The 144,179-nt window shown below is 41.7% G+C and overlaps 1 protein-coding gene and 2 long non-coding RNA genes across 5 annotated transcripts in view; 2 read left to right on the top strand and 1 right to left on the bottom strand.

Annotated features, from left to right (window-relative positions):
• LOC118082171 (uncharacterized) overlaps nt 1-26,413 on the bottom strand; it is a 31,292-nt gene extending 4,879 nt beyond the window's left edge. The window contains exon 1 of the long non-coding RNA XR_004692200.3: nt 23,907-26,413. This is a non-coding gene — a long non-coding RNA (uncharacterized LOC118082171). The remainder of the gene's footprint in view (nt 1-23,906) is intronic.
• LOC118082170 (uncharacterized) lies at nt 19,828-55,128 on the top strand. Of its 3 annotated transcripts, none has more exons than XR_015948952.1 (5): nt 19,828-19,984; nt 25,565-25,665; nt 34,503-34,576; nt 49,682-50,987; nt 51,999-55,128. It is a non-coding gene; the product is annotated as an uncharacterized LOC118082170 (long non-coding RNA). The 3 variants fall into 3 exon arrangements; XR_015948953.1 differs by lacking the exon at nt 19,828-19,984 and having other exon boundaries at nt 25,409-25,665; nt 49,682-49,792; nt 50,572-50,987; XR_015948951.1 differs by lacking the exon at nt 19,828-19,984 and having other exon boundaries at nt 25,409-25,665.
• Nucleotides 55,129-82,292: 27,164 nt separating this feature from the next.
• MAN1A1 (mannosidase alpha class 1A member 1) lies at nt 82,293-143,833 on the top strand. Its single transcript, XM_035109187.3, has 12 exons — nt 82,293-84,298; nt 96,767-96,863; nt 107,636-107,751; nt 112,538-112,618; nt 117,602-117,696; nt 125,675-125,798; nt 127,506-127,599; nt 131,524-131,639; nt 133,181-133,400; nt 135,556-135,728; nt 137,550-137,665; nt 138,810-143,833. The coding sequence occupies exons 1-12, from the start codon at nt 83,648-83,650 to the stop codon at nt 138,931-138,933; spliced, it is 2,007 nt and encodes a 668-aa protein (XP_034965078.2). The 5' UTR covers nt 82,293-83,647; the 3' UTR covers nt 138,934-143,833.
• Nucleotides 143,834-144,179: the final 346 nt, after the last annotated feature.

Genomic DNA, 144,179 nt, shown 5'->3' with positions numbered 1-144,179 from the left:
GTTCACAACATACAATTACAATGTAAAAAACACAAAATACATAATAAAAATAAGAAGAAAACAAACTAAAAATTCCCCTTCCCACAACACATTTTAAAGGGCATCGGATGTCAATCAGCCAAAGGCCTGGTTGAAGAGGAACATTTTTGCCTGGCGCCTAAAGGTGTATAATGAAGGCACCAGGTGAACCTCCCTGAGGATTGCATTCAAGAAACAGCAAGCCACTGCAGAAAAGGCCCATTCTTGCATTGCCACTCTCCAGACCTCTCATAGAGGAGGCACACAAAGAAGGGCTTCAGAGAGTGATCTCAGGGTCTGGGCAGGTTCCTATGGAGCATGGCAGTCCTAGAGGTATTGCGGTCTTAAGCCATTTAGGACTTGATAGGTCAAATCCAACACTTGGAGTCCAACAACATCTGGAGAGTCACAGGTTGCTTTCAGAGCTTCATGCTCACTAGCCTAAGTGAGAGAAGTTGCACCAAACTATATCTTCAAGTTTGGGTTGTATGGATATCTGATGAAGGGGTTAACAACAATACCCGAAATGTTCATAATATTTTTGCAGGAAGCATTTAATGTACATTGGAATTTTAACAGCTTAGAATTCTTGCTTAGTAGTTTGAACAAGTGTGCTGGAATAGTTTCATCCTTTGTTGCTAGGGTTAAGATGCCTTGTCTATAATCAACACAAATTAATGCTGTTCGGTTCCATGTTGTCTTGCTCTTTATATTGTTTATTGCTATGCTGTCAAATTTTGTGTTTGTATTCTCTTTTAACATTGTAAAGAACATCACACCATTCTTTTCTGAGCTCGTTCAAATGAATTTATTCTTTGTTATGAGTAAGATTCCACTAATAGAATATCAGCATCAACAATGCAGAGGCTTTCTTGACATCTGTTGAGTCTGAATCAGAGGACTGAGAGACAACGGGTGTCACTGGAGATCTCCATTGTCATTACCCATTTGGACATAGCAATAGCACTGCCAGGGCTTAGGTCAGTTCAGCCATACTGGCTGTATTTTTAATAGCTCTTTAGTTCACTAGGACTCATTCTTTGCCCTTTGTGATTTTGCCTGGCAATTGTAAGCCAGTAGAAAAATGATTTATTAGCTACCAGTACTGGAGATATGAAGCTCATGCATCACTTTATGCTGATGTTTTCTGTTTTTCTTTTAATTTATGATGCCTCCAAAGTAGAGGTTGTTTTCATAGTTCTGAAGATACAGCGAGCTCAGGTGGCTTTTCCCTATCATTGTATATCACATCCACACCATATATTTAAAGCACTCTTATACCACTTTAAAAGTTGTGACACACACACACCCACACACACCCAAAGCACCCTGGGAACTGTAGTTCTGTGACAGGTCTCCTAACTCCTCTCAGGATGAACAAGATACTTTGGGGGCAGCCATGACTATTAAGGTAGTATGATTACTTTAAATGGATGTTGTGGATGTGATCACAGAAAACCACAGTACTGTCGATAGTTCTATGGCCCTCCAAAGTTTCGAAGCATGGGGAGTCCCCCCAAAATTATAACTTGGCAGAATATTTGGATTATTTGATATGTATATGTATAATGTGGAACATTTGATGTGATTGGATTGGATTGTTAAAACGGAAAATTTAATAAAAATGATTTTTTTTAATAAAAAAAAGATAGTTCTATGGCTTTATTCTGACCATGTTTCCTTTCTGTGGTCATATCCATACTTACAGATTTTTAAATCCCTAGAACTGCGTGGTCCACATATGCACACACACAGCAAAGCTACACACCATATCTTGCAATCACAGTGCTACACCACTCTTCCGAAAATTGCATGTGGTGTGTTCCATTATGCATGTATAGCATGGGCATAGTCAGGGGGTGCAGGGGGAAGCTGCCCCCCATCAAAGAAAAAAAATACTTAACTAACTGACCAATCACATTGCTGATAACACGGTTCTGCCCCCCCCACCCCCAACATAAAGCCTGCCTCCCCAAATAAATTCTGGCTATGCCCAAGGTGTTGACACCCACCAATCTCTCTCTCTCTCTTTCTCCCTAATTTTCTGTGGGTGCAATCTCCTGAGAGATGCTCCCTTATTACCCAGCATTCCCAGTCATAGCCTGAGTAGTAACAAGAGAAGCACAGAGGAGCTGTTACGTTTCCAGCTTCCCCTGTATCTTTTAGGCTCAATCTTGCCAGTGAGGGAAGGTGTCCAATTTATTTTTCCATCAGCAGTTGTGTGGTCCAACACACAGCTTCTCAGAGGGAGGGAGGACATCCCCAGCAACCTTCAGCTTCCACCTCTCCTACTTCCATAATAGGAGACATTTGGATCGGTGAAAAGTGTGTCCTAGCTGGTAATACTTTCCTGCCGCACCCTACTGTATCTCTATATTTGAATCTGTGAAAATAAGGAACAGCAAGAGGAAAAGAAGAAACATGATAGTCAGAGGGCTCTGTTTAATTTTGTTGGAATGCCGTGGAACTGGGAGAATTTCCCTGTGGTCTTTGTTGAACCTTGATTATAGCATTCAGACTCCATACAGTGACTTGAGCGGTTTTCTACAAGATTTTATTCAGCTCCTTGGCGTGACTCCTAACCAGGGATCTACAAACATGTCTCAATCTGTTCTTATATTCATTTGCACATTCATGTGGTATTTTCTGTTCTGCTGCAATAGATTTCATTTGCACAGCTCTGTGTTCTGTTTTGCCATCCGCAGATATAGAAATATACATATTGTAACTTATTCTTTACTAGTAGACAATCGACCTGCATATCTCGGGCATCAACAGATACTTACAAATCAATTACCTTCCCTGTGTGCCCCTTTTCAAAGTTAATGGATTTCCAGAGGGGAAGCCCAGCTAGTCTTTTGCAGCAAAACAACCAACAACACTGTGACACCTTAAAGACAAAGTTAATGAAGTGGCCAATGGCCTTTCCCCAAGCCACCCCTGGGCTGCAAACCTAATTATGTCATCGGGAATTCAAGTTCTGTTGAATTTAGGCTTACTCCCTGGCAGTGGCATAGCATGGGTTGATAGCACCCAGGGGGTGGGAGGGAAGGAGGGAAACGGATGGAGTAGACATGTGCATTCAATGGTCTAATGGTGTCTGCATCACCCAGGAGATTGTAGCTGCAGAGAGAAGAAAAGAAGAGTCATTCTGTTGTATAGAGAGGTCACTTCCTGCTTTGCATGAAGAAGCCGTTTTCAACCGAGCCCAGCAATGGAGGTGTGCAACTTGTATTGAGGCAGCCTCAGGTGTTGACATTTTCTTCCCCTAAGAATTTTGCACTCATGGCAACCATCCCTGTACCCCCCCCCCCGACACACTATGCCACTTCTCCCTGATAAGTGGGATTGCAGCCACTCTTGCCACCTTGGGTTATGTTCACACACACTGCTGCATTTCCCAGTGTCTTTCTCCTGCCATTATTCACACCAGAGCAGGTGCAGGGATGTCTTTACTCAGCAATTTCTTTCATCGCACTGAGTAAAGCTTTGTAAAGCTGAGTAAAGATCTGTTCAGGGCACAACGGGAACCATGGCTTCTGTTTTCAAATCAGATGAAAGCTGGCTTCAAGAAAAAAATGCATCAAAGAGGAGTATTTCCCTTAAAGATATGGGACACATCTGGAACTGTGTACCCTTCTTCTTCTTCTTTAGCAATCATGTCTTCTTCTTTGACAATCACACGTTCATTGTCTTCCATGAACACGGTCTTAACAGTGTATCCGTAGGTGACTGTGGAGGCCGATTTTGGATTCACATGTCCTTCCACAGGGGACATAGATTTCCGGGCAGGAGTTGATCATGGTGAGGGTTCTCCAATTGAAGCACTCGCAGGCCAGTGTTTCCCAATTGTCGGTGTTAATACTACATTGTTTTAGATTTGCCTTGAGTCTTTAAACCTCTTTTGTTGTGTACACACTGGAGCTGCAGTAAATGCTAATGTGAATATACCCTTGATTTCACATTCAGTGTGAATATACCCTTGATTTCACATTCAGTCATCCTATCTCATTTCCTTCGCTCAGACATCAGGGAAGGACAGAAGAAACCACCAGTGGAGTGGGGTGGAGGAAATGAATTTTAAATTCAATCTTGCCTTTAAAATGAATATTTAGGGTGGTCACAAATGGATAGTCAAATTCACCTCTTCAGGCCTGTCAGTGGCAACTCTGCACAACAATTTCTGCTTCTGCAATGGGACTTTTCCCTTTCTCCTCTGGCACATACTCCCAGATGGTCCAGAGCCATCCAAGGCGCTCCCATAGGGAATGTGATGTCTGACTGTTCTTAGAACAACTAAATTGATCACTTCTTCCCCCATTTCTGAAAGAGGATGGTGAGGGGTGCAAAAACTTCAAAAAAGAAAAGAGGCACCTCTGTACATCAGTGAATATGTTAACAACATCGGCTGGAGCCTCCTTACATGGCCATTGCTCTGCGCCACCGATTGGCTGATTTAAACAGGGGCTTGGTGGGAGCCTTGCAGCCTTGACAGCCAGCCCAGGAGATGGAGCAAATGGCCAGCATCCATAGTGTTGCTTCGGAGGCTGGCGGTGCCCATGCCGGGTCGCAAAAGCTGTCCACCAACATGACTGGTGAGCAGTCATTGCAAAGCAGTTTACATATCTATTCATGTATAAAAGTGTGCATGTTGTTGTTGTTTTTTAAATGTTATCTATAGAGAACTAAGACTGACAGCTTTCATAGCAGGTGTCTATGCTGCAAGCAGCAAGCAGAAGGAAATTCTCTTGATAGTCTGTTTTCTTCTTCTTCTTCTTTTCTTTTTTCTTTTTGAAATGAATAATCCCATAAACCAACAACCCAGCGTCAGAAACTTACAAGACAGTTTACAGGTTGTATACCGCATAGCAGTCTGTGACCGCAGTAACAGATCAATAGGTCAATAACAAGCCACCACATGTGAGGCTGTATATAGAGTAGTCAGAGCAATTTACAAGGAGGCAGACAAAGCATATCAAACGCATCAGGACAGATAATCCCTCCAAAAAGAGCTCTGAAGATTAGGCGGTTTACATTCTCCTGCACTGGAGTTCACATATGAAATAAAAGGAAACCAATCAGGTGCCAAAAGTGCCTTGTGTTATGTCACCTCTGGGACGTTTACATCTCTTGTGTGAGCTTATCAACTAATGCCAAATCCCAAACTCGACCACATCTTAATGTGCACTCCCCTGCAGCTTCCCAGTGGCGATTGATCTCCATTTGGGCAGCTGCTACTAAGTTAGTTATCCAGCTTTAATATGCTACGGACTTGTTTTGCCCACAAAATAAAGACAGCAAGGCCAAAGATGGTTCAACCTCCAGCTCCAAATGAAAAATATCTGAAATACCTGTGAAGACCAGAACTGGTTCACTCCTGAGCATTCCCACCTGAGGTGAATAAGCATACCTGGGGTCGGACACCCCCTCCAGATTATGGTGACAGCTAAATCAGATCAGTGCCATCTTTGCACCAGCTTGAGCACAGATTCTTCCATCTTAGCTAACACAGATTTATTGCATGGAACTCTCCACATCATAGCTGCCAAGTTATCCCTTTTTTAAAGGGATTTTCCCTTATGCTGAATAGGCTTCCTCGTGAGAAAAGGGAAAACTTGGCAGCTATGCTCCACATTGCCTTTCAATCTCCATCAAGAATTGCACCCCTAAAGTCCATTTTCCACAGATGTTTTAAACCTCCCCTCTCACCATACAGGTGGTCAGTCATCATTTTATACACACCTGTTACTCCTTTTGTCATTCCAGAGCTAGTCTCATACAGTTTCTCAAATAGGATTGGTGAGCACATTGTACCTAGGGTTGCCAGACTCAACAGAGGACAGGACTCCTGTGCCTTTAATTGCCCTGCTCTCTTTTGAGTCTGGAAACCTTAAAGAGAAACCAGCAGACCCTTTGTTTAATTTCCAAGCAAAGGGTCTGCTGGTTTCTCTTTAAGGCTTCTAGACTCAAAAGAGAGCAGGGCAATTAAAGGCACAGAAGTCCTGTCCTCTGTTGAGTCTGGCAACCCTAAATGTACCATATGCTTGAGACAACATGGTCATGAAAGACTGTGTTCACGCCTTCTGAAACCAATCCTGATTGTGATCCCCCAGCTAAATCTCCAGTTCTTGCAACATTAAAGGTCTGCCCCTAGTAAAGAAGTCCTGCAATATACAGTATAGAGAGAAAGGAGAAGTTCTGGGTGCCGAGATCCAATTTTGGGGCAAGTGCTCTTTAGTGAGAAAACCCCTGCGGAGATTTAAAAGCACAAAACATGCAGCAGAGTAAAGCATGGAAATATAGGCTGCAAAACCTTAAAATGTGCCCTTAAAAGTGAGTTTCAAAATGTCTCCTTAAAAACTTCTTTCCAAAGTTTCTTACTTCTCCCAGTATGGAAAAGAGCACACATTTGGTAAGTTTGAAATTGAAATGGTTTACTTACAAATTTACAAACTCTCCAAAGGTCAGATTCATGTGCTTCAGAAAAGATTGCACAGGCAGTAAAACTTAGCTTAGTTACAAAGCAATCAGAGTTCCTAAATTATTGGTATAGATCCAGGAACTCAAGAGTGCTTGTGCGAGCCATGTGGTCTGAGCTGCAGCAATTAGCTCAAACCTCTTCACATGTTGAGCTTCTCAAGTAGACTTAGGGGTTGAACAAAGTCTTGATTACATAGTTCCTCCCAAGCTGAGAGAAAGTGGGCATAACTAAGCCAGGCAGGACAGCTTACTCTATGGTATTAACCCCTTCATGCTTTAATTAGGTTTAAACGTGTTGGGTATATGAGGCTGATTATCCCACAGTATCCTACAAAGACCCCTTGCCTTCAATCCCTGATACTGAAAGAATCTTTAAATTTCAGGAGGTTCAGAAAGGGTAGCAGAAGGGGCAATTCATGAGCAAACTGTTTTGCCCACTTCACCAAAAACTCCACACGGTGTAGACCGTAAAAATGGATAGGAAATTGAACAAAATCCTCTACTCTGGGAGAAGTGAAAGGATGATGCTCCAATATTTACAGGACCAATATTTACACATAATATGTCATTTTTATTCCAAATAAACCTAATGAGTGCTCTCACCTGAAATGCCTCATTATAATATGTAGATGAAGCACACTGAAACCACCCTCAGCAGACCTTCTGTACTCTGGGTCTGTTACCTCTTCCATTAAAATACAGTGGTACCTTGCAAGACGAATGCCTTGCGCAACGAAAAACTCACAAGACGAAAGCATTTTGTGATCTTTTTGTTGACTCGCAAGACGAATTTTTCTATGACTGTGCTTCGCAAGATTTTTTTTTGCATTTTTTTCCTTTGATTTGTTTAAATTGGGAAACCGCAAAACAAAATTTTCGCAATACAAAACGACTCGCGGAGCGAATTAATTTCGTCTTGCGAGGCACCACTGTATATCAAATAAGTGCTGCTACTTTTGAATCTCACTCAGAGGAATAGGGAGGGTTTGAAATAAGAACTTGGGGAGCAATGCCATTTGAAGTGACACATTCTTTGCCAACCGAGAGATTTTCAAGCATTCCCATCAATAAATATCCCTTGTTTACCGTTTGCAATAAAGGGACAAAGTTTCTCTTTTGCAATTGCTACATCTCTTTCACAATAAGAACCCCAGGATATCTAAGGCACCCAAATTTCAAGGTTAGCCCTGAGAGCTGTTGCAGTTCTTTCTGGGTGTCCAAAAGGATAAGAACACACATGAGTTCAGATTTCTCATAGTTTACCTCAAGACCTGCTATCTCTTTGAAGTCATGCAATTGCTCTTACAACACTGGATAGCTTTGTCGGGATTGTCTAGCATAAACAGGGTATTGTCAGCAAAGAGGCTGGCAATGCTATTCCCCATTTTAAAGAGAGAGGCTGTTGCTCCCTGCGGCGTCTTCTCTCTTGCCCAGGCTTGCCTAGTCTCACGACTACTCTTGCTCCCACTTCCTATTTCTCTAGTTCCTTCCCACGTATCCAGTCTCATTCAAGTGGAAGGGCTCAGCGGTAAGAGAATGTGTTTTGCATGCAAAAGCTCTCAATTTCAATCAAAGACAACTCTAAGTAATTCTGGGAAATACACCTGTGTGTAACCCTGACAACCTCTGATAGTCAATACAGAGTAGACAGTGTCAAACTCAATGGACCAATATTCTGGCCTTAATTCAGGAAATGGCAGTTTTTGCTTTTGCTTTTGTACACCATGCCTCCTAGCTTGTTGGCTTTGGACTGAAAATGCCAGATTTAACCCCCTGAGTAGCTGACCTTTGTGTTTGACTCCTTATCTACAAACAGCTCTCCCTAAATGTTTGCTGGGCTGGATTCCGTTAGGCAGGGCCGTCTTAAGTATACTTGGTGCCCTGGCTCCGTGGTGCAACGGATTCCCTCCGGTGCCCCCGCCCCGCCCTGCCCCGCCCCGTTTCCCAGCACGGCCGGCGGGCAAAGCTCCACAGCGGGCACAGCTTGTAAAAAAAAGAAAAGGTGCGGGGGGAGAGAAAAAACACCGGAGAGCTTAATATAAATATAAAAGGGAGGCGGGCGGGGGCGCTGTGCTGCCGAAGCCTCCAGGCGGCGGGCGAGCAGGTTTTCTCCGCCTCCTTTTGAGCTGAGGCACCCGCACGCTCCAGAAGGTGGGCGTCTCTCACTGCGTGGAGCTGCCTCTCCGCCCGCACCCAGCCCAGCCTCTCTCTCTCTCCCTTCTCCTCGGCTCAGTCAGAGGCGAGCAGAGCCCGAGAGCGCAGAGGGATGGAGCCCGGCTTCCTGGAGGGATGAAACTCCCCAGCACCCCACCGAGCTGAGCTGCGCCCCCCTGGCGGGCGGGCGCCCTGGTGCCCTGCGGCACCCAGCCTGGCCGTAGGGCCGGCCCTGCAGTTAGGGGTGAATATCTTGACAGTGTCTGCACTCCATACTGACAGCCAGTTTATCAACATATTTTCCTTTTAAAAGATCCTTCCTGGATGAATGTCATTTTCAAGGACAATTATTACCATAAAAACACCCAGGAAGTAGGCCTGATTCACCTCTGAAGTTTGTCACTCATGTCCACTTCAGCATCAAATTCATCAAAGTGTCTGTCCTCCTATTTGTTGGAATATTCCAGGGATGGGAACTCCCAGGTGGGAATGCAACTTTCCAGATGTTGCTGGACTATGACTTCCATCATTACTGACCATTGGCTATGCTGGCTGGGCGCGATGGGAGTTGGAGTCCAATGACATCTGGAGGTTCCCCACCTGAAATATTCCTGAAATGTTCCTGGTTGAAGCCCAACCAGAGCGCCTTTTCTCTAGTATCTGGATTTGTGAAAATATAGCTCATTTCACTTATACATTTTTGAAAATATGTAGCACTTGAAATTTTATGCAACCAAATTTTGTAATTTTAGTCCACTCATCTGACACTGTAATTATGAGAGACAAATGCTTATAAGAGAAAAAGTGGTAACTATATTTGGTATTGGAAAAAATATATACAATCTATCGTTCATATCAGACAAAATGAAATTTCTGTGAAGTACTCAATAATTCATTGTATTTTATTGGATTAAGGATGGGAAATAATTTCACCTGCTCTTCATCATGCTTCTGATATTTTATCTTTTCCCAAATTAGCACTTTATACCAAAATGATTAGTGATACAGTGGATAATTTTAAAACAGTATTATAACATGGAATATACTTTCATGTTGAAGATATTTTTCCAAGTGGGTCAAATTCTAAAGCTGAAAGAAAGGAACTATTTCTGAAGAGGTATTTTAAATAGATTAGTACTACCAATATATGGCTTCAGCATCAAATAGGAGCTCTGGGACAGGAGCCCTGTTTAGGGAAGTTTTTAATGTTTGATGTTTTATCGTGTTTTTAATATTCTGTTGGGAGCTGCCCAGAGTGGCTGGGGAGGCCTGGCCAGATGGGCGGGGTATAAGTAATAAAAAATTATTATTATTATTATTATTATTATTATTATTATTATTATTATTATTATTGGATCTTGCATGAAATAATAAAAATAACTAAGGAAAGATTAGAAATGGGGCACATGGTTCCTTGTTGTGCGCTCTATATATATGTGTGTCTCTGTGTGTGTATCCTATACCTTTAAAGCACATTCAAATCATATTCTTTCCCTCAAAGAATTATGGGCACTGTAGTTTGTTAAGGGTTGCTGGGAATTGTAACTCTGTGAGGTATAAATTACAGTTCCCAGAATTCTCTGAGGGAAAGACTATGACTTTAAGTTACAGCAGGCATCCCCAAACTTCGGCCCTCCAGATGTTTTGGACTACAATTCCCATCATCCCTGACCACTGGTCCTGTTAGCTAGGGATCATGGGAGTTGTAGGCCAAAACATCTGGAGGGCCGCAGTTTGGGGGTGCCTGAGTTATAGTGTATCCGCAGCCACAATTGGTAACTCAGGACTACAAGCGCCAAGCCTTATTACATAGCCAAAACTGCATCATCCATGCACAAGAGGGAAATATCAGAAGGCTCATGAGAACTCCAAGGTTTAGAGATGTACAAAAAGGGGGGAAAGACTAAAGGGATGGGAGGACCAGCCCAATGAGAACAGAGCATGTATATCACCATGAACTAAATGGTTAGGCTCTATAAGGGCAAAGTCCTGGAGGGAAGGTCTGGAAAGTGATGGAAGCTTCTTCTGCTGGTGAAGTGAACTCTATTTCTGGACTCCTGCCTTGTATAAGCTAAACTGAATTCATTGACATGTGTTATTGAATGTGTGTTTATGCATGCAAAGAGATGGGAATCAGCTCTTGTCATAGCTGCCAAGTTTTCCCTTTTCTCGCGAGGAAGCCTATTCAGCATAAAGGAAAATCCCTTTAAAAAAGGGATAACTTGGCAGCTATGGCTCTTGTATATCTAGCATTCTTTGTTATATTTGTATTGTGACTGCAGGGCTATGTCAAAGGATCACAGGAAACTACCTCATTCTGAGTCAGACCATTGGTCCATGCCTACTATGACTGGCAGCAGTCTTTTCCCAATCCTTCCTGGAGATGCCAGGGATTGAACCAGGGACCTTCTGCATGCAATGCAAGTGCTCTACCAATGAGCTACAGCCCCATCCTTCGAGTTGCAATGTCCAAGTTGCTATTTGCCGTTTTGTCCCACTGCTTTGTAAAGCTGTTTGCAGAGATAGCAATTGTGGAGTGACCAGAACTTTGGTTGATTAGATTATCATTTGGACTGGCTGACTACAAAGTTGGCAAACAAATGTTACCAGACCTTCTCCCTGGGCTCAGACGAACTATTTGTGGCATCACTTAGGTTCATCCAGATTGCTTATGCATTTATTTATTTGTGGGCAACTTTTTATTTGTCTGTATAATGATGGTTCCAACTAAATAAATGTTCTTCACTTTGATTGTTTTTTCAAGGTTCATTCCACAGGGCCCTAACAGATAGAGGTTGTACAATGTTCAGGGGAAATTTGGGTGGATGGAAGCCTGAGGAGTATTGGAATGGAGAGCTAGAACCCAAAGCACTCCTCAGTGCAAAATTTGGTTGCAAGTCCTTCTCCTACATTATGATAGACCTTCCCAGCACTGCATAAAAAAATAAAATAAAGCTGAATTCACAATGCAGAGCAAACCATATTGCAGTGATAAGTTAAATGCTACAGCTAACTTCAGAAGTCATCTGTATGGAACAAGATTACTCACCTAGCAGAGATAGCGAGCCAGAATGTTTATGGAGGGGATATGTGGTGATGTAATATGGCTGTCCCAAATGCATAGTGATAAAATCTTTATAACTCACCTTACTTTGTGAGGTGCTATAAAAAAAATTATTACTGTGCGTTTGAGATGTGTGCATTGGTTGCAAGTGGTGGAACCACAAGTGACTTCTCCAAGTCTTTTGTTGGCAAGTGTCACTACTAAAAATGCTTTATATTATACTGTAGTATCAAATATATCATGAAGTGGGTTGTCCCTTCAGATTCCCTTGATAAACCTAACCCCTCTTTCTTTCTTTTTGCAGTACACTAATTACTCTGAAAGTACTGTTGTCATTATAATAGCAGCACTCATCCTTTCAAAAAAAATGTATTCAAGTATGAATCAAAGTGGGTTTACCTCATAGTTTAAAATCATATGGTTGAAGGCCAGGTAGCTTGCATGTATAGGTTTAGGGCTAGAATGTATGTGAATATCATGGTCATAGATTCAAAATAATGACCCGCCAATTATTATTATTATTAGATGTAGTATTACTATGTCTTTTTGACCATAGGGACTATAAAAAGGTAAAGGTAAAGGACCCCTGACAGTTAAGTCCAGTCACAGACGACTCTGGGGTTGCGGTGCTCATCTTGCTTTACAGGCCGAGGGAGCCAGTGTTTGTCCGCAGACAGTTTTTCCGGGTCATGTGGCCAGCATGACTATGCCGCTTCTGGCAAAACCAGAACAGCACATGGAAATGCTGTTTACCTTACCGCTAGAGCGGTACCTATTTATCTACTTGCACTTTTTGGCATGCTTTTGAACTGCTAGGTTGGTAGGAGCTGGGACTGAGCAATGGGAGCTCCCCCCGTCACGGGGATACGAACCACCAACCTTCTGATCAGCAAGCGAGCCCAAGAGGCTCAGTGGTTTAGACCACACGCCACCTGCGTCCAGTTTAAATACAGTCCAATTTAAATACAGTTTTAGTGGTTACACAAATATGCCACAAGCACTCAGCAGAGTACAGTGGTACCTCTAGTTACGGACTTAATTCGTTCCAGAGGTCCATTCTTAACCTGAAACAGTTCTTAACTAGAGGCGTGCTTTCACTAATAGGGCCTCTTCCTGCCGCTGCACCACTGGCAAACGATTTCCATTCTCATCCTGGGGCAAAGTTCTCAACTGGAGGTAACTCTTCCAGGTTAGCGGATTTTGTAACCTGAGGTCTTTGTAACTTGAGGTACCACTGTATTCCCATATGCATGTACAAACCAACCAGAGCCTGTCATATCCAGTATCAATGATTATTATTATTATTATTATTATTATTATTATTATTATTATTATTATTCACACACACAACACATTTAAAAGGCCATAGATTGCTTAATCAGGCAAAGGCCTGGTTGAAGAGGAATGTTTTCGCATGCCACCTCAGTACAGCAATTTGATATTGTCTAGACCAGTAATTCAGGAGTGGTTAGGGCATATTTTGGATAGCCACCATAACTGAGGGATCACTACTGGAGGCATGGAGGCAAGGACCATATCCTTTTTAGCCCAGACTCTGGGTGGATTGTTCTTGCCAAAAAGCATATATGAAATAAACAGCAACAGTTGTTGTTGTTGCTGTTGTTGCTAATCTGTGCACCATTACAAAATCTTCTAAGTGTGCAATGATTGCATTCAATAAAGTTACCTGCAAGTCCAAAGAGGCTGCCTGTTCCATCCCTACATGAACCACAGTTCTGGCACTGTTGCCATCCAATCAGGCTCCCCTGAGCTCCAGGGGGTAATTTTGCTGCATCTCTGTATCATTCAGTCATTCCCAGTGCAAAGACACTGCAGAATTGCTTGCCTTCAGAAAGACATGCTGAGAACAGTGACTCACACAGAAACACCCAGGAGGGCAGGCCATTCATCTCTCAAACGCACATTTCAGTAAAATAATAGGCAATCAGCAGTCCTTCACGTGCCCATCCTCAAAGCAGAGGTCATGCAGAATTTCGTTTCCACATCTTACCTGCAGCTGTGTGGACAAGGATATCCACACCGAGACTGCTTTCGTCTGCTATGAGGAGAGGTCTGTGTAGGCTCAGCTGAGGAGGACTCATGTGCCTCAGATGCACTGAGTGAGCTCGGAGACATATCCCAAGAGACAAATGGGACGGTAGCCAGTTTACAGCTAGATTGAACTGAGATAAGATGATTATTTCCATCCATCAAACAGATTCAGTATATAAAATTCATGATCTGCTAAGAGGATTTTATCACTCCTTTCAATAACCATAAAAGCAACTTAGATACCAGCTTAACTACTGAAATCTACAGTTCCCAACCTCTTGCTCAGCAGATGACTCATAACCATGCCTATTAAGGAAGCCCCAGAGCTGCAACAGGGAAAGTGGTTTTGCAGAGCTACAATCTCTTCCTACAAGGAAACCTAGGGCCTAATCCAATTGGTCATTCAGCCAAAGGCATAGTAAGGGTGTACGGGGGGAGTGGACCACAATAATGCTTGGCCAATTAAACATTATGGTCTATATTGCATTGCATTGGCTCCACTACTCAACAGAACATCATGCTGGTAAGAAAGGACAGATTGATGCTATGGTGGTGCTATGCTGCCAACATCCATGATGGATGCAGCAGAGCATTAAAATGGCAAATGAATGGCAATAGCAAAGGTGTGAAAACGCACCATCCAAAAAGGAATTTTGACTGCATGAAGGTCTTTAGGTGGAGCTACACTTTAGGAAGCATCCTATGTTATTCCTATGGGGGGGGAGTGGGGAAGGACAAAGGCAGAGGAGAATTTGCTGAAAATTCACTCCCTGCAAAACCCTTCCAGGCTATTTTTAGTCTGTTTCTTCCCTGCCTTCCCAGCAGGGCTCCAAGAGTGGAAATGAGCCTGTCTGGAGAGGAAAATGACCTTGGGGGTGAGGGTTAAAACACCCTCTCCCCCAGCCCAGTCATTCTGTCCCCAAACCCTTGAATTCACATCATCTCAAAGGACGCAGACCTAAGGACACATATTAGCTGGCATAACCCAACATTCTTTCCTTACCTAGGCACTTTTGACTATTTCGCCTTTTTTCTTAATTCATGAAACCAAAATTATAAAAAGTACACAAATAATGTTAGGGTATTTTACTTCCCCAAGCCAAATGTCAGTAGAAAGCTATGGACACTCAAGGCTGTTTCCCTGGATCACTTTTTGTTTCAAAACAACCAATGGGGGTATTTTTATCCCAATGCCATTGATTGTGTCAGAAATCACCCCAGTGGCAACAATCAATAGACTTCTTGGGATTTTTTCCCCCTAAGCGTTTTTGTTTTGTTTTGGGGAAGAAAGCTCCATATATGGGCACTTCCCTGACCAGGAACAAAAAAAGCAGCCCAAACATAAGAATCTGTCAGGATTCATAGGATATTCTTATTCTTATTTCCTAGGCACTCTTTGTGTACAAAAATAAAACTGAAAATGGTAAATAACTGAAATTTGGGGACAATGTTAACAACATTGTTGACAACATTAATAACAATGTCCCAGAAGAATAAGGTCTATTTCTTAATTCTACCTAGGGTAGAATTTTGCCACACTATCACTAATGGCCAGCAGGAAGGGGTACTATCACACACCTGACCTCCTGGCTGCAACATCACTGCAGCTTCAAGGAGATGAGAAAACTGTGAAGATGTCAGCGCTGTATGGATGCAGTAACAGAGCAAATCCAGTGCTCCCACCAGTGAATACGCACAATACCATCCTTGCCACCTTGCCCCTCCCAGTAAACTGCAGCATTGCTGTTGCAAGGAGGTCAGATGCATGGTGGCACCCCTCCCTATCAACAACTACTACTCATTATTGGCCATGAATATGTGTAACTGGCACTTTGGTTTATTTTATCATTGGCAGGTTAGCTATACAGTACAGTGGAACCTCGGTTTATGAACACCTCGGTTTACGAATTTTTGGTTTACGAACACCGCGGACCCATCTGGAACGGATTAATTCACTTTCCATTACTTTCGCTTCAGTTTATGAACAGTTCAGTTTATGAAGAGACTTCCGGAACCAATTACACCCATGCTTAAGGGTTAAGTACGCTTCAGGTTGAGTACTCCGCGGACCCGTCTGTAACGGTTTAATCCACTTTCCATTAGTTTCAATGGGAAAGTTCGCTTCAGTTTATGAACGCTTCAGTTTAAGTACTCCGCGGACCGTCTGGAACAGATTAATCCACTTTCCATTACTTTCAATGGGAAAGTTCGCTTCAGTTTATGAACGCTTCAGTTTATGAACAGACTTCCGGAACCAATTGTGTTCATAAAACGAGGTACCACTGTATACAACAACACATTTTTCCTGCTTGTTTTGCCTTAGCTGATTCTTACGCTAAAGGGCCTGTTGGCTCTCTGCCTTGTGGCTGCGTCTATTATCTGCTTTTGGCACCACTGTCTTATGGATGAATGTGGGTTGTGCAGTGAGGGAAATGCCCTGCAGGTCCCTTCTTGCCCAATAAGGCTTTGAAAGCCTATCATGCCTTCTTGAAATGTAGCCTTACCAGTCTGGCATTGATTGCTACATCAATTCCCTAAGGCATTTCTTCAGAGCAAAGCCACTTTTCAGTGAGCCAGAGGGTAGAAGAAAGCTGCTCATTAATCCCTGGTCCTCTTAATTACCTGAAAGAGAAGCATTTTGGAATCACCTTCAAAGAGACAGATGGGATAGTGGCCACCCGTCTGGAAATCACCACAGAATGGTGGACTGAGACAAAATTATCTGACAAAATCAGCTTCTATAATCCGTGCTCTCCTAAAAGGGTTATTATTTTTCCTTTTACATAACGTAGTGTTTGCCCTTTCTTTCTTTGTATCCCATGTAATTGGCCTGCTCCTTGGGAGGCCAGGATTTACTGCTGCACCTGTCCAAAGGTCTAGGCAATTTGGCAGAAGGCCAGACCAAAGTGGGAAGCCCATCTGCCCATGTTGACTGTGGGAGATCAGCAACCAGGAGCTGCTCTTTATTCTCTCATTCTGAAGGAAGTCAGTAATACCAGTCAATCCCCTTGATGGAGATTTCCTTTCACCACAATGATAACCAACATAAGCACAGTTGCTAGAATGCTGGATGGCAGCCCAGGCTTAGCTAGGTTCAAATCCCCCCTCAGATGCAAAATACAAATGATGCATAGGCTGCAGGCTAGCCTGCCTCGTGGAGTGAACAACACGTCACATCCGCATGCATACATACCACTCTGAGCAACTTGGAGGAAGGGTGAGATAAAAATGTGATAAATAATATAAATTGCACTTCACCCCAATCTCCAAGTGCTGAGAGACTCTAGCGGTTCCAAGTACTTTACCCAGGATTCTGTTTTCTTTGGAATGAAGGTGAACAGAGACTGTGGTGTCCTTGGATATAAGGTTTTATTTACACATATATACAAACTGAGCATAGAATGGAGGGGCTCACAGCATTAAAAACCCCATCTATCTTGCTGTGCCTTTTGGTTTCCAGGAATCCCCCAAAATGCAGCACAGAGCAGCTTCTAGCCTGCTTTCACCTCTCACACAACTCTGGCTTATTGTTCTCCATCATTTAATCGTAGCTATTGCAACCTAGCTTTGTCTTTGAGATGTTGATAAGGACACTTGCGTAAGTGGCCAGCTAAAGCCATTGTCTAATCCTGGACACAGGATCAAAGTCCTGGAAGGGATCCAACGGTCCCATCTAAACTGACTTACCTGGGAATAAGTTTTATGAAAAGCAATGGGGGGATTCTGATGCATGGCACACCATGGGTGGAGATTTCAAAGAATGGACTGATATTTGCATATGGGAGTTGAGCATACAGAACTTTGATGTTTTTTAAGCAGCTACCATGTTACCAAGTTCCAGAGGAAGTCATTGTGTTAGTTGGTTGCAGCAAAAACAACAAAGAGCCTACTCACGTGATGAATTTGATCATTTTTTAAGGCTCTCTGTTGCCATGTCACCAAAGCAGCATATACATTGGCCCTCTCTTCACTACCACAATCCTCCCTCCTACCATACTGGGTTAATGTGCTATATGCTATGTAAGGAGGGAGGGCGATTTTTAAATGGGAGAGCAAAATGTACAGTGCTGACATGCATTGTCAGAGAGCAGAGAGGTTGTACGCACACGCCGTACATTTTGTTACAAAGGCACAGATCGCAGAGGGGTTTGTAAAGACAAAAGGCAGGAAGCAAGCAAAGCAGAGTGCATTAAACAATAAGGGAGCATTTTCATGACAAGGTTAGAAGCCCTGGAGGCACATACCAAAAAAGGAGGGAGGGGGAGTTGATCAACACAAATACCGTGTTTCCCCCTTTTTAAGGCGTAGTCATAAAATAAGCCATAGCAGCATTTCTAAGCATTTGAGAAATATAAGCCGTACCCTGAAAATAAGCCATAGTGATAGGCGCTGTGCGGAATAGAGCACTGAGCTCCCCGAGTCAGCAGCAGCAACGCCGGCCGCAGCAGTGTTTGCTGAGTCCTTTCTTGCTTTTGGGACTTGGTTACTGTGCTGGCTTGGGATGGTGTGTGTGCAATTGCTGTTGCTGCTTCGTGTTTTTCAGCCAGATTCTCTGGGTTCTAAGCACTTTCCCCCGTTTGTTTGTGAAGCAGCACTCGGCTGCAGCCCTTGCCTCTCCCGGCGGCTGCATGAATGCTCGATCCCCAGGAGGCTGCAGTTGATCGCTATCTCCTTTTCCATTTCTTTTGTCTTTGAGCACCCGGCCCCACCCCCTCTCCCCTTCGTGGAATGAAGAACGGAGTTTTAGAAGCATTTCCTCATTATAAAAAAAGGTCAGGAACTTTTACTTTAACCTCAAAAATGGGATATTTCCTCTCTCTAAAAACAACTCTGACCTGAACACCAATAAAACGGGGGTAGATCACTTCCAGTTTATAAATCCGCAAGTAGATCGCAGTCTCCTGGAAGTTGGGCTCTATACTTTGGCTGATTGCAAGCCTTTGCATCTTTAAAAAACAAAAACCATGCGCTTCTCAGTCTTAATTTTCCTTTAATTCACCCCCCTATACCCTCCTCCAACCATTGCCTCCTTCCATTCCTTACCCCCCTCCCTCTCTCCCCACTTCCCTCACTCCTGTGCGATCTCATTTAGTCATATACTTGCTTTTTCTGTTGTGTTGTCTATTTTATATTTAATATTATTACCCTTTATGATGTTACTTTTTCCCTTGCGATAATTATTATTTTTTATCTTTAACTTTCCTTTCCATATTTTTCCATATATAACTCAACACTTTCCCATTCCTTCTTAACTCTTTGGATAGAGTGCCCCCCCCCCCTATTATTGTTGTTAATTTTACAATTCCTGGATTTTTTATGCTACAGGGCTATGGGGCTTCACTATTTGACCCCCCCCCCCAGGTTGGGATTTTTAAAATAGTTCTGTGGGTCCCAGGGCGCAGAATCACCCCCGATCCTTTCCTTTGTCTAAACAGACCTCTTCCCCCCTGACTTTGGAAGGCTGTGCTTCAAGGGTGATACCAGGGGTTTTTTAAGACCTGCACCTCTTAAGGATTGTTACGGTCCATAACTTCCATTGCTTTCTACAGGGTTGGGGGTTTAAAGCACTGCCACCCCACCCCACCCTGCAGGCGCTCGGAACTGGCAGCGCCAACAACGCGCCCAGCAGCGCGCAGAAGAGAGCACCGAGCGTCCTGAGCCAGTGGGTCCCAGTTGTACCAGCACTTTAAAAAAAAGACACCCCCTGAAAATAAGCCACTGCGTGTTTTTTTGAGGGAAAAAAGTTATAAGACGGTGTCTTAAAAAAGGGGAAACACGGTAGGAGAAACACTGCAAGCAGGAGGAACAAGAAAGCACACCTGGGGCTGTGCAAGCAATACATATATAGATATAGGAGAGACAAAAGCAGTTTAGTTAATAATACATAGTGCAGGAGTGCCTTTCTTCTTGGAAACACTGTTCCCTTTTGAAAAAGGGCTGTGCATAAAAGGTACCTTCTTATTAATATCAAATTTGCACAATGCACGCCAGTGTTTCACGTATTATCTAAGCATGCTGATGCTTTGAGTCTATATGCATTGTGACGGCAGTAAAAATTTCAGCTCAGTCCAAGGAGACTAGCACTTATGCCAACAACTCGTCCTATCTGGCACAAGCAAGCAGCCCTCTCTCAACATCAAATCTATGCAAGCCCAGTGTGGAAAAGTAGAAAAGTCCAGAACCTGTATATGCCCACCATATGCTCCTTGGAAAAAGGTGGGATATAAATGCAATAAATAAATATGCTCTGGAAGACCCACCTGAGGGTGGTGGGCTGCCTGTGTCTAACAGACAAGTCTGAATTTTATTAAAAGGGAGGCAGTATATGGGAAAGGAAATGGGCAGCTTGAATGTGGGGCTATTTTGCATGTTCTGTGTAAGGGGAGCTGTCGATACAAGAAGGGTTTTTTTAAAAAATGCAAAAATTTGTCATGGAAATAATTGGGGGGAAAATGAAAAATGTGGCATCGCACTACTTTTAACTGCCTCCTCCCTGTTTGACAGTTTGTTATTAATTTGTTTACCAAGCAATTTATAACAACCTTATGGTCACAGTTTTTAATCACCATTTCTCCCATTTAATTATGAGCAAGCTTTCGGAAGATGTCAAAATAGATTACCAGGAATGCATTTCCCCTTGCACTTTGCCAGGAAGAAGAGAGTAGAAGACTAGCACGGAAGGGTGTATTTGGTACCCCCATCTTGTCACCATCAGCCCCCACTCTGAACAGCAGCTAGAACCCTGACCCTGAGCCGCATTAGTAGGGGCCAGTCAGGATAGTGATACCAGAGGCAACAGTGGTGGCTGGTCCATTAGAGCCACTGAGACATTCTCCCATCAACCTCACACCTACACTTAGCCAGGATCTGCCTGACTACTATCTCACTTGCAACAAGGGGCTAGCCTGCCAGCTTCCTTCTCCTTAGTCTCAGTTTTGTCCTTGTAGAGCTCAGCGAGAGAGGACAGGAGAGGGGCAAAACTAGAGTTCATTGGCTCAGCCTATACTGTATTGGCTCTGGCTGCCTTCCACCTCCCCAGTCCCAAGGAGCACCAGCCACCACGGAGAGACAGAGGTGTTGGATACCAACCCAGAGCCCAACATCCTGCCACAGCATGGCAGTTAGGAGCTCATAAAACCAGGGGCCTCATAACTGGAACACCTACGACAGGATCTCACTCACACACACCTTTCCATCAACACTGGCAAACAGCCTGGAGAAACCTAAGTAGAATGTGACGTTCCAGGCTGGACTTCTCCTTTAAAGGCTTCCACCCACTGGGAAGAAGCAGAAACTGAGATCTGCAGGGATTCTTAAAGAGAGAGAAAAGAAAAGAAAAACTCAAACAAATCTGCCACAGCTTGAAATCAATAGATGGATTTCCGATGGACATATTACATGGGGTTCAAAAAACCAGAAATGCCATCCTTTCTGCTGGTTTTTGTACCCAATGATGCTAGAGAGCCATATTTTTATTGCTTATGGTGCAGTGCCATCACCAGCCAGCATGCCAGCAACCAAACCATGCATGGTGTTCAGTTTATTTATTTATTTATTTATCTATTTATTTATTTATTTATTTATTTATTTATATGCCACTTTTCATCATGAAGCTCTCAAAGCAGTTTTGCAGGCAGAAAAAAAAATCAGAAGACAGTTAAATAATGTATGAGGTATAAAACTCTAAAACAGCAGATAAAACATTGTAAAACATCAACATCCATAAAACTGGGCAGCATAAATCACACAGTTTGCCCTTGAGTGCAAGCTTCTTCCTTTTTTTTTTTGTATTGTAAAGCCAAACGACACTTGACATTTATCATGCAGTTTGCAAGCTTTTTGTTTCATAAATTTCCAGCCTGGGACAAGGGGCTGTGCAAATCAGGACCCTGGTGTGGAGGTTGGGGGTGGGGCTTTAACACTTTGCCCTCACCTGTGGTCTTGATCCAAATCAGACCCCTTATAACTGCAGTGGGGGGGTTGTTTATGGAGAACTTCCATTGAAGTGAATGGGAACTTTCCTTCCTTTGCAAATAGAAGGCAGGGGTGCTGACCCAGATGAGGACCAAAAGGTTCAATCCCTCCTACCCACACACCACACACACAGAAAGGTCCTGCTCCAGATTGGGGTACAGAAAAAGCTTGCAAAGTACTTGATAAGAAAGCAAATTCTGAGCTTTGATTCAGATCCGTGTTACGTGGAGGGAGGAAATAAAGGAACAGTTAGAGGGGCACAATCCGACCTCACTCCCCCTGTTCTACAGCGCGATGGATCTGGTGGGAAAACAGCATGCTGGTATGGGTGACTGCAATGTGTTTTAGGTACAGCTTCACAACCACATTAGCCAGTCCTCAAATGTAAAGCATGCACTGTGCCTCTGTTTACAGGTGGTGCAACACATCCATGCAGATATCTACATAAAAATGTAAAAAGAGCCCCGCAGGATAACAGAACACAGGACCATCGAGGTTCAGCATGCTGCTTCCCACAGTGGCCACCCAGATGCATCGGGGAAGCCCATAACCGACAGTTTGAAAGCAACAGCCTACACCAATGGTTGTTTTCCATCAGCTAGTATTCAATGGCATGTTGCCTATGAACCTACTATAGATGTTCTGTGTAGTCATTGCGAACTATCCTGCATGAAGAGAAATTGGCCCGCATCAGAGCATTGAAAAACAACAATAGCTCCAAGAAGTATTGCCATAGCTGTGAGAATTGCTAACCCTCATCAAATAGCAAACAATCCAGGGCTATTATAGGTGCCGATACAGAGTTCTTGTGAGTTGATAGAAAATAGATTCCTAACTGTTCTTCTGTGGCTCCCTGGGATATTATGGCACCTTACATAATGGAAACCCAAATCCCAGTGATGAACAGACTTCAGGAAAATAGAACACTGAAAAACTACTTGTAAGACGTAGCCCTTCAAACAAACCAGGGATCACAATTATCACCTTTTCCTTCAATAACGTGCTGTTTCTTAACATCTCCACAACCTCTCCTAATCCCCAAAGTTCAAAGCTATTTGGATCCGAGTTTTTCAACCCTGACATTTCAGACTGACCCTGTTTTCACTTCGCACCAGTTCCACATCCCTGGGATGCTAGGATTGGCTAATGGGTATGAGACATGTCTCCAGTGGCAAAATGCTGCACTATTAGAGCTTCTGGACTATTTTTACAATATTGCTTCATCCTAGCCGGCTGATGTAGAACGTGCTGTACCTGCAGGCCACTCTTAAAAAAAAGAGAGAGAGAGAGAGAAATCTCAACAAGAGAGTTAAACTGACCTTAAAAATCTTCTGTTCTATCCAATAACATATTTACAGCCCAGCCCTAGACATGTTTACACAGAGGTAAGCCCTGCCGAGTTCAATGAGGCTCCCTTCCTGGCAAGAATGTTTAGGATTGTGCCCTTAGGCACTTTAATTCCCTACACTTCTACTTTTAAAGATTCTAGGAATTGATTCATGCCTTAAATGTAGCATCCCTTCAGGCTATTGACAGCCCATTCGGCATTCCAGCATTTAACCAAAATGCATTTCATAACATCAAACACATTCAGAGATACATATCGCTGAAGGGAAGATGGAAAGTTATCGGCTGACAGGATTTCTAATCAGTTTTCTCTCACATGACTCCTGATACATCTTTAATATGCATTCTGGAAGAAGAAGAAATTGGCAAGTTTTCTTCTCAAACACACTCAAACAAAGGAAACATAGCATCGCAGAGTTTTTGTCATGGCCTAGGACTGGTAATTGAAGTGTAAAAGTAGAGATGAAATAATGAACAGCCGTTTTCATGTTTATGAAGTGGATTCACATTTTCAAATCCTTTGATTGTTTTTAAGGTATATACTCAGTCCCCTGAGAGCTCTCCACTTTCTCAGCTCATACAAAACTAGCCCACATGCACAGGCCTAGTATCTGGGTGCTTTTCACTCAGTTTGTTAATTCTCCCATTTATTTCTCTGACCACCAATGGTTAATATAATAAAAATCAGGAAAGAGCCTTATTCATGCATTCATAGTTGGAGTTAGAGAAACAGAAGAGGAGGGAGGAGCATATATGGATATATCAGCTGCAGACTCCCTTCCTTGTGGCGCAACCCAAGTTCAAGGTTGACTCTTACCTGTACTCATAGATTTAGGCTTCTCTCCAGTTCTGATTGTTCCAGCCTTAAGTTCAGTTCTCCATATTTCCACATCTATTTGCAATTAAAAGAATAAGTCCTCGTGAAATTTCATCAGTGCTGATTTCTCACAATATGCACCTGTTTGTGTGCAACTTTGACTAATATACACAATTTCTGCGAAGCAATTTCCCCTAATACAATGCATATCCATATGTTATTTTCATCAATATATGCATTTTATGCATACCTTCCTGAGGTATATGCATATATGTGTCCATTACTCGGCTGGAGAACTTCATTGCAAAATTCAGTGAAGTGCGTATTTTAAAGAATGACTTGTTTTGGTTTGCTTATTGCCTTGGAAAGTTATTGTGTGTGAGCGACATAATGCTATGAACTTGCAGCACAATCTTAGGCATGTTTACTCGGGGGCGGGGGGGCGGGAATGGGTAAAATAGGAAGAATTGCAACCTTTATATCATTAATTCTAATCACTTACACAGATATCCACAACTAAAGACATATTTCAACCCCTAGATACACACAGAATCACTTCCTCCTCATGCAGTCCTACACTACTGGAGAATTTGTGCTGTTGTTGTTATTTCAATTAATTACCCACCCTTCATCATCAGGTCCCACAGTGGGTTATCATCAGGTAACCACAGCAGGCTTGCCATACATCAGGAAAAATCCTGACATGTCCTGGTTTTTGGTTGTAAAAATGGTGTCAGGGGGGAAATTTGCCGAAACGGTATTGTCAGGGGAAACCCAGATGTATGGCAACGAAAAAAGCAGCAGAAACAGTTCCAAAAGCTTAAAATCACTAATTTTGGGTTTCCCCAAAGAAGCTTAACAATTTGGGTTTGTTCCCAAATAAAACTCAACAATTTTGGGGTCTTTTTGTTTGTGTGTCAGGAATTTTACTTTTTGAAATATGGCAACCCTAAACAACAGTTAACTGTGGCAGGTTACAACCATGTAAAATTGAATATTAAAAGCAGTTCGAACAAATTGCAATTACAGGAATATGGTGAGTTTTGAAAAACCGTATTTCAGGTGTCAGAGGCCAAGGTAATGAGGTTCATCTCCAGCATACAGCAGAAACTATATACTGAAGGTGCCAGATGCACCTCTGTGAGGAAGGATTGCCACAGCCTTTGAGATTCCACAGAGAATGCCCTCTACCAGGCAGCCATTCCTTTAACTTTTGAAGGTGGTAGAACTACAAAGAGGGCTGCCACGAATAATCTCAACACACAAGAGTCTCTTTAGCAAAGGAATTAGTCTTTCAGATATTTGAAGCATAAGCCATTGGGGCCTTTAAACACTAATGTGAACACCTTGAATTGGGCCCAGAAAAGAATTGGCAACCAATATTCAGACCAATATCTCAGCCAATTACATGGATCTTTCCCACCTGGCTGGCAAGACCCATGTGACTCTTATGCAACTGGAGTAGCCTTATGCAAGAGAGATTATTGCATGAGGAACTGGCTCCCACCCTGTTGGTCAGGAGCTGGGTTCTCCAGCTGGTTCCTCCCACCATTCCTCTGTGTCCAACCAGTCCATGACAATTGGTTATGTGTATCATCTGTGTACTAAGCCTTGGGTGTATGCTCATGAGCTCAAGAAATGTCTTGTTTCTGAAATAGGCCAATTCCGTATGCGAAAGCTTGTTGATCTCACAAGCTCAGCATTGCACAGAAGAAGATGGAGCGTACTCAGGCACTGAAGAAAACCTTTCAAGAAAAAGGTAGGCACAAAGCAACGAACACACTAGTTAAGTGGCTAGCACTTAGTTGTAAGGGAAATGTTTCTGACAGTTGCCAGAAAGGATAAGGTGGTAACTTTGAGTACAAGGCTGTAAAGAAGTCCATAGTCAGAAAACAAGGTAAGGGTCAAGGGGACAAGATTGTGAAAGAAGTTACAGATCTAAGCATTTGCAACCTTTGCAGCGTCTTGCTCCAAAATGAACTTTATGCCGTGCAAATCAGTGGCTCCAATCCCACCTTGCATTTCGACTCTCTTCTAAAATCATTGTATCCCAAAGATCAGAAATCTAAATTTTAGGTCAAGAATGAAATATTTATACAGGTTTGCAAAAACTATTTCTGTAAGAATTATTTTTAATTGACAGCCATTAAGCCTGGTCCTGCATGTCCAATTAATTTCAATGTAACTTCCTCTCACAAAAAGGAGTTGCACAAGGATTGCCTTAAATTGGGGATTGTCAAAATATACCAGAGAGAGAGAGAGAGAGAGAGAGAGAGAGAGAGAGAGAGAGAGAGAGAGAGAGAGAGATGGAAATGGTCTGCTCCTGCTGCGCACAGTTTTGTTTTGTTTTTCAGACTACAAAATGCCAGAATGAAGGCAGGAAACATTATAGTCCATCCCCACCCCTCGATTTTCCTTCAGATGTCATCACCAAGCCAAATCTCATTGGCTATATGGAGTTGTCAATGAAGCCAAAACAGACTGAAGACAAAAAACAACATCGCCTCACTCTGCTTTGGCTTGGGGATAATGGCACATAGCTAATTTATTTGGCTACATGATGCTCCCTGAAGCCAAACTAGATGGAAAACAAAGGGTTCCTGTCCACACATTTTGTGAATAAAAGAAGAAGAAAAACCTGGCAACGTAAAGTTTTCAGGAGCACAGTCACTGCTGCTGCCAATGCCATGAACAGACAAGAAAGAAGGAGTGGATAAGTTGAGCAAGAGAGTGCTTTCATGACATTTGCATTGAACCCCAACAAGGCCCCCTTCTGTGTTGAAAGGGTTATTTGAAAGAAAGAAAGAAATATCTTCCTTAGTAAATGTCATTAACACATGGCTTTGATCAGGTTGTAAGTTATTGGGGTAGACCACAGTTGTATTTCTAAGCTTGTTGTCAAGGTTTGGTTTATGTGATAGGGTGCAGGGAAGATGGCAGGACGCAAGTTTGTTTTGTCTGACACAGCACCTGTTGATCTAGATCAGGCATGTCAAACCTGCGGCCCTCCAGATGTTTTGGACTACAATTCCCATCTTCCCCAACCACTGGTCCTGCTAGCTGGGGATTATGGGAGTTGTAGGCCAAAACATCTGGAGGGCCGCAGGTTTGACATGCCTGATCTAGATGATTCCCCTCTAATTCCTGGTTGCAAGGTTCCCCATGCCCTGGCACTAAAAACAGGTGCCAGAGTTTAGACCCTGTAGCCATCCAGACATATGACATCAGGTGTTGGGCAAGTGGGCATGGTTCGGTTGAAAGAGCATCACAGGCAAAATTGAGACCTATTCCAGGCCACAGGCCTGAGGTTCCCAACGCAAACAATAGCATAAGTAAGTTCCACTTGTGCTCTTCACATGGGAATGCTCATCTTAGCATTTTAATTGAGAAGGAAATGCTTGAACTTTTGACATCCCCAACTCAGTTTTAATATCTGTCTCTTCGAGACGCTAAGCATAGACTGTTGGCATGTTTTCAATGTACCTTTTTGTTGAAAATATATTATTTTATTTTATGTTATACTAAATCCCCAGGTGATGTAACCTACCTTTTTCTTTTACACATAATGTTCCAACTATTAAATGCCTTCTTCTGGATCTCTTCCATAAAGTAACTCTGCAGTGATGGAGATCAATCTATTGCCAAGCTATTGATAGGGCCAAGTGTTTATTTCTGCCACTCCTTTTTTTAAAAAAAAGCAACAACAACAACAGGGTTTTGCCTTTCAATTTTTCAGAACATTTACATATATAATCATGTGCGCACCTACCTGGGATTAGGAACCATGATGTGATCTACTCATGAGTAAACAAGGAAAGGCTCAGTCTGTGGCTCAAATGCCACATTCAAGTTTAATTCAGGCATTCTAGATCTGCCATGTGATGTTAGTTCTACTCCCTGGTGCCCTCCATTTCTTGGAGAGAGAACTTCTGCAGTGGGGAGCCTGATTTCATAGGCTTCCTACATGATTTAGACTCCTGGTTTTCCAAAGTTCTAAACAGTGCTGGACGCCTACATGAGTAGGGAAGGCTTCCTGCTCCAGAAATGAGCCTTGCAATTTTACGAGGGTAGTGGTAATGGTGACAGAGGGCAAAGGAAACCCACCCTGCCAATTACGGCGATAATATTACCTATATTTTGGGATAGCCAACACGGTGCCCTCCAGATTGTCTTGGCCCCCAACTCCCATCATGCTCAACCAGCATGGCTAATTGTTAGGGACAGTGGAAGATGGAATCCTACAATATCCAGAAGGCACCAGTTGGCCTACCCCTGAGACTACCATTAGTCATATTTAATAATCTCTTATAATACTATTAGGGGACCCAGGTGGCGCTGTGGTTAAACCACTGAGCCTAGGGCTTGCTGATCAGAAGGTCGGCAGTTCGAATCCCTGTGATGGGGTGAGCTCCCGTTGCTTGGTCCCAGCTCCTGCCAACCTAGCAGTTCGAAAGCACATCAAAATGCAAGTAGATAAATAGGAACCGCTACAGCGGGAAGGTAAACGGCGTTTCCATGTGCTGCTCTGGTTTGCCAGAAGTGGCTTTGTCATGCTGGCCACATGACCTGGAAGCTGTACGCCGGCTCCCTCGGCCTATAATGCGAGATGAGCGCGCAACCCCAGAGTTGGTCACGACTGGACCTAATGGTCAGGGGTCCCTTTACCCTTTACCTTTACCTATAATACTATACACATATAATGTTGTCTGCATATCATTTTAACACTCCTCTGGATCTTATTTTTCCCCAAGAAAAACAGGAAGGCACAAATGCTTTAAATTGTGCCGGAGCATCTTACCTTTGCTTAATTCATTATTCTGTACTATTTTTAGTGTGACAAAATACCTTTGTTCTGAACAAAAGAGAGATTCTTTCAAGCCCTCGGGTAATGGCGGATAGGATTTTATGAAACCCTCAGGTGCCTCCAAGCCACTTTTGTCAAAGACTATTAGCAGAACAATGCAGAATTTAAACCAACTCTTGCTATTTTGTAAGCTTTCATTTACTTACAATCCTGACTGATTTTCTCCTCCCATTGCGCTATCCTATTATTTTGCAAACTCACATGCCCTGCCTCAATGCTCACATCCCACCTCTCAAAACATTTTTACCTTCTTAGCACATAATCATGGCATCCTATTCCTGTCTGTCTGTATTACATTATCAAAGTTATCCCGCCTAACTTTCAGCTTCTTATCCTAATAGCATATCTTTTCTGTTTTGTATTTTAACATACCGGTATATAGAGTCTCCAGTTATTTTCTTTGCTATCTTTTTTATGGAACCCTGCATGCATACATATAGTATTAATGTGGAGTGAATATATTCAAGGACAAAGGAGGATTAGAGTGGGTTAATCTCCAGATGTAGTTCTGAAAACAGCTAAAACAACTCTATTGCTAGCATTCTCAGAACACCAGGTTATGCCCAAAGATGCACAAACGTGAACTGGGACGTACAAAATTCCCCTTTGGGGGCTGTTTTCTAGATTAATGTATACCCCAAGCATTTTTTTTCCTTCCCAACTGGTCAGTGGTAACTTGTGTTTTCGGAAGCAATGGGATTTTCAATGGGATTTTCTTCCAAATAAAAATGCATAATTTTTTGCACCATACAAGTTTCTGAATGACAGCCAATGGTATCCATCTTCCAGCAGAAGGGACTTGCATTTGTGCAACAGAACACCGCCTTCCTTTCCTCTCTCCTTTGCACTTCTGAAAGGTTGAGGGATGCTCTAAAGCAGAGGCTGCACCCAATACAATTGCTTTGAATAAACTGTGGATTTTCCTCATGCTCAGAGTGTGACTGATCTCTAAGCCAGGTGGATGGAGAAGAAATTTGGCCATCAGTGTAGTGAGATTGCTATATTGGACTGGGAACATCCAGATTCAGATCCCCAGTCAACCATTTAGCTCACTGGGTGACCTTGAGCTATTTAATGTATCTCTCAGCCCACCTTACTTCACAGAGTTGCTATAAGGATAACAAAGAAGAGAAATGTGTACATTGCCTTAAATTCCTTAGAGAAAAAGTACCTGAAGAGACAGATGCTCCCAAATCTTGAGGTCATCTGCAGAGGCTTTCCTCCAGATGCCCCAAGCATCTCAGGTGAGGCAGGTGGCAACTAGAGAAAAGGCCTTATTGGTGGTGGCACCTCATTTATGGAATTCCCTCCCCAAAAGGTTTGCTTGGCACCAATGCTACAACATTGTCAGCGCCAAGCAAAGATGCTTTGTATTCCCAAGCTTCTTTATGTATTATCATTTTAACATCCTACAATTAACTACATTTTTTGTTTGATTTTTAAAAATCATGTCTTTGCAAACCACTCTGGATACATTGCTAAAGGGTGATGCATAAATATTTGAAAGAAATGAATAATATGTAACAAATTAAGCATGAGTTAATAATCTGCTAGGGACAAATTGAAAGGTAGAGAAATCATGTTGTCTTCTATACATTATAACGTACCTAACTGTTCCCTATACTAAAAACTGGAAGATTTTCAACGCAAAGTTTTAAGGCAGCTTCTACCTAAGGACTGTTCCTGGATCTTGAATTCTGGATGCTTTTTATATATGATGGCAATAGGTTTGAAATGGTTTATTTCTGCATTCTGAAGGTGAGATAATCTGCCTATTATAAAAAGCTTTAGTGCTTTCCAGTAAGTTAATGGACTTTGGAATTAGTTTGCTTATGTGTCTCTGCACAGAAAGTGACTCAGTGGTGAATGACAGCAACCCGCACTTTGTACTTAATAGAGCAATACAGCTCACATTCCTGTCTGCACTTGACTGAAGCAGGAAAGGAGGGAGCATGCTTCTTACCTTCTGGAGCAGTCAAGGTATCATATCCTGCAGTATTCCACAGAGGGAAATAGAATGTTCTTGTGTGAGAGGGGATAGGGCAGAACATGGTAGCCTGATGCCATAGCCTGCCAGCCAACAAGGGTGCCAACACAATCCACTGTCAAGTGCACCACAGCTAGGGACTCAGTTTTACAGCTGCAAGTATAACGTTTTAAGTGCATTATACAAATTTGACACTAGATGGTGATGGTGAGCTTATGGCAAATTCAATATTTTTCAAAACGTTTTTTTTAAAAAAACATTTTCACAGCATTTTTTAGATTCCACCAGGGAGCAGGAACTGAAACTGTATGCTGGGTGGCAAAAGCACTAAGACTAGCTTCACAATATACACCATGAATGTAATGCTGTAAGTTGATGCATTAGCTAATAAGATATAGCAGATGTTATTACTCTGACACTGAGGACAAAACTCAAGGCCTATATCCTTTGCTCTACCAGGCTACGGTTCTACAATGAGAATGAGCACTGCCAGTCAATGAGTCATCGGTGTGCTTGTTTTTTATTAGCTACATCTGAAGAGGCCCCACTCCAGCTGTTTTCTTTCGTTTGAGAAAGACTCACTGTGACATAATTTGTGAACATCATCTCAACTGGCTGATTCCCAATTTGGTTCCTGGTTGTTTATTATCATGTTTTCAGTTGCTCCTTCCATCCAGCTCCATGATTCCAGCCCTGAAGCCTCCCTGCTCCAGCTGCATTAAAGAACCATCAATTCACACAGAAGCACGAAATCAAACAGAGGGTGGGGAGAGAGAAATCCCTTCCCTTCTTCAGCAGGAGAGGCAGGAAGGGAGAAAGGGCAACTATAACAGAGGATAATGACTGCTCCAAACATCAATGGGGGGCCCTTTTTGTGTGGACGCGCGCAGCCCCCTGATCCCAGAGGGCGGCTCCCTGGAAGTTCAGGACTGGCACCGCCTTCCCAGGTAGGATGCCAGGGGTCTCCGCCTACTCAAGCCTGGCATCCAATCCTGCCTGGGGAGGTGTTGCCAGGGGATGGCCAGGTAAGGGAGGGACAAACCAGCTGGGACAATAGCATTTGAATCTTACCTCCAAGCACCAGTTGATTCCAGAGCTTCATATGTATTATGATATCATACCCACCGATGAAAATAGGGACATTCTATTCTACAACAGTAACACTGCTTTTTTTGAGGGGGGGGGTTGCAGGCTAAGTTTTATTAAAGTTTTTCATGATACAAACAATACCCCGACTGAAGCCCAGTTAGCTCCCTCACCCACCCTCCACCCCTATAACCACTTTGCCCCCACCCCTCAAACTTGAGCCCCAACAGGCCTGCCTGCACCTTGTCAGCTACACCCTTCCACATCACCCCCACACCCACACCCAAGGGCCTGCTTCTCCCCAGGGTCTCCTCCAGCTGACGCCCTCTCTGCAGGCTTAACCTGGCTCACTTTCTCCTCCTTGTTTTTATTTGGCATGGCCAGCTAGATGGGTGGCTGGGGGCCTGCGAGGCCAGAGCCTCCTACAACAGGGATGGTGGAGACATTGGTGGCGTCCCTGTTGCCTTGCTCCCCCTTCCTCCTTCTGCCGCTACTGGTGCTGCTGCTGCCTGCCTGCCTGCCTGCCTGGCTTCCTCCTTCAGACCCAGAGTAAGACTCTTCTCTATTCCGCCCACCCCACCTTCTCCGACTCCCGGGAGAGGCAGCAAAGGAGGTGGCAAAGGAGGAGGAGGTGGCCTCAGTCAGCAAGTACCTCTTCCCTCCGCTTCCCCCCAAATGAAGCCATTTCCAGTTAGTGTACCTCAACAAAAATGGAAATTCAGGATTCCGTGTGACAAAGTGAGACGCCATGGTGGCTTAATGGTTTTTCTGGCAGTCCCGGCATTTGGGGGGCAGTTGAAGAGGATGTGATATGTCTTTGTGATATGTGGTTTATTTACACACACACCTGAGCGGGGGGGGGGGGGGGTACCCAGCATTACACAAGGGTTTTGCCTCCTCCATAAATACAGCTTTGGCTTTCAACAGACACCAGCCATTTCTCTGCCTCTCCAGCCAGCAAACTGCTTGCTAACTTGCTTTGCTCCTGTGTCCTGCTAAGGACCCTGCACCCTCGTGCTAACACCTCTGCAGGAGGCTAGTCCTCGCTTAATTAGCCTTTCACATGTGGATTCCTTAGGATTAGAAAAGGTCTAATACACAATGTCATAAGTTTGCCTAATGTAATCAAAGGATTAAAGCTTCTAACACATATCTTAAGACACACAGGTCTGACATGCCATTTTAACACACAAACTGTGATTAAATTCTAACGTTTACTGAGCCCAGGCATTTAGCACACACAAACCTATAACAATATCCACAAATTGATGCCAATTAGGTTTTGTTGTGCCAGGGGTGATGACAAAGAAGCTGCATTTCCACAAAGCACACACACACCACAATATTCAAACAATATCTTGCTCACAATGTACATTTTGCTTCTTTGACGTCTCTCCTTTTTGTTTCTCTCTGTTAATGAACAACATGTCATGACATTTTTCACTCTAGTAAGAAATTACTATCTGACAAGCATAATGAACATTTCCACCCTTCAGAGCTTGAACTTCTGAAAGCTTTTATTACCAGGAATTGGAGGTTTAGACATAAACACCTAACTTTTTTAAAAAAAAATCCTCATATTGCCCTACAATAATTTATAATGAAACATTGCACTGTATAATTAAGAGCATCCATATGTAATGGAGCATCTCAGTCTGGCTTGCACAAACATTATCTGTGTGGCTTGTTTACTGAACTTTACCTAGAGAAATTTAACCGGGTCACCCATCACCACCACCCTTTAAAAAAAATAACTAGTATTTTGGAAATTCTTATCTAACTTTGCAGATGTTTCCCGGGAACAGAATGCTAGGCTGGATCACCAAAGCACTGCAAGGTTTATCCCAGGGGTCCCCAAACTGAGGTCCCCAAACTGGTCCGGGAATCAGCATGTTTTTACATGAGTACAATGTGTCCTTTTATTTAAAATGCATCTCTGGGTTATTTGTGGGGCCTGCCTGGTGTTTTTACATGAGTAGAATGTGTCCTTTTATTTAAAATGCATCTCTGGGTTATTTGTGTGGCATAGGAATTCGTTCATATATTTTTTTCAAAATATAGTCCAGCCCCCCACAAGGTCTGAGGGACAGTGGACCGGCCCCCTGCTGAAAAAGTTTGCTGACCCCTGGTTTATCCTAAGCACTAGGCACTTGTGCCAGTATTGAAAGACAATGCAACATAAATAAGGCACTGGAATGAAACGGTTTCTTATAAGAAAAAGCAAACAGTCAAACCAAACACCAAAACAACAGCAACACTGTTTCCCCCAAATCTTAGTTAGCAACTTTAAGCTCCCCTAAGAGACAATGGTTTGGGAACCTGCCTTTCTGAGAATATGGCCTATATGTGTGTGTGTTCCATACATAAAAAACAGATGGTAACAGTTCTTGCTCCTCACATGCCTAATTTAAACACTGATGAACTACACACGTTAGCAGTAGGATTCGAACTACAGAAATAGACTATTGATTGAGCTGTATTTGAAGATGGAGAATTCCTGTTGATCTACTTGCTGGGTGGACAATTCAAAGCACTCCGAGGGCCATTTTAATGTATTTATGGAGGGTCACATCAGTACCTGGAGTATATTTGTTTTGCCATTTTAACCCAGCATTTGTTTTTCTGTCTATTAACTGTTATCCCTCTCTGCACTCCATAGCAGCCTCTTGATCGACCCTATCATGAGGCAGTCAGCCAACCTATGAAGCTGACTTTATAAAAGAGCAACAAACTGTGAGTTGTTTAATTCATTGCTATTGTATTCACTGCCAGCCGGGGGGGGTGCATGTGGGATTTTCTGCCTCAGGTGCCAAAATTACTTAACTGGCTTTGGGATCTATGCACCTCACCTTGGGACTGGGGTGGGGGAGAGCAGGAAACATCATTTAGGGAACCCTATGTTGTGAGGCCTGATCTGCTTTATACACATTTGCATGGTGTTGCAACAAGAGACGCAGGGCAATGTGCTTTGCCAATTGTGCCCACCTCTGCTGTCCAAAGGTAATTTGTTTATGAAATATGAGTCTGCCATGCATTTAGCTAAATGTCAGTGATGGGGCTGACCTTCAGAACAACGTACTGAATACCCAAGTGCAGGGAAAATGTTTTTGTGAGGTTCATTTAGCACAATTGCTTTTTGATCTATAAATACAAAGCAAGCATCTTTCATAAAGCTTCAGGGGAACTTCTGTAAAGGGGAGATAATGGGCCACGCCTCCTGATCCAGTATGCTCCCGGCAAAGGCCAGTCTTGGTACCCAGGGACCGATTATGCTGCACAATACCCCCTTTTGTGGTGCCACTCACTGCAGAGAGTGGCCACCTTGCAGTTAAGGACTTTGCAGAGAAATTAGAGGGCATTGCTCTGCCAAATAAGCATTTAAGACTACACACTCAAAAAACAACACCTTAATAGGGTTCATCTAACTCAAGGGGCGGGTGGCGCTGTGGGTTAAACCACTGATCCTAGGGCTTGCCAATCAGAAGGTTGGCGGTTCGAATCCCCGCGACAGGGTGAGCTCCCATTGTTCGGTCCCAGCTCCTGCCCACCTAGCAGTTCAAAAGCACGTCAAAGTGCAAGCAGATAAATAGGTACCGACCGCTACAGGAGGAAGGCAAACGGCATATCCGTGTGCTGCTCTGGTTTTCCAGAAGCGGCTTTGTCATGCTGGCCACATGACTTGGAAGCTGTACGCCGGCTCCCTCAGGCAATAACACAAGATGAGTGCCGCAACCCCAGTCAGTCACGACTGGACCTAACTGTCAGGGGTCCCTTTACCTTTACCTTTAACTCAGGGGGACTTTTCAATAAAAAGCCTTAGGATTGCACTTCATTTCCAAGTCAATTGATTAATTGCATTTTCAGCCTTGGAAAAGTTCAAGGCTCATTGTCTCCCCTGCTCCCATCCTCACAATAACCTTGTGAGGTAGAATAGGCTTCATGAGAGATTGCTTCAAAGTTGGTCTACGAGGTCCATAGCAGAGCATTTGAATCCAGCTTGTTCTATTGCTGAATGGTTGAGAAACAGTCCCCTGTCTGTAATTCAAGCCCAGCACTTTTATCCTATTCGTTGTTGCATGTGGATAACAATTGTGTTCTTGACCCACACAGCATTTTCTTCAAACTAAAATACATACTCTGTAATTCCAGCCTTTCTCGAAATAACTTTCTACCCACATCATTCATCATCCTTTTATGTCTCCACTGAATCCTTTCAAAATTGTCCAACATTCTCCTTATATGAATGTAGCGCCTACAGCCATGCACAGGATTATTTGTGGTGGGGTGCCTATAAATGCAACCATCGTCATATAAAAAACAAGGAAAATGCCTGTGTTTCAAATAATCTCATTGGAATGCATGATATCATGCCAGATGAAGCAGAAAGCTCACAAAGGCAATTACTGTTACTGCAAAATACAATTTTCATTGTGCTGAGCAGGAAAGAGAAAACCTAACTTCTCTATGAAAATAAAATTCTAAATCACAGGATAAGCCAATAAGGCTCTACGCATTCTATATTTCTGGTGTTCTGTTTGAAATATGTTGATTTGTACAAGGATTTCAACTAGCTAGTCTCGAATTCTGATACCCACACCAGTGATTGTTCCAAGTATAAAAGTTCACGAACCATTTATTCTGCTAAAGGAGCTAATATTCATATATATAGTTTTCCCACATAGAAATGTTGAACAAAGCTAGCTGTGAGATGGCGCTACTTAAGAGGCTTTTATATGAAACTGGCATGAAACACTTCACTGCAGGGGAACAACATTTAAAACTCTGTTTTCAATTAGCAGGATATACAGAAAATCTATTTGTTTTGATGCTGGACTGGATATGATCATGCCTACTGTTCAAAGACAGAACTAAGGATGTTGTTCCAAAGCAATTATTCCTTTATCACACGCTTGCACAGCATGAGTCTAAGCCTGGGTGGACTCCCGTTCAGGGTCGCCCACGGTCCCTTTGATTGTGTATCCTTCCAATAAAAGTAGTACAAAGGATTTAATTGTAGAGAATGACGCGAAAGAATTGGAGTACATGATCAAGCTTGCTCTGCAACAACGGGTGGGAAACAGCAGCATCACCATTACGGCATGTTTGCCATCTTAGTCAGCATTTCATGAATTCATACCATAGGCCCAATTCATAGTTAAGACTAAGCTAAGGTGTGGCTTAGCACAAATGAGCAAATATGCAGGGTCTTGGAGATCGTGGCTGCTCTGTTCCTCCTCCAATACTGATCCTGGTGCCTGTTGTTGTTGTTTAGTCGTCTTAGTTGTGTTCGACTCTCTGTGACCCCATGAACCAGAGCATGCCTTGGAAACTCTCACTTTCTTCTCAAAGCTTCTCTCACCAGATGTCAAAGAGAAAAACAACTACCAGACTTTTAGAAGACATCTGAAGGCAGCCCTGTTTAGGGAAGCTTTTAATGTTTAATAGATTATTGTATTTCGGTGTTCTGTTGGAAGAGTGGCTGGGAAACCCAGTCAGATGGGCGTGGTATAAATAATAAATTATTATATTATTTTTTATGTCCATGGAGTTTTCTTGGCAAAATACTGGAGTGGTTTCCCATTTCCTTCTCTACGTGGATCACATTTAGTCTAAACTTTCAGCTATGACCTGTCCGTCTTCAGTGGCCCTGCATGGCATAGCTCATAGCTTCTTGGAGTTATTCAAGCCCCTTCGCCACAACAAAGCAGTGATCCATGAAGGGGGCCTGGTGCATGCCTTGTCTCAAATCACTTTGTCCCTGCTTCTTGTTTGTTCCCAAAGTAAAACTGATGCAGAGATTGCATTTTTTTAAGCTTGAGTCCTAACTATCCAATTCTGCTTCCATGGGAGTTTCACCATATTTTTATCCATTGAAACAATAGTATTTTTGATGTCCATATTTACGCAGAGGTCAAGTCCACTGTCTTCAGTGATCTATCTTCCTGGGAAAATCTTTATTTTTTTCTTTGGAAGATCTCAGAGTGGCACTAGTGACCCAAAGTTAAACAGCAGTACATCAAGTACATTTCCAAACTGACTATATATGATTGCAGTTGGTTTGGCACTCTTTTAGCTAGATGAATTTGCCACAATATACCAGAAGCTTCCCATTTAGATGGGCTGTAACTGCAGCTGTAATTGCAGCTGTAACTGCTATCTTTCGGGGGGGAACTTCCAGACTCAGAGAAACCTTCCTGTAACCTTCAGTCGGTCTTTCTTAAAAACTATGAATAATCTAGTTCAGTCTTTTTTTAACACTATGCAGTTGACTTTTATTTCTTAGATACACCTCATCCTACCACCATTCTATTTAACTCAATCCCATTGCAATGGAATATTAATTATCTGAAGTGAATGCATATTATATGGTTCAGCATTGTTGTTGTTGGCATCTGTCTGTCTCAAAAGAGTGCCTCTGGGAGTGAAGCCAAACCTCTGCATTAGCAGCACCAAAGTAACCTCCCTGGGACACAAACCTGGGCAGTGTGAATGGAGGTCCTGGGCTGTCCAGATGACAAGACACCCCCCTCTTGGCCTTGCTGATGTGGTTCAAAGGAAAGCAGAGCAATATGTTTGGCACCAGCTTGGCTGCAGGAGTTGCTGGAAGGAAGTGTACAAGGTGCCATCCAACCATCTTAGAGACTCCACTGGATTAGTGTGGGGCTTACTCCTTAGCCTTTTCTTCCCCTGAAGATATCATGCAAGGCAGCAGAGCCTGTTTTCACATGCAGAAAAAGTCCCTAACTCACTGAGGGTTTGAGACCCATCGGCTACCCTCAACTGGTTTAGCCAGCCAGTCAAAGCTGTTACCTGGGGTGTGGCTGCTGTTGCAATCTGACAGCTTCCAGGAGCCGCAGATGAGAGCTGAGTGTAGGGTGGGGACCAAAGGTAGACAAACTACCCCAGAAGGAGCATGACATGTCCCCCACCAGAGGTACCACCACCACCACCCCCAACAATCCATATGCTTCAGCATTAACCTTCACTGGTTTTTCTTTTATTTATACAAGATCTCCCAACACTCTTGCGACTGATTCTGTTTATCATACAAGTCCCATCGTGACATCAGCACTATTGTTGAAGAGATTATCTGCTTTTGACATTCTAATCATACGCACACTCAAATTAAAGCTTTTGTCCTTGCATTCTACGGAGAATTGTCCACACAAGCTCTTAAGTGCTCCTCAAACAATCAAGACAAAGATAGTTGGCTGTGTTTAAGCCCATCCTCTCCTCCCAACACCACTGATCTGGACAACAGTAGAGGATATTAATTACTTAACCCTTACTGCAAGTATGGGGAACCTCCTAAGACCTCTCTTTCTGACCCCCCCCCCCAAGACTCTCCCCAGGTCATACCCTCTCCACACTTCCTATTATCCCTGCTTCACATCATCCTGGAATATGTCCTTGAACCCTGAAAATGCCTTTTGCCTGGATGGATGGAGGATTGAGAAGTGTGTATAGAAAGTAACCTGCTGTATAAAGGTAAAGTTCATATTAAATTCTACACCCACTTTTTGGCATACCCAGAAGGGAATGCAGCCCTTGTCCTGAAAAAAAAGTTACCCATCCCTACATTAGCGATCTGGGGGCCTCTCTTCCTAGCATGTGGAGTGCTAGGAGAGTCCATTTACTACGCAGCAAGGAAATGTAGATTTTAAAAATCCAAAATGCTCCTCTCATCACAGTGCAACAGAGCTACCAGGATAGGAATTGCTTCACAATCCAAGGACTCTCTGACGCAACAAGAGGCCACCACAACACTATTCCCTAGCTAACTGTGAAAGCCTTTCTATGATCTATTCTAGAGTTTTGGCAGAGTTGGCTAATTTCTTTTTTTTTCTCAGTACTAGAGTTTGGAAGCCCACCAATCCCTTTTTGTGATCTAGACTGAGAATGTGGAATCTGTGGCCCTCCATAAGTTGTCCCATCAGATCCAGCCAACATGACCGTCAGTAAGGGATGATGGGAGTTATAGTGTGACACATCTGGAGAGCCACAGGATACCCATTCCCAGTCTAAGGGCTGCATAAATGAAACCCATGTTATATTACTAGAGGACCAGTTTATTTCTTGGGGAGGCTGAATTAGCAACCACAGAATATAGGGGAGCAGAAGGAATACACTGGTCATCTGGGATCTTTTTTTCCACAAAAGTGCTAGCAGTGTGCATTGCAAAAGTTCCTATTTGCATGAGGCAATCTGAGAAAACAAGTACCTTTTGTTCTCTGTTAGAGAAGATTATCTCATGACATAGAAAAGTAAACAAGAATTGTAAATAAAACACCAAACTGAAGTCTTAAATGTGTGTTCCTGAAAATGGTGCAGGTATGTTTCTCGCATAGGGATAGCTTGTAATGTGCATTTATTAGCAACATATACGAATAGCAAATTACTTCATAAAATAAGGTGTTGGGTTATTGTGTGTCAACCCCCTTTTATTCTGCTGGTAGTGGAAATTTAAGAATAATGCATTTATTACTAGGTCCTCCAACACGATAAAACACACAGTGGCATTATGCAGTAATTTGGATATTTTACTGAGTATATATTCCAGCATTATATTTCATGCCTCATTTGTTGGAAAACTCATTAGATTAGTGCAACACCAAGCTTTAATGCAGTAAGTTCAGAGTCTGCCCCCTCCCTTCAACCCCCCACGAAGTTGAACTGTGCTTGTTTTCTGTTGTGCTTGAATTAATAAGTGGCAAATGTGTTCATTCTCTTAGCATTTGTGTACGATGTAGTGGTGGATCTATATTTTGAGAGAATAGGAGGAGCTGTAAAAAGAAATTGTGCCCTTGGGCTTATGAGATAATAAGTCTCCCCTCACACAGTTTACATTTGCAGGACACAATCTCCTCATCTATTAAACTCTGCATGAGTTTCCTTTGACTGAACAAAGATTATGCAATAGTTTTCTGAACTTTCGGTGTGTGGCCCAAGAGCAGCATTAAGCAAGCAACTGAAATGCATAAATGTTGACAAAGAGAAAGAGTGAGCAAGAAAGAGCTACACTTAAGCATAGTTTTAACTATTGACTCACTGAAAGAATTACTATTATTCCATTGCTATTATACCAGTGCACTCTAGGGGTGCTTCCAAATGGGCTTTTACTGAGGGGTCGGTACAATTCATACATGCAAATTTTGCATGAGATTCACCCAACATCATTGGCATAAGAATGCTGGCCCATATCCCCCCCCTTTAATTCAGATTTCACTCCCCTCCCTTCTTAAAAACATAAATTATGATATCTGAATGACCCATCTGCAGTATTTAAGCTCCCATCTAGAAACGCACTCTATGCTTTTGGGGGGGGGGCATATAAAAACAATATGCCAACAAAAGGTAGTATGATGATCAGATGCTAATAAAGTGGTTAGTAGCAACCAAACCAGACAATTTTTGTTTTGTCTACAGAGGCCAAAATCCAGCAAATGATGATTAATTCCATTGAAATCAATAGAATTTAATGGAGCCACAATCAAGTCACCTTCCACTTATTTTATTTGTTTTTAGCATATATCCCACCTACTTTCAAAGGAACTCAAGGAAGGTAAGAAGTCACAATACCAAAACAGTATTTCAACTACAAACTATCTTCAAATTGAAAACAAAAGGAAGCTCAGTAATAGTTCCAACACTGCCAAGCACCAAGCAGAAAGATAATCAGCCCAAGTCCTTTTTGCAAAAGCACATCTCTTCCTGCTACTTCAAACCATAGAGTGATGGGGCATTGTGCCACTCGCTTGACCAGGCATTCCATGGGTTATCCACAGAAAATGCTCTGGCCATTGTTGCCACCCACTCTGTTTCTTCACAAGGTCAAGGGATCTAGAGCAGGGCCTCGGATAATGATGGGAGCACATTGAGAGGAATGTATTGAAGAAGGCAGTCCCACTGCTTCCAATGGAACTTAATCACAACACAAAATGGCTTCTGTGGGGATGTGATACACTGTCACATCTTTAAAAGGAGCAGTAAAAGAGATGGGAATACAAAACGATGCAGGTACACCCCCCCCCCCAATCAACAGGAGAAAGGCATGGACGTGCTCCCTTACCGAGAGAAGCTTTTGCACCTCTCTTCAGTTCAGAGCAGACAGAAGGGTTAGTGTCCAATCCTAGCATCTATTGAAATGTGGGCATGCTGAATCAGGGTGGGGTTCCGTGTTGGAGAGAGCAAGGCAGTGTAAACAGGAAGTGCAGCCTCTCATGCATTGTGGATTGTGACAGGACATTTCCTGTGACTTTTCGTGGGTGCCACAGCAAGCATCTCCAAGCACTAGATTGACAACTTCTTGCATACAGATAAATTGCTTGGTGTCAAGGGATTTGTAAACACAAGGAATAATTATGCAGACAGACAAAAAGTTTTCCATGGATTACACCCATTTATCAGTGTTTTAACTCTTCATAGGTGACCTCTGTCTCAGCTACATGGGCAAACCTTGGCTACAGCTTGCGGTTAGGGAGGAAGAGGCTTCAACACACAAGTTGCAGTTCAGATGACACACTAGTGGCTTAGTTTGGTGTGGCATTAAAAAGGACTAGTGAGGAACAAAGAGGCTGCACAGTCTTCCTAAGACATAATTTGACTTATTGTGTGGTGCAAACCAGGCCATTGAGTAAGAATTTAGAAAGGCAAAACCCTAGTGTGCACTCCAGCATAGCATCCTCTGTGATTTTGGTCTGGAGTTTACTGGGAACTGAAGGGTCTTGGCCAGTTGGAGAGGTGATGAAGCTCTAGAGATTAAGGTTCTCTTCTTGAGGTGTGTGAACTCCTGGCTTCAGTGGCAGAGCCAGATTGGGTGTTAAATTCTCTTCCTCTGAGTAGCCTGCAACATGCTCTTCATCAGACAGCATCCTTGAAGGAAGCTCCCACTAGCTCACATCTGCTGCCCAAGCACTGCCTGAGGCCTCTGGGATGTGGGATGCCGGTGCTTCCGCACAACGCTCATTTGTTTTCCTAATACTCAATTTGCACTATAAGCCCTAACTGAATGGCCATGAAAAGAAAAATAAAATCCACTCTGAACTCTTGCCTCAGACATGCACAGGGAGGAAAGCTCAGTAAATCATTAGAGGTGGCAGCTGGCCCTGCTGGCACAGGGGTCTGGTATTCCTGGAACTTTTGGATGCTGAAAGTCTCTTATAAAATTAAAAGGTCTGACAAAGACCACTTTCCGCCAGCTGGAGGGAAGCAGCAGTTGCGGTCTGGTGCAGCCACAGTGGAGCTGGTCAGTCTTATGGCTATGGCACAGCCAAGAGAGGTTGTCACTTGCTCCTGCACCAGCCACACCAATAGCAGCCCATTGTGGGCAAGCTGGGGGGGGGCACAGTCTTAGGAGCCCAGGACTCAGCTTCAAGCAGCGCTGGATTCCCCACCACCCACCCTAATATTTATGGTGTATGGCTGCCCTGCATAAGACTGTTGGGAGTGGCTGGGGCAACTCAGTCAGATGGGTGGCATATAAATAATAAAAATGTTATTAATTATTACTTGCTTTGGAAGTCTTCAGCCACCGTATTTGGGACCAGGGAGGAATTTGCTTTCAGACAAATTGGGCCTGCCTGGGCTTTCGCCTACCTTACAGCAATTGTAACTACTCAATGGCAGATAAGGCATTGGGTTGCATCCATAGCCTAGATGGATAGTGAGGTGGATGGGAGCTCCACTCCCCGCTCCAAGGTATCAGGTTTTCCTGGTAAGGGATCCAAGGAAAGGTGCATTTTTCCTGATGCCCAGATGTGGGATGATGGGCCATAGCACTCCCAAAATGGCAATCTTGGAGGGTGATCCTTAACCTTGGTTAACCCTGCTGAATAATCAACCTGCAGACAAGTTGAGCAATTCAAGATAAACAGCCAATGCCTACTGACATCTGTAATCAATAAAGTTGTTGCCAGTTTTTAATTCCCCCCAAAATGGTTGTCCTGTGCTTATTGCAACTTCACCATGCCTTGGCTCCACCACTCCACAGCTCACTGTGCTGGACCTGAAATAACAGAATTCAACAAAATTTGTTCTATAAATCTCTTCACTATTCAATCTCTGGCATTAAAGCAACAGAAGAATGCTGATGGGGAAATTATGCACAAAATCTGGCCTAAGAAATAGTTTTTAGGCAGCTGCCTTGACCAAGTAGATACAGCTTGGCTGTGATATAGACCTGAGGGGATTCAGTTCAATTCTAATTTTGCAACAGATTTGCTTAAAGTTTCACTTCTCCCTTTGTAAAACAGTAGCAGTAGAAGCATTATGGGTTGTATGCAGAGTTTCACAAGTGGAAAGCAAGTTTGCGCAATTGATTTTTTTTCTTCCCATCCCCACAGCCCCATAATCTCCAGAGGGTTGGAGGGATCTATGAACATTGTAGGCTGCAACATGTAGGGCTGTATTGGGACAAGTCACAATAATATTTCTCAAAATTGGATAGAGGAAGCTTGCATGAGTGGGGCTCTATTGATGCAACATAACAACACAGGAACCCACCTTATACTGGCTCAGACCATTGTTCTACCTAGTTCAATATTGTCCATACTGACTAACAGCACCTCTCTGGGATTTCAGACAGAATTCTCTCCCAAATCTAAATTGAGGATTGAACTCGTATTTTCCACATGCAAAGCAGATGCTTACCATTAAGGTATAGTCCTTTGCCTCTGTCAGTCCTGCATTGCTGTCATAATAAACAATTTTTACAACAATTATACAATTGTTCCCAGATGTTCCTGGGAACATACCCTATTGAACATAATAGGACTTACCTCTGAGTAAGCAAAAGGGACCCAGGTGGCGCTGTGGGTTAAACCACAGAGTCTAGGGCTTGCTGATCAGAAGGTCGGCGGTTCGAATCCCTGCAATGGGGTGAGCTCCCGTTGCTCGGTCCCAGCTCCTGCCCACCTAGCAGTTTGAAAGCACATCAAAGTGCAAGTAGATAAATAGGGACCGCTCCGGCGGGAAGGTACGTGCGCTCCTCTGGTTTGCCAGAAGCAGCTTTGTCATGCTGGCCACATGACCCGGAAGCTGTCTGCAGACAAATGCTGGCTCCCTTGGCCTATAGAGCGAGATGAGCGCCACAACCCCAGAGTCGGACACGACTGGACCTGATGGTCAGGGGACCCTTTACCTTTTACTGAGTAAGCAAACATGCATAAGTTTGTACCCCACACCCTGGAAAACAATTTAAACTTCCTACAGTCTAAAAAACCAACAACGAAGAAACTGTCTTTAGGTTTCCCTAAAACATATGGGGCAAGACACAGTTTTGGATTTAACCGATGAGATCCAGATCCAAATACAGTAACTACATGAATCACAATGACACAGCGCAGATCTGAAACAGATTGGTCTGTTTTCAAATGCTACACATTCAAGGTGAATTTTGTGGTCACCAAGCCCCTAGTACACACCGTGGATTGGCCAAATTTGTCTTTTGGTAACAGCCCCTCAGGCCTCAAAGATGCTGTTCTGAAAAGTTCCACAACCTTCCAGAGAATTGTTTGTTTGTTTGTTTGTTTGGCATGGGGGACAGGACACTATAGCAGAAGATGACAGCTTAAAAACCTCCAAGCATCGATAAGAAACTTGATGTGGTGCTTTGGGATTCAAAGATGGTACATAATGAGACCTCCAGGTATAGGGTGGTATATAAATTCAATAAATAATAATGATAGATATAGCCCACAATCATCTTGGCCTAATCATACTTAACTTGGACTTATTTCCAAGTAGCAGCAAAATGCAGAATATGAAATCTGGGGAATCAGGATGCACATATGTGAACAGTCCAGTTGGCTTTTTTTAATGGGAGAGAGGGTTAAATTGCTAGAATAAGATGTGAAATTTAAACTTTGTATGTATATAACCTGTAAACAAGGGGTTGTATTAGAATGACAACACCAAAGAGAATCTGTTATCTTTCAGGGGTGTGTGTGGAGGGAATGCAGAAGAACATTATATATCAATATGATTGATAGTGAAGAAAAAAAGAGTGACAATGTGGAAGAAACAGTATCAGTGTGCGGACTAAGATCACCTTGGGCAACACTGATAAAACAAACTCTGCTGGAGCAGCACATAAGGGGGGGGCGGGGTCTGCTATGGATCCTTGCTGTTTAATCTGATTCCCTTTTTTGTAAGATAATGGGTTTCTAGACAGTGGAAATGCTGATGATCCAGTCTATTTGGATTTCAGTACCCCATTTGATACACCACCACATGGGAAATTAATAGTTATGCTGGAGAAGATGGGGATTAATACAGGTACTGGAAGATAAGCATGCAGTTAGATAAAGGTGAGAAGGAAAAACAGACTGACAAGCAAATGTTTGAACCGAGAGGGGATCGTAACTCCATGATAAGAGACCACTCTATTCAACATTTCCACCCATGTCTCTCTCTGACAATGGAATAAGGAACACGTTAACAGAATTTGCTGAGACCCAAGATTTTCAATACATCATTGGTGCAGCTGAGGGCTGGGAAGTACCAGAAGAGAATGAAAATGTAATAGACTTCAAATTGCAAGATTATGCATAAAGACTAGTTAAAGGCTTTACTATGTGTTTCGCTATGTGCTTAGTTATATAGTTAGTATTTTGGTAGGATAATTTTTTAAAAAAATTTTTAACAAATTGAGAAAGAGAGAGACAGGACTGCGAAATTGCATGCAACGGTTGTTCAAAAAGTATTATGATATCATGAGAACTCCAGTACAATTGCTCTTTTGTTCTAACTATGAAATCAATGGAAACTTCCTAGTGAGAAACTGCAGGAGTGTGGGTTTTGTACCATGGATTCCCTGATATATTGAGCATACTTTATTTTCTTGCCTCAGTGCTACAGACTGAAACAACCCTATCTGATGCAACTATATCACCTCAACGGCTTTTGAGAAGAGGAGGCGTTGGATCAGGGTCTCCCCTAACACAATTTTCCCCCGAAATAATAAATGGGGAACCATCGTAGAGTTCCATGGTTAGGACCCTTTAGCTGAGGGAAGGAAACTCAGCAGCTAAGAAGGGCAGGAGACTCTCCTCTCATGGACTTAATAGAAGTGAATGTTCTTACAGTGTGTGGCAGATGGGGGCACACACTTAGCAACTTTTTAAAGGGGTTGCTGACACCATTTTGAAATACCCCTGGTTTTGAAGTATGTCAAATCTAGCAGGGTATAGGTGGGTGATAGCCCTTTTTGCCCATCTTGGAGATAATAGAATCATAGAATTGTAGAGTTGGAAGGGACTCCACAAGGGTCAGCTAGTTCAACCCTCTGCAATGCAGGAATCTCAACTGGATTGGGAATAGTACTTTGGAACTAGCTTGTTGTTGTTTAGTTGCTTAGTCGTGTCCGACTCTTCGTGACCCCATGGACCATAGCACGCCAGGCACTCCTGTCTTCCACTGCCTCCCGCACTTTGGTCAAACTCATGTTGGTAGCTTCGAGAACATTGTCCAACCATCTCATCCTCTGTTGTCCCCTTCTCCTTGTGTCCTTAACCTTTCCCAGCATCAGGGTCATTTCCAAGGAGTCTTCTCTTCTCTTGAGGTGGCCAAAGTAATGGAGCCTCAGCTTCAGGATCTGTCCTTCCAGTGAGCACTCAGGGCTGATTTCCTTCAGAATGGATAGGTTTGATCTTCTTGCAGTCCATAGGACTCTCAAGAGTCTCCTCTACTCCTCCTTTGGGACTAGCTAGCCAAGGGAAATAGCTGGAAAAGGTGTAAATTTGAGGAGTTTTATCCCTTCCCCTTGCCAGATGGGAGGAAAGAAGGTCTAAGGAATGTCAGGCAACATAAAAGCACAACTATGTATGTCTATGTGTTGGCTCACTTTGAGGATCATGGACAACAATAACTTTCTCTGCCTTACTGGAGGGAAAGAGTCCACAGTAGACAAGGGATTCTTTTTAAGGGAGAGGGGGCCTTGGGCTTGACTTTGTGATAGTGCACTGGGCAGACATTTACAAGTTGTAGAGTGACAAACCCATTTTCAGAACAGATACTTGTTTTTCCTTTTAAGCAAGGCTTTTTCCCCCCAGGGGAACTCAGTTTCCAGCCCCTCTCAGGTGGGCAACATTTCCATTCTAAGAGAATGAGAGGTGTTCAAGGTGATTTCCAGCATATATATATATATATATATATATATATATATATATATATATATATCATTGTTTTTAAGTAACATGTAACTCTGCAAATGTTTAATAACACATTGTGATACACAAAGCGTATTTTTCATTTGAAAATGTAAGATTTTCTTTCAAAGTCTGGGGAAATAGTCACAGAGGTGTTCTGTGTTTGTTTGATGTGGAACATTCATCAACATTAAGATTACAAATCTGTCAAAACAAAAAAGGGTTTTTAATATTTCAAGAGCATCATGTCCATAGTTTGCATTGAAATTTTAATTACCAGGAAAATCGCCAAGAAATTATATTTCCCACTCAGCTTCAGCTGATTTGCACACTAGTCTTCTCATTTGACAAAATTCCCAGCTATAAAGAAAGAAACTCATTTAATTATCTTCTAAATTATCACTTTTAAAAGACAAAAACTGATATTTATTCACTTAGAACAACAAATATTCATCAGGACAGACTTGAATGCCAGCCTAATCCAAACAGCAGAAGCAGTTTAACACAGCCATTTCATGATGCAACAAAAGAAAGAAGTGTAAAATAAAGGAACAGATCTTTTAATCCTTGCAAATTCCCAGGGGGCACTAACTAAATTCCCCATGGTTTTCCAAAATACAGCAAGCAAGTTGCCTACCCGTGCAGGTCAGCAGGGCAGGGATTAACAGCAGAAACGACTCTGAAAAATATATGGCAGGTTCTGTGGTTAGGCTCTTTTTAAATTAAAGAAGAGAGAGGGGAAAGCCCTTTTCATAACTGGCATCCTTCACAACAACCTCAGCATGCAAGTGAACAGCTGCGTGGATGCAGAATATGAACAAAGCTTCTTATACCATGGAAATCACTTTCAAGTCAGAGATGGGGCACATTTATGAGGTGGGCTGCAAGAATGCTGTAGTTCTATTATCAGTGAAGAGGAGGAGATAAATTGAAAACTTCAGACTTTCTTATACATGTCTACTAAGAAGTAATTCACATGAAGGCTGATGGGTTCCTTGCAATAAGGTGGTATAGGATTGCACCCTCTTTAGATGTATTTTTAAAGGTTTGGTTGGTGCTTTTTGTGGTAAAATAATCAGAACATTCCTCATGTACATCTAACATGGGAGCAAACTAAAAATTCCGGAAAAATTAAATTAGCCGGTTTTTGAATTCTTTAATGCAGTGCAGAATTTTTGTGATCTTGTTATTCGGTTGATATTTTGTGTGTATTGCCTAAAGTCCTTATTCTGGATTAGAGCTGAACATTTTATTTTACATGTGCATGATGTTGTTATATCTTGAAAGAACCCCCCAAAAAAGTGGGAAAGTGAACATCATTGGACAGCGTCACTACTATCTTATTCTCCCCCCCCCCCCATGTTTCTCTTATGAATTCAGCAGGAAATACTGCATGCCATAAACCTGCCTCAAATTTCATCACTTCACTTCCGCAATTTTCTGGGTTAAAGTGGTTGCTAACCGATTTTTATTTTTTTATTTTTTGAAGCAATTAACACAGAACTGACCACCAAACATTCAACATTTTTCCTATAGGTTTCCAGAAGTAGGTTTTATGTCACGCAAAAGCTCAAATAAAGTGCAGAAATTAGCAGAGAAATGTCAGGGAAACATAATCTACTTCTGTGTGAATGCAGCCTATGTTTCAAACAATACAGACAGTACTGTGTTTCTTTCTCTCCTGTACAAATAGATTGCCACTTGCTCCCCAGGCCCTGAAGGTATGTCTGTGCTTCTGTGCAATGCTGAACTGGAACTGCCTTTTGTTCTGCAGATTATATGTCCGCTTCTGGGCCTGCAACAGGTTAGTTCCATGAGCTACTTCCACTGGGCCCAATTTTCATCCATATCTCCATTATCAAAGTCCATAGGAGGTGGTTGCCAGGCACTGGAGGCCATCTTTGATGTTTTCATCTTGTAGCTCTGCTTTTCTCTGGCCTCATGTTAGATCCCTGTTTTCTCACAACAGATACTATCCTGTCTTTGTAACAAGAACAACTTTCATTTGGTACAGTACTTTTTTTTTTTTAACAACAGCATAGTGTGCACTCTATTGCCCTCTCTGGTAGCCTGAGAGAATACTGTATTCTGAAATTTACAGTCATTCCTTTTATTTCACTTCTCAGACTTCCACTGCCAGTTGTCATCAAAGGGACAGGGGGACAGTGCTCCAGAGGGTCTGCCCACAGATGTCACAATATCAAACCTTGACTATTTTGGATTTCTGAAAAGCTAACTAAAAACAAATGTCACCAGATTTTTGAGGGACTAGGAAAGACAGTGAAGTTCCTTTGAGAGAGAAACACAAAATGAAAAATGTGGCTATTAGGATTCTACGAAACTGGAGGGAAGATAATTTTTTCTTCCTCTCTTTTCCATCTGTTTACCTTCGTTGTTTTTCCTTAAATTAATAAACATTTTTGTTCCTGGGGGAAAGTGACCAGCTTCTGTCTACTCACAGCTGCTAACCTACTGAGACTCTGACAGTGGCCTCTAAGAACTCTCATTATTATACAAATTAATAATAATAGGCAAGGTAATGAGATCTGCAAAATGAATTTAAACAGGGCACTTTCCCATAAGGTTACCAAGAGATGGATCTGTTGAAGGTCACAGTACTGGTGCACTTAAGCAGATGAAAGAAAGAAAGAAAGAAAGAAAGAAAGAAAGAAAGAAAGAAAGAAAGAAAGAAAGAAAGAAAGAAAGAAAGAAAGAAACTTATTTCAGGTTTGTGCTTGGTTTTTCCTCTAGTTTTCATCTCTCCGTGAAGCTGGTCTAATCATATTTATACTTTCTTTCTAAATAACACACATTTTTTCAGTTGCAGCAGACTTTTCATTCTTATGCTCTTGTTTGTTTCTCTTTAATTGTCCATTTCCTTTTCAGTCACTTATGGGACAGCGACAGCAAGGAACACGTTTCCCAACCCACTCTGAGGACCCAATTCATAAATCACACAATCATTTCTGAAGAGAAAATGGCAAAGAGGCTTTACAAAAGTATGTCTGTTTGTTAAGATCACAGATTACTATACAAACACATCCCATATGTTACCACAGTACTGTTAATGTTCTTACAACCCTGCTTTTGTCCTAGGAGCTCAGAGTGGCATATGCGTCTCTTCCCATTTTGTTTGTGCTAACAACTAATCTCTACAGTAGGTTGGGCTGAGATAATTTGACTGGCCCAAGATCACCCAGTGAGATTTGTGGCAGAGTTAGGATTTGAACCTGAGTCTTCCCAAACCTTCTCTGACCGCTACATATCTCTGTATTCTAAAATTCACTATATATTTCCTATTTAATTATCATATGTAATATGGGGGCATACCTACTAGCATGCACATGATCTAACTTTAGCGTGCCTCAGCAAAGGGGTACCAAATGCTGCACTCTGTGTAGGATGGTAGCTTCACATAGTCACCTTGTATGGGCTAACTTATATGGAGGTGGGCCTATACAAACCTTTACCTACAGTCACTGGATGCTGCAAAATATTTGTGGAAAAGGGTCCTGTGTTAGGTCTGCCTCAACACGTATATAATATGCTGGGTGTCATGCTCAGTTCCACACAAGCAAACGTCTCTCTAAAGGCCTCATTTCCAGCCTTTGTCTACAACACCCTTAAAAGTAAGCAAGACAAATCATGGGACAGCATTTTGTTGGGTGTGGGTGGGTACGATAATGCCTTTGCGTGAAATAAACCCACAGTACAATGGTATCTCTGGTTAAGAACTTTCTTAACCTGAAACTGTTCTTAACCTGAAGCACCACTTTAGCTAATGGGGCCTCCTGCTGCCGCCACAGGATGATGTTGTCATCTTGAAGCAAAGTTCTTAACCTGAGGTACTATTTCTGGGTTAGCTGAGTTTGTAACCTGTGACGCGTTTGTAACCTGAAGCGTTTGTAACCCGAGTTACCACTGTATTAAAAATAGGATGTTCAACATGTTGTACAAAGCAACGCTTGGTAGCTTGTAAATTATTTCCTTTGATATTTACCTCCTGGTAGTGATGTATGGAAGTGAGAGCTGGACCATAAAGAAGGCTGATCGCCGAAGAATTGATGCTTTTGAATTATGGTGCTGGAGGAGACTCTTGAGAGTCCCATGGACTGCTAGAAGATCAAACCTATCCATTCTGAAGGAAATCAGCCCTGAGTGCTCCCTGGAAGGACAGATCGTGAAGCTGAGGCTCCAATACTTTGGCCACCTCATGAGAAGAGAAGAATCCTTGGAAAAGACCCTGATGTTGGGAAAGATTGAGGGCACTAGGAGAAGGGGACGACAGAGGACAAGATGGTTGGACAGTGTTCTCGAAGCTACGAACATGAGTTTGACCAAACTGCGGGAGGCAGTGCAAGACAGGAGTGCCTGGCGTGCTATGGTCCATGGGGTCACGAAGAGTCGGACACGACTAAACGACTAAACAACAACAACAACATGTAGCATTAAAAAAAATCAAAATTCTTAAAGGCATAGCCAAACTGAACACACACTCTCTCACTCTCACTCTCACTCTCTCTCTCTCTCTCTCTCTCTCTGTGTGTGTGTGTGTGTGTGTGTGTACATACACACACGGAAAACATCAGCCATGGAAGAGGGAGCACTTCCTTCCTCAGTGAGAGTTGCAAACATTAGGGCAAAAGCTTGTATATGGAGCTCAAAGGGATATAAAAACAGAAACAGGGATATTCAGTTTTCAAAAATCATTGACCAACCTAGGACCAGTTTTTAAATGACTGAGCCCCCTGTGATTGTCGCCTTCCAGAATTGCATTGGCTCATTCTCAGGGCTCTGAGTTTTGTGTGCCCCATCAGTTTGCCAGCCCCTACAGAAATTACTTATTGTGATAATACCGCTACAATTCCTATGGACCCAGAATTATGGGAACTGGTAAAAATTAAACCAAAGCAGGTTGCAAATGGCCTATTTAATTTCAGCTGCCACAGGCAGGCAGTTGCTGATTTCTGCAAACTGTTATCCCACCCTCCAAGAATGGCTGTCATCTCTCCGCTGTGTAAGCCTTGGTCATGGGTATCTGTCGCCTCTGTTGCACAAAGCAACAACTGCCTCTAGACTGTAATAGGCTGATTTATCACTGTCAGGGGTTTATTTTATTATTTTATTTTAAATGACTATCATTATTAAGGCTCCTTTTGAGATTACATACATATTTATAAGTACATTATGCTAGGCTGAGGAAATCATTCCCAGGCTTATAAGAGAGCACTATTAGGGTCATGAAGTTTTTACAGCTTATTTGGTGTTTGTTAAGTGGTACTGGAGCTTTCCCATTCCCTCTGTATGGTAATTGCTGCCTGTAATTGAGAGCATCTGCTGTGTCTACTGCAAAGGGCATTGTTTTCATATTGATCTGTCATTTTCCTTCAGCCAAATAGGAGGAGATTTTTATCTTGATGACTAGCAACCACAGTGTTCATTTGAATGTATCACAGCAAAGAAGGATGTCAAGGTGCCCTCCTATGGAGGCAACACTTCTTCCGCTGCTGTATTCCATCCATTCCCTTCTATGCTAACAGCGGCCACCCATGATTTCCTGGATTGCTGTCAGGTCCAGCTTCTGTATAACTAAGGGGGACGAAGAGCAGTTCTCCCAGCTGTCCTGCCTGTTAGCCGGGGATCATGGGAGTTGTAGGCCAAAACATCTGGAGGGCCGCAGTTTGGGGATGCCTGGACTATACCCATAGATTTCCTCTAATAAGCTGTTGCTATCAAAGTCTATCACAGCCAATGTAATTCTTATTTTAAAAAGTAATTAGACTTAAGACCCATAAAGAGACAACAGACCATTGCCTAGATTACTTGGATCCATTCCAGTCTGGCTTCAGGCCTGGTCATGGCACAGAAGCTGCCTTGGTCACCCAGGAGAGAGAGGCAGGGACCCTGCTTGTTCTTCTTGATCTCTCAGCGGCTTTTGATACTGTTGACCATGGTATCCTTCTAGAGCAGAGTTTCCCAAACTTGGGTCTCCAGCTGTTTTTGGACTACAACTCCCACCATCTCTAGCTAGCAGGAGCAGTGGTCAGGGATGATGGGAATTGTAGTCCAAAAACAGCTGGAAACCCAACTTTGGGAAACACTGTTCTGGAGCCTCTCGGTAGGTTGGGGGAGCTGTGTTTTAGTGGCTTTGCTACCCCCAGGGTCATTTCCAGAAAGTAGTCTTGAGAGGCTACTGTTCAGCACCATGGACAATGTCATGTGATTCCCCCCCCCCGCGCGCGCGCAATGCTAGTTAACATTTATATGAATTCATAGAATACTGAAGGTGTGCTTCTTTCCCCTGGTTTTTGACACTTAAGGTGTATATTTTTAGGACCCTCCTTATTTCTGTAATTGTTAATTGTTCTGAGCTGCTTTTTTAATATTGTGTGATACTGGATTTTAATATTAATCTTGGGTTTTAGTTCCAATAACCCACCCTGGGACCTTATGGTGAAGGGCAGGTAATAATAAACTGCAACAACTACAACATGTATTATTATTTGAAATTTGGACTGAGCTGAAACTTTTCAAGGTTTTGGAAACAATTTTGGCAATGTTAATGTCTCCCTCTTTGATTATTTTTGCAGTCCTTGCCGTGAAAAAAAATATGGCTCAGTTACTCATTTAATGCATTTGGTGATATTTCCAAGCCAAATCTGTTTGGATACACAGCATCGTTATGTTATCCAGTTCATGAAGTGAGCCTTGATGGGGAGGAATTATCCATGTGACTAATTCAGGAAGGAAAAAGGAAAAGCAGCCACAGGAAACATTAACATTGAAAAGGATTGGAAATCTAACTGAACATAAAAACATAAGAATATCCCTGCTGGGCCCAGACTAAAGATCTATCTATTCCAACATCTTGTTTTCACAGTGGACAACCAGATGTCTATGGGACCTAAGCAAGACCTAAGCACAATGGCATTCTCCCAACCATGATCCCCAGCATTTGTTACTGTATTCAGAAGCATTCCTGCATCTGGTGCTAGAGGTAATATGGCCATTTATGGCCTTATCCTCCATGAAATAACCTCACTCTTCATCATATTATTTTTCAGGAGAAATGTCAACCCCACCCAAATGTCTTGTTTTAACCCAAAAATCAAAAGTGGAGAATATTCAGTATTGCTAATTTTTTTAAAAAATATATTATATATTCCTCTGGTCAATTACACTGACTATATTGGCTACTCTGTTTTTAGAGTTGATCATTATCAACCAGTTTGAAAACTTTCCCGAGTCAATCAGTATTCATAGCTGCCAAGTTTTCCCTTTTCTCACGAGGAAGCCTATTCAGCATAAGGGAATTTCCCTTAAAAAAAGGGATAACTTGGCAGCTATGTCAGTATTTCAGTGCTATCATTGTAACAGGCCATTAAATCCCAGCCATTACAAATCTTATTCAAGGTTCAACAATTCCAACAGGTGGTAGTGTTTAATTCTGTAATCAATTGTGTCAGCTAGGTATACTCAATGACAAAAGTACCCAAGCATAAAGCTTTCGGGTCGGACATTTTCACAAACCTTCTGTTAATGCTTCACCTTCATATTGACTATTGTAGGTTTACATGAAAAGACAATGGGCACAATAGTAATAAGTTCTGGCTTTAGACTCTGCCTTTAGGAACTAGATGTACTTTCACAGCTGCTTCATAACATTACACGCATGACCCTTGCAAAGTTACACATTTTTAAATCCAGGCTCAATGGGACAAGCTTTAAGTACATGCTAAACTCTCCCATCCAAATCAATAGGACCCAGAAGCTCTTGTTTTTCGGATCAATCATGTCCTTTGTTTTCAATAACGCAATGGGTTTATGAGTAATGCAGGTGTCCAACTTTGTATATGAGTTATGTGTGTCATGGAATCAGGAATGGCTGTAGCTCCCACCACATGTATGAATGGCAGAGAACACACATTTTCCTACCATGTAACAGATGACATTGCAATTAGTTTACTGGCAAAGAGTGGGCAGAAGAATGGAAACCATGGCGAGGGGGAGTTGTAGATAGCCTTGCACAATACTTCTGAGAACTATGTTCAATTTCTGTTCTCCTTTTTTGTACATCACCACCAGTAGCTAAGCCTCTGCAGGCAACATTTAGCCCTCATTTACAACTGGTTGTGTGCCTGCATAAATGTGATTGAGGCTTAATCAACTTTATGGATGCACAACTGCTAATAGAATCTTGCTCATTCTCTTTGCTGTATTTGGCTTTGCATCACTAGCTGAATTAAAAAGCAATAAGGGGGGGGGGAGGTTGTCACAAAAAAATAAGCAAACCTGGCACTTGATGTAAATAGGGAGCAGATATTATCAGAACAAGATGGGGACTATTCTTTTAATAGCTACCTTTCAGAACAGAATGACACTTTGAAAACATTGCATTAACATTGCGCTGAACTTGGGAATAAATGTAAGTACAATGATTTGACGTCAACTCAAGAGAACAGTGTTTTCGTAAATTTCTGACAAATCTATCTTTAAAGCAGTGACTTGGAAGGCAAAGCCAGATGAAGTTGTATGGCTTCTTCACTCACTGCACTGCTTGTAGAATTAATGAGCACACTAATTGGAAAGTTGATAACTTTTAACTACTGTTATCTGACACACATTGTGAAGTAGAAAAAGAATATACTAGAAATGCCATTAATAGCTAGGTGGCATCTTCAAGTTGGGAAAACTTTTTAGTTCTGAGGCTTACGAAAGTCTATGTAAGAATGGACAGATTGGTCTATTTCCAGTTCATGACGGTTTTTCATGTGGTCATTCCTAATTTATTTATCTCAATATACAGATTTCTAAACATATGAATTTTCAGCACACTTTGGTATGTTTTTCAAGCTGAGACCTGTATCTCAAAAGCTCAAAAACTACACATTAGTGCAGGAAGTGTGGATCAGGTTAATTCACATTGGAATTCACAGAAATCAAATTTGTCAAGCATCCCTAAGACTAAGATACAGTTTGCATTTCACTTATCAACACCTAATATCCTTGGCCAAGTGACTTCACAGCAATTCTGGAAAAGGAATTCTGATTTCTAAAACAACCTTTGACCCAGCAGCAAGCAGCAGCATCAAATTGCTAGGTTCGAAACTGGGTCCTGTGTTGCTGATGATTAATATGAAATTTTGTTGAAACCACTTTGCAGTGTTTTTTGCATTGACTTGTTCCATTTCATAATGGTACATTACTTTTACTTAGGAGTCTTTATTCATGAAGGTGAAAATGATCTAAAAGCATGTCTACTCAACAGCTTGGAGACATAAGGAAGATTAAACAGGCAGAACTTTTGCTTCTCAACACCAGCCAGTGAGCCTGTGATTAATATAACATGTTATATATTGTAACACTGAACAGTGTTAGCCTTTTGAGTTTCCACTTTCCTTGTGCAAGAGATGTTACAGATTTGTTCTATACCAGGTGTGCTCCCCAATGGGTGTGCCCTATTGAGTTCCACCACGCTCCACTCCACACATTAAAGCATCCATTAAAAGCATTTTCTGTTTTAAACCTTAATCAGTGTGCCTGTGCGTCATGTGCAGAATGCAGTCACATAATCCTGGGAGCATGGTTTGGTCACAAAACCTTGCTGAATAGACAGGAAGCAGAAAATAAGTATCTGCTGCTGTCTAAAGCACCATGTGGCCCTCAGGCATGCCATTACCGGGACAGTGAAAGGGTGAGGTGAGATGGCAGGACCAGCTCTGGGTTGGTGGTGGCAGCCTCACAAGTGCATGTGCACCTGTAGGCTGCCACCAATGCCACCCCAAATCTTCCTCAACCTTACCACTGCCTGACCTGCCCCATTCCAGTGAATGCCCTGCTGGGAAGGTGCCACTGTCAATCTGTCCCCTTCTTCATGAACCACTGCTGGTGGCTCATCATACAGAGTTCCATGATGCAGAGTTCCCACTTGGTCACTTTTTAACCAGCTGGAACAAGGTGGAACCCAGGTGTGAAATTGTTAAGAATAAATGTGAGTACAAACAGAAATGGTGCGATGGCAAAGTGATAAATTCCATTTCGGCAAAATCCATCTCCATTTGTTGAATAAAGCAAAGCAACCCAACTAGATCAACCCATGGATGATTCAGATCTGTGTAGGAAGCCATTTGAAAGGGGGATGGATCTGGAAGGTGCTCCACATGGCAAGTGATTTGTGTGAGTAGCTGAGGTTATTTCTATCGTGCTATTACAAAATCCCCAAAACAGATGTTTTGCAGTGGTTTGTTTAAAAATGGCCTTAACCGCACTTCCCACAATTGGTTGATAACATGTAATTGCATTCAAAACATTTGCCCACCTGGTGTCAGCATGCATCAATCAGATCTCAGAAGAAGCAAATGAGAAAAGTCCAGATCCAAGGAGGATGCAGCTAGTAAATTGAAGAAAGGGACTGCTTGCACCTAATGAATGTTGTGGCCATGTTGCCAGTGGCTGGTCCGGTGCCTTAGCCAAGGCTATGTGTGGCCTCCCTGTACTAAGATTTAATGTGCACCTCTCAAGAAAGCCCTTAGGGACTGCACATTAAGATCCACTATGCCTTGAAAGTGCTCAGCATGTCCCATATTAATAATCAGGGGACAGAAGTACAACCAGGGGTTGAGAATTATTCACTTGATCCTGGTCTGGGGGGTCTTGAAATTTGGCCAGATTATACAGTTTGGTAGGAAGACGCTTCATCCCAGCTTTTACTTTCCTAGGACAAATTGTCTTGATTTTTTATGATGAATAGACTTTTCAAGTGTTATAATGGTAGAGCACTGAAAAAGCTGGCTGCCTTAATTATATTCAGCCACTCTTGTAGCTGTATAATTTGTCTCTCTTTTTGTCGCTGAATGACAGCTACAACTCAGGAATATGTTTTTCTGCTGAAAAAGTCAGCAGAGACATACTCTCTGATTTTTGGGAGGCTGCACTGGGATAAAATTTCACCTGCTTACTTTGTATTAACAATGCTTATGTCACCAAATAGCCAGTAATATGCATCTTTCTTAACAATAAGCCGGGGTGTTGCACAAGGGAGGTGGCTAAACAGGGACTTGAGTGGCCTGATTAATAATACTATCCCCTGAATACCACTTGCTGTGAATAACTATGAGGAGAGACCCTATTCTGTTCATGTTCTGCTTGTGAACATCCCATATAGGCATCCACTGTGAGAACAAGATGCTAGACTAAATGGGTTTTTTGGCCTCATTCAACAAGGCTCTTACATTCTTATTCAATGATCTTCTTAACTGGTGAATCATTCCCATTTCTAAAACCTCAATTAATTTATCCCAAGCTTCTGAAATAACAAAATCAAGAGAAAAATAGAAGCCAATTATTCCCTGTTGCTCCAACTGATAGTCAGTGCCCTTGCCTTTAGAACAGAACACACTCTGGCCATTTAGAGTGAACCCAACCAACAGCTTTTACATAAATACATGGGGTGGGGAATGGCAACACATGGGAAACCATCACGTTTCCAATTCAAAAATATCTGACTTTCTAATTTAGTTTCCTCCACTTTCCCTTTGAGATTTGTCAAGCGGTATAAAAGCATGCTTTTGAAAGAAGGGTTGACAGAAAGCCAATAAAAGGACTTAGCTTGGAAAAAGCCACAGTGTTCTGAAGCTGCAGTAATGGCTATGTTACAAATGGCTTAATAATTTTGCAGAAACAACTGAAACCCGTAATGCAATTGCTTTCCTCCAGCATGGTGAGATAGAAATGAACAGTATCATTTCTGAGCTCTTCAGAACTAGATTTGGTCTATCAGTTTTGTTTGCAATGTGCCTGGCATATTGGACGCACAGCAAGAAACATATTGCTTTATTTGATAACTTGGCTAGTTTGAGTAATTGCATATAGCCAAACTTGTTTATTAAGCTACCCTGTGTGTTTACTAAGGAACAGAAGATGTTGCACCCAGTAGAATAATCCCTTCCTATGATAAGGTCATTTGAACAGAAAGAAAACAAATACTACACTGCAAATGCCAAGCCTATTTAAATTCATGCTGAAATTTGAATTTCTTTCAAAGTAGAAAAGTGAATTGAAACTGTGCTGCTTTTGAAGGACTGACTGCATTCACATTCACCCAGGAACTGCTCTTATTTGTTTTCTCACCAGCACCAGACCAATGAACATTTTGTTACTTCCACCACAGTTTTATTCTCTTTGAAACTAAACTATACCATACAAGTTGGACAAGAACAACTAACTCTTTATGCAGACGTAAGGCTATAAAACCCATGATGCATTGTCACTGTATGAAATATGCATGGCTGAAAACATCTGAGGACTCTATAATTTTGAGCAAGGAGTTTACAATACTGTCGAGTACATCTGAGCAACAAGAATCAGCTGAAATCTGAAAAGCCAGAAAGATTCCCCCCACCCCAGAAATCCCTGCTTGGGGTTGGTATAACCATTTTAAAAACAAAACTCTCCTCCAGATTCTGCACATATCTATGCAAAACTTCTGAACGTCGGTTGAGAAGTGATTGATGATCTGGTGTAGAGTAAGGCCATCCAATAATTGCTTTGGCACAGATTCGGTGTTCACTGTACCACACATCCTGCAATACTGAAAAGGTCATAAATCAGACCAAGTACTGTATGGTTCATTTTCTCTCTGGGACAATTCAGACATCGTGATAAACCACAGTTTATCAAGCTTTGTGTTTGCATGCTGCCTGGTATCCGATGTGTTCCTGAAGAGAAAATCTGAACCTTTTCACTTCCATTGTAGATTAACTACAGTTTAGCCTTACAATCAAACCCTAAACTGTGGAAAATCTTAACTATGGTTTCTTGAAACAAGCTAGCTGCATAACTCATGGATTGAAGTTGACTTGCTTCAAACAATCAACAGTTTATTGATTTAGAATGAAATGACAAGCTGTGGTTAATCAAAAACAGGAGCTAAATCTCCTCCTTGGGGCTGTGATGAAAGAGGGGAGGAGAGGAGTGAAAGGGCTTGCTTGACGCTTACTGTGGCTCATTCCCATCACAATAAAACAGGCATCCCCAAACTCGGCCCTCCAGCTGTTTTGGGACTACAATTCCCATCATCCCTGACCACTGGTCCTGTTAGCTAGGGATGATGGGAGTTGTAGTCCCAAAACAGCTGGAGGGCCGAGTTTGGGGATGCCTGCAATAAAACATACATACATACATACATACATACATACATACATACATACATCATTTTATTTGTATGCCACATTTCCATAGTTAAAACTGTGCTCTTGGTTTTCATGACTTTTGAACCATCTCTGTGTCATATGATGTATGGTGTGTTTCTGCTGATTTGTAACAATATAGCCATGATTCAGATGCAGTTTTAAGATAACAATTGCAGTTATCAACTTGCTATGCCTTTCAGGGGCAATCCTTTTGTGTTGATGCCCCTTTCCAATATTATAAGCAGGTATAGCCATCAATGGGCTATCAGAGATTGGCTTGCCATGAAATTTGTTAACTAAGAATGTGGCATCCTGATTGTCTCAGTGTATCATCAGATGTCTCTTTGAAACAAAGCATACGGTAGTAGTATTACAACTACCTCTCATTTTTCATGAATTCATGGCTTCATTAATAATAACTTCACATTTTGGGTCTACCGTGTAACAAGTTAAGGTGATGGTTTCCTTTATTGCTGAAAGAATGGTGACTCTGAACATAGTGAGATACAAATTAAAATGTTTCCAGTTCATATATCATTACATAACCACATTGACATTTGCAAAGCTTTTATATTTTCTTTAATTTTTTAAATTTGCCTTGTCTTAAGATGGTTCCCCCTCCCCCACCTCCAACTCAGGCATAGTTTCATACTTGAAAGTCACATGAAGCTTTACTGGATGGCATGAATCAGTCAGCTGGGTAGCAAAAAAGAATATGACATGCTATCAAAAATCAAAAATCAATTCCGTAGACATAAATGAGAATATTAGTATAACATAACATCCAGCAAAAAGCTTTATATTTTACTGTCTCAGAAACAAACACAAATGAAAGAAGAATATCTGTGTCAGTTTGTTTTAACTGTGTGTGTCTATGGTGTATAATATTTATTCCATATGTATCTGCCTTTTTGAAAAGAACTTGTTGTAACCTAATGAAGTTATGTGTACTAAGCCACTGAGACCATAATTCTGAAACCGCTTAGCACCAGTGCTGTCATCCAGTGAGCAGCAAATAAGTCTGCGGCTGCTTTTTCACTAAGTGATGCTAACAAATTCCTTTTTGTTCTAACACCGGGGAGATGAGTGTTTGGAACATCAGGATATGGTCAATGCAGCATTTTAAAAATCACTATTTTCAATCATTATGAATGCTCAAAGAAGTGCAGTCGTTCAATCTTGTGTGTGTGGATTTCCATGTCTCTGTAAGCCCATTGGAGTGGTTCAGATGTAGCTCCAAACCAGGGATGGGGAACTTGAGCTCTGGGGTTTGAATGTGGCCCTTCTCTCTCTGACCATCAGGATTCTCTCCAGGCCATGCCCCTTCTTCCTCAGACAACATCCCTCATCAGCCCTGCTGTGCACCCTTGAGAGTTTCTTTCTTTTTCTTTTTCTGCCTAACTAATGAGGCTTCTTTCTTACCTGGATGGAGGATAGAGAGGGAGTGTGTGTAGAAACAAGACTAACCAAATTAGCATTGGTTGCTCTAAGCACTTTTGCTTTTGGCTCCACCCATCACCAGTCACAAGGTTGCTGAGAAAGGAACCTGGTCCATGAGCTGAGAAAGGTTCCCTGCCTCTGCTCTACATCAACTATGGTTTGTTGAGTAAGGCTGCATGCAAACTAAATATTTATAGCACATCTGGAACACATTCTTTCCCTCAAAGAATTCTGGGTACTGTCGTTTATTAAGGATTTGTGGGAACTGTAACTCTGTGAGAGATAGACCAAGGTGGCCAGAGTTCCTTGTGCGAAAGAATGTGTTTTGGATGTGTTTTAAGGGTATCCTGTGCACACAGCCTAAATCAAGACCAGGTTCACAAATGTTCAAGCAAGCCACCATTTATTTCACTTAATAAATGTTCTGCCCCCCCCCTCCACCTTCTCTGTGAATATCTGGTTGCAATACTGACACTTTTTGTGGCCTCCAAGGTCTGTTACTACCAATTCTCTTACCATTAGGGAGATGAAAAAACAGGCAAAGGCTAAGAGAGGAGCTAAAGCAATAATAGATTTTAAATGGGGCATATTTTCTGAGGTTCTCTGGCAGCTCCTCTGTGTCATTGCACAACTTCCCAACCTGCAAAGAGGTATCTTGTTCCCTTGCTTGTTGGTGTTGTGGAGGGAAACACACTGTTTGCTGACCTCTTAGCTTGCATAAAGCAGACATTAGTGTTGCTCCAAACCATGCAGATGCCCAGCACTGCATCTGTAGCCTGCCCATTTCACTGATGAGCATGGATGTGAAGATCTTATCAACTACGCTGGCAGGTAGATATCCACCGAATTTTATTTAGCCCACCGGGGCTCAATAAAACTCCTGCCTTTGTTGCCCAGCTGCTTCAGAGAGCTGGTGTAGCATAGCAACAAAGACCTAGGGAAAATAAAAACACAATAGCTGCTTTGAGCTTTGCTTCTGCCACACAGCTCACTAGGCAACCCCAGGCAGGCCTCTTGGTCTTAGCCCTTGACTAATACTCCTCACCAGGTCATCTGCGTGAAACACTTTTGTGCAGTGTAGGAGGCTAAATGCTAACTTGGCTTTGCAAACACGGGGAAGTGGGTTGTCAAGCACTTGCAAGGCCATAATGCATGGCTACGTGGTCTGCAATTTTGGTATTCTGGTGTTATCGTGAAGCTTGAACAAAAGAGGAATTAAAGACAGGCACACTTGTGGAAAGGTAAAGAACCCCTGGACGGTTAATTCCAGTCAAAGGCGACTATGGGGTCACAGTGCTCATCTCACTTTCAGGCCAAGGGAGCTGGCGTTTGCCCGCAGACAGCTTTCCAGGTCATGTGGCCAGCATGACTAAACACTTCTGGCGCAACGGAACACAGTAATAGAAGCCAGAGCACATGGAAACACCGTTTACCTTCCCGCCATAGCGATACCTATTTATCTACTTGCACTGGCAGGCTTTCAAACTGCTAGGTTGGCAGGAGCTGGGACAGAGCAACAGGAGCTCACTCCGTTGCAGGGTTTCGAACCGCCAACCTTCCAATTGGCAAGCCCAAGAGGCTCAGTGGTTTAGAGCACAGCGCCACCAGCATCCAACTTGTGTGTACATTATACTGTAGCATTCTATAAAATGATGTGGGTGGGAGCTGAGGTGTAAGGTAGTTTGTTTATTTTTCTTCTCCTTCCTTACATTGACTACAGCATCACGTTTGTACCACAGTCAGAGAGTGGAACAAGAGGGCATGCATGAATGATGCCAGAGGAAAGCACTTTTGTGTGCAATCCTTCAGAGAAATTGTTCAAAAACACTTCATCTGTGGAACAGATTTCCTCTAATTCTTCAAGGTCGGTGTCTGCATGGGTTATCTGCCAAGTAATTGTCAGTCACTTATGCTGAAAAGGAGTGGGGTCATTTTAAAGATCAATAGAAAACACAAACATTTTGTGTCATTTTCTACTTTTCATACGACACTATTAGAAAATTGCTACTTTGACAAAACACATTAGGAAAATGTACTGTGCTGGCATTTTAACCACTGAGGAAGCCGAGTGGAAAGCAAAATCAGGTGGATGGCAGCAGACTATTTATGCCAACTGGAAAAAGCAAAGTTGTTCCCTTCTGCTCCTGCAGAAATAAGTCCAGACTTGTGCATTCTTTGAAGCTCCTTAAAACAAAACATTTCAATGACAATAAAAAAGTCAGGAGCTTTGAACTGCCCGCCAGTGGAGTTTCTCGTTTGTCTCCTTTTGACAACAATGTTTTGCCCATTTATGTCCCCAAAGTTCAGGCTACCTTCATACTCCAGTGCACAAGCTGTTATCAGGTGGACTAAATAAGAAGCCCCGAAGAGGGCGGCGCCAGCTCTGAGTGATAGAATAAGGAGAGGAGTTTCTCGTATGTAGTCACTATGCTCTTAGCGCTCAATAGTTCATTCTGTTGTTACCGTACTTTCGTATTGGACTCAGCCTTTGACTATCTCTAGGCAGTTGTCCACACACGCTGAAAGAAGATAAACCATTTTTAAGCAAAAAGTTAATAGGTATGTAAATTAACCCAATACAACTGTGCTAGGCAATTGTGTTTATTTGTTTTGAAACATTTTAGCCCATTCTTTTTCAGTATTGATCCCAGGGCGGATTATAGAAAACAAAATATCAACAAAAGACAATATAAACAAGCAAAAGGAATTAAAAAGTAATTTAAATAACAGCCATAAGTGCACTCTGATAAGTGCAGTATCTCTAATACTGGCTCTACCACTGAGCTACATAGGAGCCTTCCTCCTATGGCACTGCATAATGCCATATAATTTATTATGATGGGATATCAAGAAAAGCAAGCTTTAGCATACATTATGGCTCCAGTGCAGCCTCCATCGCTGAACAAGAGGCCCACCTTGGTATTATCCTGTTCAGTGCCTTGTTCCATTACTGGACTCAGGTCTGGCAAAAGGTGATAAAGGGACATGGGCAGTCAACATTACATACTGGAAAGGTTGTCAGTGTGATCAACAAACATTTGCACAGGAAGCCTTCTGAAATCAGTAAATCATCCCCATCCCCCCATCCCCCACACACAAAGGGCATTAACTTAACAAGAACCTCTTTGCTCCTCTATAGAAAGAACATGCTGGGTAAATATTTCATACAAACAAAGTTTGCTGTGGTTGTCCTCTATCCCCGTGGGAATTATTTAGCAGGACTCATTGCTTCTGTCTGGTTGCACAGATGTTACAAGTGAGAGATGTGAGCTACTGGCCAGCTTCAGGCTCAAGAGACATTTACCTAGACAAGGCAATAAAAATTACGCTGCAAAAAAAAAAAAGAATTTGCAATTAAATGGCAATGTTCATGTAGATGAAATACCAAACTTCGTGAATTAAGCAAGTTGTATTCTTTTTAGTGCTATGATTATGTAAAATTAGGCAGCCTTTTCATTATATTTTCTGCGGTGAATATTTTATTTCATCTACAACTGGGGAATGCCTCAAATTCTCTAGCATGGACATTGTTTCAGATTCCATGGTGAATTATGTTCATTACTGACAGCTCAAGTCACATTCCCCAATTCTGAAAACAAATCTTTCTTGCAAGGGAAAAGAGGTACGCTCCATAAGGGCTGTTGCCACATATTTTCCACCCGTTCCAGTGGGAATTATGTTGAGTATGTGTAATCCTAGTTCTTAGTGGATTGTGCTCTGAAATATTAAGGATGCTGCTTGGCAGTTTCCATTCCTTAACACAACATTTCTATATGAATAGTCTTCCTATCTCAAACAAGATTTTGGAATTCAGAATCCAGAATCTTCTAATAAGTCCATTCCCAATCTCCTAATACTGTAGCTTGTTGTGGTTATCAGAAAATACTACTAACAATGTTTCGTGTAAATTCCAGCTAATTCTAAATGATCACATCTCTAATATATGATAATCAAATGGAAATACAATTTCAATCAATGGGAGATTATCTAGTGTGGCAGCAAAATAAATAAATATAAATTATCAATGGCCATATAACTTCATATGACAATATATGACTTTTACAATACTCTGGAGCAGATTTGAGGCAGAAGCTGAATGAGATAGAGTGTATTCCCAAATATTATTACTTCACTCCATGTTCCATTGACGGCAGTCTTATTGTCAGTAGAGTAACCTATGGATTTAATGTATTTATCTTGTCTAACTACAGTGGTACCTCGGTTTATGAACACAATTGGTTCCGGAAGTCTGTTCATAAACTGAAGCGTTCATAAACTGAAGCGAACTTTCCCATTGAAAGTAATGGAAAATGAATTAATCCATTCCAGATGGGTCCGCGGTGTTCATAAACCGAAAATTCATAAACCGAGGTGTTCATAAACCGAGGTTCCACTGTAGTTGCAAGTCAGAGGGAAATGTAGCATGCAATCAATGTTCAGTTGGTTAGAGTGTGGTGCTGATAACACCAAGGTTGCAGGTTCGATCCCCGTATGGGATAGCTGCATATTATTACATTGCAGGGAGGTGGATCATTAGATGATTCTCAGGGCTCCTTCCAACTCTACAATTCTATGAGTCTATGATTTGATTCTACTATACTTTGATACTCCTGTCTTACTTATACAATGCACTTCAGTTCCTTTTTGAACGCTTTTGATGCGTGTTTTTCTTCTTTTAAATGTGTCTGAATAGGAAGGATTTGTAAGGCAGCTGATGTTTCTCCAAAGCAATGGGAAACACCAAAAGAATGGCAAACTGTAGAGAAACACAACATTTTCATAGAGAGAACAGGATATGTTCGGGACAGGCCACAGAGCATCCCATCTTCTTGGCCGAGTTGAAAATAAAAACTTTCTACATTTTCTTGCACATTACCAACAAATGCATGCCATCCTAAGCTTCTTTGGGAAGAAGGATGGGATGTAAATATAAATTGAATCATCATCCAAATGATAGGACACCAAGGTCTAACAGATTCCTATTGTAATGCAGCAGGCACAATAGATTTATTGTTCTACCTAGTGAGCAAAAAAAAGATAAGATACACCATATGGCCTCTCACAAATAAAGTGTCTTTAAAAAAAAGAACTTCAGAAGAAAAGTAAGTATGCAAGTCACTTTTACAGCAAGATCTTCAGAGTGCATTTATTCCACAGATAGATGAAATGGTAAATCTAGGACTTAATGGGCATCCCTATTCAGAACAACAGTGTAATCCCTGGTTCTGCTCCAGTTAAAATTATCTTTCTGAGTCCATGAACAATTAATGATTAACTCCCATTATAGTTGCTCATCAACTCTGTGTTGGGATGAAGTTTTGTCTCTCAATCACTTAGTCAAGGGAATTTAGCAGATGCCTCTAAAGAAATTGAGAGGTGGCTGGAATGTAATCTGTTGCGACAATGCAATATTTGGATGTGGGAAACAAGGTTCAAATCCCAATTCAGCTATTTGCTCACTGAGCAAACCACTCTCTCTAAGCCTGAACTAGCTCACAGAGTTGCCATGGGGCTAAAATGCTGCTCTAGATTCCATGAAGTTAAATACAACAGACTGAAATGCTATGCACCTTTTCCTGAGAGTAGGTCCTACATTAGACATATTAATAAGTTGGATTTTTTTATGATGTAGGTAGGTTCTATGTCCTGTCTGTTCTTCATTCATAAGAGACCTATAATGCCTCCAGTCAAATTTCTATATCTCTGTACCTCTATTACTTTTCTTTATAAAGTACCTTTACCTTTCTACAATATAGTCATTCAATGTATACCAGTCTTTAATGCCTTCAGTGTAACATGAATCCATTGTAAATGGTGTGAGTGAGTTTCATTTGGGGGGGGAAGCAACTATACAACAACAACAACAACGAAGTTCCAGGTTGCCTGCTATCTATATTAAAAACTCAGGCAACCAGAAGAACTACATTTCCCAGTGTCCATGGAACCCTGCTGGTTCAGCACTGAAGATACCAAGGACCAATAAAGGCCTTTTAGAGAGCATTCCCTGCATTCCCAAGGAAGTTCCAAAGAAGGAATAGTCACCGTACTTTGATCCTATGCTGTCATATTAGCATATTGTACACTTGAGTAAAGTTATTCCCACTGCAGATGCTTTAGCATAAATGACTATTAAACCCTCACTCAATCAATCGTTGGTAGGGAGACTCATATTTGTGCAGCTCAAGGTCCCCCGTGATTCAAATGATCCTAAGTTCTATGCTACATTCAAAAGTTAGAGCACAAAATTGCACAGAAGAGGCTTATTAAAAGTTACAACATATTGTTAAAATACCCTTTGAAATATAAAGCATAAATTAAATACAATGTTCCATTTTTGTGTCTCCGTAATATTTTCCTTATTTCCAGTTTGTTATCTATTGCCGAGCACTGTACAATTGTGTATTTCACAGGTTTTCATTAAGGTGATGTTCACTGCTGGGCTGCATTTTACCAATGGATGTTGAAAGTTGTATATTGACAATTTTCCCGGTGTATGTTCGTAAAGTGATATATGTGCATTTAATTACTTCTGTATTGCTAGAGACCTGAACTGAATACCTTAAGCTCTTCCAGTCTGAATATCTTGCACCAATATGCACATTGCATTTAACAGGTGCTTCATATTTCAAAATATATTTTAACAGTGTATTATTACTTTAAATAAATCTGCTTTGTGCCATTTTGTAGCCTAACTCCCTGGGTACAGTGTCCTCTTAAAAGCTTCAGATTTAATCTACAATTCTGAACATGTCTTAGAAAATAAGGCTGCAATCTAAACCCCAGAATCTGAAATACTGGGGAGGGAGGTGTTGGATGGGGCAGGTGTCTCTCTCTGTGTGCACAGCCTAAAACAGTTCCACTAGTCTCTGTCCATAGACTGATGCTGGCATCTCTCCTCCAGTGCAGAGCTCCCCATTCTGCCTGGCAAAATTACTGGCAACAGGATTCCCCCCAGGAGTAACCCATGGAAAACTCCCAAACAAAACATTCCAGGGGCAGAGAATGGCTGAACAGACTTGGAAAACACTAGTTTCCAAGCCAGGCTGACTGCCATCATCTGAAGACAGTGAGCCTGATCTGGGCTCAGTTGCTATATCAGCTCCAGGCTGGTGTACCACCGAGCAGGATTTTGCCTGCCTTGTGTCCCTGCTGGCATGAATGGCAAGGCTGCAGATGCAGCAATGGCTATGCCACTTCTACACACCCCACTGATGTCCAGCCAAGTTTAGGATTAGTCTTATTGGAGTAGGACTTACTTCTGAGTAAACATGCCTAGAATTGTCATGTTAGGTTTCTTACATGCATGTTTCGGAGTGATTGTCCTGGTCCTTATCTGTCAGTATTTCTGGAGTGTACAGGCACAAGGCCAGCATAGGCTCTGCACCCCTTAAGTCCTCCCTAGGAGTGTCCAAGAGGTACCTATCTTTCCCCAGGATGCATCACAAGCAATCCCATAAACACAGAGAAACTGAGATCACAGGCCCTGTAAATCAACCAAATCACCTGTTTGTATAGCATGTGTTTCACATCTCTTACACGGCATGCCCTTTTGGTCTACTTTGTTAAAACCAATGACAGCAAAAGGGGGCATTGCTAGATATCTAAAAGACTCAGGGCAGAGGCCCGTGATGTAACATTTGCATATTCTAACTAAGTGGGTATAGATGCAAATTTAGGCTGACTTTCAGAGAAAGAGGACCCCCTCCCCACCCACCCCAAAAAATCTAGCTGTCAGGTACAGTGGTACCTCGGTCTAAGTACACAATTGGTTCAGGAAGTCTGTACTTAACCTGAAGTGTACTTAACCTGAAGCGAACTTTCCCATTGAAAGTAATGGAAAGTGGATTAATCCGTTCCAGACGGGTCTGTGGAGTACTCAACCTGAAGCATACTTAACCCAAAGTATGAGTGTAATTGGTTCTGGAAGTCCGTACTTAACTTGAAAGCAATGGGAAGTGGATTAATCTGTTCCAGACGGGTCCGCAGAGTACTTAAACTGAGGTGTACTTAAACCGAGGTATGACTGTATTTCTCTGAGCTATGTGGTGCCAAGAGGATTTTCTGTGCCCAGTACATGGCACATGAATTGGGCTCTCTCCCCAGCCCAAATCGATTGGCAAAAACTGATGCTTAGTGAAATGTAGCAAACATCTCTGGGGAAATTAAGAAGGTGAGTGTCTGGGGTCTCACTAGCACTCGGCTTTGTAGCCATCCTGGTCACCATGTAAGCGAAGACTCGGTGCTCAGGCCCTCGACAATAAATAACACTTCTCTCTATGGTTATATATGTGTACCTACTATGCACTTAGGTGATTATAAACTGACAAAATGGTCTCTATGGCCAATGGAAACACATACCACCATAAATCTGTCCATCTTCTGAGTGCCAAATAAATCGTGGATGGTTTTTGCTTCAACACACTAACACGACTACCCCTTTCCAAAGTTTGTGCTTAGCTATAGCAGATAATCCAGAAGAAGTCTGGAGAGCAGATAAGTTTGGATTTTTGTTTCTGATTAGTCTTTTCCCCTATTAAAAAGTAAGCCAACCAAGTAAATCAATGGAATAAGCACCCTAAGGCTAGAAAACTAGGGAGAAAGTCCTTGATCTCATTTGGAAAAAGACAAATATTCATAGTGGTATGGCCTGAACACAGGCATCCCAGCTGCATTAATCAACACATGGCAGTCCACCCCCCTGAGAACTGCCATCTTCTGAGTGATAGCACTAAATGAAATTCATGGGGCTAGGCTGAGAATGGCGGAACAAAACTGGCCTGTTATAACACGGCAACAAAAGTGAGACAGGTGGTAAGAGCTCTTAAAATGAAGGCTTTCTAAATCATTGGGAAGGCATAATAATTAAAGTCTTAGGATACAACCATTACAGACAATAAAATTAAAGCCATAAAATATAAGCACCTGGGCAGCAGTGGTCAACAGGCACCAACCATTCTTTAAAAGTACAGTGTTGATTCATATTAGAAAACCCTTTTCTCCACCATTATATTACTTGCCCATGGGAACAGTGTGCCTGTTCAGATGACACATGCTAAAAAGAAACTGAGGCATGTCTCTAGGCATTGCCAATGGGCTAATCTGGCCCTTTATTTTTTTTCAAGGTATCTTTCCCCCCCAAAAAAAATATTATGTTCAAAGAACAGAATAAGTACTCTAAATGGTGGAGGAAACATAAGAAATAAAATAAGTAAATAATATTTCCCCCTTACTTTCTGGATAGCATTTATTATTGATATAAAAGGAATATAAAAAGGGCATGCAGCATAAGTTTTAAAGTTATTTTTTAAGGAACACAACAGAAGAAAAACAGAGAAATTGTTAACCAAACCTAGTATCTTAATGTTTTATTTAGAGGCATCAATGTTGAGTTGTAATCTGGAAATATACCCTAATGTCATATTTCCTTATTGGACTAGAAAGAAATCTAACACATTTACTATTACTGTTCCCTGTTATTGTGCTTTTATTTGCAACAAAATCGCCTATGGAGTTGAATCTATTCTGAAATGCAGCACCAAGATTTGAAGGGGGAGGGGGAACCCACAATGATTAAAGGCCAGAGATCAAAGAAAGAGAGTGAATTGTGTGTGTATCCAAGTATAAAAGCTGCAATAGGTGTAAAGACTGCAATGCTTTTAGATCACTACCACACAGAGTATGAGAGTGCAACTTGGTATTGTTGAAGAACATTACAGGAGGTTGTTGGGAGTTCTTACAACTCAGATAAATCATAAAGGTAGAAGGCACTACTAAAACTCTACTTTTAGAATCTTGCTGTATCTGGTACCGCTACCATTTAACATGTTTTATTGCCAACAGTTTCTTAGGCACTGGACAGAAAATAAGTAAGCACAAGGGGAGTATAGGGAGAGGTCACAGTGTGATGAATGAACAATGGGAAAAGGATACAGAGTCCACTGTTAACAGTAAAGTTGCAGGTAAGATGTGTTTGGAAGAGGCTTTGCTGAAGAAATGGATTATGTGTAAGGTTGCAACGAATATTCAGGAGTGAACCATTTTGATATGAAATAAGGGGTTTAATGAGAGGTAGGATGTCCAAAAATGTCTCTCAAAAGACCATCAAATGTTGACTTTTTTACAGAGCCATTTGCCCATGTTCATTTTCACTTTGGACAGCTGTTTAGGACACTTTTTTATTCCACTTCTCCTTATTTCTCACACTGTAATAACTAGCCAATCAGGGATCACATGGTGAAAATCAGCAGACCTGTCATTACCCTCCCCGAACCATCATCCATGGAGAGGGGCTTTTTAATGTCTGTGAACAGGGCTGTGAAGTCTGGAGATCTGCTCTGATTCAGCCACAATGTCATGTACAGAATAGTCAAGTCAAGTACTTTATTACGGTCACAGACCAGCATAAGCAAAACATCTACATAAATAGCATAACAGTATGAATCTAAGTGAATAATTGTTAAATAAACAGGAGCAGGAGCCAAACATAGATTTAGACATGTACATAGAATACTTAATTAAGCATAGATAATGGGTGAGTAAAAATTTATAAGATAAATTAAAAGATCGGCTAACACAGCTATATGGGGTGGGCTTCAGAAGTGCGGATCTAACAATACAGGTCTTCAGTTTGGGATTGAATTGTAGCATAGACCATTCTTCATCGAGTAATAATAATAATAATAATAATAATAATAATAATAATAATAATAATAATATATTATTATTATTATTATTATTGTTGTTGTTGTTATTATTTATACCCCGCCCATCTGGCTGGGTTTCCCCAGCCACTCTGGGCGGCTTCCAACAGAAAAATAAAACACAGTAATCTATTAAACATTAAAAGCCTCCCTGATGTCTTCTAAAAGTCTGGTAGTTGTTTTCCTCTTTGACATCTGTTGGGAGGGCGTTCCACAGGGCAGGCGCCACCACCAAGAAGGCCCTCTGCCTAGTTCCCTGCAACTTGGCTTCTCGCAACAAGGGAACTATCAGAAGGCCCTCGGTGCTGGACATCAGTGTCTGGGCAGAATGATGGAGATGGAGACGCTCCTTCAGGTATACTGGACCGAGGCCATTTAGGGCTTTAAAGGTCAGCACCAACACTTTGAATTGTGCTCGGAAACGTACTGGGAGCCAATGTAGATCTTTCAAGACCGGTGTTATGTGGTCTCGGCGGCCACTCCCAGTCACCAGTCTAGCTGCCGCATTCTGGATTAGTTGTAGTTTCCGAGTCACCTTCAAGGGTAGCCCCACGTAGAGCGCATTGCAGTAGTCCAAGCGGGAGATAACTAGAGCAAGCACCACTCTTGCTAGACAGTCTGCAGGCAGGTAGGGTCTGAGCCTGCGTACCAGATGGAGCTGATAGACAGCTGCCCTGGACACAGAATTGACCTGCGCCTCCATGGACAGCTGTGAGTCCAAAATGACTCCCAGGCTGCGCACCTGGTCCTTCAGGGGCACAATTACCCCATTCAGAACCAGGGAATCCTCCACACCTGCCCGCCTCCTGTCCCCCACGAACAGTACTTCTGTCTTGTCAGGATTCAACCTCAATCTGTTAGCCGCCATCCATCCTCCAACCGCCTCCAGGCACTCACACAGGACCTTCACCGCCTTCACTGGTTCTGATTTGAAAGAGAGGTAGAGCTGGGTATCTATCATGGCAGCGCAAAATCTGGTGACTGAATATGTGACTTCAGGGCTCTCGTCCTGTAGTAATAGGGAGATGTTGTGTTGTTCTGAACGCCCACGAAACTTATGTAAGATGGGTTGGATAAACCTAGTTAGAATGTCTATATAATACTGGCAATGAAGAAAGGCATGCTCCATTGTTTCCTGCTGCCCAGAGCCACATGGGCATTTCCTCTTCTCATCAGGTATCTTCCTATAACGGCCTTCCTGAATTGCTGAAGGGAGGGCCTGACAATGGGCCAAAGTGAAAACCCTTCGTTGTTTTGTTATTTTGAGATTAGCTATGTATGGCATTTGGGAAGTCAAGTATCTTCTAGTTTCGCTAATTAAAATTTGGGGGGATCTGGGTAGGTCTACCTGTCTTTCTTGTATAGAATAGGAAAGACAAGCACCTTCATGAACAGAGAAGGAAAGGATGCCACACCATAGGAAGAATTATATCAGAAGCCACTGAGACAGGAGTTGAAAAAGAAAAGCATTAATAGCAGATGAGTTGGTGCAGAACGAAGAATGCAGGAAAAGATGTGAAGGAAGAAATGGGAAGACTGCCTTAAATACTAAAAGCTTGGTGTGGAGAAAGTGCAATACTTGTATAAATTCCCTGGGGGAAAGACAGGGGGAGTGTGGGCCCATGTCACACCAGTGCTAAGGGATCAACACAGACTGCCTATGAGCCACTGAGCCAGTTTTACAGTGTTCTTACATATAAAGCCCTAAACAACTCTAGAGCAGGTTGTCATCTTGGCTGTAAGTCTTGAGAGACCTGTTTCCTGCCTTACAGGCCTTTTTCCACCTGGCCTGGGAGGATGGGGCCCTGAATCACTCCAGCTACAAAAGCTGAGGCTGCTAAAGAGGCTAGAGAACCTGGCTGTCTCTGAATGATCCAGGACCTCAGGCATCCCCAAACTTCGGCCCTCCAGATGTTTTGGACTACAATTCCCATCATCCCTGACCACTGGTCCTGTTAGCTAGGGATCATGGGAGTTGTAGGCCAAAAACATCTGGAGGGCCGCAGTTTGGGGATGCCTGATCCAGGTCATTGAGCCTGAGGTTCCACAGCCACTGCCCAGTAGATATGTTCTATGCTTATGATAAAATTTATTCTCTTGCTAACTATGCTCTTTTAAATGTGCATTTTTATACTTGACTTCCTTTAGTAAGGTTTTGATTTGATTTTTTTGTTAATTTTGCTGTGTTAAATGTGCATTCTGTGGTTGACCTCCTTTGCAATGTTTTATTTTGAAATCTTTAATATTTTAGTTTCCTGTTAATTATGTTGCCTTGAATGTATACTTTGATGTTTTAATGTGTTGTTAACCACTTTTGAGCCAGCCCCCCCCCCCCAATAAAAATATAAAGTGGTATAAACATAAAATGAATAAGAAGAATAAGAATAGCTGGAAGATCAATGCTCCACCCCATTGCTCAGTAAGGGCATTGATATCTACAACTGGAACCTGGTTAGTCCAAACTGCCTGATGATTTATGGTGAGACAGTGGTGGGGTTTTTCACTGGTAGCACTGGTGTTGGGGTATGCATTTCCTGCAGAAATATGAGGCCCCATCTATACTGGCATTCCACCAGCTCTTGAAGATGCACCTGTTCACAAAGGCATTCCCTTGGTCTCTTGACGCAAGACTCTTTTTTTATCACTTTTAATTGGATTCTTTTACTGTACATTTTAACTATGAGTGTTTATATTGTAATGTTTTAATGTGATTGGGTTTTTTATTTTAATTACGGTTTTAACTATTGTGTATTTTAATCATGCCTGTCTTGTGTAACTAATTTCCATATTTTGCAAACTGCTTAGAGCCTCCATTACAGAACTCTGTCACTACAAGTTTCATCAGGCCCTTTAAAACCATATATCATAAATGAATGCACCAAAATATGTATTTAGCTGTATTCCATGCAGCAATGGCACTTGAATTTAAAGCATTGCAGCTACCAACAGAAATTATGATCTGTACTTCCAGTTGGTGAGGATAAGATCATCTGAACCCTCAGCAAGCAATTTCCATAGTGTTTAATTGGTGGAGACATATTGGGAATCATCAAAAAAAGAAAAACACCAGGCATACACTGCATATTAGCTAAGAGAAGGAAGGAAATGGGCAATAACAACAAAGGGATAATTGAGGGCACAAGATTGTTAAAACTTAGGCGATATCCACATAATCTTTCACAAGACATAACACAGTACACCACCTCAGATAGTATAATTGACACAATGGTGGTTAGCTTGAATAACTTTAATCCGTAGTCATCTTAATTTCCTAACTATCCTTGGCAGTAATTCCTAAACTGTGGTGTAAGGACTGCTTGTGGTCCACAGAGTGTTTGCAGGTGAAGTCCCACGGTCACAAAGAAATAACACAGCAAAGTACTGAAGGCCTTTCCAGACCAAGCAGTGATAAATGCTAAATTAACACTGAGTTTCACATTGTTTCTTTATTAAAAACAACAAGTGTGTGTGTGTATGTTTCAAACATACAAATAATTGGAATAAAAACAGCTCACTGCACCATCCCTTTCATTAAAAGCAGTCAGTTCCCCAAAACCTGTTGGAACAAGAAGGTCTTCACCTGCTGGCAGAAGGACAAGGAGGGAACCAGTCTATCTTCTCCAGGGAGGGAGTTCCAGTGTGGGAGCAGCTACTAAAAAAGCCCTTTCCCACATCCCCACCAAGTGTGCCTGTGATGGTGGTGGGACTGAGAGGCCTCCCCCAAAGATCTCAAAACCAGAGGAACACGGTCTTTCAGATAGTTTGAACCTAAGACATACATAGGGCTTTACAGATTGCCATGTAAGGATCTGTCAGTTTTTCTCCCAGTTTCTTATTTTCCCAACCTTAAATTCAGTTTTCCACATTTCTGCAGCAATTTGTGATTTAAAAAAAAACTTCTGCATTTTAGTGCAAATTTCTCCTAATAAACACTTTTTCCTATGCATTTTGTAAGCATTTTCTCCTAACAGAATGCCTTCCTCACGTTATGTTCACTAATACATTCATTCGTCTGCACATTTTACACAATATATGCATTTTTGTTATCATTGGTTGGTAAGAAAGCTGCATCACAAAATTCAGATAAGTATGAATTGCAAAGGATAGAAGTGAAAATTTGATAAATTCACCTTTAAATACAAACAGACTTGAATTTCTCCTCCATCCCAACTCAAGAGACACTCTTTCCCTTTCTCTTCACTCCATATGCCCAGTTGCATTTGAGTGCCAACAAACTGAGTTTTAATTCAATTTCTAGCAGCCTCTTATGTTGTGGCCATAACATAATACAATGTGCTGGTGCACAAAGAACAAACAAACTAAAGCAGTGGTCTGCAGTACAATGTAGCACTAGCCTAAGAGGAATATAGTCACATAAATGAATGTGTTAAGAGTTGACAAAGATTTTCTGTTGTCTGCTAAAATTCTAGTCACAAGTAAAATAAATCTTCCATGAAAAATTCCAATCCCTTCCCTTAAAAAATAAAATAAAAAGATGGTGATTATAGGGTTCTGATTTGGTTTGTTTCTTCGCCACATTTTTCTTAACCATATGGTGAAGTGTAGCTGCATGGTCACTGGAGATGCTCTGCGGTACTGTACTATAAATGTGCTTTTTAATGTCAAAGACTTCGCAGGCTATTGTTAAACCATTTTATAGCTGTTCCTTTCATTTCTATGTTCATTACAACACCGCTGTATAATTTACTGCTTGGCAAGGGCTTTGGGCATAGAGCCATGTACAATAAATGTGTAGCTTTACATAACTTCTTATAGAAAACATTAGCTATGTAAGTTTGGTTAAGCGTTGAGTCATTGTTCATTGCAAACTTTTAATTAAACAAAACATTCAATTTCTTTTTCTTTTGCAACATATCAGATGATTGTTTTCCCTTTACTTCAAGCACTTGCAAACTTTTTCTACCCAGGGAAGCCATCCCCCCTTCTTCTTTTTAATTGTTTTTATTAAAGATTTTCTGGGGTTACAAAAGTACATACATCGTTTCTGTTTTCAGATCGTAAAGTCCTTTCTACGGGTCATTTTGTTCAATGTGAGATTTTGATGTTGTATACAGTATTATTCTGAATTTAATTATGTTCTGGTGAAAGTCCACAACCACCATTTTCAATCCCCTTCACAACCACACACAAACCCTTTTGCCTAGCACAATTCCCACCTAGAGCTCCCTGAGTACCATGGACCCTAAATGAGCATATGTTTTATCTGTCAAGTGCACTACAGCAACACAACAGCTGTGCAGCAAAGTATAACATGCAGAGGCCCAGGTGAGCCTTTATGTTACTAAATAAGGATAGCCAAATCTTTATGCAAGGCTCTCCTTGGCAATAATTCAGAAGTATTAGCCAATGTAAAATATTGCAGCCCACCTTCTAATGGAAACTCCCCACCAGAGTAGAAATCATATATCGAACAGATGGAAAGCTCTTCAATCTGAGCAGGCTGAAAGCAAAGAGTAAGGTTACTGTAACTTCCCTCATAGAGCTTCAGTATGCTGATGACAACGTAGTGTGCGCACACTCAGAGGATGACCTCCAAACCATCCTAAATATCTTTGCAGAAGCTTAAGAACTCGAACTCAGGACGCAAGGAAGGCATGCTTGGCAAATCCACACTGTGATCAACTCCCGCCTGGAAACCAATGTCCCCACTGTGGAAGGATGTGTGGATCCAGAATTGGCCTCCACAGTCACCTACGGACTCATTGTTGAAACCGTGTTTATGGAAGACAATCTTACTCGGCTACGAGTGATCGCCGAAGAAGAAGAAATGGTGACTCACCCAGACCATATTCTCCCAGTATTTGCACTGACCCTGCATTACCTTCCAAGCTGAATTCAAGCTGCTGGTGGCTATGAACCACCCTGTAGCTATGAGAGCATCTCTATCATAATGTTTAAACATACCACCACTATGAACCAAATAATGCCTGCAAGGGAATAAAAACAAGTGTCATGGATGGCTGCACCTAAACTCTAGCATTACTTTCTTAAGAAGACTTGCCGAAGGTTGTAAGGATGTAAGGTTATTGTGGATGTTTCTGGTCACGTGGATTTAGAGTGGTGTGGAGTACAGTATAAGACAGAATAATTGGTACACTGGTAACAGTCCCAAATCTTTGGGATTAGGGCAGGCTACAAGTCCAGTAAATAAACGACAGCCAGACTCCAGCTTCATTACCAAAGTTGTGCAACATCCACATAGTAAATTTAAAGCACATGGCTTCCCCCTAAGAATCCCGGGAATAGTAGTTTACCCTCCACAGAGCTATTATTCCCAGAACCTTTGACAAACTACAGTTCCCAGCATTTTTTTGGGGAGGCAACGTGATTTAAATCGGAGCAGTACCTACTGTATTTCCATTTGATCAGGTCGTCCTCAGGACACCGTGCAAAACTTTTGTGTATGGGCAGCAGAGTCTGGAAGCCCGGCTAGATTACTGTGGTGCAAAAAACCCAGTTGGTCACTTCAGCCAATCCAGTTTAATTCCAAAAAAGTTCGGTGGGAGGCTGTGCACGTTTACCCAGTCTCGCTTAGTCAATTAAGCGTATCTGATGAAGTGTGCATGCAGGGGCGTACCCAGCATCCGGCAGGTTAGGGCTCCTGCCCCTCTCTAGAAGCAATAAAATTAAAATAAAATAAACACCCGACACGGCAGCTTGCCGACCAGCTCCCTGAAAAGCGGCTCCTGCCCCTCCCTCCCCGCCTGACTGTCGGGCAAGGCAGCGGCTCGAGTCGGGAGAAGCAGCCTCCGCAAAGCTGCTGTTCTCCCTTTGGCTCCTTCCCTACCGTATCTCGCAGCCCCAGCGGGGCTCCTTCCCTCCCAGAAAAGTGGCTTCCCCTCTCCCTCCCCACCCGGCAAGGCAGCGGCTGGAGTTGTGAGCAGCAGCCTCAGCAAAGCTGTTCCTCTCCCTCCCTGACTCGCTGTCAAACTGAAGGAGGTTTTCCTGCAAGCTCTTCCTTCCTTCTTCTTCTTCCTCCTTTTTAGTTCACTTTGGTCTGGCAAATTGTGAAAATTATTACTGTATGATAAATGGCCTCAAAAGTTTTGCTTTTTAAAATATCTTTTTTGCAGCAGCTCCTCCTGTGCCCAGCCCATCGTTGTTCGTTTGAGCTCAACAGCCACATAAAGAAGGAGCTGTGAGCTCAAATCCAATTCACACCCCAAGTAGATTTGCCTGGGGGCAGGGATTTAATTTGCATCTTGCAAATCCCTGACATTCTTTTGTTTCAAAGGAAGAACCTGTGTATTTCAGTTCTTCACCTCAAAGAAATGCAAGCCCCTCTCTTGAGCTGGTTTAGGTATCCAAAGCTTGCCAAATTATAGCAAACTGTTATTGTCCTTTCTTAAGTGCTCCTCTGGTTCCTGGTTTATGCTTTCTGGGCTGTAGCTCAGTATAGATCAACTGCCTTGCATTGCCCTAGGACGGTTCAGTTGCAGGCATGTCCAGGTAGAGTCAGAAACTCTGGAAAGCTGCTGCCAGTCAGTGTAGACAATACTAAACAAGATTGACCAATTGACTTAGTATAAAGCAACTATAAACAAGCAGCTAAGCAGTTTACATTAAATAATAGGATGAATGGTTGACTCAGTGGATCATGTACCTGTGAGTACCATATTTGCAGTTTATCAGGTAGTAATTGACAGCATGTACACGGAACAAAACTGAAAGGCTATGTTGCTGAAGGTTGGGTCTATGAGAGCATACTTATTGCTATGGCAGCAAAGCACATTATTGGCGGGGCGGGGGAGTGACCAATATGATCCAGGGGTTGGAGCAATTCCCCTATGAGGAAATGTTACAAAACCTGGGGCATTATAACTTTTTAAAAAAAGGCAAGTAATTGGGGGTGGGAATGAGAGATTTTTATCCTTCTCATAATACTAGAACCAGGGAATATCCAATTAAGTGGATGTGAAATTCAATCTATTTCAGCATTTTAACTTTTTGTACGTTTTAAAGTGGGGGGGGGAATCAAGTTTTGTAAGAACAGAAGGCACCCCACCTATCAAGTCTTTGCTGGAGAGAAAATATGTCTGAAGATCTGCATATGACCTTCTCCACCTGCCCCCCTTATTTCTCTTCTTCCCAGGAGGGGTGAGGGGTTAAAATTAGGAGCTGGGTTTGATTTGATCACTGGCAGTTTATTAATCTTTAAATCCTACCTAAGATAAAATGAATCAGCCCTATAGATAGGTATAGATAGATCCCCAGCCAAGCTCTCCTGGGCAGCCCCATTGCCACTGCAGAGCACTCCTTCAGCTCACCAGGTCTCACCTGGTGAATGGGGATTGGGCTAGAGGGTGGTTTGGCAGGGCACATACCAAACTTTCTGTGGGATGGCCGCCCCTGGAGCCCTTTCCAGTGACTGCCACAGAGAAGCCTGTTTTTATATTTATTGGAGTATTTTAATCATAGGATCACAGAACTAGATGGTTGGAAGGGACCCCTGAGGGTCCTCTAGACCAACCCCCTCCAGTGCAGGAATCACAGCACAAGCATCTCTCCCAAAACAAGTTTGCTCTATCTTTCCTGTGAACAGCCCTTCAGATACAACAGAATCATTCACATAGTTGGATGGGAACCACCAGGATCATCTAGTCCAACCCCCTGCAATGCAGGAATATTTTGCCCAACATGGGGCTTGAAACCACAACATTAAGAGTCTCATGCTTTACTGACTGAGGTTTGTTTATGTTTCCTGTTTTATTTTCCCAAGCAGAGATAATGTGTAAGCGTGGTGTCAGCTCCCTAAAAAAAGGTCAGTTTCACCTGGGCTCCGTAGCCCCGCCCACATTCCCACTTCGTGGCCCCTCCCCTCCCGTGTCTTGGCCCCGCCCCTGAATGACCATGGCTTGCCCCCCCCTAGTTTTGATCCTGGGTACGCCCCTGTGTGCATGCACACGAAAGCTCATACCAAAATAAAAACTTAGTTGGTCTTTAAGGTGCTACTGAAGTATTTTTTTTATTTAGTCAATTAAGTAAGCGGCACAGGAAGCCCAGCGCGCCCGTTATTGCCTAGCAATGTATCGATCGGTCTGTATATTTACAGCCGGTGTCAGATTTCGACCTCAATTCCTCCCTTCCCATAAACTGTCGCCACATAATAAGTAAACAAAAAAATGCACGCAGCCGGCCGTCCACAGGAAGAACCTTTATCGACAAGTGTTAAAACTTGAGTTTTGTTGTGGGGGGACGGGACGGTGCGCGTCATGCTGCAATCTCACGCTAGAATCAAAGCCCCCACTAATTGCAGCAGGACTCCTTGTTCAAGAAACGCAACTTAGTACTACTGTACGTGTGCATGCATGAACGGACCTGGGGTTAATGAACCCTAGGCCGTGAGGTGGACCGGGCACGAGGATTTCGCCTAACCTCCTTCGTGGCGTCACGTACGCCCGAGTGGGGGAAGCCGACGACGATGCATAGCAAGCCAAGTCGTCATCTGTGTGAGTGAGAGAGTGTGAGCGCGCGCCCGCCCGCGCACGTTTGCAACTGGCGGCTCTGGTACCCCGCGCGCGCTATACGGGCAACGCCCCCCCCCCTCCGCCCGGAACGCTCTATTTCTCAACTGTGGTTTTTTTATTAAATAAAACCCACAAACCCACACGCCACGCCCTTAGCTCCTTGGAATGTCCCGCCCCTTCTCTTTCCGTAACCACCTCCTCCTCTCGCCCGCCACCACCCAGCCCCGCCTACTCTGTGATTGGTCCAGCGCGCTCCTTTGCCGAAAAGCAGGGGCCTCCCTCTGGCGGCTGCCTCAGTTCCGCGCTCCGTGCTCGAGTAAGCAGTTGTCCTCTGCTTCCGAGTGCCAGGCGCCGCCGCCTCTGAGGGGAGAAAGGGAGGGAAGGAGGAGGGGAGAGAGGGAGCGAAGTGTCATCATTCCTATGAATTGGCTGGGCGGCCACAGCGATAACAGCAGCGCCGCTCCGCCTTCCTCTCGCCGGATACCTGAGGGCAAGCGGCAGCGCCGGCGTCAAATGGGCAGCGGCGACAGCAGCTGCACCAGCCGAGGGGGCGGCGACGGCAGGAGCTGACAGAGCCGCAAACCCACCTCGGGTCCGAACTTCCCTCGTCGGGCAAAAGGCAGCCGCTTCCCGTGAGGGGAGAACTCGTGGAGGAGGAGGAGGCGGCCGAGCAAAACTTCCTGCCGTCGAAGAGGACGAGGAAAGTTGCCGCCGGCAGCCGAGGGCAGGAAGCGCGGGCTGGTCCCGCCGGCCCGCTCTGGCTGTGGCGCTTTGGTGACGACGGATTGCCCCACGGGCGCCGCCGGCCTACAGGGGGCGCTGAGTCCCGGAGCCCCGCGCGATGCCCGCCGTCAGCCTGTTGCCGCTCTTCGGCAGCCCCGCCGGCCCGGGCGCCCTGGGCGGCCCTCTGGGCGGAGGTCCGTTGGGCGGGCCCGGAGGCAGGAAAGTCCCCGGCCCCAGCGGCGCGTTCCGCCTGACCGAGAAGTTCGTGCTGCTGCTGGTCTTCAGCGCCTTCATCACTCTCTGCTTCGGGGCCATCTTCTTCCTGCCGGACTCCCCCAAGCTGCTCAGCGGCGTCTTCTTCCACTCCAGCAGCAACCTACAGCAGCAGCAGCCGCCGCCGCCCCCGGCACACGGGGAACACCAGCGCCCGCCGCAGCCGCCCGGAGCCGGGAGTAGTAGCAGCGGCTATGGGGCCGGAGGGGCTGCCGCCGCTGCTGTTGCAGAGGAAGCCGCGGAGAACTTGGCAAAGATCCGCGAGGACCACGAGCGAGCTTTGCGGGAGGCGAAAGAAACCCTCCAGAAGCTGCCCGACGAGATCCGCAGGGACATCCACCAGGACAAGGCGAAGTTTCTGCTCCAGGACAAGTTGGGCAGGAGGGAGGCGGGGGCCGCCGGGCTGCCGGACTTGCCGTTCCGCAAACCCGTCGGGGCCGTGGGAGGGGAACCGACCGACCTCCCTATCCGGAAGAAAAGGGAGAAGATCAAAGAGGTGGGTGACTCCTTCAAAGCAGCTCCCCCCCCCCAGCAAATAATAATAACTGATAATACAGAAATTAACTTCCTTCCCTGCGATCTCGAAAAGTCACCCTCGCTTTTGTGTGGCTCGGTCTTGTATTCTTCTTGGGTACTCTTGCCGCCACCTTGGCGACCCTCCCTCCCATTCTTTCCTGCAATAATTCCACTGTTGTCGTTTTTGGGCATCTGTGTGAGGAGGAGGAGGGCTTTTGACGTGAGAAGGAACTTCTAATGGGGAAAAGACACGTTTCATTCAAAATAGTTTAAGCGCTTCTTGTTTTCTTAGAGCTCACAGGATGATTATTTAAATAGGCTACGTCAGCTCTCCGATCTCATATGAAGCTCAGCTTTTTCTTGTGTTGGCTTGAATCTTATGTCTTGTCTTGAGATGTGTGTGTGTGTTTGCTTGTAGCTGTGTATTTTGTGCCAGAGTACATTTTTGCTTAAGTGCTACTTGAGATTTCAGCGTTCAAAAGAAAAATCTAGTAGGCATGCTGGACAACATAAGAAATCCTGATGATATTATGTAATTTTCTACACTAAATACATCTGTGTTATGTAACTTCCTAAACTAAATTTGTCTAACTTTTCAAGTTGGATCACTAAGAGGGCTTAAAAGTTAACTCCAGTATTTTGCTTAGTAGCAGAAGTAACTGTCATAAAGCATTTTAATGACTGATGGACATCCTTAACTGTCAATATATTAGTGATTGCCTGGTTAAATGTGCAATTTTGTCTTCACCCATCTGCCGATTTTACAATGTTCAGTTTTCTCACTCCTCATCTGCATTGTCCGTGTTACTGGAAGTTTTCCACATGTGCAAAATTTTCCTACTGTTTGGGAAAAGTTGGGAGGAATTGTAGTACTACTGTAACTGAGGCCATATGTTGGAGAAATTATAGGATTATATTGATACCACTTCTTAAACATGCTTTATGGATAATACACTTCATTGTTCACTTGGATTTTGTTAAACTTTTAAAACATAGTAACAGTTGAAAAGTGGTCCTGCTTGTGAGGCACTTCTTTTAATCATGAAACACACAGAGGTGCAGCTATCCTATGCATACCCTGTGGGCAAAATGGCATACATTTTCTTGCACCCTAATTCTTCATGGGACTAACTTGCCCATGAGAATTGTTTAATATGTGAAGTGGCCCACGTGTTATTGCCCAAACTTTTGATTAGTGCACAGACACTTTGTTGAACAGCTAAGTTATTAAGTGTATGTCCATGTGTGCTTTTAAGTAACTGCCCTATTCCTGGTGAAAGTCTTCAGTACTACTACTGCTACTACTACCTATAATAAAAAGCTGGTATCGGAGAAGACTTGGGTGAAAATCATGGGTACGCATACCTAACATCAATACAGTAACTGATTGCTAATGAGTGGCTATGTACAGTGCTTTTGACTTGGTGCAATATGAGACTTTTGAAATAGACATCTCTGAAAATGTTCCGATGACTGTACGAATAGTGATTGCTACAGACCAACAGTAATTGTGTGTATGCCTGCTAAGAATTACTTTTTTTACAATATTGAATTGCTTGAATTCCCAGTCTAAATCCCAGGTTGAATCGCTCAGTAAATCATCTAATTAAATTTAAGATCAAAGCTGCTACTGTTATCAGTGACTATTTGGCTGACACATCAGGCTTGTAATTACAGGAGTCTGATTTTGTGGGTCTGTGATTTTACCTGTGCTGCATGTTTCTATGATAAGGGCAGAGTGGTAGTTCAAGTTCCTATATGAAATGCTTGGTGAAATAAGCTTAAGTTCATTTCAGAAGTAAAGTTTTGTACACCTTTTTGACTAAATCTTATGAACAGATGGCAGTTAAGCAAAACAAGCCATCACCATCTTAGGAATGTGTTAACAAATGTTTTGATGCTCTGGCCTGCATCTTAAGAAGCTACTGTTATATTTCTTTATAATTATCAAGCATTTTCACAGCAACTACTAGGATCATGTATTCAATTAGATACTGTGTGGGCATGTGGTATGGTCATTGTCATATTTGCAGTAAGTGAAAAACAGTAGGGAGAAAGGCAGCAGTGGTACAAAATCACATTGTTGACCATGATCGTGACAGAACCATGTCTGTCCTATTAAAGTGACAGTAGATTCCCAGGTATATGCTACCTAGGAAAGCAGTTAATTTGCCTGCTAGCTTTCTTAGGTAATTCAGCTTACAATGTTCTATGCACCTTTTCATGTCAATCACCACAGAATTTCAATGAGGCTTCCTAGTAAATGTAAAACAAGGATTCTGTCATGCATAGGGTAGGCTGTGGTACATAGTCGGCTGCTGCCACAGGAGAACTTCTTTATTGGTCAGTCCTAAGTCTGAAAGTAAGGGATGTGGATGGCGCTGTGGTCTAAACCACAGAGCCTAGGGCTTGCCGATCAGAAGGTCAGGGGTTCGAATCCCCGTGACGGGGTGAGCTCCCGTTGCTCGGTCCCTGCTCCTGCCAACCTAGCAGTTCGAAAGCATGTCAAAGTGCAAGTGCAGTAGATAAATAGGTGCCTCTCTGGCAGGAAGGTAAACGGCATTTCCATGCGCTGCTCTGGTTCGCCAGAAGCAGCTTAGTCATGCTGGCCACATGACCCGGAAGCTGTACGCTGGCTCCCTTGGCCAGTAAAGCGAGATGAGCGCCACAACCCCAGAGTCGTCCGCGACTGGACCTAACAGTGGGGTCCCTTTACCTTTAAGTCTGAAAGTAAGGGCTATGTATGGAAAGGGATCATGTTTTGGATTCAGAAGGCTTCAAGTTCAGTAATACTGAGTTCAATGGAACATTTCCAAGTATATGTGCCTAGGCTGAATTTTTGTGTGTATCTTCCTTGCAGCAATCATAAGTAGCATTGTCTGCTAATCTAGTAAACTGCAGTTCCCCTTGTTAGAATTTATTTCGTTGGTTATTATCAACTGTTCATATTTACGTGCATCACACTCCTCTTGTCTAGAAACAGGAAACTCTATTTTTGTATAACCCCTTCCTGTTGCCTCAAAGCTAACATCACATTTGCAGAGGAGGCTTTCAGATTCATTTTTTCTTTTCTTTTTAGAACCTGGCTGTTAATGTATTAAAGCTTTTCTCTTGTGCCTACTAGAATATTAAGAAGCTTTGTTGGATTTATATCTGTCCAATAATTACATAAGTTTCTGGGATTTGTATAGTGTGCTGCAGGCAAAAACCTGGTTGGGCATGATGCCTGATTCATGCAGGTTGCGTTGGACATCTGCAACTTTTCACCTTGCTTTTGAATATTGCAAACTGGTTTTATGATTCAATGGTATGAACTTTGTGTACATGTAGCTGCATCTGCTAGTGCTGCTATATATTGGCTTTGTTGGTGATGACTGCTACTTTCCCAAATACATGGTGTAGGCACTTGAAACTATATCTCTACTCAAGCCAAAATGAAAGTATCATGACAGCCTTACTTTGTCTGTGTTTGCTTGGCAATCCTCATGGATTTCAATGGGTCTTCCTAGTAAGTGTGTTAGAATGTAGCCAAAGTGCAGTGTTGTAAATTGCACCATTGAAATAATAGATAAGTGGTGTTGGCAGCAAAACTTACTAGAGAAGTATTCTTTGGTTACATATATGGCAAACACACTGATAAATGCTGATGGAAAGTCTTAGTGAAGTTGGTAGGCTGGCTTCCACAAGTAATGCGTGTTAATGCCATATGCATGTGGTGCATGCAGCTGCTTCATAACAGCAAAGCAAATCTTTCTAAACTTGCTTTTTAAGGATTACAGTTTTGGCAACTCACAATTTGATTTTAATAGGCTGTTCATTATGGAATTACAAATGGAAGTAAATTGTAGCTTATTCTAGAGGAAATAAAAGTAAATGGAATTTGAGCAACAATAACTTTGTAATGAGAGCTGATGTGTTGTGATCAGAACAAAATGGATTCAGTGTGGTTTGAGTAGGTTTGGTATCGTAACTTGTAAGATAAATTATATTTTGGTTAGGCTGTTCCAACAACAATGACTCATTGCATATCATCAGGAATGATTATCTAAACACTTCACATTGCTTTTAATCTCATTAGCATTGAGGAATATCACTGCTCTTATAGATCAAGACTAAAATCCTATTACAGTTCATTGGAAGCAAGTTCCATTGTACTTGTAGGGACTTACCTTTGAGTAGGTAAGCATAGGAATGAACTGTACTTGTTTTCTGAATTTTATGGTTTCTCAAGATTGTTTGTTTACCCCTCCAAACAATAAGTTGGATGGTCCAAAATTGCAACACAGTTTAGGACAGAGGTCTAGTGTCTTTAAGAGTTGAATAAAAGTGTCTAAAACTATTTATGTAAGGCATAAGAACTGCATCTTACATTGAATCTAGCAGCCTTAGGGCCCTTAATTAAAGAAAGCAAAACTTTGCATTGGAGGCAATTGACAGTGCTTTAGTATTTCACTGATTAAAATTCACATGGAGACACATGATTAAACTTTCCTGACACTGCTTTTTTAGCTCTACCTTTGATAATTGCTGAATAATTATTAAAATATAGCTTTGCTAGTTCTGTTGTATAAAAAGAAGAGTAGGGCTGGCTTATGTGGTTCTCGTTCTCCACCCATCTGTAGCTCTGAGAAATGCACTCCATGTGTAGCCTTTCAAGAATAAAAGTTTCACTATGAACATCACCGTTAGTTTAACATTATAATTAATACATTTATCTTGGTAAAACATGTTCCATCTTTGAAACTTAGATCTATTTGCACCTGGTAAAGTAATTCTGAATAGTTTGCAAATTGTGCTGGACCAAATATAGTTTCAGTGAGAGTACTATTGTCACAGGATGTACTTTTTCCCCCTCACAACTATCATTGGAACTTAGCAGAAATCTCCCAAGTCAAATCATGACATAACTATGCTGACAGAGCTTTAGTTTTTCACTTAAAATAAATCCATGGTTACTATACTATAATAATATTTGGTTTTTAAAATGTGGTGTTCCTTAGTCATAATTGTTTTTAATAAACTTTGTGAAGGACACTAGTCACTATCTTCCACAAGGCATGTTTTTTGCTGCTTGTGGGGAAACTACCCACCTTTCTTTTCTTCTACCTGGGACAGTGCAAAATCTGATGATCCCAAGTCGCTGACTACTCAGTTTACTCACGTCTCCCTCCACAAAAATATTCTTCACATGTGGATATGAGCATGGAATTGCTATTGATCTTTGTGCCTTAACAAAATAATATACAAAAATTCTAAACATAAGCTGCATGTGGCAAGATTTCAAAAGGAAGTGCATAGAGGATATTTCATGTCTTTAATATTTTTTTATTTAGTATTGTACAGGATTCTCTTTTGTTATTCCATCAGGGTTCTATAGAAACACAATCCCTTACAATGTCATCTTCTCCATCTTAAAGTATCAACAAGTATACTGTACATGGTCACAACATCCAAATTTGTAGTGATGTTGCTGATAATGTACCAGGTATTTTGTAAACTTCATTCGTATACATAATAAACAACCACCAAATAGCATAAAAGGAGTCAGTTCCCCCCCCTTTCATCTCTATTACATTATTGGCTGCTTTCTCAGCTATAAACAACCTCCATACGTTTCCTTTTATATCATAAGTCTATTCCCAAACCCTGTAGATTCTGCCACATTTGACCAATAAATAGTCTTGCTGCAACAGGCAAAAATACTAGATCTCTTGTCAACTGATTTATTGACTACTTTAGAAATACCACTATTTGTAGTACATTTTATGAACTTTATCATAAGTTATTTTGAGTTTATTTTATAAGTAACATTGGTGGTACAACTTTTTAAATAATATCTGTGACAGAAGATCATGGATAAGAGAAGATTTGAACATGTTTGTATTTATATTCCTTTTAAAAACTAGGCAGTTGAGAGAGACTGGTAAGTCTGACAATTTTTTCATCTTCTGTTCCCTGAAATGCATGAAAGGATGCAGTATATGAACATGGGCTAACCTTCATGCCACAAGTATACTATGTATAAATGTGGGATCTCACATTTAACATATTCACTGTTCTCCACAATGGGAAAGGGGCAGGGAGGAAGTGCATGTGTCCTCCCATTTTAATTCTGGGAGTAATCAGGTTCTTGCATGGGATGTGTGTGGGTTTTAAGTGGACAATATTCTCATACGGTAGTTGTGTTCAGTAGTTTGGCCAGAATTGTAGCTCTATGAGAGGTAAATATACGTAGTTCCCAGGATGTTTTCCATCTTAATAAAGTACAGTACTGCATTCACATTTGAGCTAGTTTTGATAACTTGCTGACTTTTGAGTATGGGGAGGCATTCTTAAATGGTGTGATTGCATCAGCCTACCTGGGCTGCAAAGACATCCCAAAAAGACTTGGAAAAGGCAGGAATTTGAAATTGTATCTTTAGGAACATTTGGGAGTGGACTTCAAGTTCCCCTTTCATTTTTTTAAAAAATGTTTGCTTGCAAATTTGTTGTTGTTGTTTAGTCGTGTCCGACTCTTCGTGACCCCATGGACCATAGCACGCCAGGCACTCCTGTCTTGCACTGCCTCCCGCAGTTTGGTCAAACTCATGCAAATAGGTCAGTCCTAATTATAATTCAGACTATGATTGTGATTTTTTTTCTAGCTAGGATTCAACTTATTGCTGGGATATTCAAGAAAGTATTGCAAAAAGACCTGAGTGTGTTTATATTTATGGTCTTAGTATAGGGGTTCACACCACTGCAGTAGCACAGCTGAAAGAGTTTGTGATTTTACCAAATGGACTTGCAGAGCTGGAAAAAGGTGTGTGTGTGTGTGTGTACATGCAGAAAAAGAAGCATTAAGGGTTGTGAGTATGGGTTGTGCAGTAAAGATATGGAAAGTGTTGGGGCCATGCAGTGCTGTTCTGAAATAAATGCACTTTCTTCAAGTAGGTAGAAGTTGCAGGAGCAGCTTTATTATGTGGTGATAGCAAGACACAGAAATAAAATGCCGAAACAGAATAGCCACTGCTGGACAACAGTGTACAGTATTTGATAGAGGAGGAGCATTGTCAATCTGTCTGTCTGTCCATCCAAGTTTCCGTAATGCATGGCAGGTCAGGCAATTTGATTGTGAATGAGTGTGGTCTTATTATGAACTGATCTGACATTCAATAATAGCACCATCAGACCAGAAGACTCGGTGGATAAGCTACTAGTAACTTCAGTGGGAGGGCTGAAATGGGAGACGAGGTATGCATTCTAGACCTCTGCCCCAGATGGTCAGCTCCTCCCTAGGGGTGGCCAACTCCCAACTGACTGAGATCTACTCACAGAGTTAAAAACTGGCAGTGATCTACCCCCTTCAGGTCAAAGTTGTTGAGCCTTTTTTTTAGGAACATAAGCCCTGTTTTTTGGCTTCAGGTGAAACAGTTGTTGAGCTCTTTTTTTAGGGAGGAGGGGGGTGCAGAGAGAAAATGTTGGGCTTTTTTTAGATGAGCCAAAATTGTTGAGCTTCTATGGGGGGAGGCAGTGATCTACCATTGGTCTACCACACATGTCCAGTGATCTACTGGTAGATCACGATCTACCTGTTGGACGTGCCTGCTCACCAACACTGACATCAGGATAGCATCTTCTTAACTCGCTGCTACCTGCTCGCCTAGACAAATCTTAGCACCATCATCATATAGTTGATAGGGCCACAGATAGTAGACTAAGTGAGGCCCAGTAGTGGACAAATCCCACACTGTCAGTGAGAACACAACTACAGCACTTGTCCCCCTGTTTCTCACTCAAGGGAAACAACACCAAACCAAACTTCCCCTCTCCCAGGGTCTCACGCTTGGAAATGGTCACAGGCCTGTCACCCACAGTACCTGGCCTACAATTCTGTATCCTGATGCGCCCATACTCCTATAACTCCTGCAAGTAGAAATCCCCTTTGGTGTTAATCCTGCTCCCTGCAGCAAGATTTGACTTTGTGATAAGATGTGCTCTGGGTCACATCCCAGCTCAGTCAGCAACCAAACAACACTGCACTCTGCTGTCAGCCAAAAAAACCTCTTGCAAGCAGGAATCACACCAAGAAAGAAACTCTCAGACTGATGCAGGTGAAACACTACTGTCTTGCCTCCCAGGATTGCAGATCAGACTATAAATGCAATATAGAAGTGTATATGTATGTGTGTATACAAGAAGAAAGTGTGTGTGGGTGCGTGTGGGTGTGTATATACACGTGAACTTTCCTCAGTACAGTTGAGCAACCATGTTTGTATTTGTGCTTATCTTGAAAATGGAGAATAGACTTAGGTCAAAGTTTAATTGGCTTGCGGATCACATCACAATCTGTAACACACACACACACACACCAGAATGGTTTCTCTTCTTACAATCTAGTACAGTCATACCTCTAGATACGAATGCTGCGGGTTGCGTACAACACGGGTTATGAACACGCCGAACCTGGAAGTAACGGAACGGGTTCGTTGGTTCGCGCGTGGTAGACCAACGAACTTCCGGGTTCGTTGGTTCGCGCGTGTGCAGAAGCATCGAATGACGTCATGTGCATGCACAGAAGCGTCAAATTGTGACGTGCGCAGAAGTGCTGACATGGGTTGCATACTGCTCTGGATGCGAACGGGGCTCCGGAACGGATCCTGTTCGCATCCAGAGGTACCACTGTACTTGACTATTAGCACATGTGGAAAGCCGGTTTCAGTCTGCTTCATGTTTGACAGGTATAAATTTGGCACTTGGCTATGAACAGCTGGTACACTAATAAGGACCAATAATTCTGTTAACATTGGGGTGCTCACCTCACATGTGGTCCCGGTCCAGTTTTGGGTTTTGTTTCAAAGGCTTATGATGGAGGGTTGGCATTGGAATGTGTATTGTAGATAAGCAGCACTTTATTAAAGTATTTCAGGTGTTTTACTGAAATACAATTCTGAGAAGATGAAATCTCAACCAAGATGAGGTGCAAACGTTTTAAAATTACTGATTTTAAATATATTTATAAATATGTAACTTGTTTTTAATATATTTATTGGCATTTTTAATGAATACTTTAGATTGCCTACTATTAAACCACTTAGAGGTCTTTTATTGTGGTAAGAGGGGTTTGTTTGTTTGTTTGTTTGTATTCACACACACACACACACCATACAATAGCAACAGAACAAGCAATAATGAAAAAGTTTTCACCAGGTTTTGTTGTTTGCTAAAATGGTTTGTCTGTCAAAATGAGGAGCAGCAGATAACTTTGGAGAGTAATTAAGACGAAAAAAGCAAAGGCTGCCAAATGACAGTGTATTCACATTGCCACCTTAGATTCGGTTACCAGATTTTTTTTCCCATGAATCCGGGGACACTTTTTTTAAAAAGCTGAGTAGCAACAGGGAGTCACTAGTGGGGATGGTGAGGCAAAAGACCCTGGGCCCAAGCACACACACATATTGTATAAAGGTGCAAAGCCCTTCTTTCACACCCTGTGAAACATAAATGTGCAGTTTTTTTAAAAAAAGCTGGGCCACGGCGCGCCGCACGCCCATGACTCCCGAGCCTTCCCAGATTATCTGCCCCTCCCCCCTTTGTTTTGACAGATTGGGGGAGGCCTGGGAGTCGCGGGCAGGCAGCCGTTGCCCAGGAGGGGCGCAAGGGGCATGATTTCTCTGCCAGGTAAGGTGCAAAGCCCTTCTTTTTCACCCTGTGAAACATAAATGCGCAGGTGTTTTTTTTTAAGGATAACGGCCAGCCGGCCACAACTCCTGAGCCTCCCCTGATCAGTCAAAAAACAAAGGGGGAAGGGGGCAGGAGATTGGGGAAGGCTCGGGAGTCATGGGCACCATTGCCCAGGTTTTTTTTAATAAAAAAAACTCTGCACATTTATGCTTCACAAGGTGCGAAAGAAGGGCTTTGCACCTTGCACCCCTCCTGGGCAATGGTGTGCCACCTCCCATGACTCCCAAGCCTTCCCCGAGCAGTCAAAACAAAGGGGGCAGGAGATCTGTACTGCCGGACCTCCCCAGTTCCCCTTCGGCAATGGCACAAGACACATCATATGGGGACCTTCAGTGAGGAAAAATGGCAGGAGCAGGGAGCAGCTCCTGAAGCCAGCCAGGCTGGCCCAGGACTGCGGAGGCTGCTGCTACCACGTTTTCAGAGGACAGATTTGAAAAATTGGGGACATTCCAGGGACGGAATATGTCTGGGGACAGATTTTCAAATCCGGGAACCGGGGACATCTGGTAACCCTACCTTAGAGTGCAGTAAAGTTGTCCTCCCCACCTTGTCCACTTTACAGCTTCCACTCCTCCCAGTTGTTCACATCAGCACAGCTTTATTAGTGTCAGGTTTGTTTTTGTTTGTGTATATACCAAGCAGTGTTGAGGGCACACGGATGCCTTTACTCTATGCAAAGGTATTTACATTTTGGCTAGAGACCATGTACAAGCAACTTAAAGACTCCAGCTGGTGTGTGAAGCTGGTTTGACAAGTTACAACAAAACATAGAAAACATAAACAAACAAACAAACAAACAACTAGACATGCAACTAGACATATGGAAAAGCTTTCAGACAGTAAAAGCTGTTAGTGGAATTGTCTCCCTCGGGAGGTTGTGGATTCTCCTTTCTTAGGTGTTTTTAGCTGAGATTCCTGCATTGTAGGGGATTGGACTAGGTGACCCTTGGGGTCCTTTCCAACTCTACAATTCTATCATCCTATGATTGTCATAGGTATGAGCTTTCGTGTGCATGCACACTTCTTCAGATACTGGAAGGAATTGTTTTATTTTTTGTTTCGACTACGTCAGACCAACATGGTTACCTACCTGTAACTATCATTCTATGAGTCTAACAACTCATCAGGCTGTAGTATTTTATAGCAAAGTACAGAATTGATCTGCATTTTGGATAATGTCAGATGAACAGAGATGAAAAACACAGCACTGGAAATGCATTGAGTGCACAATAAATGGGAGTGTGAGCACAGTCTGAGTGAACACACAGTTGTTCCTGCCTTCCCCATTATCAGATTTGTCAGACCAGACATATTAGAAGCATATGTTCCACTATTTTTATAAGATGGCAATCATAGTGTTAAAATTAGCCATACCAAGGAACATCCACATTTAAAACTATCAAGGGGCAGGGGAAAGTGGGAAATCTATTTCTAATTCTACTGCCTTTCCTCCTTTTACAACCTTTCCTTCACATGATTGGTCTAAGCACCACTGATCACATCAAACAAAAATGTCAAGAATAATGCTTCCTCCCCCAAGATCTGCCTGCTCTCTCCCTCAAGATATGGATGGGCTGTGATACAAGTATACACACCAACCAAAATGTAGTACCGTAGCATTATAAATTATATTCTTGACATTTTTGTTTGATGTGATCAGTGGCACTTAGACCAATCATGTGAAGGAAATGTCATTTTCTGTGAAGTTGTCTTCTTGAATCTTTTAAGAAAAGATGCCTAAACTTTTAGGAAGTCAGTTTGAATGGAAGTTACAGTGGTACCTTGGTTTACGAACTTAATCTGTTCCGGAAGTCCGTTCTTAAACCAAAGCGTTCTTTCCCATAGCAGCTGGGGACTCAATTTGCAAATGGAACACACTTAACAGGAAGCGGAACATGTTCTGCTTCCAAGGCAAAGTTCACAAACCAAAACACTTCCAGGTTTGCAGCGTTCTTAAACCAAGCTGTTCTTAAACCAAGGTACCACTGTATTTACTCAGCTATTGCTTAGTGGCAATAATGGCATGGGGATGGAACAAAGACTGTGCTGCTGTAGGAGTCCTGTGAAATATTAGAACACCAGTCTTCCATCTAGTAAATATGAGAAAGCATCTAGTTCTTGGGTACTCCTACAGTATTACAGGATTTGATCATTTAGCATATTCCATAAAACTCCACTGCTTGCTAGAATGTATTCTGCTGCCGTCATTGATTTAGTTTTCTTTTCTTTTTTCTTTTCTTTTCTTTTCTTTCCTTTTCTTTCAAGTTGTTTCAGTCTGCTAGCTTGTAACCAAACTGTAGTCTCTACCTGACATATGATTTATCTTTCATAACTTTGCAAGCATATGTTGTGGGGGAATAAAATATCTTTTCTGTAGTTCCCAGCTTCAGAAGCCTGTTGTCTTAGAGGGAAATTCTTAATTGGATTAATAGTCTTTTAGCTAAACTTCTTAATGAGAATTAATGGGTACGCATTACAAATTCCTAATTAACAATAGAGAATGGAATTGAATAAAAGACTCCCTACTATAACTAAAACACCACAACAGCAACTTAATGTTAATAATGCTTTATGTTAAAGTGGTATGTCTACAATACAATATGGATTTAATTAACCGCTGAATTCAACACATTGATTCTCAGTGTACAGTATATTTTCTGCTAGCATTTACTGCGATGGTTTCTTGCTAAATCAACATTATAATCCTGCTTTCATTTCCCACCAGATGATGAAACATGCCTGGGATAATTATAAACATTACGCATGGGGATTAAATGAACTGAAACCCATATCGAAACAAGGACACTCAAGCAATTTATTTGGTAAGTAATATGTGCTTTTGTACTTAGTGACATCATCTGATTTACTGCTCTGAATTTAGAGATTACATTAGAAGCATGTGGGCTCTTAGCACATGTCACAACAGCTGGTTATCTGTAAATGGTTGATTATTGGAAAAAACCAAAGCAGCATTGTCTTATTAGTTTGTTCTCCACTTACAAGGAAGATCATACAAGGTATCCTACAGTGTTGCACTCCTTATATGGGAATTTTTATCCCACCAGCATGACTCCATAGAGCCCTTGAGTGGCTTCAAGTATCAGAAATAATAATTTAAAATGGTAACGTTACCATATGTTGATACCATATCTTGATCAAATTGATCAAGATTTTAAGCACTCTTCAAAATAGGTATGCTAACTACATGTTGTTGTTGTTGTTGTTTAGTCGTTTAGTCGTGTCCGACTCTTCGTGACCCCATGGACCATAGCACGCCAGGCACTCCTGTCTTGCACTGCCTCCCGTAGTTTGGTCAAACTCATGTTCGTAGCTTCGAGAACACTGTCCAACCATCTTGTCCTCTGTCGTCCCCTTCTCCTAGTGCCCTCAATCTTTCCCAACATCAGGGTCTTTTCCAAGGATTCTTCTCTTCTCATGAGGTGGCCAAAGTATTGGAGCCTCAGCTTCACGATCTGTCCTTCCAGGGAGCACTCAGGGCTGATTTCCTTAAGAATTGATAGGTTTGATCTTCTAGCAGTCCATGGGACTCTCAAGAGTCTCCTCCAGCACCATAATTCAAAAGCATCAATTCTTCGGCGATCAGCCTTCTTTATGGTCCAGCTCTCACTTCCATACATCACTACTGGGAAAACCATAGCTTTAACTATACGGACCTTTGTCGGCAAGGTGATGTCTCTGCTTTTTAAGATGCTGTCTAGGTTTGTCATTGCTTTTCTCCCAAGAAGCATGCGTCTTTTAATTTCGTGACTGCTGTCACCATCTGCAGTGATCAAGGAGCCCAAGAAAGTAAAATCTCTCACTGCCTCCATTTCTTCCCCTTCTATTTGCCAGGAGGTGATGGGACCAGTGGCCATGATCTTGGTTTTTTTGATGTTGAGCTTCAGACCATATTTTGCGCTCTCCTCTTTCACCCTCATTAAAAGGTTCTTTAATTCCTCCTCACTTTCTGCCATCAAGGTTGTGTCATCTGCATATCTGAGGTTGTTGATATTTCTTCCGGCAATCTTAATTCCTGCTTGGGATTCATCTAGTCCAGCCTTTCGCATGATGAATTCTGCATATAAGTTAAATAAGCAGGGAGACAATATACAACCTTGTCGTACTCCTTTCCCAATTTTGAACCAATCAGTTGTTCCATATCCAGTTCTAACTGTAGCTTCTTGTCCCACATAGAGATTTCTCAGGAGACAGATGAGGTGATCAGGCACTCCCATTTCTTTAAGAACTTGCCATAGTTTGCTGTGGTCGACACAGTCAAAGGCTTTTGCATAGTCAATGAAGCAGAAGTAGACGTTTTTCTGGAACTCTCTAGCTTTCTCCATAATCCAGCGCATGTTTGCTATAACATGGAGAAGATCAGTCTACATCCCAATTCCAAAGAAGGGCAGTGCCAAAGAATGCTCCAACTACCGCACAATTGCGCTCATTTCACACGCTAGCAAGGTTATGCTTAAAATTATACAAGGCAGGCTTAGGCAGTATGTGGACCGAGAACTCCCAGAAGTGCAAGCTGGATTTCGAAAGGGCAGAGGAACCAGAGACCAAATAGCAAACATGCTAACTACATAAGAATGGCAATTAGAATCATTCAGTTTTACGTATTTTCTTCTTGTATTATCAGCTTTGAACATCTATATCCTTTATTAATAGATGATAGTTTACAGTAGGAATTTCTGGAATATTTGAGGGAGCCTTAGTTTACGAACTTCCATAACAGCAACAAAAATAGCCTTCTTGTCCTGTAGATCTTTTCTCCTTTAGCTGCTTCTATTTTGTGTTTAAAATGGTGGAATCCAAGCTTTTGTTTCATTTAATGTGCTTCAGCCAGCCAGAACTCTAAAGTGATAAATTCAGTTGTCTTTTGGGTTGCATGTTCATGGTAATCTCCATCTCATGTTTGGAAACTTCTCTTTAGCTGCTCAGTAGTGAAGTAAAAGAGAGTCAGACTAAGGGCAGGGACACCAGGTTCAAATTCCCACTAGAACAGGGGTGTCAAACTCAAATTCATTGGGGGCCGCATCAGCAGTTTGGTCACCCTCAAAGGGCCGGTTGTATCTGTAGGACTATGTGTTGAAGTCGGAGCTGTGGCATCAAAGCAGGGGGGAGGAGACAGTAAAACAGAAGGGGGAAAGATCGGACCTACAACTCGTAGCTGTCAGCCAGCATACTAAACCTCCGGAGAGGGAGAGACGCAGGGAGAGAGAGGAGGAGAGGGAGTCTGAAACGCGCACACTTTGACCAAACTCTTAAAACCACGGCCCAAGTCTGAGATTTGCACATATACCCCTCCCTCCCCCCCGTGCTAACGCTTCAAAGCACCTTTTTAAAGGGCTCTTGCAGTCCTTCCTGTCCTCCTTCTGAGAAGCCCCCCCCCCTGCTCCTTTTGGAGTACTAGCCGAAAAGCTGCTGTGGCGCAACCAATTTGACATGACGCTTTTGTTTTCCCCTCTCCCGTTTGCTAGACTGGTTGTGGTGCGAGGGTGGAGGTGGGGGGAGAGAGAGAAAGAGAGCGAGAGAGGAGAGCAAAGACCTGACATCATGGAGGATGCTTCACTGCGAATCCTAATAATATCCTGCTCCGCGAGCAGGACTCCTTGCTCAGGAGAAGGCTGGCAAGCGGGGAGGCTGCAGCATCGGGGGCGAGGGAACGTTGCTAGATTGACCCCGCCCCACTTTTTTGGTGCGGGGGGAGAGTACTGGTGGCGGCGGGAAGAAACTTGCAGCCCCTCCCTGGCTTAGACTGAGGAACACAACTTTAGGAACACAACCGAAAGAGCCGTTGCCACCCCACTCCACCCAAAGGGGGGGGCGTGCGTGCACACACATTTTTTTCCTCAAAAAAAAAATCCGAATCTTTCTAAAAACACACACACGAGAGGCAGCTGCACACTCCATCCATCCAGAAAGAGGGAGCCAGCCCCACACCCAGGGGGAGGGAGAACGCGAGAAACAGCGCGAGCCTCTGAGAGAACGCGAGATTTCGCACAGCTGTAGCTCCTGCCTCAGCTTTGGCGGCGGTGGCGAGCTCTGCCGAGGGGAATCCCCACAAGCTCAGCAGGGCGTGAGGCTGGGAGCGTGGCGCCTGACCGCCTGCCCAGCTCACGACTTCCCCTCCGCCTGGACCCTGGGCGGCTCTGGCCCTTTTGCACTCTGTTGAGCTCCTCTTCTGATTTCTGGAGGAGCGGCCGCGGGCGCCTCGGATTGCCATTGGCTGCCCAGCGCCTGACATCGGGGTTGTGGGGAGGCGGCGCGGGCGTGGGCCGCCGGAGGATCGCTCCCAAACATGCTGAACTGAAAGCCCCGGAGCAAGTGGCGGGCGCCCCTCTCGCCCTCTTGCCCACGGTTGCGCGCTCCGCTGGGGTCCTGGCCATAGTGGATGCGCCGGCCCTGCTTCTAGAGGGCGGGCCACATGACAAGGTCTCGCGGGCCGGATTTGGCCCCCGGGCCTTGTGTTTCATACCCGTGCACTAGAATATAAAGTTTACTAAGTGGCCTTGTGTGCTTGGAGCCTAGCTAATATCACAGGGTTGTGATATGAAATGGAAGGGGGGCAGGGCTACCTTGAGCTCCTTGGAGGAAAGGCAAAATATGAAAGTCATAGCTGCCATCAAAAACAACTGCCCTGTATCTCCTTCCTTATAATGTTGAGGGGAACAGTACAGTACATGCAATCATCCTCCAGATTTCCCAGTTCATGCTCTTTTTACTATTATCACAGAATTATTTACTGCCTTCTAAAGCACTGTATCAAGGCAATGTGTTCCACTTCATTCATGATAAGAGAGGGGGAAATCTGTTCACATAGGAATGAGATGGAGAAAATGAAATATGGGGTTGTTCTTAGTAGAAGAAGAGTTTGAATTTGATACCCCTCTTTATCACTACCCGAAGGAGTCTCAAAGCAGCTAACATTCTCCTTTACCTTCCTCCCCCACAACAAACACTCTGTGAGGTGTTTGGGGCTGAGAGACTTCAGAGAAGTGTGACTAGCCCAAGGGCACCCAGCAGCTGCATGTGGAGGAGCGGAGACACGAACTGGTTCCCCATATTACAAGTCTACTGCTCTTAATCACTACACCACACTGGCTCTTGTTCTTGGTGACAACCTTTTGCTTGCTGCAATGCTGCATGAAGTTTTCTACTCTGGGAGAAAATCTAGATGAAAGGCTTGTTGTATAGACTATGTCTTAGCTGCCATAGTGTACACCCATGTGCATTATGGCAAATGTTATGAGAAGCTGAATATTTGCTATGCCACAGAACTTAGAATATTCTATTTACTAACACTTTTTTCTTCTACCAAAAGGCCATTAAATTTCTATTCCCACTTTTGGAAGAATTGTTAAATATAGTGGAGAGCAATCTTGGTAGCTGGCTCTTTTGATTAACAGTTCAAGTTTGTTGCTGCTTCTTTTAAAACTGTGGTCTAAAATGCCAAGGTTGGAAAGGAAATATCAGCTTTTCTATGGGGCTTTACATATATTGACCTTGGCACATGTTAATAATTATTCACTTCTGGCAACATAGATTGCAAACTAAACAAATACTGTCAAGGAAAGGTCTAATAGCACAGAGAGCAGGTGTAACACCACATTCTTGCTGACTCAATGGTTTAGCCTGGTGTAATTGAAAAGGCCCTGTTACGTTGTGAGCACAACAACGCTCATAGTGGCTGTGCTATCTGTAGGGTATGGTAGTGGGTGTATGCTTCACCATCACCTTTCGGAGCATCTGTTAAATCCTTGATCCAGTGGTAATTGGGATAAATCATCAATACCCCCATTTGGGGGAAGGTGCTTGAGAGAGGGTAGTGACAGTTCAAGTACATGCACTCTTGTATGACGCAGATTATCTTGACCATTACTAGTCTTGGTTGTGATCTGGTTTTTGGGTCTGAGTTGTCCTCTGTCATCTTGATAGATGACATTGCTTGCGAGAGGGACAGTGGGAGTGCAGTTATGTTTCTTGTTCTTGATATTTCAACAACATTTTATGCCATCAACCACGACATCTTTCTGGCTCTCTTCTGTTGGTTGGGAGTTGAAGGCACTGATCTTCAGTGGTTTCACTTCTACCTGCAAGTCCAGAAAGCAGCAATGGAAACTGCTTATATTGTCTACACTGACTGGCAGCAACCCTGCAGCATTTCAAACAGGAGATGTACTTAGCTGTACCTGGAAATACCAGGGATTAAACCTAGGGCCTTCTGCATGCAACGTAGATGCTCTGCCACTGAGCTCTAGGGACTTCCAGATATGTTTGCCCTCCTAGTAGGCTGTGGAGTGCCGCAGGGTGCTATTTTGTCCCCAATGCTATTTATTATCTTTATGAAGCTATTGGGGGTGGCCATTACAAGATTTGGAGAACAAGGTTTTCAGTAAACTGATGGTTCTATCTCTCTGTAACACCCAAGTCAGGAGTCAACATGCAAGTCCTGAGCTGGTTTTCTGGATGCAATGGTGGACTGGGTGAGGGCCAGTAAGATGAGCATGAATATTGGCAAGATGGAGGCACTATGGATAGGTAGTTCTCAGGTCCAGAAAATTTGTCTGGATGTGGTTTTATTCCATCTGAAGCACCGAGCTTGTCAGAATGTAGTCATTCATCTTCATTACTAGAGGCTCAACTGACTTCAGTAGCTAGCTTTGGCTACTATGCCCACTATGTCTGTTCGTGGGCAAAGATAATCTAGCCACAGTGGTCCATGTATTAGTAATCTAAAAATTTGATTTCTGCAAGGATACTATATGCAAAATACTGTGTGTGGTCACAGGGTGGAGAAATTCCCCACCTGAAAGAATGGTGTATTAAATCATAGGAAATGATAGTTTTGAGTAAAATTACTTGGTATATCTGGGTTCAACAAGTTACAGAATGAACAGGTTCAAATATGAGTGGGCACAGTGTATAGAACAGGCATCCCCAAACTTCAGCCCTCCAGATGTTTTGGACTACAATTCCCATCTTCCCTGACCACTGGTCCTGTTAGCTAGGGATCATGGGAGTTGTAGGCCAAAACATCTGGAGGGCCACAGTTTGGGGATGCCTGGTATAGAACAATGAAATGGCAAGCAGATGAGAATTATTCAGTGTTTTGTCAGAGTTATGAAATACGACTATGATATTTTTACTTCTAAAATTACTTTTGCTGGTCTTTCTCTTTTTATAACCTTAATTTTTATTACAGTTTAGATCTACATGTTGTATGACATATGTATAAATTGATTTACTTGTGTGTGTACGCACATGTGAAGATCACTGCAATACACTCTGTGAGACTGTCTGCTCTTGAAAAACAAAGTTTTAAACTTAGCCTTAGTTCACATTGCATACATCTTCTTCATACAGAGAAAAAAACTACTGTCGTACCTTGGTTTTTGAACAGTTTAGTTCACAAACGATTTGAAACTCGAACATTGCAAACCCGGAAGTAAGTGTTCTGGTTTGCGAACTTTGCCTAGGAAACTGAATGTCCGGCAGACTTCCGGAACGCATTCTGTTCAAAAACCAAGGTATGACTGTATAGGTCAATCTTGTACCACTTGTATGAACAAACATCATTTTTTTTACAAGTTTAGTTTGGGTTATAGTAAATAGCAAATGTATAGCAGACCCTGTATGAATGAGGTACTGGATATAAAACAATAGCAGAAAAGGTAAAGGGACCCCTGACCATTAGGTCCAGTCGCGGACAACTCTGGGGTTGCGGCGCTCTTCTTGCTTTATTGGCTGAGGAAGCCGGCGTACAGCTTCCGGGTCATGTGGCCAGCATGACTAAGCCGCTTCTGGTGAACCAGAGCAGTGCACGGAAACGCCGTTTACTTTTCCGCCGGAGCGGTACCTATTTATCTACTTGCACTTGCCGTGCTTTCGAACTGCTAAGTTGGCAGGAGCTGGGACTGAGCAATGGGAGCTCACCCCGTCACGGGGATTTGAACCACCAACTTTCTGATCGGCAAGCCCTAGGCTCAGTGGTTTAGACCACAGTGCCACCCACATCCCAATAGCAGAAAAAAGGCAGCAATAAAGAAGTTCTCTCTGAAATATAAGCAGATTTGAGAATTTAGGTTCTTTTTATATTGGAGGCTCAAGCTGCAGGCCATTGAATACAGTGGTACCTCAGGTTACAGATGCTTTGGGTTACACAGTTTCAGGTTGCGTACCGCGGGAAACCTGGAAGTACCGGAAAGGGTTACTTCCAGGTTTCACCACTTGTGCATGCGCAGAAGCACTAAATTGTGTCACGTGCGTGCGCACGTGCGTGCGCACATGCGGCGCTGCAGGATACGAACGCTGTGGGTTGCAGACGTGCCTCCGTCACGGATTACGTCCGCAACGCGAGGTTCCACTGTACAGCCTATCTCTTAGTACTTTACTGAAGGCCAGGAAATGAAACGCATTTATTCTGACAATAAGTTGCTAGTCTGTTGCAAATAACAGGTCAGGCAAACATCCTTGTTAAGAACTGCTATCCTACCCTACCCTCCCATTGATGTCTACCTGCTTCATTTCTTGGGCTGTACTTTGTATTGCTGGTGTTGTCCCTTCTCTTTATTTCATTTCAGCTAAGCCCCTTTGTGTGTAGTTCACATGCAGCCAGGCAAGTACAAGTTCATGTCTTCCAGAATTCAGGGAAGTGTTTACAGGAAGTTGTAGTGGCAGCTACCATAATCAGGAATGAGGCAGGATGACTACTTCCAACATACTTATTTCAAAGGCTGAGCTCGTATTCTCTGTGTGTGAGAGAGAGAGAGAGAGAAGAATGACATGGCGTACTTAACATAGCTGCCAAGTTCTCCCTTTTTTTAAGGGAAATTCCCTTATGCTGAATAGGCTTCCTCGCGAGAAAAGGGAAAACTTGGCAGCTATGGTACTTAAAACTGTGATCCAAGGCTGTTCTGCAGATGCTAAGCATCACAATTCAGTGTGTCCTGCTTTTAGAGACTCAAGAAACAGGCCATTTCAGTGGGCAAATTGTCCTGCTGGAGCCATACACAGAAGTTTGTATTTATAGCTTATGCTGTTTTAATAAGATAAACTATTCTAAATCCAATAACACTTCTTCTGGCAGCATAACTAGTTCCAGGATTTATCAGTAAATCAAATAACTTTATCCTGTTCATGCTATTAAATTGCATTACCCTGTTTTGTCCTCTAAATGATGCCATGTCAAGTAGCATATTTGTCTTGAAGGATTTTTCTGAGTTTGTTTCACAGAGGAATGTTGGTTAAAGATGGTTAAAGTATAGGAATAAAAACATGGTATTTGCCTTCACAATATAACTAACATAAATTGCTGAAGTGTTGTGAGTAGTACCACTTGATAATGCATTTCCCTGTAAACATCCAGTGCTTTTTCCCACTGCTTGACTTCAACTGCAAGCCATGTTATCTAACACAGAAAAACCAATAGCAGTAGAAATATAAGCAGAGAAGTAGATCTTACCTTCCAAGTTCCGGACTGCAGAATCCGGGACCGGCAGCCATTTGACACCGGAAGTTGCGTCGATGTAACTTCCGGTGTTGCTTTGCCCTTCTATGGGCACCCAAAATGGCTGCCGCCGGCTTCGAAAATCGCTTGTGCGCATGTCAGGAAGTGCTCCGACGCAACTTCCGGTGACGCTCCGCCCATCTATGGGCACCAAAATGGCCACCGCCAACACCGGAAGTGACGTCTATGCACTTCCGGGCATGCGTACATGCGGCTTTTGAAGCTGGCGGCGGCCATTCTTGGTGCCCATAGAAGGGCAAATCGGAAAGAAAAAAAATGGCCGCCGGCAGGAAAAAATAACGGAGAAAAACGGGAGACGAAGTGATACGGGGGACCACCGGGAAAAGGTAAGTAAAAAAGGGGTTTTCCCGGGGAAAACGGGAGACTTGGCAGCTATGGAAGTAGATAGGATGATTCAATACCATCAAACGAAATAATTTTCTGTGCTGATGAAAATGAATAACACATAGATGATGACCAAGATGGAAATGATGGAAGTTATGAATTGACATTAGAAAAACCAAGTACACCTTCCACGTCTAATAAAAATACAGAGTACAACACATTAGAAATGCATAATGTTGGTATGCAGAGCATCAGATATGGCATTGGCCTGCTTGCCACAGCTTGCCTTCATGGATGCCAGCTTGATCACTGAAGAAAAGAGACTTGCAGTCAAGAGGGCCTAAGAAAAAGTTATAAAATCCCTGGCTTAGGAATTTGAAGTTCTTTGTTAGATGGGTGAATTTCACTGCATTTTCTTTGCTGACCATGAAGATACAACTAAAGTTACGGTATGCTGAAAGCAGAGAATTCAGATCAGCAGTTGTTCCCAGCATCATCATCGAGCAACATATTCTTTCAAGCCAAATTACAGCAGTGGGGAGGGGATGCTGCAGGTGGCAGGGAAGGCCTCTATGGGTGCTTGCATGCAAAGCACTATAGGCAAGTGTTATGCTTTCTTTCTAGTTTAGAATTGAGCTCTTGAGAATTCAACCAGTTTTCAAGTTCATGTATTCAAACCTTTTAAAACATAGGGTATGCCTTTCACTTTCACTTTTAGTATGTTGGTGTGCTGAGACTAAAAAAACCCAAAAAAACTAACTGTCTACCACCTTTCTTGCACCCAACCTTCTCATCATGGTGAGACACAATATCATTATATTGTATAACAAAATAACATAGGTGCCAAGTTCTAGATTGAAAAATCTAGGATCAGCAGCGCTGCGGCACTGGAAGTTGCTTCTACGCACTTCCGGACATGCATAGAAGCGACTTCTGGTGCTGCGGACATTTTGGAAATGGGCACAGCGGCATCGGAAGTCGCTTCTATGCATGTCTGGAAGTGCGTAGAAGTGACTTCCAGTGCCAGCGCAGCACCAGAAGAACATGGCCGCCGGCAGGAGCTCCGTAATCCGGGGGAATACGGGGTATTTTGCCATTCGGGACACCTGCGGGAAACAGTAAGAAAATACAGGGGTTTCCAAGGGAGAACAGGGTACTTGGCAGCTATGGAATAAGAGCATCTTATAGACACGGCCTGGAGGATAATAGAACCGAGGCACAGAATCCAAAATGTATTATTGGAGGAATATGGAGTGTGGAGAAATATAGCATGCTTGCAGGGGGCTGTGGGAACAAAAGGTTGGTGTTTAGGTAGTGTAGCAGGATAGGAAAGAAACCCAAATAGTGCTCTTAATTCAGGAATTATAGTTTTATTCAAGCTATTCTGTTTCAATCATAAGCTTTCTACAAAATGAAGTATTTTATTTATAGGCTGATAATTTGATTTGCAGGCCTGTTGACAAGAAATTTAGTTTCACAAATGCAGACAACTAGACCATAGCACACAAGTGTGTATCAGATTTTCCGTGCTATAGAATAGGACACTAAAGCAAATTTAAAAATCCAGTTACTGTAAGGAATTTGATTTTCCCTTCATAATAAGTGCAACTCTGTTGTAGTTTGTTAGTGTAGACTGAGACCCATGAAAGTTATTAGGATCTTTGTCTGCTTTATAAATATTTCTTGATAGAGCAGCAAAAAAAGCTTATCATTAATTACAATGCTGACTCTTTTCAGGTAATATTCAAGGAGCAACAATTGTCGATGCCTTGGATACACTGTACATCATGGAAATGAAAGATGAATTTAAAGAAGCTAAAGAATGGGTAGAGAAAAATCTAGATTTCAATGTGGTGAGTATTGTGTTTTTTCCCCTACTGCTTCACATAGCAACAACCCTGACTTGAAGAATGTTCAGAGATACTGTTTTTTAGCAGTCCTCAGAAGAGAATCACAGTACTGTAGAGATGGAGGGGACCACTAGGGTCATCTAGTCCAGCCCCTTGCAGTGCAGGAATCTTTTGCCCAACATGGGTTTCAAACCCAGAACAGGCCTAGGCAAGTTTCATTCTAAGCAAGTTACTTATCTCACCTGTAATGGTGTTGTTGCGGCTACTGTTGAGTAAAGACGCCCAAGTCCGCTCTGTCTTTAAGAGTTTTATAGTGCATAGTATTTACAGTGCTGAAATAGCAGAAAACATGACATCCCAGTCACTCACAGAATCCGGGAGTGGGCGTTCCCGGCTACAAGACCAGCATAAGAGTTTGGGCACCCCGAAACGCCTCCTTCCAACCTTAAGTTTGGTGGCGTGCCTTAATTCGGGTGCCAGAAGGGGCTGCCTGCTCCCCTCCACCTCTTGGTCCTGGCGGCGCAAGGGCTCTCCAACATCGCTGAGCCCTGACACCTCCGTCCTGCTCACTTCCTGATTCCCCTCACCTGACCCCCTGCTGCTGCTCTCACCGGGCGAAATGCTGGTCCAGCAAGAGGGGAGGAGGCTCCCTGTAGGAAGGCCCCCTGACACCACCTTTATGACAGTTCTTTTTCTCTTCAACTGAGACAGAGCTTTAAACTTTAAATCTTTAGCTACCGTAATTAACACAATTCAAATGGGACTTCCAGTATGTCATTTTGCTTTACTACCTATTTAAAATGTAAAATTCTTTAGTAAGAATCTTTTTAAAAGGTAATTGTGGGTGGTGTATATTATAAAATAAAATTTAAATGCTAGTTAAACTGTGTTCTTACTTAGAAAACATACATTAGGTAGACAGTTACTTTAAAAGACCTTCATAACTACTACTGTCCCAAGAGCTGCAAACCCGGGTGTCATATTTCTGTTGTAATTGTGTTTTCCCACCCCATGGGGCTGTTCTAGAGAGGATCTGAATGTAAAGCTAGAATGTGAACAATATTTTGTTAGACCAAGGCAGCAATTAATGATTTGCCTCCTATTCTTAAAGCTGAAAAGAGACTGTATCACCTCAATTTTTCTCAGCATATAGCAATTAAAATTTCAGGAAATCCCATTCTAACACAAAATTATAAGCAGCAGCACCTTTCCATTTATCTATTTCCTGCATAATGTCTCACTGAAAGAAAAATCTTTCTGCCAAGATATTGTTTGTCAGGTCACTGTGGAATTGGTATTTATAATCAACTCGATGTTTCCCAGAAGTCTTTATGTATTTAAATCTAGCGTTTGCTGCATATTGTGATGATGTGACCAAAGGAATATCTAACCAAATAGATTTTTAGTTTTAATCCTCCATAATAAATGAGATTTAATTAAATTAATTCACAAACAGTGGCATGCCTATGTTATAAATAAGGATCAACTAGTTAATAAACAGGAACCAGAGGGTAGCTAAAATGGAATAAAGTCATAAAAATTGAGTGCTGCAATGTTCTGTATTAAGACTAACAGCATTTGGTGTGAAAACTGGAGACAAGGATGATTGGTGAGATAGCAAAACTTGTGGAAGACAGTATTAAGGATAGAGAATTCCAAGCAGACCATGAAGAGCTCCAAAAGCAGTACCAGGGAAAATGCAGTTCTGCGCAAAAATAAAGTGATGCAGCTTGGGACATAGAATTCTAACTTTGTGATAAACTTTAAATTTATTATTTCTTTTTTATGTAAAGTCACTTTGAGTAGCCTGCAGAAACAAAAAAGCATGTAATAAATGTAATTAATAATAATGATAATAAATTGGCTTAATCAAAGAAAGAAACTTCCAATGAACAACAAAAAAGACAAATGGGTGGAGCAATCCAATGATTAAGGGCAGGCTTCCTCAAACTCGGCCCTCCAGATGTTTTTGGGTTACAACTCCCATGATCCCTAGCTAGCAGGACCCAGTGGTCAGGGATGATGGGAATTGTAGTCTCAAAACATCTGGAGGGCCGAGGTTGAGGAAGCCTTATTAAGGGAGATGAAGAATGTGTGGTGGCAGAGCTGCCAAATTCTGAACATAGAGTTCTGCAGAAGGTAGAGAGGAAATAAGTTCACTACTGAATTATCTGATTTTAAAAGAACAAAGGTGATCTTAGTATAGCATAAACGGACCTTACAGCTGGTAGTTTGCCAACATCTGGGCAACTATTCAATCAGGGGGCCATATACCAAAAGTCTGACCCTGGTAATAGCCAGTGCTGATTTGACTGGAGTTGAAAATCCACATCTGACCCAGCAATTTTTAGAAAAGGCTTGCTCTGCATATTCAGAATTCTGGGTCCTTTTACACATATATACAATATCCCCCCATTTTCTCCATTTGGAGTCCTCAAAAATAGGGGGCATCTTATACATGGGGGCGTGTTATACATGGAAGGATACAGTACATTATTTCTCTTTCCTGACCTTTATGATATATTTGATATAGAAATAGGTTGCTGACAGACAATTAGTGTTAAAATCCATGATCCCTGTGTTACTTTTTTCATCTTCATCATCATATATGGCATACTGATTTTCAACTGCATTCATCAGATATTTTATTTCTTACATTTACACATGATATATCTTTATAGTTTTCTGAAGCTTGTGCGAGGGGCGAGAATATTTTAAGTGCCCCCCACCATCTTTGATTTGAGACTTCATTCATTATCTGCTCATAGGGAAATCTGATACAGGCTTGCATAAGACTCCTCATTGTCTTCTCCCCCACATTCCCATTCAAATGCAGACTGGTTTCCTAGAAGTTAAGTAAAGCCTCTTCAGCTTCTCTTCAAATCTCTCTCATCCACATGTTTTCCCAGGGTGATGCTAGCTTGCCATAATGAGCTTAAGGATAGCTCTCCTTTTAAATACAGAGCTTTCATGTCTACGCTGACTACAATCTCTTGCTTCATTTGTTCCACGTGGCTCAGTGGATTGTGTAACGTACTCTAGAAATGCTATGGTTTGTACAGTTGTTAGCTTCAGCAAATCTGCAAGGTTTATTTAGGGATATAATTTAAAATGATAGTATCCTTAGATTGTGTGAGAGAAAGTTGAGTAATTAAATATATGATAAAAAGTTTTTGTGATATCTTTTCTCTCCACATTTAAAACAAAATTTATCTTGTTATGGAATTAATATACTAATAAAGAGAGATGTAGCTATATGCAAAGTTTTTGCCTTGTTATAAAAATATTGGCATAAGCTAGGCAGTAATTAATGGCCCAACTAGATGTTAAGCACAGGCTGTTGTTTTTAAGTGCTTAATTTGCTTTCTGGATGAAAATCAGTCCCACAGAGTACTAAACAGAAGAATAGCCTACAGCTGCCAGTTCTCCACCAAGAAGTTATTCCTGTGGCTCTTTCTGCTCCTGGCAGTGCTGTTTATAGCAGACAGTATATTCAGGGGCAAGTAGGAGATGGGAGAATTTGGATGAGAAACCACTGCAGAGTCCCAGTCAAGATCAGGATCATGTTCTGAATTGAGGCTCCATGTTTTCCCCAAATAATACTTAAAATAAAAAAAGTGTGTGAATAGTGTAACAAATAATGCATAATGGATTAAATGGTGTAAAATGGTGTAACTATTTGCAACAAAGAAATGGGCATAAAGAATCCAGGAAGAACTATCTTCCCTTGAAAGTCATAATAACAACATCCTGAAAATTTGTTTGTTCCATATAGGTATGATTCACAAAGAGCTTTTGCCAATATTCCTATTATTAGGGGGTTTTAAAGCAAACAAAAAAACATAGTGCTGTGGACATGGAAAGGGTGTGAAGTTCAAATGATTTTAGTAAAGGTAAAGGGACCCCTGACAGTTAGGTCCAGTCGTGACCGACTCATCTCGCATTATTGGCCGAGGGAGCCAGCATACAGCTTCCAGGTCATGTGGCCAGCATGACAAAGCCGCTTCTGGCGAACCAGAGCAGCGCACGGAAACACCATTTACCTTCCTGCTGTAGCGGTACCAATTTATCTACTAGCACTTTGAGGTGCTTTCGAACTGCTAGGTTGGCAGGAGCTGCAACCGAGCACCGGGAGCTCACCCTGTTGCGCCGACCTTCTGATCAGCAAACTCTCTAGGCTCTGTGGTTTAGACCACAGCGCCACCTGCGTCCCAAATGATTTTAGTAGTCTGCTAAACTCTTCCTTAGGTGAAATATTTCCTTCATTGTGGAAACAAATACATTTTCTTAGAATTTAAATGATGTTTCTGTCTTTGTGAAGCATTGTTTTATTTCTGCTTCTGAATATAAACTTATTCATACTGCATTTTGAAGCTTAAAACTGGCGTAAACACTGTATGCAAATTGGGCAAGAATGATGCTTAAATCTTTGGATAGCTTATCCTCCTGGAGGCAAAGAGTTCGTAGTGACTTCACTGTCTGTGATATGGAGCCATGTTTGTGAAAAATCATGGATACAGCTTGTGGTTAGTGAGGAGAGAACCTTGCCGTGAGCTTGGGTTCAAACAACGTGCTCAGCCAAACCTTGACTTAGCTCAGTGCAGCACAGGAGTAAAAAGCACCAGGAGGAGCAAAGCAGCTGCAAGCTCCTTTCAAGGTGCCTGCCAAAATTTGGCTTACCATGTCATGCAAACAAGACCCTAGAAATAACTGGATACTACTGCAGACATTGTATTTCCTTTTCATGTTGAAAATTCACTATACTTTTAAAATGTATTTGTATTCATAGAATGCAGAAGTTTCCGTTTTTGAAGTGAACATTCGCTTTGTTGGTGGGCTGCTTTCAGCATACTACCTTTCTGGAGAAGAGGTAAGATTATTTATGGTCTTCAAGTAGCTCTATAATACTGAGTAACAGGTTAAAGTCCAAAGTTTGGCTTAGGGGACCCGAAGTTAGCCAACAACACACCAGGGACCGGCTAATTGGGGAAATGCTGCCAGCACATAACTCTAGTGCTCAAAAGCTTGCACTACCTCCTCATACACTACCAGTCCAGCTTCAAAGCCCTTAACAACTTGGGTCCGGGATGCCTCAAGAATGGGAAGACCTAATCACTGAGCTCTTCAAGAGAGTCCTAGAATCATAGAGTTGGAAGGGACCAAAGGGTCATCTAGTCCAACCCCTCAATGCAGGAACCTCAGCTAAAGCATCCATGATAGATGGCCATCCAACTTCTGCTTAAAAACCTCCAAGGAAGGAGAGTCCATCATCTCTTGTGGGAGTCTGTTCCACTCCCAGACTCTCACTCCCAAAGTTCCTGTAAACTACCCTGTATGTACATACTCCAAATGAGGAGTTCATCCCCCATAACAAGTGTGCAAATAATTATGAGAGTCTAGAAAGGAGGAGGTCCCCCTCCCCCCCCTTACATACACAGTAGTTGAAAAGACAAAAATGGGAATTGTTTTGCTTTTCTTTGAGAAGTCTTGGGATACTGTGCTTAGGGTGCCTTTACTTAAGTGTAGGGTAGCAGCAGGGTGGGGGGAGAGTGTGAGCTTGCGCTGTATCATGCTACGTAAAATCAGCACAGCTATTTTCCCCTGAGGGCAAAGAGTTCTATTTGCATAATTGGGCTTCTCCCTGGTCCACTCCCCACACTGTCCCCCACCTCCAAAATTTGCTCGGTGGGGACTTGGGAGAACTACTGGACAGCACACGATAGAGGGAGAGAGGAAATCTTCCCATGCAGCAGACGTAGTGTTCCGTTTCTCTGAATTGCCTTCCTGATGCCGTGCTGTAGACTCCGTCTTAATGTGGTAACACTTTCATTGACTATACACCATCAGGCAACTTTGTCTGATAGCCTCCACTTTTGTTGTTGTTTAGTCGTGTCCGACTTTTTGTGACCCCATGGACCAGAGCACGCCAGGCATTCCTGTCTTCCACTGCCTCCCACAGTTTGGTCAAACTCATGTTCGTAGCTTCGAGAACACTGTCCAACCATCTCATCCTCTGTCATCCCCTTCTCCTAGTGCCCTCAATCTTTCCCAACATCAGGGTCTTTTCCAGGGAGTCTTCTCTTCTCATGAGGTGGCCAAAGTATTGGAGCCTAAGCTTCAGGATCTGTCCTTCCAGTGAGCACTCAGGGCTGATTTCCTTAAGAATGGATAGGTTTGATCTTCTTGCAGTCCATGGGACTCTCAAGAGTCTCCTCCAGCACCATAATTCAAAAGCATCAATTCTTCGGCAATCAGCCTTCTTTATGGTCCAGCTCTCACTTCCATACATCATTTTCCATAAAGCTATGGAAAACCATAGCTTTAACTACCGTATACGGACCTCCACTTTACATCCCCAGTTTTCTGGTCCCACAGCAAGCTTTGCTTATGTTCCGTACATTACACCATTGTGTGGTTATCAGTATTATAGCCATATTTTATTAGGATTTCTGAGATTACGAAGTAATTTGACTTGTCCTAAATGTAATTTGGCTTATAAAAAGTGAGACCTTTTCATGTGTCTCCCTGAAAGAATAAATTACTTCAACCACTTAACGGATAAAACAGTAGGCAAATGACATTCCAATTAACTTTTAACACCTGCATACCAAATTGAATTGCTACTTAAAAGATGCAACAGTTCAGAGCATTGAATTTGGACATTATTTACTTACCGTACCAGCTTTTGGAAACTGAGGGAAATGCTAGGGGTGTATAAACCACAAGATTTGATTTGGACCCCACTTCATTGTTTTGGAAAAGAGCAAGATTTGATCACTTCTAAGTGGATGAATCCTGCCAAATTTCAGAAGGATAGCTGTAGCAGTTGTACAAGACAGCCTTTTCAGATTTCATATTGTGGTAACAAGGCTATCGGGTTGGGTCTATGGCCCCACCTAGTGGTTGAAAGGCAGGACAACATATTGGGATGTAGATCACTCCCAATATGCCTTCGACGAAAGCTGTACACATCCTTTCTGGCGCCTGTTACTGATTCTCCTCAGATGTTTCCTCTGCCTCTTTAAAGCTTATTTTTTCTAATTATTCTTTATATGAGTGGTGTGTGGCATGATGTGTTCTCCGGAGTGTTTTTTTTCTGTTTGGTTGCTATGATTGTGAGTTTGTTGTTGTTTTTTCCTCCTCAACTTTGTCTTTCACCAGTCACCATTTTGTTTGGTTTCCCAGCTTTAGTCCTGTCCACTAGCTTAACTGCTGGCTTGTTCCTTTCCTTTCCCACTTTTCCTTTTCCTGGTGTATGTGTGTGTGAATAATAATAATAATAATAATAATAATAATAATAATAATAATTTATTACTTATACCTCGCCCATCTGGCTGGGTCTCCCCAGTCACTCCAGGCGGCTTCCAACAGGAGATTAAAAATACATTCCCTAGTGTGTGTTCCCTTTCCCCCCTCCTTCTGTCTTCTACTGCTTTGGGAGAAGAGATTGAAGTGATTTGACAGACTTTGTGTCTCATTCCACTTTGGGGCATCACCATCGCCTGGGTATTCACCCATAATATAGCCTGTTAGATTAACCACACCTATATTCTTGGTGTGTGTGTTACATCTCAGCTGGCAGGCACTTTACTGTAGGGCAACAATTTTATTATGAAGATGTTGTACATTGTAGAGGTTTCTCTAGGAAAGTAACTTGCAAAATTTCAGGACATTGAGTGCAGCGGCTAGGGAGTTATGATGAATGAAAGAAACAGTTTCAGGCTTGTGTTGTGCTCAGTTGGCACCAAAAGTCACAGAAACTAAGCACAAACCTGATTTGATAGGAGTGGATATTTTTGGCATGTGGCACAAAGGCAGAAGGGCTTTAATGTTCAGTGTTTTCCAAGCAGTCACCACAGGCAGAGCACAAAGAATTGACAAAGCACAGAGCACAGAAGAGACAAAAACTAGGTGATGTATTCAGCATCCCTTCTCCCAAAGCACTGTGATTGGAGAGCCCTGGTAAAATGATGTCCTCTGATTAAAAGCTAAACCTGTCTGTCATAAAAGACTTCTCCCTCTCCCAGCTCTGGCATTTTTCTTCTATGACAAACTAGCGGAGAAATTTTTGGAGACTCAGTTTGCTGTGATTAAACATCTGAATTCCCACAGTGTTTTGTAGAGATACACTTCAGACAAACCTTTTTGAAGTGGCTCTGCTTTGGTTCTTGATTCAGGATTTGTCAATCGTTTGTGCAGTCCTAGATAAGTCAATTTTTGTGACACTGAACCTGCATTTTTGTTTCGTTGGAATAAATATGTTTTTCTGTTTGTCATGAATTGACCTTAGATCAGCCAAAGATTGCAGTCCCTAATGTTCTGAAGCCAACAAAACAAATATTGACCAATTTAGATGTAGAGTTTTGTTCTGCTAAGAGGTTAAAGGTTGATCAGGCAAAAGATTGTGTATATAACCAAGTAGGAAAAGTTACATGGCACTTTGTGGAACTTTCAGTGTCTCCTCCAGACTGCGGTTCTTTTCAAGTAATATGTAGATGGAATTTTATTTAAAGCAATGACTTTCATGTACATTGAGTTATCTGCAAATTCTGTGCCCTGTCTACATTTTGCATTTTTCTTCTCTGTGTTTTTACAGGGAATTTTAGTTATATTAAAAATAATAATCTTTGCTTAGGTTTATAATCCATTTGTGTCATTCAGATAGGTAAGGCGTCTGTTAGCAGAATGGGGAAGGAAGCAGTTTTCAGCTATTCCCCCCTTCATCAGCCCCTCTCTAAATTTACTCCGGATCGTCCTCCCAATCCTTCAGAGCAGATTTAGGGAGGCATGGCGGACTGCAGAGGGGGGGGGATTAGCAGAAAAGTGCTTCCTTCCCCATTATGCTAACATAAGTTTTACTGTTAGCTGAATTAAACTTTTTCCACTGGATTTTTTCTCCTCTTCTCATAAGATAACAAAACCTAATTAGCAAATTGCAATCATCATTGTTTGGTAATGTGAGCAAAAATCTGGACATATGAAATGTTTTCTGTTCCTAAATCTGCTTTGTGCCAATGTTATTCATCATTCTCCTTTCATCTTTAAGTGCTGGTGAACAGAGGCATAGGTTAGAGGCAAAGGATTCAACTGGGTGAACTGTCAGATCAACTCAGTTTAGTTACCAGCATTCTTGAAAAACCTACCTGTGCACATGAATGAAATTGGCAAGTCTTGTCTAGAATCAGTACCTTGATGTGGTGATAGACTGCCACTTGTCTATTGGATGGGTTTGAAGGATGGTCACTAGAGCACATGCATATAAATGTGTGAATCATTGGTGGTAAATCACATTAGCTTGATTTGGTTTGATTTTATGTTGTGTGCCTCCCAGGGATCACTATGTGAAGGGTGGTTTTATAAATCAGGGGAAGTAAATAATAAAATACAGGATTGTTCATACTGTCTGAATGAAGAGCAGAGTTGTATGTTGTACATAATTTTTATGGCTTGATGAAAAGAGGAAGAGTGAAATAATTTTTTTGTTGGAGTTATGGAATTTTTTATGTTCAATTTTTATTCAATTTTGTTTTTCATGTATGTAATCTGTTCTGGGGTCTACTAGTGAAGGGCAGTATACAAGTCTCATAAATGAATGGGTGGGTGTACAAGTAGAGCAATTTTAGAGATTTTCCAGGACCCTTTCCAAAAATGTTCAGCTTTCACTTAAAAATTAGAACAAAGCTTCTAACTCGTTTTGTTATGGGAAAGTGTCCGGGAAGTATTCCAAATCCTACTTAGCATGTGTTGGAGGATGGCTAATGTGGCTCTGGCCTGGGAGAGTTCCACAGCTCCAGGTGAATTAGATTTTATTGTTTCTTGATTTGTCTGACTATTGCTGATTTTGATTTTACAGGTATTTCGGAAGAAAGCAGTAGAACTAGGAGAGAAACTGCTTCCAGCCTTTAACACCCCGACAGGAATTCCTTGGGCATTGTTAAATATCAAAAGGTAAAAACAAGGAATAGCTTCTGTTTGCCCTTTTTTTATTGGGATGAACAATCAGGCAACAATTTTCTGTATTATCTTACCTTTTAGGCTCCTGGCTTGTGTGGATACATAACATGAGATGACACATAATTGCTCTCTCATTTTCTTCATTTATTGCAATTTGCAGACATGCTGCAAACTGAAACAACTTTTTTGCTCTCAGTTGGATAGAAGTCCAGTCTTCTCAAAGTCTACTCTGAATATTTGTAAGGAGGTAGTGAAGCTGTCCAAGTCACAGTATTCTAGGTTTAAAGTTAATATGCCTGAATTTCACATTGAGACTTTCTAAAATTGGTGTAACTTAATTATTTCAATTCCTTTCTTAATTTACTTCAACTGGCAAATGGTAAATTAATTAACTAGTGTATATTTTTTTATGCACACTCATGCTCTTATGTTGGTCATCTTTTTATTCTATCATACAATAGCAAATTGTTACAAAAGACAAAAAGGTGACCTGCATGAGAGTCAGCTATTGATGCAAGGACAGTGCAAATATACACTCTTCTTCTTCTTGGAATTTTTAAATCAATATACAGTATACTAATTGCACCCTCCTTCTCAAGGTGTGTGACATGGCCAAAATAGACAGACTTGAGGGAACTCAAGGCTTGTTGAAGTACCAGATTTATTTTTATTTTATTTTTATTTTTAAAAAACAACCTTCAGAAGAGAACACAAACAGCTCAATGAGGTGTGAGCATGCTCAGGGGGCACAGAATGGTGGCTGACTGAGGGGTGGAGGAAAAAATTCAAAACAGGAAGGGAAATTGAATGGCTTATGCTGAAAAGGAAATCAATGGCAGGAATACTGAATGGGAACACACTGTGACTTTGTTGGGGATCACACTTATATTCAGTCTGTTTTCAGGTTTCTTTGCCACTTGGAAGGGTTGTACAAACTGTTGACAGTAGAAGTCAGTAGGGCTGTGTTACTGACCTGTCTTCCCAATGCCAACAGTTATGTTAAATGAATTGCCTTTTAATCTAGTTGACTTCCCCATGACTTTGGAGTGGTTCTGGTACTGAATCTCCCTATTACACAAGATGCTGTTGTAGGGGGATTTAGATCTAACAGATTTCTCTTTCAGATAGTTTAATTTATTATCATCACATGGCTCATAGAATAACAGACTCATATTCATGGCTCTCTGATTTAGTGTTCAGCTTGCTTTTACTTTAGGGAACTGCTTTAAGGCTGGCTCTCACTGTTACATATAATCTTACAGCTTTCTTATATTTTATTCCCCCCTGCTATGTGTGAAACTTCAGGAAAAATGATTAATCAAACCCTTAGCACATAAAGCAATGGGAAACTTGTATTGTTTGCCTTTATTAATCAGTGCTACATAAGTGTATTCTGAAAGATGATAAAAAGTATGTTTGAGATTTACAGAAGCTGGAATGTATTGCCTAATGAGGAGCTAAGCTATAAACTCAATACATAAAGAAGTATGTACAGTACGTACTTAAAATGCACTGGGATCTGGATTTTTCAATAATTAAATTGCCTTCATGTACCTGCTTCTTGAATGGAATGACTATTGTACTAATCTAGGAAAACACTGACTAATCATATTTAAAAGCAGCATTTTTTTGTCCAGCATGTTTATTCATTCATATATAAACAGATGCATTGCACACAAAACAGTAAGCCAAAGATGACTATAAAGATCTAAATCAGTCATTTGTACATCTGAGGTGGTTGGGTTCACACTACAATAAGAGACCAAACAGCTTACAGCTTTTTACTGAAGGGATGTGTTTGGAGCAAGTGTATGAGAAAGATGGGGAAAGGCTATGCTTTGCTCCTCCTATCTTTCTCAAACACATGCACATTTCCTCAGGGGTGTAGCATGGGTTGCCGGTGCCCTGGGTGGGGCAAGTGTTGTGCCCCCTAGTGGACTGGGCAGCAGTCCGTCCCTTCACCGGTCAGCATCCAATCAAGGGAATCTTTCCTTGCAGACTAGCCCCAACCTGAGAGCAGAGATAAGGCAGAGAAACGTGAAGCCAGGAGCTTCGCTGTGTGACCTTTTCCTGGTGCTCTGGGCAATGCACATGGCTCCGGCAGTGCTTTCCTCATCCCTCCCTCTTGGCCATCCCAAGAGTCCCTTTGCCATCCCAAGTGTCCCTTTGCCAGCCATGAGGAAAATGAGGTGCTGCCCCAGCCCTGAAGGCCCGGCCTGTGCACAGTTTGCCTCCCCACAGCTCCAGCCTTCATGAGGGAACTGGTGGTGGTGGTGCCTGGTTGCACCCCCTCAGAAATTTGTACCCGGGGCTACGCCCTTCCTCCCCCCGCCACACTACACTACTGCATTTCCTCATTCATGCATGGAACAAAGATTGGGTGTTCTCACTGAATTCAGTGGAACTTACTTCAGGTAAGTGTGCATTTAATTGCAACCTAAATGTATATGTAAGGCAAGAAATAACACTTATAGTTTCTGTTGATTCCTGCAGATTTGCCTACAACTACAGGTGAAATACTCAAATAAAGCCATGTTGGATAAACCCTTAACTATTATTTTCACCAAAGTAGCTAAATGTTTATGAAATGTATGTACTGTAAATACAGTATTTTTTTTATTTGTTTAAATGTATATTTCTGCTAGGGACCCAGGTGGCGCTGTGGTTAAACCACTGAGCTTAGGGCTTGCTGATCAGAAGGTCGGCGGTTCAAATCCCTGTGACGGGGTGAGCTCCCATTGCTTGGTCCCAGCTCCTGCCAACCTAGCAGTTCGAAAGCATGTCAAAATGCAAGTAGATAAATAGGAACCGCTACAGCGGGAAGGTAAACGGCGTTTCCATGTGCTGCTCTGGTTCTCCAGAAGCAGCTTTGTCATGCTGGCCACATGACCTGGAAGCTGTACGCCGGCTCCCTCGGCCAATCATGCGAGATGAGCGTGCAACCCCAGAGTCGGTCACGACTGGACCTAATGGTCAGGGGTCCCTTTACCTTTACCTTTATATTTCTGCTACTGGCTGAAATTACCCATGCCTGCCCCACATTTGACGTGCTTCATACACCTTGGCTCCAACTGATTATTTGAAACTCTTCAGCAGCACTATTCCTGTAATTTGTTACAAAAAAACCCCCTAAATTTAAACCTGCATACTTTGAAAGCATAAATACCTGAAGAATTTTAATGAATGCCCCTCTGGCAGGAAGAAAGTGCAGATCTTTGTTTCTGTCCCTCTGGTATTTTCATCTCTTTGACAGTTGAGTTTGCTATCTTTATTTCAACCTATGCATAAAAATAGTTATTAGTTTCTTGAACATGGTGATGAAAGTAAAATAAATCCCTGACATGAAGTGCTGCACATTTTTCTTTGGGTTTCCAAGTAGGCAGTGAGCGGTGTTGATGTATCTCCATTTTGTTGAGAGAGAATATTACATCATAAGCAGCTATGAAGATGTTGTTGTTTAGCCGTTTAGTTGTGTCCGACTCTTCGTGACCCCATGGACCATAGCACGCCAGGCACTCCTGTCTTGCACCACCTCCCGCAGTTTGGTCAAACTCATGTTCGTAGCTTCAAGAACACTGTCCAACCATCTCATCCTCTGTCGTCCCCTTCTCCTTGTGCCCTCCATCTTTCCCAACATCAGGGTCTTTTCCAAGGAGTCTTCTCTTCTCATGAGGTAGCCAAATACATAACTAAAAGTTAAGTCCTATGCATATTTTACCTAGCTGTCCCACTGCATTCAGTGAGTTATACCGGTAGTCTTAGGAAACATGCACAGGATTGTAGACTTAATCTCTTGCTACCAGTTCCTCTGCTGTAATTTATATTTATTTAGATAAGATTTTTAAAACCTATACACATAATTTAAGATGGTTTACAACAAATAGAGCAGATTCACATTAAAACCCCAGTAAAGGCAAAATACATTCAAGAACGGTTGAAAAGAAACAGGAAGCAGAGATAAAACTGTCTCTTCAGATAGTCCATCAGTAAAAGCCAGCTGAAAGAAAAGCATCTTCACAAACCCATGGTAAACAAGAGAATGAACAACCTAGGCTTCAGCAGACAACATGTTGCACAATGTGGGAACTGCCTACTGAGAAGGCCTTGCTATCTTCACAGTAAAATAAGTCTCCCTGGTGGATGGGAGTCTCTCCCATAGCTTAGCAACATACAGGCTGGTGTAGGAGAAGGCATTCCATCAGATAGCTTAGACCAGAGCCATTTGGGGTTTTAAAAACCATCTCTGATATTTTGACTTTTACATGAAAATAAATATGTAACCAGTGCAGTTGTCACAGGATAGGTGTAGCCTTATCCAGGGGTCAGCTCCCACAAAAATTCTTGCTGCTCCATTCTGGACTGGTTGAAGCTTCCTGCGGTCTGCAAAGGTATCCCCCATGTAGAGTCCATTGCCATAGCCAGGTCTGATTTACTTTCATGCAAAGATGTACATGATAATATAAGCATACTGAGAATATTTGTTTTGTTGCAAAATAGTGTCTTGGCCAGGATCATTTTTATATCTAGTTTTGCCCAAGGTCTCAAAAACTGAATTCCATTTTGTTCAGCTGACTCTTGAAAGAGGTTGCCTTATTGCTTTCATCAGAAATTTCAAAGTAAACGCATTGTGTATTGAACTTGTGGACCTAGAAATCCTTGGTGCTTTCTATTTTTGAAGTCTTATTGTTAACCACAATGTAAAATATGTAACAGAAGATTCATGCAGAAAGCTTTTTAATGTAATATTTGGTTTCTATTTCACTGGAAGGTCAATGCTTTGTTTAACAGCCCATGCTTTGTATCAGGTATAGCATGAAGTATAATATCCTAGTTTAAAGTTTTGAAAAGAGTCTCCATTTTTATACAACTTTCTATTTTGAAAATATAAACCACATGGATTTTTTGCCTTAGTGTTCAGACACCTTTGAAGAAAAGAAATACAGGTTTTGCACCAGTTGTGGTCACGTGAAGAGGTCACTCATTTTAAAAAAATTAATTTTTATTGATTTTCCATTAGCATATATATGCAAAAATAATAATAATCAGCAAACAAAACAAAAAAAAAGACAAAGACAAAAAAAAGTAAAAGAGAAAAAGAGAAAGTAAGAGAAAGAAAAACATCTTACTTATATCATTTATCATAACAATATAATTATGGACTTCCCCGACTCCCCCCACTCTGGGTCCCTTATATATAACCATTTAAGCAATGTCCACAATTAATATCTTAAACCTTATTATAACTTACACTTAACTTTTCTATTCTACTTTACACATAACAATTTTATCATTTTTAATAATCCACTATCCAAATCTAATCCTTTCCACTTTCCCATTATTTTATCTTATATTTCTTCCCTTAGCTTAATGTTTTTTACCAGAAATGTATTATAATTCAATTCTTAAAATTCTATTCCCCTTTCTTCAATATTAATATTTAGATCCATCCCCCCTTCTGCCGGAGCCAAATTTCCCAGACTTTTCAGCGAATTCCTTATGTCAAACCAGTTTCAGACCGTTAAAATCCACCCATTATAATATCCCTTTATTAATCACCCCTTTCCCACCAAAACCACCAGATTTGTTTCCACATCTTCTGCCACCTCTTCAATACTATGCCTGCTGCCCATCCCACTTCCACTGTCTTTGCATTGTTCTTTGATTCTGTGGATCGAAACCAGTCCTTTACATTATCAAGTTCCAGTCCAATTTCATTTTTTTCCCTTTTTCTGTCTAGTTCACAGTGCAAACCCTGGACTCCCTCTCACTAGGAGTTCAGCAGTATACACTTTCTTTTTTGAGGCCTCCTTGTATCCAACCTAAGTCCTGTTCCACATCTCTCACTTGTGGAACATTGTATCCTTCATCTTTTTCCTCTTCTTCCAATATTTGTGTTTGAGCACCTTGCATTTCTTCTTTGTCCATTGGGGTCATTTCTTTCTCAAGTCCATTTTCTGCACTATGACAATCACTCCTTTCTCTCCACAGTTTACTAGTCTCAGCTGCTTGTTATTCTCATCCAATTCCTGTTTAATTTCCAAGAGCACCACAAAAATCTTTTGCCAAGCCAAATCTTGTGATGATATTGTTGTGGCTACAGCCATCTTAGGTATCTCAAATTTCATGTGAGTCCAGCAGATTATACGGCCGGAAATGGCAGGGATCAAATTCCATCTCCTTGATCACCATTTTTAAGTTCAAACTGCATGTATTTTTCCTTTAAAAACATTTTCTACCACATAACTTCTAGGGTCTTAATCAAAGTTTTTTCAATACTTTTTGAGCAAATTCTTTATTATTACAATATTCTCAACACCATTCACTGACCCATCCGGGGACCCGGGTCCGACTTCCAGAGGGGCTTTCTTTTAACAGTACCACAATTTTTGCAGGAATGTCCACTTAATTCAAACCTCTCCCCTGTGCCTGCTACATTAAAAGGGAGGCTTTTAATGTTTGATAGATTATTGCGTTTTATTTTTCTGTTGGAAGCAGCCAAGAGTGGCTGGGGAGACCCGGCCAGATGGGCGGGGTATAAATAATAAATTATTATTATTATTATTATTATTATTATTATTATTATTTTAGGTCCACTTTCTAGTAAATTGAAAGCTTCCCACTTTATCAGCTTAGGGGTAGCTCATTGCATCACAGTCTCTCAAAAGGGGGCAATCGACTTCCTTTTTAAATCACCCCCTGTAGCCAATTCTTTAATTAAATTTCCAAAAAAAAACCTTTTTACTGACAGGTTCCAATTTGTAATCCTTACTTGAAAGAATCCACCGCTCTCCGCTGTTGGCACATAGCTTCGCTTCGCGAGGGTGACGATTGCGCTCAAAATGGCCCCCGCAACTACCACTCAACTCTCTCCGGGGCTCTTAGGCTTACCGGGGAGTTGAGGAGTCGCAGAAATGGGACACTGCCGAGCACTTCGCCCCCAGGACGCACGATCTGGGGCTCTTTTGGGGTGGCACGTCGCTATCGCGCGTCTCCCCCACCCTCCCCGCGGAGCCGGGTTGCCTCGGAGCTTGAGGCAAATCCCGCCGAACGGCGTTGGCGGTAGACCGGAAGTCCGTCAAGAGTTCACTCATGTGGATAACTGATTCATGACCATAACTAGCGTGAGATGACAGACTAGTAAGTTCCATGCAAGAGCTGGAAGAGAATACCAAGGATGGATGCTGGTTCGGTTTTCATTACGTAAAGCTGGCCAAGTGTGACAAGGAGTCAACGTCCATTGGACATACGCTAATTCGGGCTAATTTGAACTAATTCGGGCTTATTTCATAGGATTGAGGCTGTTAGACAAGTTCACTCAAGGAAGCATGTGACAGTAATGTATGGTACTCTGGAGGAAAGAGAAGATCTGCTTGGGAAGGGCTAGTATCTCTAAGCCTTCTCCTTCGTGGTAATGTCTGTATAATGAGCTTATTGCTAGATTGGGCATCCTCTCAACTTGCAATAGTAGCAAAGCAGTGCAGATATGTTAAATGTGCTAATATTGAAAAGAACTGAATAATACATTTGGGCTCCATCCTATAGTTACAAATAGCTAATTTAAGTGAACAGCACTAATTTAGGTGAACAGGTTCACATAAAAATGTTACAAATAGCTAATTTAGGTGGAATGTTACAAATAGCTAATTTAGGTGAACAGCACTAATTTTAGTGAACAGGTTCACATAAAAATGATTTGGTAATGCAGCTCTTCTAAGTATTGTGAATTAGGCATAGTCCAAAGCAAGTGCTGCTCTGACTGCTGAACAGCATTAACAGGAAATAAAAGCAAAGTACATGTGAACATTGAAGAGATACAAATGTGATTAAATAAGAGGCTGCATAGTAGGGGCTTTTTATTGCATTTAGCATTTAGTATTCAGGGCTTTTATTTTTCTTGTCAAGCTACTACATAGTGCATGATGTTGCAACTGTTTTATTTCTCAATCTCGCATCACTTTTTTCCCCTTTTTAGTGGCATTGGTCGCAACTGGCCCTGGGCTTCAGGAGGAAGCAGTATTTTGGCAGAATTTGGAACTCTGCATTTGGAATTTATGCATCTAAGCCACTTATCTGGAAATCCAGTGTTTGCTGAAAAGGTCAGTTAAGAGTTTTTGCCAGTACTTGCATCACACTTTTGGAAGTGTGACAATTGCCAATTGTCGGGAATATCTCCATTTTTGTTCTTTGGATCCTCTGGACTTATTTTCAGAGTACAAATAATTTGGTTTCCAGCACTTCTTTCAAATGTTTTATGAATGTAGGATGATAGAAGTGTACACATTAAAAGAGCTTTCTGTTAAGTATCTTAGGTTGACCTTGTACTGCAAACAAGGGAGAGGAAGCATGTGTGGATTTTCTCTGCATTAGGTTTTTTTGTATCCAGCTTAGACCAAGGTCTAAGTTTAGTAGTTTCACAGGTAGTAATCATCCTTAAATCATGCTGTGCTTGCCTGTTATGGCACAACTGTTTTAGGTGCTGATTCAAAGGAAATGTTTTCCAGCTAACTTGAGTGGGGGATTAAAAACACAGGGCTCATTAGGTATATTTCACCCCATCAGAGGAAGCTCTGTGTAGCTGCTTTTGCAGTGAGGATCTCTCCCTTGCCTCCCCCTGTGTGCCCCTGCACCCATGAAATTGGCTCTGAAGTGGTTGGGTGATCCCCTAGAGTAGCACATGGGGGGATGGACACCCACCTGGCAAGCTAATATAGTTGCTCAGATGAAACATTTGTAATAGCCCAACATGGAACACAACCCATAATTGCCCCCAATACATTCTGTATTACAAATATAAGCTTCATTTGTATATAATGATAAGCAGTTAACAAATTACCCTGTTTGTCCAGCCCAAGCTCTTCCACTTCTCTGCTCTCTTAGTAAATCAGGGAAACAAACCACAAAGGGCTACTTTATGTTTTGTTCAAAGCAGCACTCTTGGTTTGTTTCTCTACCTCCCTCTCCCTCTCATCCAAACCACAATCTGCAACTAAGAACAAACCTTGGCTTCGGGTTTAGAGAGTGAAACAAATGGCTGGTTTGGATATAATGCTAAGCCAACCAGTTTGTGGTTTGTTTCCTTGCTCAGCTCAAGGAGTAGCAAAACAGGATTGGTAGGACAGCAAGCAGCTCATGCACAGGTTATTTGCGTTTTTTAACTATAGTTACTGAATACCCAAGTTCAAATGCAGCCATAGGTTCTCAAACATATATTGAGGAGTTACGGAACCAGGTTACTTTTCAGCTAATGTTCAACACTAATCTAGCAAGAAGTCATTAATTAGCTACACAAAATAGCTCTGGACGATGTCCATTCCTGTATGGGCTGTGTGTGAGAGTGGGGCAGGGGGAGAGTGCAAGCCAGTATAAAATGATGGCTTGGATCCTAACAACTCATCTGCAAATGGAAGGGTTGCTTCTGTTTATAGAGGCAGCTGGGATCCTGCAGAAGGTCCGGTTGGTGTATGGGCAGGGCAGCATTTTTGTCAATCTCCTCTTCCCATTTTGTTGCTTCTCATGATTTTCAAGCAGATTTTCAAGGGGCTGCAGTGGGAAGGAGAGAGTGGCAAAAAGCATTTCCTCTCTTCCTCCTTCCTTTTCACTGTGGAATGTGTCCCAAAAGCAAAAACTCTGCTCATGAGACTGTCAGCAGAGGTTTAGTTACAATATAATCCAGTACTCTTGAAAGAGTTGCTTCCCTTAAGTTTGAATAGTCATACGTTTCTTTTTGCAAAGAATAAATTCTTTATGTAAAATACACCAAAAAGTGTGCACATGAAACACCATGATTTTGTTATTTGCCATAGGTTATGAACATTAGAAAAGTTTTAAAACGATTGGATAAGCCAGAAGGTCTTTATCCTAATTACCTAAATCCGAGTAGTGGTCAATGGGGTCAACGTAAGTATATCATTTTCACTGGCGGTCTGCACACATTTCAGTTACTTTGTTGAAAGACAAAACATTTAAAAGACTTTTTTTAAGGTATTTGAACTATACTGTCCATGTGGCTTTTCTTTTTCCTTCATTACTTGTGTTTGTTTATAAAATGTACACTAAATATCCTCTGAACCAATATTATTATTATAGTTTTGTTTTCAGGAAATAGAATAGAAATGCATTTTCATAATTTATAAGTGGTTATAGCAAAGTTGTCCTGTTCATGCAAGCAAAATGAGCCTCCCCTCCCTCTTCCATCTCCTCTGGAGGGTTTTGGGGACACTCAGAAAAGAGTGTGGGGGTGCATGGGGGGAGAAGAGGGAGGGGAAATTATCTTGTGCAGATGGGACTCATTTTGTGAATGGGACAATTCTTTTGGACACAGTTCATTACAAATGCAACAGTCAACTTGAGAACACGTGTGCATTTTACTTGCTAATTATAAATATTTAACAAAAGATTTACTGATACAAAATTTCAAAATTCATAAAGTGTTCTCAAAGTATTATCACAGACATGTTTGTTTGATTTGTTGCTCCAGTTGTAAATCTGGATCAGACTCAATCTGATTTTACAAATTGACTTGCATTGCAGAATAAAACTACAATAACTTGCTTTTTTGACATAGAAACATATAAACTGGGGGCATGATAACCTCTCTAGAGGGGAGTAACTGCCTAGTTGCAGATGCATAGATGCAAGTCTTTTAGTGCTGTACACCTTTAAAATTTGCTTTTCAAAAAAAAGTAATTAAAAAAATTAGACTCAGTGCTCAATCATGTCATTTCTCATGTCATTTCTATGTTTGCTGATAAATTATGATAATATTGCATTCAGTAGGCTGTGGCCACAAAGTTTGGCTGGATGACAAATACAGTGGTACCTTGGTTCTCAAAGTCCGTTAAAAAACCAAGGTGCGCTTTCCCATAGAAAGTAATGCAAAACGGATTAATCTGTTTCAGACTTTTAAAAGCAACCCCTAAAACAGCAATTTAACATGAAATTTACTATCTAATGAGACCATTGATCCATAAAATGAAAGCAATAATCAATGTACTGTACTATAAAATAAATAGAAATTAAAATTATTATTTTTTCTTAACTGCACTGATGATCGTCATTTTGGATGGGGGGCTTTTATCCATTTCCGCAGCCACACAATCAATCAGTAGCTGAACTGGGTTCCACACAGTTACAAAAACAAATTAACTGAAAAAGCCTCAAAAACAAAAATGCAAAATAAAATAGAAAAAATAAAAGCGCCAAACTTAATCCGTTCTAGAAGTCCATTTGACTTCTGAAATGATTGAAAACCAAGACACAGCTTCTGATTAGTTCAGCTGCCCAGGAAACAATAGCTGACAGCCACACCAGACGTTCGGCTTCTGAAAAACATTCGAAAACTGGAACACTTACTTGCGGGTTTTCAGCGTTTGAGAACCAAGGTACCACTGTAGAAATAAAAAGGTAAAACACCTCTAGGCTACAAAACACAAGCTAGATCCTTCTTGTAGTTTGTGGTTGGGATAATCAAAATGCAATATTCTTAGCAATGAGAAGATAATAAAATAAAAAATAGGCAAACATTTCAAAACAAACAAACAAGGGAACTGGGATTGTTTGACAAACGATAGAAAACAAACACAAGCTGAAGAAATGCAACCAAACCCATCCAACGCTTTATAAGAGACAGGACTTCCAAAAGTGTTTCTCATTTTAAGACTTCTCATACACACCAGGAGCCTTCTAGGTAGCCCCGCAGCATGCATAAAGCAAAGTCCAGCTCCTCCCTGCAAGCCTGTGATTAGCACATGTTTGGTAGGAGGAGATCTTGCTAGCCTTCCTCCAGATCCCCTTCTCTCCACACTGGAATTCTTATATGGTGTTGTAATTATTAATTGAAACATTGGCCTGGCTTTCTGTGAGACCGTTTGGAGGTACAGATTGGCCTAAATCTGTACAAATATTTTTGGGACAAGCCAATCTGCCCTGTAGTGATTTGTTTCTGCTTCTACCCAATCTGGGCAGGACACAAATCAACCTGATTCAGTTTGGACTTTGGGCTTTGGCTGAATCTGGTGCACACCCTACCTTTTACTAAATACCACCAAAAATGTTGACACTGGGTTTTACAGAATATTGAGACTGAAGCATTAGCCACTGTGAGGCAAAATATTTTCTACTACAATTAGACCAGCAGTACTATAGTTCCGAATGTCGGAACTATTTTATTGCTATTGTTCCTGTACATTTATTTAGCCTTTGTTACTTCAGTTGCAAATTGAAAGTGATTTTCAGCGTCATGGGTCAATTAGATTTGTCTCTAGCAATCATGGATATAATAGCAGGACTTATTATTGATGAGACTCTGCTTGTGCTATTTAGTCTGCAAATGTCAAGAGTTTCTGAGATAATTCATTTAGGAAACCGCAAAGGTCATTTAAATGCTGCTATTCAGAGATCAACCTTCCATCACAGAAAGTGCACTCATTCTTCTGAGAAAAGCTTCTTTCTTCTTTGTATTGTGGACACTCGTGTAATTAATGAGGTATTTCTTTACTTTTAAAAAAAGTGTTCTGTTTTGTTAGTTCTTCGTAATTCTGTCTTGCCATCACAGAACATTTCTTTGGAAATGGATAGCAAAGGTAACAGTTCAGAAAACTAAATACCAGGTCACAGGCTGATAGTTAAAAGATCCACACTGTGAAGGTGAAACTTTTAATAGGAAAAAGTAGGTCATATTACTTGTTTGGTTTTAAGCCTTAAAGAGTAAACAAGCATGTCTGTGCTTTCAATTTTGAAGGCATAATTTGGAAAGGAAGAACTTCATGAAGTTAAATAGACTTCTTCTTTTCAGGATATTTGGCATAGGTGTGAAAGGGAAAGCTGCCCCCCATCCCTCCCAGAATAGACATAATCCTCAATTTTCCAGATTTCATTTAATATAAATAAATTTCTGGTCCACGGGGCACATTGCTCCAGCATTCCGCTCATTAGCTTTGTGAAACACTCACTTTATTCTTCCTTTCACTGTTTTGCTGTGATTGAAGTCACAGCAATGGCTGACATTTAGGAAATTTGTCATTACGGTCAATGACCAGAATTTTTTTGCAAATATATAAAATATCAAGCAAAACAAAATAGAGAGCCCTAACAATAAAATCACTAGTAACTGTATCATACTCTAAAAGCACCAGACACGAAAAACAAAATGGTGTTTACTACGGTACAATTAGTCCCTGGTGACTAATTTACATGCAGCAGCACAATATTTAGCCACCTTAGAGGAGGTAGATGCAACTTGCAAAATTGAACAACGTGACTTAAAATCAAACCTAGAGAGTCAACTTAAAATTAGACTGGTTCACCTTTTTAAACCCAGATGACGGTATGCATTGGATTTGAACCATGTGTCGGTCCCACCTAAAGAATAGAAAGAATAGAATGAGTTCATCATATCAGGTTGAATGGGAGGGCTTTTTAACTATGTTAGGGGTAGAGTTCAGCTAAATAGGCCAAATGCTTGACATTCTTTCATTCTCGCAGAGCACTATATTTTGAAGTAATACAATACAGAGTGATTGGATTTATATATAATCAGCTTAACAAAAAGTGTTGTTTGTAGAGCGCTTTTCTTCTAAATGATGGCTTACAGCCCAATCCTTTGCATATCTACTTGGAAGTCAGCCTCACTTTGTTCAATGGCAATTATACACCTAGATAAGGGTACGCAGGGTTACAGATTAAAATAATTTCTTGGGTTTCAGGCTTTACTGTGCAAAGAGTTGTTTTGCAGTTCATCTTTAAAATTGGGTGGGGAGTGTGCAGACCCTTAAATTGAAGGTGAAATTAGTTTAGAGTGCTCTTCTGTTTGTTTCTTTTCAGATCATGTGTCAATTGGAGGGCTTGGAGATAGCTTTTATGAATATTTGCTGAAGGCATGGCTAATGTCAGACAAGACAGATGAAGAAGGCATGCAGATGTATTATGATGCTGTTCAGGTAAATGAAATATATAAATTAAGATTTTCTAATATGAAACACCTTCTAAAGAAAGGGGCTTTGCAGCAAGTGTTAAGTGTCTGGATTGTTTAAATGATTTCAACAATAAATTTTGATTGAATATGTATTCCTTTAAACAATACTTCTAAGTATATTCATATACTTTACATCAATGTCATTGTTCCTAATTTATGAATAGACCATGCTTTCCTCCTACATCTATCTTCACATTGTACTGATTATGTAGGTGTGTCCAGTGGTCAGATTCCCAGTTTCCCTCTAGTTGTAAGATTAGCTGAAGCCTGTTTATCTGTGAAAAGAGGTACAGTACTAACAAAGCATATTATTTACTCCATGCTTAGCACCGGAAAAATTCCCAGGATTGAGGGTCCTTTCAGAACGGTGTGTGATAAGGGCATGAAGGAAGCAGGTCTGCTCACACAAAGAATCTCTTGAACCAGACCTACATGGTTATTAAACATTTGTCAATTCTGTATCAAAACATCATGACAGCACATTTTTCAATAGCTTTTATGTTGACAACATTAGTTGACGGAATGTGTGTAGTTGCCTTGCAGGACCCCCCCCCCCTCGCAAATGGATAAAAGGAACAGCAATAACTAAATATTGAAAATCTATTATTTCTGAATGAAGCCCTTGCTGGCTGTTGTGACTAAAATGTATCTTTGTGACTGTTCAAAGATGGTGGATTTTTTAAAGCAAAAATAGCAGGTGCATGGTATGTGGCAGTCCTGTACTAAACGTAGCCCTTTCCCTCAGGTAAAGGGAAGCATACGTTGGGCTTCCATCTTTTTAAGAAGTTTAATCAGATATGTCAACTAAGCCCATGCTGTACAGAGGCCACTGCATATGTGAAACACCAGTAACATACTGTGTGTGCCAAAATCTGCCCTTGCCATGACAGCTGCTCATTCTTCATGAAATACTATACCAACCTATGGAAGTCGCTTAAGGGGAGGGGGACTGCTAAGAAGCCCCTAAATCTTTTCACATTAGAGTTCAAGAATGCTGGAGTAGATACTATCTGGATCTGGCAAGTTGTTTATTTTAAGTATGTCAGTAAGGCCTAGCATTTTGCCCTTTGTCGCTATTTGCCTCGGTTCTTCATGTCGCTCCCTGAAAATGTCACTTCAGGCAGTAAAGACCGACACGACTTATTCAGCTCCTTTGTACACTCCTTTTCCTCCCCTGCTTTCTATTGATACAGGCACCTGCCTAGCTGGTTTCCTGCTTCTGATGTATTTAAAGACTATTTTATTGTTTGTCTTAATGTTTTTAGCAATATGCTTCCTTTTTACAACCATTACCGTCTGCTAGCATTTTGGTACAAATTTGTTTTTCATATTGTTCTAATTTGGGAAACACTTCTAGTTTCTGAGGGAAGCCTTCCTGTCTCAAAAGAGCTTCCTTCATTCTTCTTGTTAACTATGACAACATCCTCTGGTACCCTTTCTGATCTGCAGTATGCATTCTGGCTGAGCGTCTATTTCTAATACAGAAATATTTTTGCATTTTTCTAGTCTATCGAAACCCATCTGCTCCGAAAATCTAGCACTGGTTTGATGTACATTGCTGAGTGGAAGGGTGGGCTACTTGAACACAAAATGGGCCACCTCACTTGCTTTGCTGGAGGGATGTTCGTTCTGGGTGCAGATGGAGCACCTGCTGATAAAACTGGACGTCACATTGAACTTGGTGCTGAAATTGCCCGCACATGTCATGAGTCTTATGATCGCACAAGTAAGCATTAAACTTTGTGGAGTAGCTCTTCCTCCCCCCCAAACTTGCCCATTTCTATATTGATGGTTAGTGCTGCTTCTGCTCTCAAATACCTTTGTCAGATGACACAGATTACAGCAATTTGAAATTTAGTATTAAAAACAGTTAAAATAAATTACAGTCAGCAGAGTACAGTGGCACCTCAGTTTAAGATCAGCTCTATTTACGAACGATTCGGTTTACAAACTCGCAAAACTGGAAGTAGTGTCCCGGTTTGAGAACTTTACCTCGGTCTAAGAATGGAATCCGAACAGTGGAAGGGCACCAGCAGCGGGAGGCCTCTTTAGGGAAAGTGCACCTCGGTTTAAGAACGGTTTCGGTTTAAGAACGGACTTCCAGAACGGATTAAGTTCATAAACTGAGGTATCACTGTATGTTGTTTGGAGGGAAGTTTTTTGAGGGGGAGTTTTCCCTTGATATTAAGACCCAGAGTGGTATATTCATGCATTCAAAGATCAGCTGTAGAACTGCTTTTGACAACCTTCTTCTGTCTTTGGAGTAGTTAGACAGCACCACTGAAGCTATGACTGGTACAGGATGACACTACCTGTAATCTATTTTCTTATTAACTAAAGAGTATTTCTTGCTCTCTCTTTTAACACTGGTAGCAAGTTTTGTAGTGGGCTGTGTTTGACAGACATGTAAAAAGCTAGACTAGCTTTACCAACCTGGTGCCTTCAAGATGTTGTTCACCTCCAACTCCTCATCAGCCCCAGCTAGCATGGCCAGTGGTACGGGGTAATGGAAGACATAGTCCAAAACATCTGGAGGGTGCTACATTGGAGAAGGCTGTGCTAGAAATCAGTTCTACTCAGTTTACTTGGAAGCTTCCCCATTTCTGGACTGGATGGTCCTTGTGGTCTCTTCCAACTCTATGATTCTATGATTTCAACACACATGCATTATGTATCATTTTGCCTCTGTTAAAACACATTCAGTAGATACTGTACACAGTTGTCCAATATCCATGTACATCAAGGGGAAAACTTCTAAAGGTTTTGTTTTTACAGGTATTTTAAAAAAGCTAAAAAATATGCAACGTGTTCCCAGCAGATTTAAATGTATTCCTATGTCTTGCACTTAACTGCCTTTACTAATGACTACTGTGTAGATTTCAGTGTGTTTTAATAGTTGCTTCTGCTTCCAAAGGAACAGGCACTTGTCTTATAAACTTCCAAGTTGTACCAAACTGTCCAGTAAAGGGAAAAGTAGCAGACTTTTGTATCAACTTTGGCTGCAAAGTATGATCACTGCATGCTAGAGCTTAATTTTGAATTGCCTAGAACTTGAAACAAGCACAGATCAATATTTATTAAAGTATGTATATGCTACATATACATACTGGCGGTATACTGCAATAAAACACAAAACATCATTAAAAACAATGCAAAACAATAATTAAAATGGTGTGCCAGACTAAAAGAACAATGCAAGACTTGTCAGTATAAAAAGATATTGAGGATACACCTAAGAGTCAAAAGTGAGGGTGCTCGCCGGATCTCGGCTGAAGGAGTGTCCCTTACCTGACTTCTAGTTGAGGCCAGTTGGACCTATTTAAAACAGGCTAAACCGTTGGCATATAAACCCTTTCGACCAGTCAGCATTATGTACTCAAATAATAAGATTTTAAATATCCAAGCTAAAGTTTTATCAAGGACATGTTTCCTTTTCCAATAAACCCTGGAGTGAGAGAAAATAATATTGCTAGAAAACTATTAGAGTAGTTCATACATAAGGCCTATTCATATTCCAATGTTGTTGCCTACAATTTTTAAGAAGATTCATTCTTCTAGTTTTGTTTTACCCAGTTTACCCTTTTTATTCTGCATTATTCCCTGGAAGGGCCAGACATATCAATAAATGTCATAGAAGAGGTGTGGTTTTTTATGTTTTATTGGGATGCTTTCAAAATATTTGTGCCCTCCACACTAAAATGTCATGCATTAGTGATGCAAGCATTGAATAGTGGAGTTCAGAAATGGCAAAAATATTTCTGTGGCATAGTACTAAGCTTATACGAATGGTTCACGTACATTAATAAAGCTCTACCACATGCTGAAGAGTTGAAAGTTCTTCATGTGCCAACTCATTTGGATATTGCACATTGTTTGTGTAGGCATGAAGCTGGGACCAGAAGCTTTCAGGTTTGATGGTGGAGTTGAGGCAATTGCTACTAGACAGAATGAAAAATACTACATCTTACGGCCTGAAGTTATCGAAACCTACATGTATATGTGGAGATTCACTCATGATCCAAAGTACCGGCAGTGGGGCTGGGAAGCTGTAGAGGTAATGTATTTGTTTGTTTCTTTAAAGGCTTAATTTTGAACAATGTCTTTTATTTTCACTCAGAATAAGCTTGCCTAGTAAAAATTAATGATTTTTCTGCCTCATGTGAATTCAGCAGATCTATTTTTATAATTATCCAGTTCCTTAAATAATTCCTCATTAAGAGTGACCTTATACATTGTTTCTAACTCTTTGATTTTAGTTCCTTGGTGCCCTCCATACATTGTGCATTAGCTGGAAATGACTAATAAATTGTCAGTTTGAGTCTTAAACAAACGGGAGGTAAATATTAATCCCTGTGACCCACGTGTGGGGGGTAAATAACAAAAGAATCCGCTGGGTGCCCAGATTCAAAACATGGAACTTTGCACACTCTGTGGCAGAAGAGAGCCCCCAATTGCAGAGTTTAAACACACAAAAGTCTAGCAGCAATATAGCAATAGGAATATAGGTTGTTAGACCCTTTTACAGTGTTCTCTTTTTCTACCACTCTTGCAATGAACTGACTACACACTGGTAAGTACGTTTAAAATGCTTTATTTACAAAACCTTCCAGAGGTTCCAAAGATTCATGCATTTATCCAAGCAGCAGCAAGGAGAACACTGGCGGAACACTCTTGGGTAGAAAATACAGAAAGCATCAAACACATGCTTGGAACTTGCTTAGACACATCTTCTTGGCCAGTTACATGGCACAGAGAGAGGGAACAGGAAGAGAAGGCTTCACTTCCTCCCACATCAGAGAAGTGTGACCTGAGTCTAGGAACAAACTTCTCTGCTCTTAACCCCTTCATGTACTAACTAGCACTCATGCATAGTTATGTTTGACTGCTTGTTGTTTAGTCGTGTCCGACTCTTCGTGACCCCATGGACCATAGCACTCCTGTCTTCCACTCCCGCAGCTTGGTCAGACTCATGTTTGTAGCTTCAAGAACACTCTCCAACCATCTCGTTCTCTGTCGTCCCCTTCTCCTTGTGCCCTCACAAAATATGTTTGACTGCAGTTTCCCACAGAATATCCCAGACAGTTCTCCACAAATCTCCTATTTCCTTTTGTTTGAAAAATAACTATTCATTCTTTTTTAGTATCCTTCAGTACCTCACTCTATTTTAACATGAGTATATTCAGTGTCCAATTCCTTGGATTTATTGGCTGCCGGTCATGTCAAAAGTGATCCCAAAGCAATAATTACATAGCAAATACCACAGCCAAATATAAAGTTCAATGCAACTGTAATCATAAATATCAAAACATGAATATCAGACAAATATTGAAATGGTAAAACCATAATAGTAGCAGCTGCAATCACTCACTGGTGCACTTCTCAGTAGGGCCCCATCAGCAGAGACTAGGATAACTTCAAGTATTTAAGTCCCAAATTATACTGTGCCCAGTATCTTTCAGTATCTTTGACTTCCATCAGAATGGTTGGTGAGCTGGGAAACACATCAGTACAATAGGAGCTTTGTCTAGGTATGGAATAAAGAGAGTAGTTTTTCTACTCTGCATGTCCTTTGAGTTCAGGAACTGTATCCCTTTGAAAAAACTACAGTGTAGGGAATTTGAGGACTCCATTTTGACATTGTATGTTAAATGGATCAAAATCAATGATACTTTGAATAGTAATCATTAACTGGTCTCATTGGCTTCAATTGGGCAGTTGTTTTACATTTGTTGTGATGCTGATGTTTAATCATGCTATTTTATATTGTTTGAATTTTTAACTTCGTGCTATTAGGTGCCCTGAAGATGTTTTACATTAAAGGGCAGGGTGTAAGTTTTAAAATATCAAACTCCTCTTTTCCTTTCTTTGAATTCAGGCATTGGAAAAATACTGCAGAGTAGATGGCGGCTATTCTGGTGTTAGGGATGTTTACAGCAACCGTCAAACCCATGATGATGTGCAGCAGAGTTTCTTCCTTTCAGAAACACTCAAGTAAGCAATTGAAACCCTTCAGTTTAAAAGTTGAAGAGCTAAGAGTCATTCATCTTTGTATGGGCTGGCGTAAAGGGCAACAGAACAAAAAAGGGGTATGGGAATATGGGGAGTCAGGACCAGGAGAAGCAAGCAGGTTATTGCTAGTGGTCTTTCAAACACAAGATGTTCTGTTTACTGAAGTCCCATAGTATTTTAACAGATGGGAGTGTTGCACATAATCTTGGTATATGGTGGAGAAAATGAGTTCTGCTTTTTTTGGCAAAGAATTGCGTAGAAATGCTGTTCGTGGCCAGAATAGAAGCAGGGGGGTACTGCTGACGTCTTCAGCAAGCATGTCAGTTCAGACAAGGACATAGAAAGAAATGTAACTGTGAACAGGAAAGCCAGGGCTGTGATCAGGCAGATTGGTTCCAAGTAAGGGTGAGGCTGCAGTCATTTGGTTCTGTGCCTCTGAAAACTGACATGTGGGTAGTGTGTTGGACCTAGGACCTAGGAGAACCATGTTCAAATTCCCACTCAACCTTGAGCATTGGACCCATCCCTGTTTCTCCACTTACCTCACAGTGTTTTATGAGAATAGACTGGAGGAGAGAACCATTTATGCTGCTATGAGCTCACTGAAAGAAAGTCAAGATATAAACAAATACTCGCAGGACTAGAAAGTCCTGCGATTCAATCCATCTCAGATAGAAATTTGCTTAGTTACTTTGAATTCTCCATTTTCTGACCCAACCCTACTTTCTGTAACATGGGAATAATAAATATTATTAGTGAGAATTTATGAAGTGTTTTCAACTCTGGCAATGTGCTATACAGCCATACCTCGGGTTACAGACACTTCGGGTTGCGCACCGCGCCGAACCCAAGGGTTGGCAGACATGGTTTTTCCTTGCCCCATTTTATCCTTGCAACAACCCAGTGAGGTAGTTTAGGCACAGAGACTGTCCCAAAGTCACATAATAAGCTTGAACCCTGTTCTCCCAGGTCCTGGTCCTACTAACCAACTAACCACTACGCCACATTTAAGATATATTGCACTTTTATTGATCTAGGTGTTTTGAGAGATACAAATGTTCCATTATTATTCCTATGTGAGCCTTCCAGTTTTGTAGTTTGTTAAACATCCTTTTCTTTTTGCCAGGTATTTATATTTATTATTTTCTGAAGATGATCTTCTACCGTTTGAACATTGGGTCTTTAACACTGAGGCACACCCTCTACCAGTTCTGAAAAAAGAAGAGGAGGAAAAAAGAAAAAGCCAATAAAATAATGCTGAATTCTGTTTGGGACACACAATGTAGTAATTAAAATTCCATCATTTTTTAGTTTTGAATCAATCTTTTGCAGTCGGGTGTCTACCCATACAATATTTATCAAGGGACCTAAAGTAATTAATTATAATTAAACGTATTTATCTTTTGACAGGAATTGTAACTTGTCATCTCTAGATTTTGTTAGGCTGCAGTGTGCATCTGGCCAAATAGAATACAGAGGTCAGCATGTTACTTGTTTTCCGTTTTGTTTTTGACTGCAAAATCCTTTCCTCCTCTGTGAGGAGATGTCTGCTTTAAGCTGTAATACTTTGCTGTGTTGCAAAAAGCCATAAAGAATTAAGTATGAAGAGCTTTTTCTTTTTTAATATATGTTAATGTGGTTTGTCTATTACTAGAGACAAATCTGACTGTGACAGCCTCTTCTTATGCGGGTCTATCATTAATTGGTAATTTGAATACTTTAGAAGGTGTTCTGTTCATAAGAATAGTTTCATCTCATCTGTGTGCACTATTATGTTAAACTGTGGCTTTTCTTGATAGGCAAAGTCCAGATGTTGAAACCCTTATCTAATAATTTTAGAACATAACTGCAAATCAACTTAAACACAAGTAAATTTAGAGTCCTCCCCCCCCCCAATATTTGGTTTCACAAGCAGCCACAACACCAAGATCGTAGCAGCTGCCATCTGAACTTACCCTTATTTCCAACAATTTGAGACTGCAGTTCTCAAAACCTTCTGTTAGTGCAAAGATTCAGCATTATTTGCATTTGAAGGCACAACCTGGTGTCTCCTGAAACTTGTAATTTCTTATGAGAAATGGGCTGATCTGTGAACTCCTCTATGTTAAGCCTTAGTCCATTTCGAGACTAGGACTGGCTAGTGTTGCAAGTATGTTGATTGCCATTTCAGACATTCCACTGTGTGACCAGGAACAATGCTGTGGAAGTAGGAAGAGAAGGTGCTATGCTTTAGAAATCCACATTTCAGCTTTCATTCACATTTGAGAGATGGAAACAAACCACTACTGCTTTAAATGCTTTGCTTTAAAAAATATTCCTCTATGTACTCATATTAATGAGTGTTAATCAAAGTGACAGAAATGGAATGTTGGTTGAGACAGCCCAATTTTTTTCAATAACTTTGGTTAGTAGTCTAATCAGAGGATGAAACAGCACCGCTTTTTCCAGTTTACCAGTTGGGATGCCTTTCTGAAAAGAATAGCTTTTAATTAGTGGTTAATATATTAAAACTACTTGACCACATAGGTGCTTGTGATTTAACAGGTCAACACCATAGCCGCCAAGTTTTCCCTTTTCTCGCGAGCAAGCCTATTCAGCATAATGGAATTTCCCTTAAAAAAGGGGATAACTTGGCAGCTATGGTCAACACTGTTATTCTAATCTACTGCAACCCTTGTTATGCTAAGAAATATGAGAACCACAGATTTGATCCAACACAGGTAACTCCTTGGTAGCTAAAGGACTTTTTGGAATGGTGCATAAAATGAGTGATCCGCAGATTTAAAAAATCTGGTGATAATCTGCATCAGTTTCTGCGCTGATGAACAGCTTTATACAATGCTAACTTTCAGTATAATAGATTTTCGCAGGACTATGCCACAGCATTTGTGAAGGTCATGGCAGTGTTCTGTTGCACAAGATTAGGCCATAGGAATGAAATCTCTTATATTTCAATCTAGTAAAATAGTGAGAACACACAAGCAATAATTCCCCCCAAATTTATGTCTGATTTCTCTTTCTGCGCCTCTCCATGCTACATTCATTCCCTACCCACCCATCCCAATTTTTTTAAAAAAATTATTCTAAGATCAGGCATGGTAGCTGAAGAATCAAAGGAAACCATGCGAGTTGCTGGCACACATGTATCTCTGTTTATTACAAATGAATTGGCTAGCAAATTTACTTATACTAAAACTTGATTATTATTCAAGACTGATGTTCAAATAATTGGATATGGTGTTGGTATATGGATTTTTTAAGCCATCACAAGAACCATTATAATAAAGTATAATAATGAAAATACAAGCTTTTTTCCCTTTATTTAACTAGAATTGGTGTCATGTTTCTGATTCTGGACTTCTGCTAACATCTTTATAGTCCAGAAAATCAGTTAGACTAATTAAAATAAGCCTTTCATATGCTCTGTTCTTGTGCTATGTGTCTGTGTGCTTAATTCTTTACTCATTTACGTGAGACATTAATTCAAATGTTATTCACGTTAAACATTTTTATTTGAAAAGAGTTTGAAAGCCTGATGTATAGAAAATCAATACTGTGGTAAATCTAAACATTTCTTTACTATCTGCTATGAGAAACTTTATATTTTATCCTCCCTTCCCCTCCCTTTGAAGGAATGAAGGTGAAAGGAGCTTTTGCTTTATTTCTAGCACACAGGCTATAATGCATTTTTCAAACTGCAAAGAACATCCTATTGTATCACCCAAAGCACTATTGTGTGTATATTCAAAGTCTAAATGCAGAATGGAATTAAATTCTCAATTTTTTTTTGAGCAAATAGTGGTGGCTTCTGCCATATAAAGAAAATATATGCAACACACAAGCAAGAGGACAGGGTCAAAATATACTCAGCCGTACAGGTATTCTCATCTGGTAACTTGGAATGATGTAAGCCTGCTGGTATTGATTGGCAGAACTCTGTTTTTAAGCTTAATTGGCTCTTCAAAACCTAAAATGGGAAAGCAAATGCAAGACAACAATTAAATGTAGGGCTACAGAGTCACCACAATTTTAGAAGGTTGCTAACTCTATAAGTTTTTTTATTTTTAATGATATTTTTAAATGATTTCCTAAGCTTAAGTTACAGCTTCAACAGAAGAACCCCCTCTTACTTTCTGTGGAAGCTAGTTTTGATGGGGGGAATCCATCTTCTGAGCAAATTTCTCCCACAGAGGCATAGTAGTATAATGTGAATTGTCTTATTTGAGATCCTATATGAGGAATAAGCCTTAGAAACAAAAGCAGAGGGCCTCTTCTAAGACTGAGCCAATAAAAACGGCAGTGATCTTGGATTACCTAGTATGGTTTTCAGTTTTCTAATATAGTATTCCATTTCTGCCTTCTGACTAAAGTCCTGCCAGCCTCCATTTTAAACAGGCTGCCTTGTAGAATTACCATGCCCTTTTTTTGTGCCAATTGATTGCTTCTCCTCTTCATGCATCAATCTGGAACATTTTGTTTAAAAAATGATCTGTAGATATATAATCTGCTATGTATAGCTAAGACAAATTGTCCTGATTTTCCAAGGTCAAAATCCTTTGGATCACAATATTTTCTGTTCACTTTAATAGGCTTTTAAACATTCCAAGAGATGGCATCATTGAACTTAAGTAGGCCTTTGTAGACTTGTCCTTCTGGGCTTTCAGCAGATGTTCATACATAAAAGTATTGTCTGGTTGAGCAAAGCTCAGTAAACCCTATAGCCCTCAAACTATAATGCCATATGTAGTGAATTGTTAAAAACAATATTCAGTCCAACCCCATATTCTAGGCAGGATATACTACTACACCTTAAGCTCCCTGTTTCACAAAAATGTCCTGATGGAAGCCTTTAAAGGGAATCATTTTTCCAACACTCTCTAACAGTAGTATTTTGTCAGTGGTTCAGTTCCAGTTGACATCTTTTATTGCCTAATGCAGGCATAGGCAAACTCAGCCCTCCAGATGTTTTGGGGCTACAACTCCCATCATCCCTGACCACTGGCCCTGTTAGCTAGGGATCATGGGAGTTGTAGTCCCAAAACATCTGGAGGGCTGAGTTTGCCTATGCCTGGCCTAATGCATAGATTTCTCCCCTATTTGTTGCCAATCTTCCAGTGAGGACCTCATCAAAACCCACTGGTGCCATTTTGGGGAAACCTGGCCAAATGTGTGAAATGGTTACTGTGCTTCTGTGAAACATTTTTTTTTGTCAGTCACTATAAACAGAGTCGAAATAGAAATTTATAAATGCAGCAGGAATTGTACTGGATATTTCTTATTTTTCCTCTTGCAGGCAATTTAGTGATTATTTAACCAGGTTTATTTTCCTTAAGATATTTGACACAAGTGTTTTGATCAGTTAAATATTTCTCTTTATGGGAAGTTTTGATTATAGTAGTTTTTTGTTCATTGGTCTTATTATTTGAAAGAGCACAATGTTTCTATAACATACAGTAATCAGGTTGTATGTACAAGCTGCACTATAATGTACCTTTTTTGTAAAGTGATGTAAGTAGACAAGAAGATTGTATCCCTGTAGAACTGCAAAGTGTCAGAGAAACATGTTTTTATATCCTCAAAGCAGTGATTTATGTTAACACAAAACACCAAAGTATAAAACTTCAGAGTGATCACCATTTAAAAAGTTGTAGCTACAGTCCTGAAATTATTTACAATGGTGTAAATAGCTTCAGAATTAACTTTTAGTAAAATAACACTGTGTTTACATTCAGTAGGAGTAACTATGGGTGACTGAGCTAATGCTGACCACTGTATATGTAATTTAAGGCAATTTTTAATTTTTAAAAAAGTGTCTCTTCCTGTTTCAACAGTGTCTAAATTTACATTGCTCTTCAGCATATCACACTGCAGTTGTTTAAATATATATTAAATCCTAAGAAATGCGAATTTAAATTCCATGTTTGTTTATATGACAGCTCTATGATACCCGGTGACACCTTGTTGATTCAGTAAACTTGTGTGGTCATATTGTGTATTTTTTTCTTATTATTTCTGCATATCCCACTTAGTTTTCTTCCACCTTTATAGAAATCTCTGAAGTTATAAGAGAACAAAATGCTTACTTTTTAAGAACTATATTTGTAAAACAAAACAAAAAAAAATCTATTGTGAATAAAGTCTTTTAATACAGCCTCTTATTTTGGTGGATTTTTTTCCCCTGCACTGAAGTGCTGAAAGGGTTAAATGTCCTGTAAAGAGGAAAAGTTATGCTGGATAGCTGCATGGGAGGTAATGTACCAAAACTGGTTCTGCAGATTTATTTCTACTACAGTACTTACTAACTTAACCAGAAGTAGCTAAACTGCAGCCTGCAAGCTATATCCAGTCCTTGTCCAAGTGATTTTTGGTGCCCCATAAAGCCACTCCCCCAATAATGTGCTAATATCTATGTGTGTGTAATCTACTGCCCTGCTATTTTTTTTCTTAAGGAATAGGCAACCCTGCTGTCAATTAGTCTCTGTCAGTCTGGTAAACC

Source organism: Zootoca vivipara, chromosome 3, assembly GCF_965207765.1.
Source record: "Zootoca vivipara chromosome 3, rZooViv2.hap1.1, whole genome shotgun sequence".
In the NCBI taxonomy this organism is placed as follows: Eukaryota; Metazoa; Chordata; class Lepidosauria; order Squamata; family Lacertidae; genus Zootoca; species Zootoca vivipara.
The sequence above is the reverse complement of the archived record's forward strand: the minus strand, read 5'-3'. Positions and strand labels throughout refer to the sequence as shown.

What these genes read in the sequence shown, in the direction of transcription:
- MAN1A1 (XM_035109187.3), top strand. Translation starts at nt 83,648, where the DNA reads ATGCCCGCCGTCAGCCTGTTGCCGCTCTTCGGCAGCCCCGCCGGCCCG. An exon ending in AAAATCTAGATTTCAATGTG is followed by an intron (nt 107,752 to 112,537) that starts GTGAGTATTGTG and finishes TTGTATTCATAG; the next exon opens with AATGCAGAAGTTTCCGTTTT. An exon ending in TGAGTCTTATGATCGCACAA is followed by an intron (nt 133,401 to 135,555) that starts GTAAGCATTAAA and finishes TTGTTTGTGTAG; the next exon opens with GCATGAAGCTGGGACCAGAA.